At 46.9% G+C, this 140,838-nt stretch overlaps 4 protein-coding genes across 13 annotated transcripts in view; 3 read left to right on the forward strand and 1 right to left on the reverse strand.

The window, feature by feature from the left end:
• Positions 1-35,483: 35,483 nt before the first annotated feature.
• On the reverse strand, positions 35,484-38,159 carry CRYAA (crystallin alpha A). Its single transcript, XM_064646982.1, has 3 exons — positions 37,909-38,159; positions 36,843-36,965; positions 35,484-35,796 (listed from the first exon to the last, which is right to left on the reverse strand). Exons 1-3 carry the CDS (start codon positions 38,095-38,097, stop codon positions 35,587-35,589), a joined length of 522 nt encoding a protein of 173 aa, XP_064503052.1. The 5' UTR covers positions 38,098-38,159; the 3' UTR covers positions 35,484-35,586.
• Positions 38,160-58,046: 19,887 nt separating this feature from the next.
• U2AF1 (U2 small nuclear RNA auxiliary factor 1) lies at positions 58,047-75,616 on the forward strand. Of its 8 annotated transcripts, XM_064646987.1 has the most exons (9): positions 58,118-58,177; positions 60,660-60,747; positions 63,471-63,537; positions 64,345-64,411; positions 67,757-67,806; positions 68,422-68,520; positions 69,650-69,783; positions 70,108-70,200; positions 72,584-72,843. In XM_064646987.1, exons 5-9 carry the CDS (start codon positions 67,777-67,779, stop codon positions 72,720-72,722), a joined length of 495 nt encoding a protein of 164 aa, XP_064503057.1. In that variant the 5' UTR covers positions 58,118-58,177; positions 60,660-60,747; positions 63,471-63,537; positions 64,345-64,411; positions 67,757-67,776; the 3' UTR covers positions 72,723-72,843. The 8 variants fall into 8 exon arrangements, with proteins under 8 accessions (XP_064503060.1, XP_064503056.1, XP_064503057.1 ...); XM_064646990.1 differs by lacking the exon at positions 63,471-63,537 and having other exon boundaries at positions 58,047-58,177; positions 72,584-75,616; XM_064646986.1 differs by lacking the exon at positions 64,345-64,411 and having other exon boundaries at positions 58,070-58,177; positions 72,584-75,616.
• Positions 75,617-83,679: 8,063 nt separating this feature from the next.
• LOC135410351 (cystathionine beta-synthase-like protein) lies at positions 83,680-113,064 on the forward strand. 3 transcript variants are annotated; one of them, XM_064646993.1, is made up of 18 exons: positions 83,726-83,842; positions 89,651-89,770; positions 90,794-91,005; positions 91,593-91,699; positions 92,611-92,745; positions 95,265-95,344; positions 96,560-96,694; positions 97,237-97,306; positions 98,916-99,007; positions 99,813-99,938; positions 100,622-100,706; positions 100,902-101,007; positions 101,772-101,846; positions 102,532-102,666; positions 103,627-103,735; positions 104,669-104,698; positions 107,091-107,175; positions 108,766-108,963. In XM_064646993.1, exons 2-18 carry the CDS (start codon positions 89,729-89,731, stop codon positions 108,873-108,875), a joined length of 1,734 nt encoding a protein of 577 aa, XP_064503063.1. In that variant the 5' UTR covers positions 83,726-83,842; positions 89,651-89,728; the 3' UTR covers positions 108,876-108,963. The 3 variants fall into 3 exon arrangements, 2 of the variants coding, with proteins under 2 accessions (XP_064503064.1, XP_064503063.1); XM_064646994.1 differs by lacking the exon at positions 104,669-104,698 and having other exon boundaries at positions 83,680-83,842; positions 108,766-113,064; XR_010428644.1 differs by lacking the exons at positions 104,669-104,698; positions 108,766-108,963 and having other exon boundaries at positions 102,532-102,643.
• Positions 113,065-122,129: 9,065 nt separating this feature from the next.
• Positions 122,130-140,838, forward strand: part of LOC135410352 (cystathionine beta-synthase-like) — a 24,898-nt gene continuing 6,189 nt past the window's right edge. Inside the window, exons 1-12 of the mRNA XM_064646995.1 lie at positions 122,130-122,288; positions 122,518-122,684; positions 124,635-124,828; positions 129,062-129,168; positions 131,196-131,330; positions 132,629-132,708; positions 133,952-134,083; positions 135,003-135,072; positions 136,621-136,712; positions 138,086-138,211; positions 139,041-139,125; positions 140,739-140,838. The exon at positions 140,739-140,838 is cut by the window's right edge and continues 6 nt beyond it. Of these exons, the coding sequence (XP_064503065.1) occupies positions 122,673-122,684; positions 124,635-124,828; positions 129,062-129,168; positions 131,196-131,330; positions 132,629-132,708; positions 133,952-134,083; positions 135,003-135,072; positions 136,621-136,712; positions 138,086-138,211; positions 139,041-139,125; positions 140,739-140,838 (1,133 nt within the window). The 5' untranslated portion in view covers positions 122,130-122,288; positions 122,518-122,672. The remainder of the gene's footprint in view (positions 122,289-122,517; positions 122,685-124,634; positions 124,829-129,061; positions 129,169-131,195; positions 131,331-132,628; positions 132,709-133,951; positions 134,084-135,002; positions 135,073-136,620; positions 136,713-138,085; positions 138,212-139,040; positions 139,126-140,738) is intronic.

The following is a 140,838-nucleotide window of genomic DNA, read 5'->3' on the forward strand; positions in this document are numbered from 1 at the left end:
TGACTTATCCAGCTCAGAGCTCGAAGAAACTCTGTCTCTCAGCTTCCCACAGCATAACAAGATAGAGCAACTGGCTCTAAGTAACTCCCAAACAAGATCAGGAGGGCCAAAATAGAAGAAATGGATAGCACAGAGTTCATTTCCCAGCAGTATTAGTCATCTATTGCTTTTCCTCTGTTTCCCTACCTTCTTTGCAATCGGATACAAAAGCAAAGTCTGTCATAAAAAAGTTTCAGAGCTCCAAAATGGGGAGGAGAATGAAGGCAGATTTTTAACCTTGCTTAAAGTTTTAAAGCCACCTCCGTTGTGCCGTCTGAAGGAGCACTAAGTGTGGGGGGAAAAAATAAATATTATATTTCAAAAACATTCTGAACTGTAAGAATATTACACCCATAAAAATTCCAGCCTGAGCTTATAAAACTTTAACAGTGGTAATATTAAAAATGCAGAGGGGACCAACAGAGAGCAAAAGGGAGAGCAGTAAAAAAAAGAAGAACCTGGCAGGAGGAAATACACAAAAATATGTGGCTTAGCTCAGGTACTTTAGGCATTGGCTCAGCATGAACCAAATACTTTGTCACTCCAACACGAACTTTTTGTCAGCAAAAAGTTTGGGGTAAAAGGAAATGGAAGCAAATGCCTGGGATTTGTGAGTTGAGAGAGAAGTGGAGATAAGGAGCACATCAAATCTAGGGGACAAGGATATCTCCAACCTGGTGTGCAGGAGGGACAGCCATTTGTAACTGCAGGGCTGATAATTATGGCTTTTCGTGAAGCCACCAGGCCAGCGCCTGTGGAAGGGGACAGCAGAAGAGTTGACATCATAGCTGGGAACAGGGAAGGCAAAGGGATTGGTGGAACGTGGTGGGAGTAGCCATACACCAGATGTGCTCATTAAGATGGGGTATCCCTGAAAGAAATGTAGTCTGGGTCAAGACCCAGCCAATGAGTAGAAAAAAGGCCGTGTAGAAAAGGGAATTAAAATCTGGCAGTGAGCTCCCAGTGGAGTTCATCGAGGAGCTGTCTTGGACACTATCTTAATCCTTATTTTCTCTAAATGACCCTAGTGGAGAAGGCAGGAATGACGTGGAGTTGGGAGTCACTGCTGGTACTGATAAGGGTTGGAATAGTGCGTAGGAGGAGCTGGTTGCCCTTAAGGGTGAGACTGAGACAAATGGGAGGTAATTTAGCAGTAAAAAAATGCACTGCCATGTACTTGGACACAGCAAGGAGGAATTTCTGCTGTATCCTGGCAGCTTATCCACAAAGGAGCAGAGATAGATCGCTCAGCCATAGGATGGCTGTGAGCCACGAGGAAAGGCAAATGCAAATGGAATCAGTATTTCCAGGAGGGCCTGGAGAGAGCAGTGGCAGGGCATGACGACCCATGGAGACCTCAGCAGTGCTTGGGACTGTGCTGGAGCTGCTGGAGACATCTCCTTGTGCCAGCTCAGGCCTTGGCCCTGCGCCCTGTGATGGACCCCAGCAGCTCCCTGCAGCCTGGGGGGCTCCGTGGGCATGTGGCCACTCTTCATAACCACTTCTTTCTTTCCAACATGCCCACTAAAATTGGAGAGATGAGTGATTTAAGCTTGAGGATAATGCTGGCCGTTGAGCAAATGCCTCTGAACTATTCCTGACTGTGCTCAGACGAGACATGACAGCACTAATGACTGCTGGAGGAATGGAATGCTGCAAAGGCTTTCCTGCAGGAATCCTAGCAGCAAAGCGCTGCCCAATTTTAAACTGGAGCTTTGCAGGCCAATAAAGGCAGTTGCATAACATGACTATGGGTGACAGAAGAAGATGTGACACAACGACCCAGGAGATCCTGTCCAGTCCCATGATTTTAAACTTGTTATCTGTAGGGAGAGCTACAGACATTGATAGAACAGTGGCATCCAGCTAGACACACTGGTATTAAATCTGAAAATGAATCATGGCCAGTACTTTGGGGCAAATAAACATGGTATGGTTTAGTTCGGACTTGTCTTTGGAAAGCCGCCTTCATGACCTGGGAATTTAGAGTCTCTGGGGTGAGGGAAGTAAAGGAAGCCAAGATAGACAAAGCCACTGCGTCAAAATGCCTCCTTTGAAGAGCAGTGTAGATCTCTGCTGAGCTCCTAAAGAGCAGGACAGACACAGCTCTTATCTGTGCCAACTGTCCCAGAGGCTTGAAGGGACCTCTAGAAAGGACTAGAGATCCCAAAACCAGCCTGTCCTCTTAATCCAATGCATTAATCATATAAATAGGCAACAAACGAAGTTATAAAAAGAATCTACCTGGATACCACCTTCTTTTATAGTCTGGAAAACCATAAATGTTTCTATCACACTCTTTTTAACCAAAATGACGAAAGGTCATGACCAAAAGGACAGTGATCAGATACCACTACATGCCCTGGGCATGGGTTTGGAGGGCCAAGGCAAGGGCAAGTAGGGTGGTGACCTCTCAGGGTCAGTGCTGGCTGAAAGGTCCAGGCAGGACCATAGCAAGGGGAACAAGGGCTTTGGTGCATCTCTGGTATCCCCAGAGTTGGGCTTCAGGGGCATGCTGGGCTCAGGATAACTCAGAGAGCAGCATTCATTTTGACTCCTGCAGAGATCAGGTCAGGCTGGAATACAGGAACAAGAAGCAGGAGAACTTCTTAGACCCTCTGTCTAGCACTAAACCTAAAATGCAGGTGCCAGAGGATCAACTGCTGAACAACAAAGTACCCACAGGACTCCATCCTGCAGCAGCTGGGAAGATGCAATGACCTCCAGTGAAAAGATGCAGACTAATTCCACTCTCTTTGACCCTTTTAGAGGAAATTGTTTCTATCTCTCAAGAGAGGAGGGTTCGATTTAAAACACAGCGGCTGACTCGCTCTGGCCTGTAAATTGCTTTTAAAGCATCAGTCCCGTGACAATCCCCCACTTCAGTTCACCTCCTGCCCTGCCCAGTGCAAGGCAGATTTCAGCTCCTCGCAGACCAACCTGGCAGCCTAAGTAACACTCTGTTCCTCAGTTTATCCTCTGCCAGACAAAAGAAAATCGACCCCCTTGATCCTCGCTCAGGAAATGGAAGTGGTTCTGAATGAACTCCACGTGTGAACAGGCTCTGGCCCTGCTAAACTCAGCAGTAGGAAGCAGTAATTTCCTCAGTAGCTGGCTCCTCTCTTCTCGTGCCAGAAAGACTCTCACAGCATGGGGTGGGCTGGCTTGGGGAATGGGTCAGGGTCACCCCTGGCTCAGCTGGAGAGCTGTAAAGCACTGTACTGTGGATCCATGGTGGCTGGATTGTGGATCTGGGAGCTGGCCTCTTGCTCACACTGGGGGAACCTGCAAATTGGGAGGTGGCATCAAGTGCTGGTGAGCCAGACCTGAAACTTTCTGTTGAAGGGTATTTACTGATTTTGACTACACTTCGTTTTTTGAGTCCGGGTGGGCTTTGGCCATCCCTCAGGAAGGCTGATGATCACCTGCTGAGAGCCTCTGCCTGGAGTGTGGGACACTAAGACATGAGCAGGGACAAAAACTTTGTTCCCCCGCATCCTGAGCAAAGGAAAACTGCCTTTTAAGGGGGAGAGGCTGGCCCAGAGTCTGGCTCTTCCCAGCTTGGCACAGCCCATTTTGTTCATCCCAAGCGCTGGCTTGAAGGGTGGGGACAAGCTGGGTGGTGGTAACGGGGAGAACCAAAAACTCAGGTACTTTATTTTTTCCTGAGGGAGCAAAATATGTGGGAGATCAACCTCCTGCCAGCCAAAGTACAGACTTCTCAGATGCTCCTGCAAAGCCATCAGGTGTCAGCAAGTGAAAGAGCTCCCCAGGATGACGAGATGATGCGTCTGAGTCCAACCAGACCTGCCAGGGTCAGGGGGTAGCGTGTTGTGCCCCAGCCTGTGTTCCCTGGGAAGGCCTTGGATTTCACTGTTAATCAGCACAGAGTGGGTGTCATAGAATAAGAGATTTCCAAAGGTCTCTTTTCCAAAGACCTTTAAGATCATCAGGTCTAACTGTTAACCCAACACTGCCAAGTCCACCACTGAACCATGCCCCTAAGTGCCACATCTATGTGTTTCTTTGAACACTTTCAGGGATGGTGATTCCACCTCTTCCCTGAGCAGCCTGTTCCAATGCTTGACCACACATTTGGTGAAGAAGTTTTTCCTAATAACTAATCTAAACAACCCCTGACACAACTTCAGGTTGTTCCCTCTCGTCTTGTCACTTGTTACCCGGGGGAAGAGGCCGACCCCCACTTTGCTACAACCCCCTTTCAGTGGTTGTTGTAGTTCTAGAGAGCAATAAGGTCTCCCCTGAGCCTCCTTTTCTCCAGGTTAAACACCCCCAGCTCCCTCAGCCACTCCTCACCAGACTTGTGCTCCAGACCCTTCACCAGCTTCCTTGTCCATCTTTGGACACCCTCCAGCAAACCTCGGAGTATGTCAGACCCTCCCTGGGCTGAAAGCCCCCACCTTTGGGGTAGGAGCCCCATTCCTTCAGACAGAGTGGGGGTCACCTAGCTCATGCAGCATAGAGGATGAGTGACCTGCCAGAGGGTCTCTTGTCCTTTGCATGTTCATTCCGTGCCCTCCCAGCCATGACTTTCATAAACACTGCTCTCTGCTCTTCCTTCTTGGGCTAGGAACTTAAACACTGGGGTGGTTTCACTTTCATTCATGGGGAATGCCTTCAACCTGCAGGTGGTTCTAGGAGGGCTTGGGCATCCTCTGAGACTGTGGACTCCTGACTCCTTTTCCACTTTACATTCGACTTGGACCCACGTGACCTCCCGATACAAGAGGAAAAAAAATCCATGTAGCTGCACTAGGCCCTCTCCGAAGTGAGCTGGTCAGTCAGTCTAAAGAAATTCAATTTGTTTGGCTTGTCAGAGGGAGGAAAGTCAGGAGGTGATGTGACCATGGCTGACAACTCCCCCCCAGGAAGAGCTCTGTGCCCAGCGGATCCATCGGGACGGTGAGAAGAAGCACGACAGGAAGCCATGGCTGCATGTGTGCCCAGGCAGGCCAGCTCAGATTGGGAATAAAGGCATGTATTCACTTCATAGGCATAATTAACCACTTCAACAGTTTACCCAGGGATACAGCGCAGTGCCTTGCAGCCTTTAAAGTCAGGACTGACTGCCTTTCCCAGAGATTTATTAGATCTCCGAAGAAAGTCCTGGGCTTGACGCACAAATCACGCTCTGTGCTGTATCAGGGGTCAGGCTATCCAACTGTAATGACTCCTTCTAGCCTTGAAATTTATGGCCAGTGTCAGAGGGACAAATAACTCTCTCCAGCAGTGCCTGCTGGAGGAGAGAGAGCTCCCAGGGCATGACCATCTTCAAGGAGAGAGTGGCAGAAGCGCTGCCCAGGTGGCCCCGTCTGTCCTGTGGCCCTTGATGCTGTGCTGGGTGACAGCCTGGGGACACAGCCCCATACTCCTCCAGGCTTACCCTCCTAGGCAATCCAAAAGTCTGATTGAAACCAGGGAGCTGTCAGAAGAAAAGGGCTGATAAATGTTCTGCTTATCTTTCAGGCAGATTTTGTTTTGCAAATGGGGTTTAAACAGAAAAAAAGAAGAAGTCTTCTGCCAATCCTGTTTTAAGGTTTTCACAGCAAAAGGATCTGTGGGTCTCAGCAGATGTCCTATGCCTTAGGATAGCACAGTGAGATTGGAGGGGGAAGGTCAGGCTTCACCCTTCCCACTCTGCCTGTCCCTCTGTAACCCTTCCCCAATGCAGATTTCCATTTCCTGAGCAAGCTGCTCATTCCTCCTGTACAGGGACTTCCAATTTTCTCTCCAGGCAGTGATTGCAGCAAAGGCTCTGCAAGGGGGAGGGGGAAGTCTCTGTAAAATGATAACTCGGGGGGTAAATCTTCAACAGGATCTGGATAGTTTTAGCTGTGCAACTGTCATTTACATTAATGGGAGACATACAGCTAAATAAGCATATTGGAAATACCCTGTTCCCCAGCTGCCCAGTCATATAAAAAAAAACAAACCAAAAACAAAACAGAGGAGGAGGAACAAAAAGGTTCTGTTCTCCCACCACAGGAGGCCAAGAGAAGACCCGTGGCAGAGGCAGAGATGTCACTCACTCCTCACCCGTCACAGCGCAGGGCAGCAGGGAATAAGCATTCGTGATGCTGGGGGAAGGCTGGCAGCTCTCTGGGCATATGTTACTGTAAATTTGAAATTAGAGCCACTGAGGGGATGCAAAATGACAAACCCAGCTGCCAACGGGGGGGTGCTGGCTGCCAGCAGAGTAAAGTGTCAATTATTTACCATTTGCTAAAGGACACCGCTCTCTGCAGTCACAATGAGGGATGTGTGAAGCGCATCTTAATCCATCGGCGTGTGGGCTGGTGGAGGCAGCCCCAGCCCTCATCTCTGCTGGAGCAGGGCTTGGAGCTGGGGCATCCCACTGTGACTCCTGGAATGGCTGGAGCCTGCACTGGCTCCCCTGGGGTCAACCCTGACAGACAGGGCAGAAAGCAGGGCTGTGATACCTGAGATTGGGGCAAGGATGGACACACACACAGCATCACCTCACACCCCAGCTCATGACACCGTGGTTTCCCCAGTGAGAGGCGAGATCAGGCAGCACCTGAGTGCCTACCACAGCGTGGCACAGCACACCTGGGGTCAGATCTGGGCCAGGAGCTGTGCTTGGGACAATCCCACTTTGCTGCTCCCACTGCAGTGGGATGTGCAACTTGAAAAAGCGATGGGGGAGAATTGGAATTTTATAAACTGAGTGTGTGTGTGCAAATAAAGCAGATGGTGAGGGCGTTTGCATTAGCACTCATGCTGAAAGTGCTTAGATTATGTCTTCTTTCTTAGCTAAATTAGGGCCACATTTGGGCTGGGAGCATCACTTTAAAAAATCAGTGTTCTTCCTGCTGTTGTGGGCAAATGTGGGCTCCCCTGGAAATCTTTATTCATCAAAACATTCCTCCTGTCTGACCAGAACCTTCTATATTTGGGGCCCTGACAAGTCAAGGCACTTCACGAGCGCTGGTGGCTGCTTAATCACAGGGCTCTCATGAGGTTCAGTCATCCTAAATAAGTCACCAAGGCCATGAGTCATGTCACAGGTGGGCTCCACAGTGATTCAAGGATGAGATGCTCCCTCCTGATTTATTTCATGATATCATTGCCCCAAAGAAAACTCATTTAAAAAGAAGTATTCCCAAGCCTCACATCCCACTTCTTCCACTTGAACTTGCAGTCTCTTCTTACTGTCTTCCAGGGGAGCCAGCCAGAGGAGGAAGAGATGCTACTCCACCAGCTGGACTTGAAGGGAATGGTTTTAGTGGAGGTCTCACTTGACCTTCACTCGCTGCCTGCCCAGACTTCCCTCCGAGGGAACATGGCAAGGCTTATCCCTGGCTGGCTGGGACAACACTATCCCCTGGGGACTTCCAGCAGTCAGGCACAAAAGGAGCACTGTTCTGTTGGTGATAATCCAAAGGCAAGGTATGAAACCCATACAGCACTATCTATTGAAACACCTTGGCTGCAGCATTTAGCACCCCCCCAGTCCTGTGTCACCTCAAGGACAGTCACTTGTGATTGATGCTCGGCTGTTGGGAATCGGTGGATCGTGACCACAGGCTGCAAGCAGCTGTTTCAGAGCTGTTTGCATGCTTTGTGCACAGAGGCCGAGGGTCAGGAGGTGTTTTATGGCCAAACTTTATGTTCTTGCCTGTGTATTCAGGCAAGGGAACTGGGCGTCTCGTGCCCACCACAGCCACGGGCACCTCGCTCATCATGTGCACACCTCCGTGTTTTTAAGAGCCACATCCAAGGTGAACAAAGAGAAGACCTGAGGTTCCTGCACACCCCAGCGAGGCAAAAATGCCCAGCTGTTCATTTTTGCTCACAGGCACGTGGTTTCTCCCTCATTTATCAGGCTGAGAGCAAAGGGAAAGTTTCCGCCTGTAATCTGTTATCAGAACTGTTGGTGATAACTCCTGTATATCAGCATTTCAGGTGAAAGGTAGGGAATGCCACACCCCAGCAAAACTAGCTGGGAACTTGAAAATAGAAGATTATTGATCTGGAGCCAGCCTTTTGTGTTATAAAATAAACGGGCGTTATAATAACTCTGTTTCGTGCCATGTGTCTGTATCTGCATGTGTGCATATGCAAAAGGACAAGGCTCATAAGATAAACAGCAGGGATAAAGGAAACTCCTGGGCATAATCCAGGTCTGCACCATGATCTGTGGGAATTTTATCACTGACTTCAGCATGGCTTCACCCCACGTTGCAGCAGCAGTTGTGACCTGGGAACTTTGTACTGCCAGAGAAGGGGAAATCTCAGGACAAGGACCTGGCACTCACTTCTGGCCTCGGGAGGACCAAAGATGTCAGAGGCTGCTTTAGATAATTCATTTTATAGCACTTATAAGACAGCTGCTGTCTCCCAGCACATTTGGAACCCAGGATGACTAAGTCAACTGGCTTTGCAGGAGGTGGGATTGGAAAAAAAATTGTTCCATTAAAAAAAAATTAAAACAGTAAAACTTCCCTGCAGATAGTTTTCACTGCACTGCAGGTGGCCTTCAGAGAAGCACAGGGAGATACTCTTCTCAAAAGCAGGAGCAAGGAGCATTCATCCTCACCCTGAGCAGGGCAAGGAGGAGCTGCACAGCACTGGGTGAGGGGGTAGGGGGGCATCTCAAGGCACCCCAAAATATTGTTTCGTAGTAGCCTGGCAGAGATGGACCCCACAGCCCAGTGTCTTGGTGGCAGCATGACAGGAAGGACAAAATGCCATGCTGAGCAAATCCAATCTGTGCATGAGATTTCCCCACCCAACCAGCTCCAGCCTTTCCAGAGCAACATCCTGCCCCTGGAGGGCTGCTGCCATGGACCCCAGCAGGACAAGCACAAGGTCCTGGTGGAGAGCAGGGACCAAAGAACTTCTTCTCCTTCTTCTCTACACACTGCTTGCTTTGAAGTGCATGGATTTTATTTGTAGAGGCTACCAACCAGTGGAGGTCTTGAGCACAGAAAATTTCCTCTAAAAATCTGTATTTCGACAGCAATCTGAAGCAAGACAACTCAAGGCAGTTCCCAGAGAACAACTGAACATCAGTACCACCAGAACAAGAGGTTTAATGGATCAAGTGCAGCTGAGGCCTCTCAGGGTTTATACCTGTTCCTTACACACCTCTGACATGTGGGCTGTGACACTACAACAGTCTTGTTGCCTTGCCAGCTGGGAGGATCACTGAGTCTGTGAAGTCAGGAACAAGTCCCCTGTCTGAAACTTGTTTGTGCAAAAAGGTGGATGGAAACACCCATGTTTTGATAAATGAACTTGGCCAGTGGAACATGGGAATCACACATAGCGGGATGATCAGTGGGAACAACCAAGTGTATCCCAGGTGAAAACTGGGTGGTGGTGAAAGATACTGGTGAAAGAGGCTGTTACCCTGTCTGCCAGTCAGCTTCCCAGATAGATCAGGGAAACTCCTAGAGGGTTGATCCAGGTGAGGCCAAGGTCCTTCTGGGCTTTCACAAGAGGCTTCTTTGTTCATGGAAACTCTTTGGGAGCCAGGGAGGAAGCCACGGGGTGGTCCTTGACAACATCTCTGCAGGAAGGGAGGTGGTGCCCTGATGCCCCCACAAAAGGTGAATGCAGCTCCAGGTCTCTTTTGGATCTCTGCTTTTGGGTTTTATGGCATCACCGGCACAAGGGTGGAGGGGGTTGCACCATAAATTTTAAGGAAGTTCCAGCCCGTTTGCTGCTGCCCTCCCCAGTTAAACTAGCCAAGGGCCACAAGATGTCTGTGCTCAGGCCAGCCATCCACAATTTTCTTGACTACCCCATGCATACTCTTGGGGTTTGATTCAAGTTGTGTCAGTAGCAATCTCTTTCTTGCATGATCTCCTTATTTGGTAGATTACAATGTTCAGAGTGTGGGTGGCCCCCTCCCCGATCCCTCACTCCCCTCCTGCCCCCTTGCCAAACTCAGGTCTTGGCCCTGAGTGAAATACCAAAGGTGAAGGTTTTGGCTCTTGACTGAGAAACACAGAGGCAATCTCACAACATTTGACTTTCTCCTGCTTTGTATTGACTTCCTTGTAACGATAACAGGTAAAAAAACACTGCCTGCATTTTCACTGAGGCAGCTGCTCTGTCAATAGACCCCAGTTCTCCTGGTCTCCTCCTCCCTCCCTCTTCACAGATTAGCTTCTCAGAAAAATGGAAAATTATCTTCAGACGATGCAAGGCTGACAGGAAGACAAATCACACTGTGGGCATGAACCATGAATATTGTTAAACACCTATTTCAGCTGATGTTGCCTGACTTCAGAGAAATTATATCTAGCATTAAAAAACCACAGCTGCCACTGTGTGTGTTAATGATGGCACCTCAAGAGCACAGTGTCATGCTTGCCTCTCTCTATTGAAGTGACAAGTTGGCACCCTGGCAAGGTGAAACTCACCTGGCAAGGGGTGCTCTTCATCAAAGACCATCATCACGTGGCCGGAGAACAGCTTGCAGAGCAAAGACAGGGATGAGAAAGAGGAAATTACAGGTGCATTAAACTGATCTCAGTCACACAGGGGCCCAGAGTAATTGCTTCAGGAAAGAATAATTACAAGTATGGTAGTGAGGGAGGATCAAGTAACCTCTGTGCATCACAGAACTAACTGAATTTAAGGTGTCTTTAGGCCTCTCTGAAATGACATTTCCATTAGAGGAAGGAGAAACAGTCAATGTGGTTGTACCAGTCACTTCCAAGGGTTCAACAGGAACATACAGGGCATGCTGCCAATCTTCTGGGGAAGTGACTTGAATCTGGCACCAGAACAGAAAAGACTTCTACATCCTTACAGGACGAGACTGAAGGGCCTGGGCTTATGCCTTTTTGTACATCCTCACACTGAACACAAGGGAACTCCCTGTGTCAGCCTTGTTTTCTAAAGTGAATGACTTCAGACAATCAGAAAAACATACAGGCCAGAAGTTAGTCTTGAAGACTGAGGAGGTTTTAGAACATTTTCCAAAGCGCAAGAGAGGCAGCAAGACCCCCCCCCCCTCCGCCTCCTGCCCCTCAGCATGTGTGGGCTGCAACGTGGTAGATTTATGTCTAGGCTTATGGGACTTGGCTGCCTGCCACAGCAGGGACACGACTTCAGTGACCTGGGAGTTCCCTTCACCTCTGTGCTTTGTATGTGCCTCTGACACACAAAATGGTGGTGGCCCTCAGAGCTCGTAAAAATACTTCTCTTAATCCATTAATAAATTCTGCTTAGTGTCCCCAATGCAGGGTCTTAAAAGCTTTGCTGTGCTGAGGTTTTCAGAAGGATGTTGTATCCTGGGCTCAGTGATTCCTGCAAGAGTCAAAGGCCACTGATTTTTGCAGGGCCTCAGAAATTCTGGATTGGCTGTCAGGGATGAACTTCCTTGATTCACGGATATTTTTACGAACTGAAATGACCCTGATGAGTGGTTATGTTTTGTCTAAGAAGTGGGTTTGTTCTCTTTCTAAGAGATAACCAGACACTAGCAAGTGCCATAAAGGTATAGAGAAGCAACAGAAAGCAGGAAAATTACATTATTCTTTAAAGAGATAGTGTAAATGTGGAAGATGGAAATCAAACACCTTGTCACTTCTTAAAATGCCAATTTTTGAAATAAAAGAGGACCAAGGAAACTAGAGGTCAGTACTACCAAGCCAAGAATGGCCTCTTAGGAAAGACACTCAAACTCAAATCTATTAGTGTCGTAAGCTAAGCAAGGCAATATTTTACACACTAATATTATGAATACTTATCATATTCATTATATACATAAAATATATTTAAATATAAAACATAGCTATATATGTAATTAATTAATCATATTTTGCTAAGGAGACTATATTAGAGAAATTTACTGTCCCAGGAAAGCCATGTAGGAATTAAAATCCAGCCAAATCAACAGTGCTTTTAAGTGCACATTTTGATATGAAAGACAACAAACTCCAAACATATTTTTTTTCATCTTTACTTAAAGGTAGAGCCTTTTTTTTGTCTTTGTAGTGGCCTGTGTGCTCTTCTCTGTCAGACTAATCTGTCTGCTGCCTTTCTGTTGTTCTGCAAAGATAATACACATTCTTGATCCCTATTTTTGAAAAGCCCTTAGGAAAACATGACTTGAAGGAGGAATAAAAAGCTGTAGCAAAGGACTCAATTTCTAGGTAATTTCTTCTAAATCCTGCTTTCAGTTTATTACCCTGACAAAGAGTCCTACAGTTGCAGAGCAGGGCCCTGCCTCCCGCGGGGGACATAAGGAGGATTATCTACCCTGAAATGAAAGTCTGTTGACCTAGGGAAAACATTTCACTAAATAACAGCAGTTGTGAATTGAAGGGACCTGTGGGGTATTAGACACGGTGTAAAAGCAATTTGAACAGCGTAAGGAGAGTAAGTGGAAATAGTTTTGGGCAGGAAAAGTAGATAAAGAATGTAAATGAATGCATTTGTGGGATGGGTAGGGGTTATGCAAAGGGAAAACACGCTCGATTTTCCATGGCTGCCCTCTGAAATGGCAGCTGCAGAGGTGCTCCAACCTAGACAGAGTCCCACAGCTTCCAAAGGGGGCTGCCACCTAGAGAGAGGGGATCTGGTCCTGCCCCAATTCCTGCCCTACAGCAGGACTCATATTCCCCACGGATCCCAGGATGCTGCCTGCACCTCCACCTGCATCTCCCTGCCTGCAGTGTCCCAAGGCATCACTCTGCATTTCAGGCTCTTCATGGCTGTGCCTCTGGGTAACTCTGCCTTGGCCAGCAGCGTCCTGTGTTTTCAAGGAAATTAGGAAGCCACCAATTCTTGAGCTATACCAAATTAAAATTAGAGGAAGGAAAAAACCCATTAAAATTACTAGTCTTGAGCTTATCTTCCCAGCCCGCAGCCAAGCAGAAACATGAACGTGCTGGTAACTTTGACTGAAATGACTAATGTTGGTGAACCAAAGGTTTGGGATGGTGCTGTGACTCTCCCTCTTTTTGGTTCACTCACATTAAAAGCAGGAGCAAGTAATTGCTGGCACCCCACATGGTCTCTGGACCACAGGAATGAAAGCATTTCTGATGTTCTGAGGGGAATTATGTAGATCCCGTTTCCCTTTTGCCCTGTGTTACAGTGAGATGCCAGCAGTTTTTATTAAAACACGCCCTCCTTCCCTCTCTAGAGTAAATTAGTTGCTCTCAGGATTAAGGAAATTTTCTGAAGGGTGGCATCACAGAGGGAAAAATGGCAGGGGATCCGCTAGGCTCCATCTCCACGCTCATAAACTTTGTTTCCAAATCCTGCACAAAACAAAAGGTGGCATGAAATATGATTTTAGGCCAGGAAATATCTCTGGCAGGGAAATTTTTCAGTTGTTGAAACACCGTCTGAGCCAGTGATGGAATAGCTACAGCCTAAGTCATACAAAATGAGGGTGGAAAAAGGACCTTGATTCTTTTATGGAGTTTCTACAAATCCAGGGCTCAGCAGGGGCTCTGCTGTGCCAGGCAATGTGAGTTACAATAGAAGCAAAAGCTTTTGGAAGTCACTAGCGTTGTTCACACTCCTCAGATTTTAAGGAGCTTCCTTCCAAGAACCCTTTTTTGTTGAAAACTGATTTTATTTTCCTAAATACAGCAGATCTACGAGAGACAAACCCCTCTGCGGGCTTGACTGATACCAAAGGTTCAACAGCAACTCACCGACCCTTGACCAGAGCTTTTGTGAAAAAAAAAAATAAAAAAAAAATTTAAAAAAAGTCATTTGAGAAAAGGATGAGGCTGCAGTGCTGGTTACAACGCTTTCCTGGTAAGGCTGGTGAGATAAGAAATACTTTTATTCCCCACTTCTCCAGACCAAGGATATATTATTGACCCCTCAGTTGTCCCAGTTCAACAATTTGCATGGCCATTGAATGCCCTCAGTTAGAAGGAACATATACAAATCTTGCATTTTGGGTTCAGATGATGGAGAGTGATGCCTGCCCCACCAGCCCGTGCCATGGTCAAGCCATGGAGTGTGGAGCAGTGGGGAAGGAAGGGTCTGGAAGGCACAGGGCTCTGCATGGGGAGAGCAGCCACCCAAGGACGGTGCGGATCCCTGGATGCTCCTCCAGCCCTTTCTTTCCCCCATCTGCTTGTTGCTGCCCTTGCTGCACATCCTCTTATTTGGGACGGTTTGCATGACTCAGCCAGGGATGGGTAGGAAAAGGAATGTCATCATTTTGATCCAGTTAAAAATAATTTATCTGGTGCTTTCTCTCTACCCTGTCTCGTCATCCTCCCTTCCCCCCTCTCCCCCCCCCTTTATTTTTTCTTTTTCTTGAAGAGAACTATTAGCACATGTTTAGGAAGGTAAATCGTCCCCTGAGTTAAATTAGCACCTGACCAAAATGCGTGCAAAGTGCTAATTGCGCTTTGCAAGCAAAACCAACTGAAAACAAGCTTTTAAGACTCCAGTGAGCAGTCACGAAAATTGAGGCCATCCCAAAGCAAGGGGAGCTGACTGCAATATTACTCAGCGATAAAAGTCCGACCACTTCATCTCGAACAAAAGGAGCAGACGGGAAGTAATTTCTAAATAAGTATCAGGCAGCTCTTTTGGCCCCACTGTCCACTTGCAGATAGGACAAATTTTTTCTTTCAGGGAGAAGGACGTCTGTATGTCTGGCCTCAGGTGCTGGACATGTATTTCCCGTGGCCTGTGTAAGACCAGGAACGATGCTGATTTCTTCTTGAACACTCACTCTCCCATTCCTGGTGGTCTCGGCAGGAGAGACCGTTCTTGGCAGCAGGAGCTGTGAGGAGGACAGAGGGTAAGGCATCATAGTCATTCCCCAGGCAGGAGCCTGATAGGATGTCCCAAAAGACAACAGAGGAAACTAGTAGGACTAGGACCCTCCAACTCTGAGTTTCTAGCAGAATTACATGCCTTCATTTGTGTATTTAAAAAAAAAAAAATCGGATGGTCTGAGGTAACTGCTGTGGCTTTCTGGGAAAAAGGATATGGAAGCTTTTGGTCCTTTGAAGATGAGATACATGGAAAGAAGACAGGTCTGTGGTTTTTAGGGGGCATGTGATGCCACTGAGGACAGCACAGATGCTCCTGGACACAGGAGAGCTGAAGGCTTTGGTCCCAGAGGGATCTGGCACCCCGATACCCAATAGGGCCAGGTGTGCAATTTTTTTTTGGGAAAAAGGGGCAGCAAGAGGCTGTGGCATCCTTGGGTTTTCTGAAACTGCTCAAAAGTTGCTGTTTCCTCTCTCTCCCTCATGCTTCTTTTACCAAACTGTAACTTTATCTTAAAGGAGAAAAAAAAGGAGCAAGAAATATTGGGAATTTTCAATCAATTAATAATTAAAAAATGTTTAGATGGCAAAGCCAAACACTCTGAAGGCAGGTAGGGTGCAAGCTGCCTGCACAGCCTCCTTCTTAGATACACTTTATGAAACAGACTTATTTCTAGGAGTACCTGCTATTTTTTTTCCATCTTTAAATGTTTACACCCGAAGGCCTGAAGTTTGTGGTCACTCAGACAAGTGCAGATGTGGCATGTCCCTCTATTAGCATCCCTGATGCTTCCATTTTTTCTCTTAACATCATTTATGTGAGTATCACTGGAGCCTCACACCTCTTTTTCCACCCGGAACAGCCACTTCTGACTATTAAAAAAGAAAACTAAACCAGTCCCTGGGATGCAAACAGCCTGCTCATGGATACCTGTGGCCATCCAGAGGAGCTGCTCTTTGTGCCATGCCATCCTTAGAGCAGTCAGCCTATGATTGCATTGATACTTATGCTTTTTTTTTTTTTTCAGTCTTCCTCTCTCCTAATTTGCTTGCTCTGATAATTAGCCAAACGATGTTACTGCTTCTCCCCCCTCCAAGCAATCTCCACCTCTGTACAGGAATCATGCTAATGTGCCAGAGAGCTGCACGGCATTTGCATGTTTTTCCATCTCTAATTTGGCAGCCTCGGTGCTTAAAGCAGGTGTGATGCTAATAAGGCAACTTGAGCAATCAGCCCAGGTAGGGATTTGTGAATTGCACAAGAATTTGTTTGGAGTGTCTTTCCATGTCTGCGCTCAGCGTGCTAAATATAGATAGGAGAGGGAGAAGGAGGGAACCTGAGCATGTAAAAAGGACTAGTAGGAAGGCTGTGGGGTTTGCTTTTTCTAAGGGCCTTAGAACAGAGGGTACCTGCCCCTCAAGTCAGCCTGAAAATCTTTGTGTTCCAGAAATTACCAGATGTGGCACTTCCTGGCACGGCTGAGTTGACAAGGTGTTCAGTCAAAAGCAGTGATGATCTCAGAGGTCTTTTCCAACCTAATCCATTCTGTCATTCTCTTCCACGGGCATGCTCAGGAGTGGACATGTTTCCAGGAGGAATGGAGGGTGCATGGGTCCCTGTGTCCTTCTGCCTTCAGTGCTGAGCAAAGCACACAGATAAATAGGATTGGCAGAAGTGTTTTGGCACCTGCAGTCCTGCTGAGCCATGCTTCTCCTGGGTCCCACAGACACTGATATTCACCTCCTTAAAACCCTAATCTGCACCACAGGGATCTTGCAGGAGCTTCCAGCACATGAAGGTGGGGAGGCCAGCAGCCTGTCCTGCTCTGCTCTGGCAAACAGTGGGATGAGGTTGAACCAGGATCACCTCGGCACAAGGCTGTTCCACAGCTTCCTCCACTTCGGGAGCACCTGGTCCCTCCTCATTCATGGTCTCCTGTTCTCCCTGCTGATGAGTGAGCCGTGCTCTGGGATGGATGTGGAGTCTCTCCCAGGGGAAGGATATGTGTTGCTTCCCTGTGCTGAGAGCCCAGGTTCAGGAGCTGCTGCAGCATGTCACCCAGCCCATTAGTAACAGCTTCCTTTGGGCAGGCAGGGATGTCAGGGCTGTCTGGGTAAATTAAAATCAGTTCAGTCTTTGCTGTCACATCAGCTCCTGCTCTGCCTTGCTCGCTTTTCTCACTTGGTTCCTGTTGGCACCGGAGCCCTTGAAGTAAGAGGGACATTGTAGAAGTTTTCCACAAGTATGAATTTAGATTGTTCTAGGTGAAAACTGCATTTCTCAGGTTAAAGAGGTTGATTTTCCCCCTCATCTCTATTATCATTTATTTAGTTGTTGTTTATACCATTATTTATACTGTTACTATTGCTATTGCTACTGTTATTACTATTTACTAATACTATTACAATTGCATTTTCTACTACTATTTACTATTACTACTACTATTCTTTTATTCCACCTTAGCTGGGCTGTGAGTTGAGAAAGCATTTGAGGATATCTCCTCTCTGCCTGTTGTCACTCCAGGCGTCTGGGACTAGGGGTTTGGGGAGGGAAAGGTCTCTCTCAAGACACAGAAATGAGCCTGCTGTGTGGCTCTGAATATCCCTGGCCACTGAGGATGGTGGGGACATCTGACCATGGCTTGAGTTACCCAAATTGCCTCTGTCATTGTAATACTGATGAGGTGGGTCAAATCCTTTACTCAGATCCTACCCTGCATTGAGATGTTGCCATCTGGAAGTACATCTGTATCTGCACAATACATCAGGCAATAGCAGAGAAAAATCTGAGGAATCATCTGCTTTCAGACACCCTCTGTGGAAATGCAGCTCTTTTGCAAACCAGAAAATGCTCCCACCCTGCATAAAGATGTGGAGCTGGGGATCCCTCTCACTCCTGTCTCCTTGTTCTCTTTTGGACCAGAGCAACAACCCCGAATGACACAGAAAGGGACATTTTTCCATGAAACTTCTGGCTCTCTGGAGAGCAGGAATAGCTGGGTGTTTCATGGACAACTCCTGGGGTGTGCTGGACCAGGGTGAAGCTCATCCCAAAGGCAGGGGAGGGTGTCACGGCCATCATGTCCTGTGCTGCCAGCCCTGCAGGCACTCCTACTGCTCCCAGGACTATTCCAAGATTAAATCTTACTTGACTTAAATTTCCTTCCATGCAAACATTTCCTTGAATTAATAGTTTCTCAACAATAGATAATCAAAACACTTGCCTGTATTTTATTTTTAAATAAACCAGGTGACGGTCAAAAGCAGATAGAAAACAGACTGATTAATGAAAGAGGGTGCTGGGGAGTTTTTTTAACTTTCAACAGATGGAAAAGCAATTAATTTTTGGTCTGATTCTGTTGTTTTGATTTATTCTTCATGAGAATCCTTAAAAAGGCTTCCAGCAAGTTGTGGCCCCAGCTGAAAGCATGGCTGGGAAGGAGGCCACAGCCCAGTGTACTGCAGGAGGGCCAGCACAGTTCTCTGGGGAGGATGAGATGTGTCAGCCAGCTGAAGCAAAGCAGGAACCCTCATTTGTTTGAAATACCTTCTTTAAACAAGAAAGAGGATCGTGGGTAGGAACACAATTAAAAGGAATATCTCTCTCTGAAGCCAAATCCTGAGGACTTTTACCTCTATCCAGGCAAAATGTCTTCCCCACACCACCCGGAAAGATTTGCCTTAGCAAAGGGTAACAGAAACCACGGAGGAATCCTGGGGCTTGGGACTCTGTCCTCACTCCAGCAGCACATCAGCCCCCTCAGCATCCAGCCTGACAGATACTCCAGAGCCACACACCAGATGTCCACAGTGGAGTGTGGCCCATCCTTGGCTTTGTTTTGGGAGCTGGGCTTTGAGTGGGAGCTACCAGCCTCCACTCGTGGTCATACACCTGCTTAGGGTGAGGTGAGGGTCCTAGAAATTCATTTGGAAGTCCCCAAGTGCGTATATTTTTCCTGCCTTGGTTTCCGTGGGGAATAAGGAGCCTGAATATTTCTCAGAACAGGCATTTTTAAACTGTAAGTAGTTCTTCCAGGTTGCTTCAGCTGGACATACTGTCACCCAGCTCAACGGGAGGGAGAGAGAGCACAGAGAGCAGGGGCTGCCTCGCTTCTCCAAAAATTGTCTGGCTCCAACTTCTGCCCTTCTTCAGAGAAAAGACAAGTCCTGCTTTCAGTGTGCTTAAACTCACTGAGCTGACCTTGCCCGTGATCTCGAGCCAGAGTAATCTCTGGGCTCTCCCTTGTGATATTTTTGCCCATAAACACCTGGATTAAGTGACCCGTGTCAAGCACGAAATGACAGCAACGTGGTTTGCTCAGCACTGACCCGTGACCATGTGCTGCAGCCCTTCCCAAGCAAGAAGGAGGTGGTATTCAACAAACACCTGTTTGCAGGCCTTTGCAGTGCCAAGCCTTGATGATTTGACAGAAACAGCCAGCTGGGGGTCCCTGGGGACCCGGGTCTCCCCTGCATGAGCGGCTCATGAAACACTAAGCTCTCCCAGCTCTCAGTGGCTGGTGACAGGAGCTGGGCTTGTGCTCCCAAGCCAGGGTCAGCACTGTTTTTCTTTCCCAAAGAGCACAGGCTCACTGGTAAGTTGTCACAGATTTGCAGTACCAGGAATTAGTTTGGGTTTTTTTTGAATGTGAACACAATGTTATCTCATGTGTGCTCTCAGGGCAGCACAGCGTGAGGGAAGCAATGAAAACATCTCTCCCCTCAGGGCAAGCCGATTTTCTAACTGGGACAAGAAAAGGGTTGTCCTGGGCCAAAGCCAGGCGTGAGGGATTGCTGGCCAAGGGAGAAGCTTTAGTCCTCTAAAGTCTCTCCAAAATCCCATTGGCAAAGCTGGGTTACATGGAGAAGTAAACATCCTCATTTTGGGATGAACTGCAGCGCCCAAAGCTGTACAAAGCACAGGCAATGGGCATCGTGACTTGGCACATCCCTCACATTTTACTCTGTCTCAGAAAATTCCAGACCTTTAGCCTGTCTTGACCCAAGGCTTTCTTAAAAACCAAAGAGCTTTCTTAAACTTGGCCTATGTGATTCTCACCTCAGGCTTACTGAACCTTTGCAACCCTTTGGTAAGGGTGAGGGACCTCAGGGTTAGTAACTGAACCTGAAACTTGTGGACTCTTGCAGAGCGTGACTCAAAACCAAAATGAAAGCTTCAGCCTGTCCACTGGAAGACTCCCATGAAGACCTAAGGCCGCCCTGTGGAAACTCAGTAACTGAAATCTTGCCTATGCTAAAGCCACAATGCAGATAAATGACCTGCCCTGCTTTGAAAAATGAATGCATTTTATCCCTTTGGATTACAACATAGGAATATAACTTTTGCTCTCAGTGAAAAGCATCCTACTGTTTATTTTAGCTGGCAGACTTGCTGCCAGAAAGGAAATGAGAACATTATCTCTAATGAGTCTTCTCATAATGACAATTTTCTAAAAGAGGTACCAATTGTAGGTTTGTGTCAACAGTCCCACATCTGCAAGGCACGGAATAAACCTCCCAAGCCTATTACAGTATGCAGCCTCACTCCTCCACAGTCAGTGTGGTAATGTCTTGACAGAGCAGCAATTCCAGCTTTAATAGCAATATAGATTTTTCCCCTGTGTGTACAAACACATACCTAAGTCCAGACTGTGCCTCTGGTCTCCTCTAAAACAAACGTTCTAAGCCACATTTCTCTTCCCCACTTATCTGTTGACTCTTTGACACGTTCAGGCTGCCCACCACTTAAAATCCAGCCCCTAGGGATGTGGTCCTGCCTCTGTGTCTTTGGAGGTGCCTCATTTTAAGTCATTTGACCCATGTCTGCCAAAGCCATTCGAGGGAATTAAAGCAACATCTCCAGAGGTCTCACTGGCAGGAGGCACAAAACCACAGTGTTCCACCACATCTGCTAGTGGGTCAAAGCATCCACCTGCCTCCTTCTGCATCCTGGCAGCAGGTGGGTGGATAAAGCCCTGATCAAACAGCCCTCTGGCTTTCAGGCTTGGCAGAACCAAGGGTCACCTCCTTTTAAGCCAGTTCTCAGGTGTGACTGGGATGTATCAAAAGTCTCTGATCCTTGCACCATGTGGCAGGTGAGGTGATGTGGGGGTTTTGGCTGGGGTGGAGTTAATTCCCTTCGCAGTAGCTGGTGTGGGGCTGTGTTTTGGGTTTGTGCTGGAAACAGTGTTGATAACACAGGGATGTTTTTGATGTTGCTCAGCAGTGCTTACGCAGAGCCCACGCCTTTTCTGCCCCTCATCCCAGCAAAGGGGCTGAGGGTGCACAAGGAGTTGGGAGGAGGCACAGCTGGGACAGCTGATTCCAACTGCCCCAAGGGATACTCCACTCCATAGCTCAGCATATAGAGCTGAGGGAAGAAGGAGAGGAGATATTCAGAGTGATGGCGTTCACTTTCCCAAGTCAGTGACGGGGTATGATGGGAGCCCAGCTTTCCTGGGAATGGCTGAAAACCTGCCTGCCCATGGGAAGGGGTGGATGAATTCCATGTTTTTCTTTGAATGTGTGGCTTTTGCTTTACCTGTTAAACTGTCTTTACCTCAATCCACAAATTCTCCCACTTTTACTCTTCTAACTCTCTCCCCCACCCTACCAGAGGGAAGAGAGCAAGGGGCTACATGAGGCTTATTTGCCAACTGTGTTAAGCCACAACAGGAGAACAATCAAGAACAAAGTCTGCAAACTGGTCCCACTGCTTTGAATTCGTGTTTGGTAAGATTTTTGCAAACCCTATCTTTGTGCCTGGCCTTTGCACAAGAAGGTTGTGTTCAACTGAATGTTTCACTGGTTCAGTTGGTCTAGGTTTGACCCTGTTCTCCATTTCTATAGTGTGTGTGTGTGCTAAAAAAATAAGAAATGCTTGGGGGACACCCAGAAGTTAGGAGGTCCTATGTAACCCCACATGGGAAATGTCTAAAATAGGGCAACACTGTTAATGATAAAGGAGTGCAGCTGAACAGGGCAGGATTTTGACAGACCACTGAAATAGTAACTTCAGCTATGGAAAATATATTGACCACACCTTACACTGGCTTGCTTATCACAGTGTGCAAAGACCCCACCAATCTGTCAAGAAGCCAAGAGCAGCAGAAACCTTCGCAGGACACCCTTCAGCAGGACCTGGAAAATGAGCACAGTCAAGGACATGCTGGCTAAGGAATTAATTCCTATGCCCTGGTGCTGACTCCAAACCCAAGAGATACTTTGAGCTGTCCTATGGCGGCAGGATCCAGAGCTCCCTTCAAGAGCACAAACATTTCCCATCTTCCCCTGGACAAGAGGGATCAACATCCACATTCAAGATCCACAATTGCCACTGTTGTGCTGTGCAAATGTTTGGACAAGGCTCTTGTGGACATGGTGGGATTCTTGGGGCTGTCCTGTGCAGGGCCAGGAGCTGGACTTTGATGATCCCTGTGGTTCCCTTCCAACTCAGAATATTCTATGATCCTATGATTCTGTAATCAGTGCAGCAGCAAATTTCTTGTGCTTCATCACGAGCCTGTAAAACAAGCAAACCAAAGCCGAAGGTTTTTAGGGATTCACAGGTCTTTCAGACAAGCCAAGGCCAAGTCTCAAGCAAACCTGAGCCAATCTCTTTCACTTGGAAGGTGCAGGGTAACCTTAGACTCTGATATAGCTAACACCACAGTGAGGTTATAAATCCAAACCCACCAGGCTGCTTTAAGACCCTTTCAAGACCAGAAGAATGTGTCCAAGCACATTTCCAAGTCCAGACTTGTTTCTCTGCTGTAAGAAATAATGCTGCAATATGAATAAAAATGCAACAAAGTTCAATGCCAGACCTGATAAGAGGAGAAGAGTGATTTGTTTTTACAAAATGAAAGTCACTCCCTCATACTGTCACACTCACACAACCCTAAGCACTGAAAAGTTTGTATCCTCCTAATCTGGCCACGATTCCTCATACTGGCACAGGGGACCAGGAACACTGGCTGCCCAGTCCTCACCAAGTCTCCTGAGTGACACTGTCCAGGTTCAAATATGATGTTTTTCACTCATCAGGAGCTGACAGCGATGAGTCTCTCCATCCTGCCACACCCCTCTGTGAGTCATCAGGATTTTATCTCCTGAGTCCTTTTTTGTCTCCTGATCTGGGTGTTCTGAGAAGCTGTCCCTGGATGTACTTCTCAAAGACCTGCCAGTCCAGGCACCAGCAAGAGCTGCCACCCGTCCTGTCACCTCCTGCCAGTTGCTCCTTTGGTAGTTTTGCAATATTCCTGCAATATTCCAGTATTTCCAATATACCTGTATTCCCATGCATTCTCCCTTTGTCCCAGTCTTCAGATTTTTGCCACGATTTTCTCTACTGCCACACAGGCTGTGCATGAGACTGTACTTGGGCACACCTTTCAGCTGAGCCCCAGGATGCTACAAAGAGGGAGAGCCCAGTTCCCACTCAATCCACAAGGAAGGGTTCAAGGGACTCAGGTAAGAAGCAAAGTCATCCAGCAGGTCTTCTGTACTCAGTTCTTCCTGAGCACGAGGTGGGTGCTTTGGATAAGATTCATCCTCTCAGATGTAGACACTTGGAACTAAATATCTCCTTCTGAGCTTCCTCCCTAGCCAACAGACAGAGCCCATCCTGGGAACAATACCTCTCTTCCTGGTGGAGATGGCTCTGATGGGTTAGACGGGGTTTGCCTGTGGAGTGGCTATTCCTTTCTAATGCCTGCCCAGGGAGAAAAGGGCAGTGAGCTCAGTCTGAAGTGTCTACTCTGCAGACTTCTGAATTTTGGAGAGCTGAATCCTGTCCCTGCAGCCCAGAGAAGAGCAAGTAATGGGGGTGGGAAGCACATGGGTGATGGGGCTTGCCATTCACAACCTGATCCCAAGCCCTTTCTCAGCTGCTCATTGCACATGAGTTTGAGCTCCTCCACGCTTCCTATAAACTGCCTAAAATCATGGGCAACTTGAGAGCAGGATTCTTCCTCTGCAGACTTCTCCCTGCCTTTTCATCTCACAGGCATCCTTCTCCTGACAAGTTGCTGGGATGCTGGTAAGGCCCTTTGAGCTCTCCTGCCATGCCCCTCCAGTGCAGCAGAGTTTGTGGGTTTTGATCTTTCTCCCTGTCAATCTCAGTTGGCTCAAGGATGGTCAGGGAGTGCTTTGTGGTCAAGAGCGCATTGAGGCATGGGAAGAAAATGTTCTGTGAGGCAGGACAGGCTTTTATGTGGTTGGTCATGACAGCAGGGGACTGGATGGGGTGAACCAGGAGGTCACTTCCCCACCAACATTCCCAAGTGCACCAGTAGGAAAGGTCAGCTTCTCAGCAGCCTCCAGTTCACTGTCCTATCAACATCCAACCTTCTGGCTTTTGCTGGTGGCTTTGACTCTTAAAGGATGAGCCAGGGGAACCTCACATTACTGATGGGGGAGTTTTGTTGCCAAGCCTGATCCAACTGCAGCAAAGTTAATGTACTTCCAGGATCCAAGGGGAGTCCCAGACACCAGCCAGAGTGTTGGTGGCAGCCAGGAAGTTTGTGGGCTAGGGAAGGATGCTGCTTGGAAGTGTTATAGAAGACCTCGTTGACTCCATACTTGTCTGGTGCATATGAGTGCACTGGTTACCTCAGTAACAGGTGTTAAAAAGTCCCAGCTTGCTGGGAATAGGCTTTGCCACCCTCCTTCTTCCCCTAAAATCCTATTCTCGTCGTGCTGGCAATAAATAACCCCCTTGTCATGCACTGTGGGCACACCAAGTACTCAAACAGGGCCATCCTTTGGAAGGGAGGGTTATTTTCAGTGGCAGATTTTAGCTGAAAAGGGGAAGCTCTGAATGGAGGCTCTGGCATTTTGCAAGGCTTAGCTGAATTGTTGGTGCCTGCTGGTTCCCACAGTCCTCCCGGCGTGGTGGTGTCACTGTGTCCACATAGACGAGGGTAAAGTGATATTTTGATTAATGTCAGCAGTCTGGCACTTGGTGAAGGTGCAGTCTTTGCTCTTTCCTCAGCTGAAAAACAATATGGCTTTGTCACTCTTCAGCAGTCGGCAGGGACACATCCTGAGAACCAGCTGAGCCCAGTGACTTGGTGAGGGGAAAGAAACAGGAGGAAAAACTGCTTGTTGTTTTGATACAAAGATTATGCCTCTAAAATGCAAGGGAAAAGAAGGGCCAGATGTATGGTTTATGGTCAACAGCAAGTAGGATTTTAATCTGACAGGCATATCAAAACAATCCTCTAAAAGATCAGCATTTCAGCCTCTTCTTCCAAGGGGGGACATGTTTCTTGGTTTCCAGTTGTAACCTGGACATCTTTCTTTCATGTTAGAGGGTTTAATATACCACACCATCTGCAGGGCTATTTCCTTCCCATGATTCAGTTGGGATTAACATGAGGCCAGTTGGTGCTCATGCTCTCTCCCTGGGATGAAGCTCTGGACAATCTGATCCAGATGGAAGGTGTCCCTGCCCACGACAGGGGGGTTGGAACTGGGTGATCCTTAAGGCCCCTTCCAACCCTTCCAACTATTCTGGGAGTCTGTGATTCTGTTACTTCTTTGGCACTCCCACTGCATGTGTACAACACACACAGCAGTGTCTTCCTTTGCACACACCAGATGTGTCTGTTCAGTGCCTGCCATCCCAGCTCAGAAGGAAAGGCACTTTGGAAAGCATGGCTGCCCAATTCACCTGGCAGAGCAGCTGCCCCAGGGGTACAACATCAGGAATTAATCCCACCAGGTGAGCAGGAATGAGCTACTGGAGGGCAGGCTGGGAGCTGGCTGCAGGAGGGAGGTGACAGGGAGGCAGAGTGAGTGCTGGGGTCAGTTTGGATGTGGGCCAGTGCCATGGACTGGTGGGTGGATCAAAGGGCAGTGGCCTTTAGGGGGAAGACGCTTGCCAGAAGGAGGGCTCAAAGAGAATACAGTAAAATAATCTCTGAGCTTGTCTGGAGCAGGGAAGGTTGGTGCTTTGCTGTGGAGCACATAACTCATAATAGTAACAAAACCAACCAACCAACCAAAAGTGACTGTTGTTCCCTTTCTTCATGTTCTCTCTGCAGGAACCCAGATAATGCCCCTGAGATGCCTCAGGTAGGGTCACTGTGCCCCAGCCCAAAGCCAGACACTGGGCCCTTCCTTTGGGGTGGGCAGGGGGGTTTCCACCTATGCATATCTTTGTCTTCTCCCTTAAGGCCTCTTCTCCACCTCCTCATGCTGGGGCTAGTTTGGGTCTTTCCCAGGCAGTCTCCAACTTTCCAGCTGCAGGGACTTTCCCCGGGAGCTTTTTCTCCCCACCAGGGCGTGCCTGAATTTTGTCCATCCTGTGTGATCAGATGCTGCCAAAAAAAAAAGCTATAACAAGAGTAACAACACCCACACTTTTTCCCAGGGCGCCCACCCACCAGGTCCAAAATACCACGAAAACCATCCTCCAGGCACAGATCCTGGCTCACATGGGCACAGCACACCCCTCAAGCATCGTCAGCTGGTGTTGGTGCTGGTGCCCCACAGGCACTAATCATAGAATCATCCAATGGTTTGGGAAAGAACCTTAAAGATCATCCAGTTCCAACACCCCTCCCACGGACAGGGACACCTTCCAGTAGACCAAGGTGCTCAAAGCTCCATCCAACCTGGCCTTGGACCCTTCTAGAGATGGGACAGCCACAGCTTCTCTGTGCAACCTATTCTGGTACCTCACATTAAAATTTTCCTCACACCCCCTCACAGTGAAGAATTTCTTCCTAATATCTGATCTAAACCTACTCTCTTTTGAAGCCATTCCCCCTTGTCCTCTCACTACATGCTCTTGTAAATGTTCCTTCCTAATGAAGGAACTCCCTCCTACTCAGTTGGTCTTTTTCCTTAATATCTTCCTGGGTGCTGGTAGCCAAATAGCTGTTCCCCATCTCTGGCACCTTCCTGGGCACTTGCACTTCCTTGGCAAGAGCTAACTCAGGGACTAGCCCTGCAAAAGAAAATGTGGCTGCCAGGAGCCCCCTTCCTGCCCATGCACTTGTTCCTGCAGCTCCTCTTCTGTCCCTCCACTGGCTTCTTAAATGTTGTCACACTTAAACTTTGTCCCCTGCTGTCAAGGGGCTTAAAAATAATTCCCTCTCCCTGTCCCAACCCTGCCTGTGCAGGGCTCATGCAGCCACCTGAGCTCGTGTGATCTGTCTGCACAGAGACACCCAAGCAGCTCCTGTACCCAGAGCATCCAGCCTTAAAAACAACCCAATGGACTACAATTTTCTTCCCAGCACCTGTATCCTGTACACCTGCAGAGCACTTTTTAATAGGAAAAATCATCCCTAATTTTTATGCTTATCTTATAACAAGAAGTAATACAGTTGAATTGTATCATACCCATCCCTTTACTCATCAGCATTTCCCAGACTTCCATCTTCTCTTTCCTTAAGGTTTATCTGAGAAGTGAGCTTATCAGAGAAGAGATTAAACCAGATTTCTGTTGCTGTTGCACAGTTTCCTAACTCTGCTTCCATTTACTGGCAGACACGTGAGTGCTGACAGCACCTGTGAACCCAGGGAAGGGCTGCAGAGTAGGCACTGAGCAGGAAAATTTTGGTAGATAGTCTGGCAAATCTGTCTTCTGCCTCCTATGCACCACCCTGCCCTCTGCAGAGATGAGCCCTGTGGACAGTACATGGCAGGGAAGGGAGTAATGTCTGACCTACCATAACAGCCATGACCAAGGCTCATCTCTCTAAGCCCTCTCTGACTTGTAGATTGGCTTCAGAGCCCAAAACCTCCTCTAGTTTTTCCAGCTGTGCTAGTGGATATAATGAAAAATATTCCCTCTGTCTACAACCCTTTGACCTGGCTGCATCCTGAGACATTGCAGCTACAGCAAAATATGCTGGAGACCTCCATGTCTGGTTCTCTTCCAAGGCAAAGAGAGCATTTCACCTCAGATGCTTGAGAAACGTGAGTTCACATCTGATTTATTGGAGGACTTTGTTCTGTGGTGCAAACACGTGATGAGAAACTCCTCTGTGCCCTGAGTGCTGTGTGGGTCACAAGGAAAGGGGCTTTTGGCACAGTAACTGCTCACCTCAGGCTGACTCCCTATCACCACATCACCCCTTCATACAAACCCCTCATGAAAGGTCTGGGCAAATGAAACCACGAGTGCTATGGGTATGAGTTTGGATATGAGTTTTTCCAGGACATTTATGCTGTCTTACTCCAAAATGTACAGGTAGAAGCCGTCAGGCTCTTCTGTCTTGCTTTTTTGAGGTCTCTTGGTTGGTTGGTTGTGTTTTTTTGATGGTGGCTGGTTTGTTGTGTTTTTTGAAATCTCTTAGTTAAATTAATGCATTTTCAGCAGCTTGGTTAAAAACCTAAGCATGGAAGCCATACACTGAGGCAACCTTCTGCAGTTCGCCAGGCATAAATGTGAATGAGAAGCTTAAATGCCAGTTCAGCCCCCCTAGGACTTGGAGCATCAGGTGCTGGGGTGGAGAGCAGGACAGTCCAGCTGCACAGCAACCACACATTGATTTGTGCTATACTCAGCTGGAGAGCATTTCCAAGTGCTTCAGAAACCGGGGTGGCTCCTGAACTTCATCTTATTCAAGGAAAAAAACAGATGAAAAATACATATATATCCTCCCTTGCATGTTTGGGTTTTTTTAAATTTGTGTTATCAAACCATAAAAGAGTTGATCTATGCTTACTACTCTAGCTGGAGACCTTGTCTCTGACTTATCTGCCAGCTCCCCAAAGGAGAAGTTGGAGTGTGGTTGGGCTGCTTTTTCCAAGGAAGATGGAAATACTGTTGTAGCCAACTTCACTGGTTCACCCATGGGTACCATCTGTTTTTTGGGTCTTCGTTGCATCCCAGTCTACACCTCTCTTACTCCATGCTGCCTTTCTTAGTTAAAATGATAGGGAGATAAAATGAGAGGGTATTAGTAGTTCCTGGAAGAGAAAAGCCAGCCTGGCAAGCTTACAAGTCAGCTCTGGTGTGTACTGCTAGAGAAACTACTGCCCAGCAAAAAAACTGTGAACGATTGCTTTCCTCTCCAAAATCCTTTCCCAGACTCCACTGGATCTCCCTGCCATTGTTAATTAAGTTCATGGTATTCAATTTTCTCTGTGTGGATATGATAGGGTGTTTGTTTTGCATTAAATTCAGGTGAGACTTCGAGCTGATGTGTTGAAAATCAATGAGAAGCAGAAATTATCAGGGGAAGCCAAATTGCTACAGGGGCTGAATGAGCCTGTTGGGCTTCCTGGTTTCAGTCCCATACACAGGGTCATATATCCTGGTGTCATGAACCTCACAGGGGAAATAATGACATATCCAGAGACTGAAACAAAGCTATGTATAGCTTTTCTTACCCCTATGGCCCGCTGAAGCACATAAATAAGTCAGGCTTTTTGCATTACTGTTTTGTGGAGTGTTTGGAAGTAGTTCATAAATTATTGGAGAAGAAAGGTCAGGCTTTTAAAGAATGCTTTGGAAAATCAGCATCTTTGGGAAGGATTTGACATGCTTTGTTTACAGTGTGAGAGGGTTCAACACACAAATCCTCTGAAAAGCCCAAGGAGCCTTCCAGCAAAACCAGAGGAGACAAGGCTAGATATCCCAAATATTTCTCCTTAAGTAAAAACAAACAACAGTAACAACCAACCAAAAAAAAAAAAAAAAAAAAGGCAGGAAATTAAACCCCAGACCTTCCTTAGTCAGCACTGAGAATTATGAAGCAGACTTTCTAAGGCCTTTACAGCTCACCTCTGAGCTCTGGCAATAACTCCTGCTGAGTTATCTCAACATGAACATCATCGGAGCCAAATGTCGCTCCAGTACAAGACTCAGCCGCGTGTCTGAAGGATAAGGATGGACTAAAAGGGACCCCTTTGACCAGAGACACACCCAGTGGCCTGTAAAACACTTTGAGGGGCATATTCCCCTGGTTTCCCCCTTGTTTTCGCCCTGGTGGCTTGGTGGTAGGGTGACACTGCACATTCCATCCTCCAGAGTGGCTCGACAGGGAGGAAAAGGGCATCAAAGGGCTTTGGCTCTGAGGGATTTCTCCAGCAGAAAGAGGAAAGGAAAGCAAAAGGACGTTGCAATTAGCAATGTGGAGGGCAGACAGCAGTGATTTAAATCAGAGAGGGGCTGACATCAGCCTGAGTGGGTGGAGAACTGAGACAGTTCGGACAATGGGGCTCCTCTGCTTCCTTTGAGCACATTGTCAAAATAAAAGGGAAAAAAAACCTGAGTTACTGTTGGGGTGTAGAAAAATAAGGGGAAAAAAAACCCCAACAAACCCACAACATTCTCCGGAGGAACATACAGGAGATGCTCAGCAAATACCGAGTGTGACCTTTCCGTCCTGTGTTCCCTTCCAAGCCGGGAAGGCCACTCGGTCCCACCGGCGAGGGGCTGCTGCCACCTCCCGGGAGGGGGATGTGCTGCTGGTGCTGGGCGGCCAGGGCAGGAAAAGCATCTTGAAAGGTATCGAGGCACAACACCACAGCCGGTTCTTTGGAAAAAAAGCAGGAATAGTTGGACGAGTATGTAAAAATCCTTTGGCACAGCATCTCGGAGCACAGCGCTTGAGGCACCAAGAAAATAAAGCTGTTGTGTGCAAATGCTGTGTTAGATATGACATGTTTTGTGCACACCGGAATACACACGTGTTCAGAGCTTCACTGCACTGATGGCCTTAAAGGCAGAGTAGACTCTGGATTAAGTGAAGCTCCTTTTCCCCTGATCCGAGGTTAATGAAATGATCGACCAGCTATGAAATCTTCACAGAGAAATCACTGCAAGCAAATCATGGAAATTCCCTTTTTCCTGACTGCCAGCTGTGCCATTGGTTCCCCTGGGACCCGCCAGCCCACGCCATTCAACAGGAACACTGTCCATGAGCCCCTTGAGAGGTTGTGTGCTGAAAATACTCCATGCAGGGCCTCCCTACATCTGAACCCTTACACAGATCGACCCCTAACCATCCCAAAATAGCTCCAGCAAGGACAGCACTCTCTGGAAGCAATGAATGCTACAAGAGGAGAGTCTCCGGGGCCTTGTGGATCAGCCTCTGCCTATATGCCAGGGTAGCTGGGTGTCTCCCGTGTTCCCAAATCTGCCGACTGACACGTGCTGGCCCCCTCCCCGATTTACAGCTCCCCCAGCACGGCTGTGTGGCAGCACCTACTGGCCCCCTGTCCCCACAGTGGTGTGGGCAAATGTGGGCTGTGAAAGGGCAAGCCAGGCAGGACATCAGGCAGAGCCTGTGGTGGCTGACAGGGATTTCCCCAGCAGCAGCAGGTTTTGCAGAGTCCCTGCCCAGCTACCACCACCCCTGCTGAGGCAGAGCACCTTCTCCAGGCCAAACTGAGCCCACCCTTCCCAAGAAGACTGAAGAGTTCACAGCCCTCGTGGTGTGAGGTAGGTCTCTGCAAGACAGCTGGAGGATGGCCTTTGAGGCAGAGACAAGTCCCCTGAGTTTTGGTCGACTTACATCACGTCATCGTCTTGCCTCAGCCTCTCTGACTGAGATCTCATTTTTATTCCGCTTGTGCTGCACTCCCAGAAATGCCACAAACATCTACACCACGTCCTAACCTCACATTTTTCATTAAAAGTGCCAGTTAATGGCAAGGGAAGCGCCAGCCATGTAACCTGGCTCCAGCCCTGCTGCCTTGGCTCTGTACAGATCCTGATTGCACTTCCCCTGGGAAAACCCTCCTCAGCCAGATAAGGAGCTGGGAAATGAGGGACTTGGCAGGTACCTGCTCTTCTCACATGAGCTGGTGGTTTTCCAAGCCAGTCCTGACAAGAGGTCACACTGGAGTGACAAAGTCCAGGTTGAGGGGGGCAGACTCCACATCATGGTCTCCTCTGGCTGCTTATCTCAAATTTACATGTCCAACAGCAGAAATAAACTGCAGAGGTCTACCCAGAGTATCAGTGTTATGCACTTCTGAGAGAATATTGGAATTTTTCAGATGTGTTTGGAGCCCTTTCTGCTGCCAATGCGGGCAGCTACTGCTTTTTTAACCTCAGATCGTAGAGACTTACGTAGCAGAGGTCAAATCCTGATGACAATACCAAGGGGATGAGGGGTTACGGGGGTTGCATGCAGCAGAATTTGCTTTAAAGAAAAAAAAAAACGAAGGGGGGAAAGGTGGGGAAATGCTGGCAAACTTTCAGGCTACTCCCAAATTTTATGTAACACTGGCTAACTTGCAAATCAATCAGGAACCAAGAAAAGCCAGAACTGTGCAACCTTTGTCGGGTCCACGTGCCTTGCGCCCTGGGTTCCCGTCTCCCTGGGGAGATGTCGGAAGCCGGGAGGCGAAGGGAGTCCTTCTGAGAGCCAGAACGCAGGAAAGGCTGCCACCCCGTGGGGACACAGCTTTTCCAGGCAATCCCTGCCTCTCTCCGGGGCTGTCCTGCCAGAATCCGGGCGACTTAAGTCCAAAAGTAATGGATCAGCCAGGGGCGAGGAGGGAGAATGCAGCATTCATTAACTGCCTGCTCCCTTGCAGAGAGGGCTGTGAGAGCCCTGTGTGCCTTCTCCAGGAAAGGGTGAGGAGGGTCTTCCTTATGCCCCTGCCAAGAGGGGAGACAAGGAAGGAACCTTGCCCAAAATGCTGAGGGATAGCGTCCTGGCTGGTGGACTGCAGGTCAGATCCTGCCAGCTCTTGCTCCCAGCTTTTTCTTGGAGGAAACAGGATCCTGGCAGAGGTGACATACCCTGCCCAAGCAGTGCAATACTGAGGAGGGCAGAGGGCAGGTACAGCACCAGCAGCTGCTGCTGCTCTCCATGTCACTGCCACCCCACTGAGCTACTGGAGCCTCTGGGAAGAAGGGGAATTGCCTGGAGGAGGGTGCACATCCCTGGACCGCTGCCTGCTGCATCCTCCTCAGAACCCTTTAACAATTCCTGTAGAGGGGAAGCTAAAGTCATTTCTGCTTTCTTTAGGCAAGCAAGGTAATCAGTTTGTGTGGAAACAGAAGGCAGGTAATAAAAACACACTGCAAAAAGGATGAATAGTCACCCTGAGCAGAAGCCCCTGGTTACAGGCCACCCTACACCAAACCGCCTGGATGCTTTGAAGGTTCCCTGTGGGCAGGGTCCTCTGATGCCTTTCCCTCCTTGACAAAATCATCTACTGAATCACTAACCAAAAAACCTCAAAGAAATTTTGTTAGGAGGATTATCAACACCTTATTAACAGGTGAATTTGCATAGAAAAGCTGTGGTGAAGAGCTTCTTGCTGAAACCGTGGTCATAGGCTATGAATGACAAGAATTTCTTCAAAGGAAAATTAATCTTGGCAGAGGAAAACAAGAACTTTTGCAGAGCCAAGTGCACAGAAGGGGAGGAAGAGGAGGAGTATCCCAAAGCGGTGTGACTAGGAAGACTTCTGGGTGAAAAATGTGAAATATTTTGAGTGACACATAGGCACCAGTAAGCAAGAGGCAGCTTCAAATAAAATGCCGTTTTCATGCCTCCTGGAACAAAATTGCCCTCTCCCAAAGTGGGCTCCTGCATGCTTTTCCCCTGGACATGCAAATGCAAAAGGCAGCCCAATTTTTGGCAGAAAGCTTTGAGATTGCCCAGTAATTAATCTCAGTAAAATATTGGTTTAAAATAGTGTCAGACGCAGAGGGGATTTATTGCTTTCTAATTACCAGGCAGTAATCACCCTCCTTGCCTGCTTCTCCCTGATTCTGCAGCACTCCCCTCTCCTGCAGCCTTGCCCCTCTCTCTGCTTCTCCTCCAGCTGCCCGGTTCCCAGCAGGCTCTACTATCCAAATAATGCTCCCAGCACCCCTGTCCTTGGGAGGTTTGGACCAGGATGAGCCTTGGGACACACCCACTTTCTCTGTATAAGAGGCAAAGCTTTTGCTGCTGACTGCCAGCCCTCCCTGGGTTTTGGCCTTGATGAGATGGAAGCAAGCACTTTTTAAATTTAAATAGTCCCAGGGCTTCTGTGTTTATGGCTCATATTAATATTTAAACCCATCCCATGACAAAAAAACCCCCAAACAACAAAAACCTGCATTTTTCTCTCTTTTTTACAGCTAATCATCAGCGAAGAGGAGGAGGCTGGTGGGGTCAGCTTTTTGACAGAGCAGACACTCTTTCTCTGACTGTTGTCACCTCCCAGTGAAGGCATGGACATGTGCTCTTCCCTGGGAAGGATGTCCTTGTTTTGTTGTCACCCTGCCTTGATTTGTAGGTGGGATCCAGGAGCCCTCAAAGACATGATGATTGAGACAAACATGTGTCTGCCCCCAGGGAAGCAGTGACCTTCTCTACTTGGGAGCCAAGGTGGACCTCAGAAGCTCCACCTCCCATTGCAGGACTTGGATGTAGAGATCTCAACCAAGAGGAAAAGTACACCATGTTCAAGCTGATTTTACCTATGGGGTTAATTATGGGCATGTGGGGTTATCAGCCTTTCCTAAACACCCTGGATTTCCATCTGTGTGGAAAGCTATTTGAGTGGAGCACCAGTGCTGAAACTCAGTCTTGAGCACTCACATCTGTGCAGACTTGGGAGCTGTGGATTTCATGTGTGGCAGCTGCAGGGAGAGCTCGTACCTACACCCTACCTGCCCTGCCATCAAGCAACTTTAGTCATTAATTTGGGATTAAATCCTTCACATTGTTCCACAGAGATGAGGTCTGCACTGCTGTCTGTACTGACCCAATGAACTGAAGGAATGGCATGGTTGTCAGGCTGCTGAATTTCGTCCTTTTTCCGATCCTTTTGTTTTGCTTGCATGAAGGATAACAGGAACACGAAAGAAATCATCCCAACAGTGGAAAGCTCATCCTTTAAGCGGTGATAAGCACCGTGCTGACCTCCAAAACCTTCCAAAGGAACAAATGAAGCCCCCGAAGCCAATTGCGTGTTTCCTATATCACTTTATTGACCGCCACTGACCACGTTCTCAGGTTGAGCGCCAGATACCAGTGGGAGAGGTGGAGCTACCCTAGAATTACAGGGAGAGCAAGGGAGACGGTGTGTTAACGCACAGGCTGGGGAGAGCTGGCTGGGGATGTGAAGCCTCTGCACAGCGGTGAGCCCCCCTCTCTCCCCCGAGGGCCTACTAAGACAGTAGAAAGACGTGCTTGTCCTCCTGCCAGTTGTCCCTGAGGGAAACGACAGGGCAGTGGTGTGAACAGACACACTTAAACACTTTGCTGAAAAAAAAAAAAACAACCAAAACCACGTTTCAATTCCCCGAAGGTGAGATGTTATTATTTCTCCTGCGGCTGCAAGGAACTCGTGGCAGGTTCATTGCATGCACGCAGGATCTCAAGTGTGGGGCTTGGCTCTGTTGCTGTTTTGTTGGTTTTTTTTTTAAGAGTAACCAGTTTAACTCTGAGTGGGGTAGGGCAAGTCTGCAGGGCTTTTCCCCTGCTCCAAGCCTTGCCTGGAGACTTGGTGCACCAGGAGCCAGCATTACTCGTGCACTCCCTCCTACCTGATGGTGGATATGGGCTACAGCACCGGACGAAGACCCTTTCAGCAAGTACAGCAGCATGGCAGCATCGCCATCCATGCCATCCCCACAGGTTTAAGCTTCAATTAGTCCACCAGCCGCTCACCCAGCCCCTCGTTCCATCCAAGGGAAAAAGGGGGGGAAGGGAGGAGGAGGAGAAAGAAAAAAAAAAAAAAAGAAAGGAAACAAAGTAGGGGAGGAACCAACAAAATAAACCCCTCTGGATATTCACTGATATCTATGCAATGGCTCTGGGGATGAGCCCTGCGGGTGGTGGCAGCCTGCGCGCCGCGGTGGCAGGCGGGCTTAGGAGGAAGGAGCGGAGGTGGGCTTCTCCTCCCGGGACACGGGGATGGGCCTCTCGCTGTGGCCGGCGTCCATGTTGGAGGGGACCTTGGGGCCCGAGAAGGTCAGCATGCCATCGTTGGACAGCGAGCAGGTGATGGCGGCCTGGTCCACGTTGGCGGGCAGGCGGTACCGGCGGTGGAATTCCCGGGAGATGTAGCCGTGGTCATCCTGAGAGGCAGTGGGGAAAGGGGGGGAAGGCGCGTCAGAAACCCTCCGTGCCTCCCTTCGCCCGGCCCTGCGGGGACATCCGCATTCCCCCAGGATCATCGTGACGCTGCGCTGCCAGCACCGCTGGGCACATCACAGCCTTCTTGAATGCTTTACAGGTTTGTGGGGCCAGGAGTGCCCCATGATGCCCCTGAAGCTGCAAGAACCGAGCAGAGCAGCAGGGTGTGGTTTTTTGGCCATATTACAGGTTGAGACCTGATTTAGGCCACTCGTTTCAAAGGATGCTTGGAGACAAAGCCCGGAGTTCCGGGAAGGTAAAAGCAAGGTGGATATGTGCACCCATGTATTTATTTACTAGGCTGCAATGCTGTGTCAGCCACAGTCCTGGCCCCCTTCTTTTTCTGGCCAAAAGAATGAGAAATGCAATTATTTTTTCTAAGTTGGCCATGAAAACAGCTGCTCTCTTCCTCTGGAAAAAATAACTATGTTAAAAAATACATACTGTTTCCAGACTAGAGCTTTGTCTGGCCAAATATGTGTATGAGAAGAATTAAACCCCTGCTGGTATAATTCACTTTTCGACCCCCACAGATATTTCCATGACATACGTGTTAAAAGTTTCCAAGCCTGAGGCACTTGATTGTTTTTCTTTTCTTTTGTTTGCTCTTGCTTTTTTCTCCCAGATCAGCACATGAAAACTCTGTTTTCACTAGTGATTCTGGCTTATGAAAACTCAGCCATGCTTCAGCAGCGCCAGATGATGTTCTTTGTCTGGTCCAGTGTTATTAGGGAACAATGGACACCGTCATCTGACGGTTATGGAAGATGATGATTGAAAATAAACAAAAGAGGAGTGGATTAGCTTGTTATTGTCAGATATCAAGTTGGGGCTCTATGGGAACTGGCCATGCCAATAGTGACAATCAATAAATAACTCCTTCGTCTGATAAATTCTTTTTTTTTTTCCTCCAGCTGAGAACTGTTGGAAAGAAGGAAAATGGAGCTCGACTCCCCAGTTGCTCCACCATCACGTCACTTCCACTTACCTGTCTTTCACTGTGCTTGCCATGGATTTCCACAAAGTCATCAATAATCTTCACACTCAAGTCTTCGGGAGAGAAGTGTTTTACATCCAGCATGATTGTAAACTTGTCCCGATCAGACCTCACCTGAAACGAGCATTGTCAGACAGTAAGACCCAAGCTCTGAGTGAGGAGTCAGCACCAACAGCTTAAAAGCCAGAGATGGAGTGGTCTGGTAGTGGCACAGTTTCTCCTTCCATGACTATGGGCCTCAGGTGGAGTTTTCTGTCCCATCACAGGGACCCAGGGACACTGAGAGGCCTTGGTAGTGTCAGGGACACTGGGAGGTCATGGTAGGTGTCTGCACCATTGCAACTATTCTGGGGAGAGGTCACTTCTTGCTGCTATTCTTGTGTCAGGGACCCTTTTGCACTCAGCATTCTGCCAGACCCACTGGGCATTCTTACTCAGCAGCAAAGAGGGATGGAAACCAGTGTAATACTTTCTGACAGCACGTGTTTTGTCCTTTCCATGTTTAATGGTTTCTTTGTGGTCTTGCAGTGAGAAAGGGCCAGAGAAAGAACTGATCCCTGAGCTCAGAACACAGCCCCCACAGCTACACACTCCTACAGCTGCCTTTGGAGGATTGCTCCAGGGTCCTTCAGCGTGGGATTGTTAAACCACCGTGTTCCCAAGGTGGAGGAGGGGGCTGGAGAAAGCTCCTGCCCACCAGGCTCCTCTCCCATGCCGAGCTGCCCTCGCAAGCCCTTACTCTGGGAGCAGCCTGGCTCTTCCTTGCCACACGGCTGGTGGGCACAGAGCAGCAAAGGCAGCTTTTTACATGTTGGAAACAACCATCAGGAGCCCAAACGGTTTCTGTTCCTCGAAGGGAGGGCTTATCCCCAGGGAAGGTTTCCCTCTGCACCCAAGAAAGGGCAAGTGGACTGTGCCTGGTGGTGGGCTGGAGGTCTGAGCCCCCTCGCACCACAGCACAGGGCTACGGCCACTGGTGGGATGCGGGTGAGGAGGAGCAGGTGGAGGCACAAGGAGGGAGCAGAAGGAAAAGGAGAGGAAGTCATAGGGCCCTTACCTCTGAGATGCCCGACTCCAGTACGCTGCGGAAGAGGGACTGCCTGTAGTAGGGGCTGATAGTGGACGAGAACAAAGGCAGGAGGTCATACTCGAGGAGACCCTCCCCGAAAAACTGGTCGAACAAACGGCTTGGAATGAAGGGTCCCAGAGCACGCTTGAACCAGGGGTGCTGGATGGTAATGTCCATGCTGCTGCTGCTGCTGCTGCTGCTGCTGCTGCTGCGACCTGTGGCTGCAAGGGGAGAGCAGAAGGGGCAGTGCCGCTGCTGGGGAGACGGCGATGCCTTGGCTGGACTGCGCGGTGCAGCCCCAGGGAAGCTCCCCCTATATATACCGGTCTCGCAGAATGAAGGCATTAGCAGGATTCCTCTGGAAAGACATGATCTCATGATGGGGGCAACGTGGTCAGCAGAAATGCGGAGACTGACCTGGAAATGACAGTCTGGTTGGAATCAGTGCCAGATGTCCTGGAGGGATGATGCCAGGCAGCGGGCTGTGAGACACGGGGTGCCCAGCGGGACTGGCAGGTCCGCTACGAGATCAGGCAGGTTAAACAGAACACCCCAGTGGGCATCTCAAGGATGACTGTGGAAGAGGTCTGCTCCATAGGTCTTGTAACCCACCCTTGGCTTTTCATTAATTTGCTTCTGTTTCTGCCCCTCCTTGAAACAGAGACTCAAGATTTCTTCCAAATAAATGAAACAGATTACTTCCAAGCAAGGGAAAAGGGGCTGATTCAGTTTGAAGAAAGGAAAACTTTTTTTGTGACATGCTATGAAGTGCCTCTACCACTTGAGAGGAGTCTGATGCCCCTGGCACAGGGGTCCTGGCAGGACTGGCAGGGAAGCAGGACTAACAAATGATGCAGAGCATGAACACGGTTCTGACAAAACAAAAACTTTTAACAAAAAATAATTTGGCAAAAGAAAGAAGGAAAAATGAGTTTGGTCGCCGACCGTAACGGCAGCCCGAAAGCTGCTCTTGAGAGGGTCCTTGTTCTGATTTAGGAGTGATGTGGGAGATGCATTTATCTCATGGTGTCACAGCACAGATCCTGCTTAACACGCATTTCTGGTTACAGCTGTTTTTCATTTCTGTTTCACTTAAAGCCTCCTTTAAGGGGTCAGCTGGCACCCCGGACTGCCCGGGGAATGGGCTCCCTGCCCGCTGCCAGAGCAGCAGGCTCTGCCAGAGAGCTGAGGTGGCTGGGCAGCAAAAGGGCGGTGAGGCTGCCCAGCTCCACAGCAAGGCTCAGCACAGGCTGTGGAGACAGACAGAACCCCGTTTCCACCACAGCCAGTGATGCTGGGAATGCATCCCAGGGGCCTATGGGCAGCAGAAGCACCTGTGATGTGAATCTTGTGCATCCCAGCACCTTTTGTAGTCAGCAGAGAGCAAGGGAGAGAGAACAGGGCACTTCCAAAGGGCACTTAAGAGCTGAGGGGCTGAATCAGCCTCTCACGCTGCCAGGCACTAAAGAAACAAAGTGTGGTTGAGATCCTGGTATCAGTGCTTTGGGAGAAATGGGATCAATCCAGGCCAGAGGAGCCAAATTCAGAAGAACACTGAGGTAAAGTGACATTCAGCTGAGCATCACCTGGCATCCAGGCACTGTGTGGTCTTGGACTCCTTGGCCTTGACTCCCACACATGACCCCTCCCCACGTAGTGCACAGAGGCTGGAAAGGAAAAGTGAGAACCAGGAAATCCTGTTCCTTCATGGAAAACAAAAGGTTGAACAGAAAAACACCCAAAAAGGCAGTCGAAACCAGTAAGAAGACAGACAGGAGTTTAGGTTCCACCTTACCTAGTTCCAGCAAGAAAAGGCCCCGTGATCTGGCCGTGGCTCTTGGGCATGAAGGCTTTTCTAAAATCAAGTGCCAAAAAGAGATCAACCCCTCCTTGAGCCATGGAGATAAAAGGCCACAGCAGACAGACCTAACCCCTCATTTAGTCCCATTGTCCGAAATCTGTCATTTTGCTTGAGAAATCTCTCATTTTGATTGAGAAAACGAAGGGAAAGACAAAGCGCTTCCAAGACTTTTCTTCAAGAGCTCTACAAGATTTGAGTCTTTGCCCCAGGAGTGAAGAAAACCTCTCCTCAGCCACCGAGTTCCAGAGACCTGCTAACCTGTATTTAACCAGCTGCAGCAGTGACCTGATAAAGAAAACATCATCTGATATGCAGAGTGAGAAGCAAAATGAGAGGAGAGACAAAGGAACAGGTTCAAATCCCAAGCCACTCACTGGAACACACAAAGCAGGTTATTTATTTGGCTGGTAGAGGAAGAGGTGGGAACTGTACCCACAGAAGCTGAGATAGATTAGGGGGTCCGACATACAATTTGGGCCCCAACCATGTGTGAGGGATGAATGCTATCCCTAAAATGTGTTGGGAACATCCCCTTTGTATTTCCCAAATGGGGGGTTATGTCAGGAGCACAGGGAGCAATGCACACTCTGGACATCTTTCAGTCCTTATGAAACTGCCAAACACTGGAGCTCTGACCTCTAGCATGTTCTTCAGACTATTCCCTGCACTATTGAGGCAGTGAGGAAGGAGGGAGGGCCTGGAACACTTCCAGGGATAGTTCCACAGCTTCTCTGGGCAACCTGTTCCAGCGGGATGGAACACACATGTGTGTTCAATATGTGATATGTGACCAGAGCACCCTGTTCAATGGGATAAAAGGAATTAGGTATTCAGAAAAAATGACCAATATACCTTCAACTTAATTTTATCTAAAATTATGTATATTACTACATACTGAAATACTTGAAAAGTAGCAGCCAACTTTATGGTTTTATGTCTTTATCTTCTTCAAGATCCACATTTTCATGGCTTTTCCTAGAATTAATCATATCCATATGTCTTCGACGGACATTTTTGTCTTTTATGGGCAAAAATATTTCACTGAAATGTAAATTTCATTTACAGGAGTTTTTTTTCCTGATGCAGACTTTTTTTTCCTGATGCTGGACACTTAAGTGTCCAGCCCAAGTGACTGGTCCATGCTCCCTGTCCAGTCAGTGGAGACAGACAGATGCCTCCAGATGGCTCATGTTATGATGTGGTTGGGTAGGAATGGTGAAATGAGACCCCTTTCAGCAGTGCCTACGTCTCAGCTGACTAAGGAGGGAGCCTGGATAGCTGACTTGGAGGAGGCAATTCTAATTCTAACCTCCTTCTGGATGAGCAAAGCTGGTGAGATGAGTCCAGCCCAGTGGGAATTTGGTATGAGAAAGCAATCATTTTGTAGCAGTTCAGTACCTCGCAAGACACACAACATTTGAGCATCATTATCACCTGCTAAGCAAAAGCAGTGAGATTTATTGGTGTTCCTACAAAAGGAAGAAAACTGATCCATGTGCTCACAAACACACCCAAAAGCAATGCAGCAAAGGCAGGTTTTTCCTGCATTGCAAACTTAGAATGAGTTGAACTGAAAAAGTCCTCCAGTAGGTTCTGCTGTCCAGCTAACCTTTGAAATAATCCCTTCCTAAATTGTGATGCATAATTGACAGCACGTGAGACATTCAGTAAAGGATGTTGCCCAGTACAAGCTGCAGAAATGCCATATCACATTTCTGAGTAAAGCTGGCATCAGCAATCAAGCACAGCCCTTTGCTTGTATCTAGCTGCTCTTAGTTTGTCTGCATGATTGACTCTCACCTGACAATTTCTAGGTGAGTCCAGGGCTGCCTCCAACCCCCATAGTCAAGCTCTGTATGAGCCAAAAGTGAAAAGAATGTATTTAAGTGGAGGAATGACTGGTCAGGTGTAACTGTGGAGGGTCTGTGTGAGATTCTGAAGTGCTAATAGAACTGGTACTACTGTTTCCAGCTGGTGTGTTGCAGCCCCACGATTGCCCAGAAGGGCAAACTCTGCTCTGATCTGCACATTCTCTCTAGTCAAGTGGTTCCTGTCAACCTGCAGAGGATGAAACTCTTCAGATCTTAATGGAAAACAGGAATGCATTGCAGCGCTTTTTATTTCAAATACACCTATCAACCCCAAAAAGTACAAGTGTACTCATTCAGATGGTCCTCTGCATTTAGATATCAGCTGTTTAGTGACAACATAAAGAGATTGAACAACCTCTGGAATATGTAATCATAAAATTGTTGTAGCATGCTAATCAGACTGAGTTTCCCCTCATAGAAATCTGTGAGGTACAAAAACAAATTCATGGCAGGCAGACAGAGCTAGGGCAAGTAATACTGTGATTTTGTTGCAAGTTTTCTTCCTACCAGTCTTGCTGTGGTGGAAAATACTGCATAATGTGTGTGAGGGAGCTGTTGAGTGGGGAAAAAAAAATACAAACATTCTCAAATTAGTCAAGCTGAAAGGGAGCCAGCGCTATCAGTTTTGGCTGCTAAGCACTTACTAAAAGCTTTCCCTAGAAATGAACACAGAGCATTTCTTTCTTTCTTTTTAAGGGAAGAGCCCTTTCTTTAGAACACACATTTCCTGTTCCTCATGGCCAGGAGCTCCAAACCTTTCTACCACATCTTATCTGGGATGCTGACAAGGAAGGAGCAGCCGATTGCAACAGCAGTGAGACTCATTTTCCTCTGCACTCAACCCCCACCAGATACCATGGAAAGCACTAACCCAGTGATTCTGATGAGTTTTGAATGCTGTTGATATCTTGCTGAAGTTTATACTGGGTGGGAAGAGGCCAGGCCACATTATCAGTGCTGTTTGCAGGACACTTATCTGGGGTTGAGGCTGAGGAGTAACAAAATGGGAGGGCTGGCATGAGAAAAGGCAGGTGTTATATTCTTCTTTTATTAGAGGAATAAATGTTTCTTGTCAAAAGCAAAGAGAACACTTGAAAACCCCTCTCTGAGGACAGTTCACAGCAAGAAAGAAGCCAGTTAGTGGGAGGGTTGCTACATGATGAGTACCTTTGAAAATTGGGCCACATATTAAGAAGTCTAAAGATAGGTCTAGAAGCCTAACTCTCTGCAAGTGTATTTAAGAAAACAAACAAAGAAACCACCAAATTTGGCTTGCTTTTCTTTTAAAGAGAGATAAGCATGTTCCTAGAGAACCCTGCAAATTGCCATGCCTCTCAAACAGCTTCCAGCTGCTCCCTGCCCTCCAGCCTCTTGGTTAAGCTTGTCCTGGTGTAAGTCACCACCCTTCTCTCACCTCTGCAATTCTTTCTTAATGAATGGTCAAGCCCTGCACCCCAAGTTTTGTCCCAGGTGGTCCTCACTCATGCTGACAACAGATTTTGTCTCACAGGGACTGTGGTTCCAAAGTTGCTGAACACCAGAGCCAGGGAAGGAGCAATCACAGCAAAGGCAAGCTGTGAAGGGGACATTTCTAGTTTTCTACCCAAAAATAAATCTTTGCCCCAGCATTTTAAAGGCACATTCTCCTATTTTATTGCTGACCTTTGGGATTCTTTTTCTACTCCAGCAACTTCTTCCCTATTTTAGAAGGATAGGGCAATTTTTATTTCATGGCTTATAGCGATCCACAGTCAGATTTACAATTTAGCTGTACACTGGAAAACTTAAATATCCACTCCACTCATACAAAGACTGATATTTATTTTATCTAAAGAATTTATATAATATCAACAGTCTGCCTTGGTGCAGCCAAAGAGGCTTAAAAAATTACTAGCAATCCCTTTTTTCCACCTCAGAGCCCACATCCTAAACACTGAACAAATCCCATCAGTGTTTAGGGCACATAATATCATTGTTGTCAAATCAATGGTGAATTTACGTGCTGTTAATCCTTGGCACTTAGTCAAACAAGCTCAGCAAGTTTTAGCAGCACAATGCATTTTATGTTTTCATCAATGGATTTGCATAGGGAATGAGGGATGCTCTCTGCTTCCCAATCTGCAGCAGAGCCCAGAGACTGGGAGATGTGGAGAGAGCATCTCACACACCCAGAGAGCGGGAGAACGGGGACAGGAGCAGGTTTGGAATTTTACAGCTGCTAAGCAATGATGCTTCTCCCCATCTCAGAGCGCTTTCCAGAGGGGGTAAGTATCATCATGGTGACTGGGAACAAGTAAAATGAGTTGGTAGAGGTACAATTTGAGCCCTTTTCACTCCCCATGTCCTTTCTTTGAATAAAATCACCTCGCTTGCAACTCCACAGAGCTTGCTGCTGGAGAGTCCCTCAGCCTTGCAACCAGATCTCATCTCCCCAAGCTTTCCATGGCCCCTCTTCCTGTGCATAAAATATTCCTCTGGTTCTGGAAATTACACCCATTTTTTTTCAGACCAGAGAACTTGAGAGTGTAGGTTTCTTTTGCGACGTGATGTTTACTCATCTGAAGCAAATAATTATGGTAAGTGATACAACAGTTTGAATAATTAAAATATTGGCTATTTTTCAGAGGGAAGGGGAAATTATGTCCATTCCTGATTTGGTATGAACCTCAAACGAATAAATAAATAAATAGATAAATAAATAAGATATATCTTCAGATCAAGACTTCTTTAAAAATAAATCACAACTTGCTATATGGTTCTTTGATTTTAAATATTTTTTTTTTTCTTCCAGTGCTCTTGACAGTTTAGGTGTGAGTTATTTCTCCATGGTCAACATGAGCATTCCTGCATTGAGCAGATCATCCCACAAAGCCTATAGCAGTCTGATCCTATAGATCTTTTCTTTTTCTCCAAAGGATCAATACCCAGTCCTCTGTACTGGGAAACTACGGCATCAGGGAGGAGCAGGGGTATTGCAGGGAATGCTCTACCACAGATAATCAATCACTCAGCAAACAGGCAATGTGAAAGGCTTGGGAAGCAGATGAGACTAGGGTCAGCATCTGGAGAAGGGGAAAAGAGGGCATAGCCAGGCAAAAAAGTGGCTTTATATGCTAGTCCAGAAAAAGAGTGAAATGGAACAAGTGGTGCTGATGTAGTGGGGAGGGAGAAAGAGGAGGAGGAGGAGGTCTGTAAGAGCACTGAAAGAAGACTGGAAGTGATGATAACACGGAAGGAGGGTGGTCTGGTCAGGACAAGCAACCCCATAAAACGTATTCTGCAAACCCTGCAGCCACTTGGCGATCCTGCAGTGAACCCCACAGTCCTGGTCTCAGTCTGCCTCTCGCCATCTGAGTGGGGCTTGGAGGGAAAACACTGCACATTGAGGGCAGATGTCACTGCATGAATGATTAAGCTCCAAAAGGAAAGCTCCAAAGATTGCCTAATTGCAGGTGATGCTAAAGGAGGTTGGCTCACAGAGATGGCAGGAAGTGGACAGGGCAAAAAGGCAGTATTAGGTCTAAAAGAGACACTGATGAAAGAGGGTCTGGGCAGGCAAACTCATATTATTGAATCAGGTTGGAGAGTGAGAGGCATTGAGAGACTTGCTGGTACTACAGATCCTGAAATCAACAGGATTCTCCACCAGCTTCCATGTGCACACAGGCTGCCTGTTTAATTAGGTTCTTTAAAGTTAAATGAGATAACATACAGGGATTGCACAATACACACAGCATCCAGATTCTACTGCAAGGAACACCTCCTTTAACAGGCAGTCGTGGGGGTGAATCTCTCTGAACCTCCAATGGGTTCAGAGCCATAGGATCTGCAAATCTCCCTGTGCTGAGGAGAAACACAAAATAATGACAGCTTTCATGTGGCTTAAAGGGATCCACTCTGTCCATCCAGCAGCCTAACTGAGAGCAAAAAACTGCCAGCTCTTGATGGGATAACGATCCCTGTCCCTTACGCCTGGATGCCAGACAAGTCTGTTACGGTGGCAGCTGTCTGGTGACTTGGAGAATTTATTTTTACAGCAGCTCGGTGATGGGAACCTCAGGAAAAAAAGCATCACTTGGCAGAGAAAGACCCTAATGAGCCGTTTGTCTAAGCTGCTCCCAAATCCTCTTGCTGGATTTGTGTGCACTCATGTGAGGATGAGCATTAGTGTGAGGGTGGTGGAGGGTAGTGGTGAAAAGATTAGGGCGACAGAGCGGCGAGCAAAGTGCTGAGCGCGGCTCTCGTGCGTCACCGCGTGTGCGCGGGGACAGCGTCGAGGCCTGGCCCCGGCACAGCTCCTCAGCTGCTGCACACCACAGGCTTATGGCTGCTCTGCATCACTGGAGCACCGAAGGAGTCAGAACGAGCCATCAATCCCCCTGACACCTCTCATGATCTTGAGAGGTAAACAGAGCACACAGGCCGGGGACCGGAGCACGCTCCTGGGGAGGAGACCGCAAAATAAGGGATGATCAAGCTGAAGAGCATCACATTTCCCAGACTTTAGCCCACTGGAAATTATATGTTCATAAATGTTATAGGTTCAGCAGATGGGATCAGACTTCAAATTGCTGATGCAACACCAATGGCCACGGCGCTGCTGTGTATAATTAAGGTTAAATGACAAAGGTTGTCTCAACATCTCCAGTCTAAAACAACCCCTCTTTTCACTTCCTTTTTTTTTTTTCCCAGCTGTTTTATACATTTTGTCAAAAGGTCATAGCCGGGGGACCAAATACACTGAGGGAAAACAAGCAAACAGAAAAATCCCCACTGCAGCTGTTGAGTAAAAGAAATAAAAGAATTTTGTGTGTCACTGGTGGGAAGAGTGGTGCAGAGGAAGGGAATTGCAGCTGTGGGTTCAGTAACAGGAGGGAAATTCAGAGCAATCTTTTTGAAACGCAGGGCCCCAAATCTAAATCCACAGCATACAAACACAAAAGTCCTTGCACAACATTTCTCACTTCCAAGGGTGACACAGTGACCTGTAGAACACAGAGGAGCTTTTCAGTCACCCAGCGAGGGTGTTCTCAGTCACAACTGTTGAAGTAATGCACTTTATTTGTAGCTGTGGATGTAAGAGAGAGGTTCTGGAGGCTTCTGATAGCATTTGGGCAGATGAGCAAGTACAAATGTGCACTGTGTTGCCCAAGGCTTGGTGTTCTTTCTCCACCTAGAGCATGACAGGAGGAATGTTCTGCAGCCGCACCGCATGATCCGCGAGGTGACTCTCCTGCAGTGCTATCCACTGTTTTGTTATTGACTGTGTTCCACTTTCTCACTCCAAAGTCTTGTTCTGTTCTCCCCTCTGACTCCCCAGTTTTATCCACTGGGATATCTCTGTATTTCTGTGCTGCAGAGAGATTAAAACATGTCAGTGCTGTTCAGTCCTCTTGGCCTGTGTTGCTTTACAGTCCTATCCCAGGATTCCTAAAAGAGTTGGTCGTTTCAAAGAGCTGCTTGCTCTTCACAACACCCCAGCAAAAAGCAGGCTCTGCTGCATCTGTACCACTTAATTGCAAGCCCCTGCCCTGATCCAGGGGGATGGCTTATCCTGACGTTCAAAAATCCAGTTTGGTTGAAGAAATAAACGATCAGCCAAGGGAATACTTGCTGTAATCAATAAAAGAGTCAAAAAAGATTGGTAAGTATATCTTTAAGAAAATGAGGACAGACTTCCTGAAAGCTGCTTCCCTTCCTCTGGGATTCCTAGGGCCTGAGAATTTCAGGCCACATAAGCAGGAGTGCAGCCCTTGTAACGACGTGTAATAAATGTCTTCATACAAAGCAGAAGAGATGCTGCCCTTCTTCAGTGAATGTTGTTGCAAGGGTTTGGACATGGCTGCTCCATGGCTTACACAGCTGGCAAGTCATTTTTACCTCCATAAACTGTAGCACAGGCAATTTTTCCAGGGTGTTCACAGCATACCAGAAGCAATGTGCAGACTTCAGCTGAGATCACAGTATGCTCTACATCCCTGTAACATCTACTCCCAGAGGTTGCCACACTGCAGACTTGGTTTTTCCTTTACAAAGCACTCAGGCAAAATGTGCTCTAGGGTCTGAAATTTTGCACGGCTCTGGAAGGGCTTCAGCAGAGTTCTCAGGCACATTGTAAAAGACTTTTCCAAACTGCCTACAAGATGACCTGAGTTAGTCAGGAATCTCATCCATCCCATCAACTTGAGCTATCAACGTTATTCTCTAAATAAGGGACAAACACAGGTGCTCTCATTTTCACCCTTAAACCAGGATCTAATTTTCAAAGTATTCATCTACCAGCTCATTTTGGGCCATAGACAACTAGATTTGTCCAAGCAGCCCCCAGGCAATGTGCCATATTCTTCTAATACCTGGCACAGATAGGCAAACAAAAGGAAAGAGCTGGGGTTTCACAGGTGCTGCTGCCTAATTTCACACCCAATCAAAGCTTATCTTTCAGTCTTTGGAGGTAAGCACTGGTTTTAACTTGTCCTTGCAGTGTGGCTTCTCAAGCTGAGTGCATTACCTGGCCCAAAGCTAAATTCTTCCAACTGCAAAGGGAAGTTCAACTCCAGAGCAAAGACACGTTATATGACCCTCAGTACAAAATCCAGAGCTGAAACGTGTATCCTGAGCCCTCCTCAGCTCTCAAAGCTGCATCCACGGCCAGGGAGGCTCCTGGTCCCCCACATGTGGCATCTCCTGAGCTTTGCACCAAGTACTGCAGTAACCCAGAAGAGGCACACACACCCTCCAGGCTGGATATGTGCTGAACATGGCACTCTGTGCTCAACTGATCAGTTAGGGATAGACTAGGGATGGGGAATCACCAGGAAAAACTGAACAGAGCATCAATTTATTTTTCTTCCCCAATTTTTATCTGGGCTGTAGGAGCTCCCAGGACCCACTATCTACCCCATCAAAACAGCGTGAGGAATGACAGCTGTTTGATTTGACCTTGTTAATCCAGCTGTTTAGTAGAATGTGTAAGCAAACAGCAGCTGCAGGTGAGCCTGCATCAATACACCTGCTCAACACCCCAGCATGGCTAACAGGACACTTTTTGCAGCTGTGACTTTACAACCACTTCTGGTCTAGAAACACAGCAAAATTCCCATGACATTCCAGCGGAGACAACTGCTTAGGAAAGCAGTTTATATGGGGGGAAAAAAACAAGCAGGCTCTTTTGTAGGCATTGGCATACTGATTAAAGTGCCATGTATCTTGCCTTAGGGTGCTCACTGTGGCTGCCCATTTGTTGAGAGAGACAAAGGGCAGAGGGAGTATGCGTGGAAAAGTGCACAGACCCGGGCTGGGGTGGGCATGTGCTGCTGTTCAGCCTCTGCAGAGATGGAAGTGGTTGGTTTTAATGACTGTCATCAAAGGCAGACCAGCAATCCCTCTTCACCTCTGTGGAGATGCCTCCCCCTGTCATAGAATCACAGAATGGTTTGGGTTGAGATCATAAAGACCATCTTATTCCAAACCCCTGCCATAGGCAGGGACACCTTCCACTAGACCTGGTTGCTCTGAGCCTCATCCAGGCTGGCTTTGAACACTTCTAGGATGAGGCATCCACAGCTTCTCTGGGCAGTCTGCTCCAATGCCTCTCCACTCTGACAGGAATTTTTTCCCAATATCTAACCAAAATCTCTCCTCCTTCAGTTTAAAACTATCCTGTTACTATTTGCCCATGTACCAAGTTGGTCTCCCTCTTTCTATGAATTCATTTTAAGTACTGAAAGGTCACAATAAAGTCTCCCCAGAACCTTCTCCAAGCTGAACAACCCCAGCTCGCTCAGCCTGTCTTCATAGAGGAAGGGCTCCAGCCCTTGGATCATCTTCATGTCTTCCTCTGGACCTGCTCCAACAGGTCCACGTCTTTTTTGTGCTGAGGACCCCAGAGCTGGAGGCAGCACTGCAGGTGGGGTCTCACCAGAGCAGGGCAGAGGGGCAGAATCCCCCCTTACCTGCTGCCCATGTTGCTTTGGATGTAGCCCAGGACACGGGGGATTTCTGGGGTCCCAGCACACTCAGCTGGGGGAGGTCCAGCCTCTCAACCACCAGCACCCCCAAATCCTTCTCCTCAGGGCTGCTCTCAATCCATTCATACCCCATCCTGTACTTATGCTTGGAATTGCTCCAACCCATGTGCAGCACTGTGCACTTGGCCTTGTTGAACATCATGAGGTTCCTCACGGTCCCACTTCTCAAGTTTTCCCAGATCCCTCTGGATGGCTCCATCCTTCTGTTGTGTCACCTGCCCTGCTCAGCCTCCTGTCATCTGCCAACGTGCTGAGGGTGAGCTCGATCCCATTGTCTGTGAGACATTCCAGAGCCCTGGTCCCAAGGCCAAGCCCTGAGGGACACCCCCTCATCCTCGGCCTCTGCCTGGACAAGCCACTGGCCACAACTCTCTGGCTGTGTCCAGTCAACATCCACTTCAAGGAGGTGAACAACCTGATTTACACACCAGAGATGCCACTTCCTTCAAAAGAACTTCTTTCACACTGTGCTTTCAGAAACCATAGCAAACGTGTGCACTTCTTGAGCCAAAAATTTATCTATTTTCAAATAATTTCAGATGTTCCAAGTCAGTTGAGGTTACAGCCAGCCCTTGCTGCAGGCTCCCTCCAATCTAGTGTATCTTTAAGTATTAGCAGTAATTTAATCTCATTTTGTTAAGGAGAGCAAAGGAATAAAATTCAGGCTCTTTCTGTGGTAGATGAGACCTGGAAAATCACTGTGGCCGGTGAGACCAGCTCATTGAGACTTCAGCACCATGGCTGTAAGGTCTCCTGACCGCTGCAGTGTGCTCCTGGCCCATCTTTGGAATCTCTCTGGGATCAGGCTGGGGGTGTCTGCAGTCTGGGAGCTGGGGGGGAGCGAGGTGTGGGCAGCTGAGGAGAGGGACCCCCAGGTCCCTTTACAGCTGCCAGCCCAGTGCCAGCAGCTGCCCAGGCTCCTCTGAAAGCTCCACAGGGAGCTTTTTAGCCGTTCAGTACAACAGGAGGCAATATGGGCCAGAGAACTGAAATCAGCAGTGCACATCTGAGCCTAACGAGTGCCAGGGGCTACAGGAAAGCTGTTCCAGGTGCAGTGGTAAAAAACCTTTCAGCAGCATCAGTGAATGGAGAGGGGAGTCTGTTTAATTTAGGATCAGCTGAATGGCTGAGTAGCCTCATGACAGCTGTGGAGTTTCTGAGCTATGCAGCAGCTTCAGCTGCCTTGTCCTAGCAGAGCTCAGGTTCCCTCTTATGACACTGTCACCTTCCAGCTCTCTCACTACTGCCTCATACCAACAAAGTTAGCAGGAACTAGTGCTTGTGTTGTGGTTGTTTTAAATAGATTTTAATCTTGTGGGTAAACAGTTGTCTAGTGTTACTCCAGCTTTCAGTATTGCTCAGCTCTGAAATCTAACTCCAAAACTGGGCTCCTGGGAAACATTCTTTGTCTTTTGCTAATCCACAGGAGTACAGTAGATCCTTTCCAGGACTTTGGTTGTGCTACATCCAAAGGACATTTCAACAGCCACCCAAGTGTTGCGTAGGTTTCCTGTAACAGATTCACACCCCTAGTGTTACTTACTGAGTTAGTATTATTTCAGCTAGAGCTACTTTACAGTGCTAAAACTAACACTGTAAATACCATCGATCTTGGGCCCTGCTCTGAAAAAACACAGTTCTGCTGGATGCTGTGAACATTTACTTCTTGCTAAGCTCCAGGGAAATGCTTTAAGAGCATATAGCTTAGCAACAACACTGACCTTTTTTCCCTGAGCCTCATTTCTTTCTCAGTCAGGTGGCAGCAAAGTCTGTTGTTGCAGCTACTGCCCTGAAATTAAGAGCTAGAACAACAATGGGAAGAATTCACACGAGGCAGCACAGCCCTTCAGCTGCGTCAGAGCCAGCAGCTTTGATGCCCGTGCTTTCACAGGGCTGACTAAACAGATCGATTAGATCTGCATCAGCCATTCTGCAAGCCATAATTGGAAAATAATATTTTCACAGGATTAGAGCTCCTTGCTTTGAAAATAAGCAGCTTGGCTTTGGGTAAAATTTTCCAAGGCACCTATGTGTGATGCAGAGAGCGGAGCCCTGTTGCAGCACAGGTCGTGAGACCCGTGGCAGCTCACCTGGCCTCTGAAGGGTGATGGTGGCAGTGGGGAAGTGGTAGCTTGGGCTTGGGTTTCACCTCACCTGAACCCCTCTGAACCTACTTGCTGGAGGGTTTCTAGTGCCTTTGTTTTTGGAGGTGTATCTCCTCCCCTGTCTCTTTACCTGTGGTAATTAAGCCTCTCTGACAAGGGCCACAAACACAGCCCCACGTACAGGCTTGTCTGTCATCCACATTATGCACCTGCATGTTCACATCAGGCAGGGACAGCCTGACCAGGACTGGCCCCCACCTCTTGCTCGCATCAGGGGATGCTCTGTGTAAAGCTGGGATGAACACACCACAGCACTGGATACCTGGACAGGGCAGAGTGAACCCCTGGGAGCCAAACAAAACCTCATGGCAAAATTGCAGTCTCCTTGCCCAGCTCTGGCTCCCTGGGGAAGCAAAGAGGGGTTGCAGGCAGTCTCCAGTGCAGCCCACTGGCCTCCACAGGAGCTGCCTCCTGTCATGGGATGCTGCAGGGATCCAGGAGAGCAGAGCTCACACACCACAGCCACTCTTAGCCAGGCAAACTGCACAAAGCAAGAGAGGCTCCTGTTCTCATCTCATGAGCTCCTGAGGTGTCACATTCCCGGTGTCACATTCCCATCCTCTCTCATGGCCTCCCTATAACCGTCCTGCTTCTCTCTCTGCACCAGTTTTCCCAGAAATGTCATCTCACAACTCGAGCTGCTCTGGTAACGCTTTCCTAAGGGCTGCCATGCCGGTATAGGGCCAGGCAGCTTTTCCCAAGTTATCCCTCCTCTCTCCCCCAAAATAGATCCTACATCTGAGTCCCCTCATGGGCAACCCCAGGATCTCCGCATCTCCAAAATGATACAGCAGTCCCCCCTGGCATCACCCAGCATCTACGTACTGAGGTGAACAGAGGCAGCACAACCCTTGGTGCTTTGTTTCACGTGCCAGTAAGAGTGACAGGGGCATAAAATCCCCCACGTGATGGACATTTCTGGAGGCTCCCTTCTGCTCAGAGGGTTCCAGGTGGGGACAGGGCAGCAGCACTGGGGAGAGGCCACACTGCAGAAGAGGGAGATGCAGACTCCAAAAGTGTCAACCACATCACTGAAGCAACTCTCCTGCTTTTGGAGTTCAAGGGTCACTCATCACCCTGCACCGGGCTCTGCCAACCCCTGCACGCCCATCCCGAGTGCCTCATGCCGTCAGCAGGGTCATGGCAGGAAACGTGCCCCTGGATCATGCCCAGCTCAACTTCTGCCAAGGATTTGTAGCTGCTGCGGCGGGTGAGCCCTTCCAGTCGAGTGCCACCGGAGGGAGCCCCAGCAAAGGGAATGAAAGCTCACGGGAGCTCCTGCATCCATCTAAAGCAGTGGCTTTCACCCGGGCATCCACTCCGGAGTCAGGGGATTATTTCGTGGTGCTGTCACGGAAAGCAAACCGAGAGCGGTCTGCTGTCAGGAGGCGTCCATCGCTGCACATCAAGCTGCTTCTTCACCAAGCCACAGGGCACAGTGATGCAGGAAAGATTTAGATCACCTATTGAGTAGCTGAGTACCTGTGCCACAGCCTGTTCACCTGCACTTCTTACCCACACCTGGCCCAGGAAAACTCCCTGGAGTTGGGGGAGGTTTGTCTGGCACAGGGAAGCAGCAAGAAGCCTGTTGTAGGTGTAGTGTGCCTTGCCTTTCTTCAAGCTGTCATGACTGGGCTGCTTTCCTAAACAAAACATCCTCTGTAAACATATTTCAGGATAAATCTGGCATGATCCCTGTCTTTGTGAACGTGGAGCTGTGAGCAGAGTTCAACTGCAGGCAGTAAATTGAATGTGCAGTAGGTTTCCCCACCCCACTACAACAACTTGTTCTGATATTCCTGCTCTGCTTCCCTGGCAGAAACACCTCCTATTTTTAGATTTAATATCTGCTGATAAAAAAGCTCTACTGTGAGGGTACAGTCCCATGATGGGCTTGAGCTGAACAACTGTGCTGCTACAGAAAGGGAGAAGCCTTCTGTCTTCCTCCTTCTATCCTCCCTGACTTCCATCCCTCCTCTCACCCTGTGCTCCCGTCTGTGCAGTGCAGCTTCATTTCCCCTTGCAAATTCTGATTGCAAGATAAAATGATTCAGTTTGGCCATTTGAGCCAGTTCAAGGAGCTTACAATGCAGTCAGGCAAGTATGAGAGATGAAAAAAAGAGGCACTGGGAGGGGTAGAGGGAAACCTGCCCCTTACACTGGGGCTGAGCTCATGTTAGCCAAGCTCCTGCTGCACCAGGAAACCACAACCAAATGAAGCCAGCTGGAGTCAAGCTGAAAACAAACAAAATTACGGGACAGGTACAGCAGATCTGCAAGCTGCTCTCACATGCACAGAGCCTGTATGGGCTTAAGGGGCACCAGACAAGTCCTTGGAGTAGAGATATAACAAAAGGTTTCCACCAAACTCTCACTGCCTTGTTGTCCTCTTGGTCCTCCGACTGCCACAAAGTACCTGGGGGCAACAGGCAATACCTGGAGAATTTTCCAAGAGTACTCAGAAAGGTCCAAAGATGACAGATTCTCCCACAAAATGCTCCATCCGAGCTGCCTGGGACAGCGCAGAGAGGAATTTTCCTTGAAGGAGTAGCTGGATTTGCTTGTCAGATGGATTTTTGATTACTTTCCAGTCAATTCTTTCAACCTTTGGGGTATGCAACAGTGGGGAGATGGATTAGGGACAGCTCTGGGGCAGCATATCTCAAGGCTTGGGGAAAGAGGTCTCTCTGAACCACCAAGGCTGTTCTAAATTTTTATCCTGATTCCAAACATCTGTCCATCTTGATGTTGGGAAAATCATCTGATTTCTATATTTCCTTCGTAAAGGGAGTAGGATGGCACTTTTGTCTAGCTTGTAAGCCCCTCTGGGCATGGAGAGAGGGCTTTTTATAAAAAGGAATTGCCATAACCATGGTGACCCCAGAAGGCACAGCAGCTTGCTGGACCAAAGTGCTGTGGCACTTCGTGTTGAACTTGAAAGCCCTGCAGCTTTATTAATTTTTCCTGGTTTACAATTGTAAATCTCTCTCTAACAGCAATAGTTAACAAATCAGCAGCGTTCCCAATCAGGGTCTCAAAAACTCTCCAAGGAAAAGTTTCCCGAAGACACGCAAATCTGCCAACTATGCTCAGCAGTCTGTGCTGACTCAGCATTTCTTCTCCTCTTCCCTGCCATTCATCCCACCCCACTGTCTGCCCCTCATACCAGAACAGTTCAATTTGCCTCCACCCACAGCATCAAAGCAGGGCCCTCACACCCCTGACGGTGATCAGTGCTCGACTGTGAGTGACCTGGAGGCCTCACAGAGGGTCTGTCCCTCTGTGCTTGGTGGCAGAGTCCTTCATGCTGTGCTGTGCTGCATTTACAGGGGTCGCTATAATTAAGGAACTTTGATAAGATCTGCTTATATAACCATGGTGATTACTGAAGTCTGGGCATGGAAGTAGATTAGATGAGATTACCAGCTACAGCTCTGCTCTAATGTACACGACCTGCCTTCTCAGATTAATTTTTTGACGTTACATGTTAAATTGGTTCTCCTTCCTCAAGGTTTGCCGTGTTCCAAGAGGTGTCAAGCAGAGAGCTGGCAAAATCGTACAAAGGGATTGCTGGCTGTGGGTCACTAATTATCCCTCCATATGCACTGTTAGAAAAATCCCTTTAACCTGATGTGCTGGTTTAAGAGTTAACCAGCAGGGGAAATGAACTCAACTCAAAGGAGAGATTATAAGTCAGAATAACAATTTATTACAATAATACAGTAAGTACAATCATACAAACAAACAATTGGTCTTAACCCACAAAACCCAAATGTATAACCCAGTACCCTGGGGCATGAACAAAGTGGTGTTCCTTGGGCCCCGCTTGAGTCCAAAGTAAAGGGAGAGGGGAAGAACCTGCTGGTGGGAGAGCTGTGGCAGTCTGGTCAAAATGGGTGATTGCAGTCCAGTAGTGGTCTAAGTCTGGTTGAGAGCGATGAGCTGCAGCCTTCCTCTGGATCCCACGAGGGGTTGCAAAATGTTCCAAGACTCCAAGATTATATATCCTCCAGTTCAGGCAGGAATGCTCAGTGCTTCCCTCAGGGCGGGGAGTTCCACAAAGGGTGTGAGGACAAGAGCATCCTCCTATCTCACAGGCCTCTTAACACCTAGTTTGTAGCCTGAGGAGTCAGGCTCTATGGGCAGAGGGTGTGAATTGTCTATTCACAACAGTTTCTGGGAAATGGCATGGAAGGCTATAGAATACACAGTTTTGGGTTACACCCATGCCATGATGAACTGGTCTCAGTTGTCCTAACTAGGACACCTGAGGAACCAAGTCCTGTGCACTGGCCTGGAACTCCAGGTACTTCTTTAATTAATGCAGAGTTCTGGGCACTGGCAACAAGAAAGTGCTATTTTCCAGTGAATGCACTAAGTACTTTATGTACTTGACCCCCCTGGATGTGTTTCTGTGTTTGCTTCATTCCTTTTTCTATATCCAAGCACTGCTGTCTTTTGTTTCACAACCATTTTTTTTCCCTCACCTTTCCTCCTTGCTCTGCCTCTCTTAAAACTGGCTGCTTCCCTCTTTATTTTTTCTCTCACCTCTTTTACCTCCAAACCAAATCTGGGCAGCACCATTTTGTCCTCGCCACTTTTTAGCTGATATCCAGTGATGACACTGGGCCTTAAGAAGGCGGAGGAAAACAGGAGGGTTTGTGGCATTGTAAGATTTCTGCTTGTCACGTGCAAGGGTGTATTTCCCACATGGGAGCAGCTGGTTTGTTTTCTAATGGCATCTCCAGGTCAAGTTACTTGTCTGTGAAACGTGGATCTCAGGGTCAGCCAGACTTCAGCACAGCAACTGACTTACAGGGCCTAAGTTAAAGATACTCTCTGGGAAATGCTTCTTACCCTCAGCAATATACCACAGAAAGGGAAATCTAAAGTAAATTGGGTCTTCACAGGATAAGGTCTGAGAACCCAGTGCACTTCAAATATTCAAAAGATATTTTAATTCCTAAGGAAAAGTATATTTTGATTCCTCAGGAAAAATATATTTTGACATATTTTACCTGAAGGCTTTGACAAAAACACTAAAGCAAAAATCAGCCCAAGTTTGTTGGAAGTAGCAGGGAGGAGGTGAGTGAACCTTGCATCCCAAAAGAGAATGTACAGAAATAGCATGGAAGGACAGAGCAGTGCCCAGAGGACTGTCCCTGTCCTGTGACAGGACACAGCATCCTTGAATCAGCTCAATCCAAACGAGGAATTACAGGAGGTGTAAGGCTGGATGCACCTTGGAGCAGCCCGGGCTAGTGGAAGGTGTCCCTGCCCACGGCAGGGGGTTGGAACCGGATGATCTTTAATGTCCCTTCCAACATAAACCATCCTGTGATTCTATGAATATTCCTGTGGACTTCAAATGGGGTTGTGGCACTACAAGGCATATTGGGTAATGCTTCACGGAATTCCAAAATATCTAAGGGATGAATTTTACTTGTAGCGCACTGAGCTCTCAGTCTGGAGCAAAGCAAGTAAGTTTCTTCCATGACGTGATTTTAAAACTGGAGCACCATCCCTGTTGCAAGTAGGAATCTGTTCCTACCGTCCACAAAAAAAAAAAAGATCAGAAACAGTCTGATCCTACCCTGCACAAAAAATTATCAGAAAGAATTTGGTCTTACCCTCCACAAAAAAACAATCAGAAAGAATTTGGTCATACCCTGAACAAAAAGTTATCAGAGAGAATTAGGTCCTACCCTGCACAAAAAACCAACCAAACAAAAAAAACCCACACAACAAAAAACAAACAATCAAAGAATTTGATTGTAACTTCCATAAAAAAAAAAAAAATTATCAGAAAGAATTTGGTCCTACCCTCCACAAAAAAAAAAAAATGATCAGAAAAAGTTTGGTCCTACCCTGCACAAAAATTATCAGACAGAATGTGGTCCTACCTTGCACAATAAAACGAGGAGAAAGAATTTGGTCCTACCCTGCACTCTAGTTTTAACGAAAGTTTTACTTTGCAGCTTTATCCGACTTTTTTTACATAAACCCCTTCGGGGTTTTTTATTTAAACCCCTTCAAAGTGCACCTTCCCCCTCCTTGGAGCAGATCCCTTTATTCCATCATTGTCACGACCCCCAGGACAACCCCATCCCCCTCAGCGCCCCCGGCGCGGGCGGGACTCGAACCCTGAACCTTCCGAGTCCGTCCCCGCCGCCGCCCCTGCGCGCGCCCCGCCTCCCCCTCCCCTCAGAGCGGCGTTTCCGGCGCGGCCGCTGTGACGCGGCGGCGGCGCCGGGGCGGTGCGGCGGGCGGGCAGGGCGGGCGGTGGGAGATGGCGGAGTACCTGGCCTCCATCTTCGGCACCGAGAAGGACAAGTGAGTGGCCCCCATCCCCTCCTCCCCCGCGGCTCCGGTGCCCCCCCCTTGCCCCGCGGGGTGGGGAGGGAGCCGGAGGGGGAGGCCGGAGGCCCGTAGCGGGTTGCGCGGGGACGCGCGGCCTTGTTCGGATCGCGGCGGTCTCAGCCCTTGCCTTCCCTTCCCCCCCCCGCCCCCCCCCACTTTTCCCTGCGGGGGGAACGCCCCCCGGCCCCTTTCGCTCACTCCCGGCCTCAGCGGCACCGCCAGGGCTGGGTTCCCCCGCCATTCCCGATCCCGCTGGAACGCGGCGGGAAGAGGGAAGCGAGAGGCGGCCGCGCTCCCCACCCCCTTTTTTCCTTCCCCCCCCCCCCCCCCCCCCGCCATCGCCTCCCTCAGGCTCTTCCCCTCCCCCCCCCCCCCCCCCACTCAGGAACGCGCGTGCGCGCGGCGCGCGCCACCCGGGCGGGGGGAAGGGGAGGAGGGGGGGGAGCGCGCGCGGGCCCCGCGCGTTCCCGCGCGCGCGCCCGGCGGCCCCGCCCGCGCTCTTCGCCCACTTCCCTCCCCCCCCAAAAAAAAACTCCCCCTCCCCTCCCCTCCTTTCCCAGCCCCCCTTCCCGGGCCGGGGCCGTTCTCGGGGACCTTCCCTTCTTCCCCTTCCTCCTGCCCTCCCCCGGCCGCCATGCGGGTGTGCCCGCGCCTCGTGGTGCGGTACCGCCCTCCCCCGTCCTTCCCTCCACCGTCCTCCCCCCGCGGCTGCGCCTTCCTGCCGGGTCCGCTGGGTGCCGGAGCTTCCCGCCGCCTCCTGCCAGAAAGCGCCTCCTCCTCCTCCTGTTCCCCTTTTGTTCGTGTCCCTGCGCCTCGCAGCAGCCCGAGAGCTCCCGCTCTGCTGCAAGGACAGCGACTGGTTATTTCTCCCCCCTCCCCAGGGTGCGGAGGATTTCCCCGACTGCTGCATCCTGATCCTACAGGCTTCTGCCTGCAGCCTTCCACGCGTCCGGGAACGCCTCTAGTTTCTCTGGTTGTTGGAAGCACACACACAAAACCCTCCTAACGAAAATTTGGTCACCACCGGCCTGACCAAACCGGCGTATTTTTCCACTCGTAAAAATGAAAAGGGGGCGTCGATGTGCTGCTGGACTAAATTACTCTTGTCAGCCCCTGGCCATGGGGCTTCTGCTCTGCTCTGTAGTGCTGCCATTCCGGGAAAGCAGATCGGCAGCCTCTCTTGAGCTCTGTTACTGTAGCGTCCTTTCTCACAAAGGAGATACATATGAATATAATGCAGTACAGTTCCACAGTATTAATCAGGCACGAAATTCCTGTGCAGCTCTTATTTTCTGTTTAGAAAAAGCAAACGGAACCTTCCAGAAGGTGCTGAAGTTGGAAGCACTATTGGAAATTTTATAGTTAGGTGTTTCTTTTTATTTCAGGTTAGAGTTCAGAAAAGACAGTAAGTATATCATAATGCTAAGTGTTTGTTTTCAAAAACATAATGAAGAGTAAGCATGTTGTAAATTTACAGTAGAATGTTTTGCTAGAGATCAGATATGCTTTAGTACTTAAATAATTCTCCCCTCGTTGAGTTGATGTTGGTTACACAGGAGTGTGGAAATAATTAGTGTTAACTACGGGAATGATAATCTTTCTTCCAGGAGAGTTCTAATATTTCACTTACCCATATATAGCCCATAGTAGCTTTCTTGCTCTTCAGAATTTTGCATTTCCCTGTCAAGGTAACTTAAACTCCTTATGGTTTTCTTTCATCATTCCGTGTGAGTTACACCTTTTTGTGAGAGTTTTACTGGCATTTCTAAACCATCATTGTTTTGAAGGTGCCATGAAATGGATCATTCAGGGAAAGCTTGTGGTTTAAAAAAAAAAAAAGCTTACTCTTAAAATTATTGACTATATTCATGGAAATGGCTTCATTAAATGAATTTATTTTGCTTCTTTGTATTCTCTCTCTAACAGGATTTTTCTCTTCCCTGACTTTATTTCCAGTACTGTGTTGGTAGTAGCTTGAATTACCCTTAGAGTATAACTTTAAACAGGTGGTTTATAAAACATGAGAGAGGTGCAACTGTGTCAGCTCTAAAGCAGGTTTTATTGCCTGGAGCAGGGGCTGCATGAACTCAGGCACAGAGCTTGTGTAGTTTAAATTTTCAGACCGTTTTTCACGTCACTTCCTGTCCCAGCACCCACTGAAACTGATGTAGAGACAAGGATGGAGAACCAGAAGGGTAAAACAGTGATCACTTGTGTGTGGTGGATCATGAAACCACTCAGGGTGAAATCAGTCAGATTCTGCCTGTAAGTCAGGGGGAAAAGGAGTGAGTGTGGACAGGTTTGCTGTAATACTTCCCTGTGCAGTTTTGGTGTGGATTTCCTTTCTGTGTTACTTCTCCACATCAAGATAAAGACATTTAGGGCATATGCTTTTTTGCATATTAATGTTTTCTATTCCAGTATGTAACTACTTTATTCTTTTTTTCCCTTGCAGAGTCAACTGTTCATTTTATTTCAAAATTGGAGCTTGTCGCCATGGAGACAGATGTTCTCGATTGCACAACAAACCAACATTTAGCCAGGTTTGTTTCCCTTTTGTTTCCTCTTTCTCATGGAAGTATATTCTGGCTTCTTTAAAATGTAGATTCTTAGATAAGAGTGAATAATTAGCGAGCTCCAGATTAACTAGTTCACTTTTGGCCCCAGTTTATCTGGGTCTTTGCTTTTTTGGGGGTATTCCATTTACTTCTCCCAGCATTTCTAATTATCTCCTGTCACCCTTAATGGCTGCAGGAAGCGATGCTGTTGTAAGCTTGCCTGTAGTAGAGACCAACCAGTGCTAACTTTCAGGTGAGTGTGCCTTCTCAGTGGTGTTCAGGCACTTAAACCATCCCAGATTTTTTAAAGCACAGACAATGGCAGCAAGTTCCACCTGTCCCAAAGATGAGAACTTTAATCTTTCATGCATATAATAGAAGTAAACTAATTGATGAATAGAAGTCACTCATCTGTCATTACATTTGCTCTCTGACCCAGGCTCTTAAGTTTCAAGAGTGACTTGCATACTTCCTTTGAATGTTGTAAAAATGGGTTATTAAAAAACAACTTGCCTGGTTGCTGAGGGTGAATTGTCACTTGACATGACAGATTATTGTATCTTTGGCTAAGTGAATATTGTTAGAGACATTATGTGTGACTGCATATCTGCCAGAAATAAAAATAAATTTTAAAAAGTGCAGTGAGTGACAAAGTTTTTATTACTGTGAGCTCTATAGTTTTCACAAATTACATTCTTGGAGAACTTTGTTTTCCCTCTGTCTATCACTGCTGATTGTCAAGGTACACAGATAAATAGATTTCTTTGGGAATATTGCACTTGAGAAGTAGTGCCTTTGAAAGTTCTTGCCTTAGCAGCAGTCTACAAAGATAAAGTTTACATAAGAGTAGATCTTCTGCAAGTTCATCTCATCTGCCTTGGAGCAGAATTGGTGAGAATGGTGGGCTGATGTTGGTTTGGGGAGAAATTAGGAAGGCAAGTACTATCCACAAGTTCAGAGCTGTGGTGCTCCTCAAGTTAAACTGTGAGTGGGCAGGGGGGAATGTCAAGGTTGCTTATCCATGGAGGCTGCTGCTGGTACTTCAGCTACAAAAACACTTCCCTACTTCTGGGAATTTAATGATTTTTAATGCAAATATTTTATTTCAAAAATAATACTGTCCATTTTCAAAACTATTCCGTGTTGCTGACCTACATGGAGCACCTGCTGAAATGTGATTGGTTATATAGAGACCTGAATTTAGGTCACTGGCTACTAGAATATATTTCTAAATCAGACAAGTAGTTGCCTTTTAAGTTAAAAAAAAAAACACCAAAAACCTAACACAAAGCCCCCACCACCCCTAAATCCTTTTTTAACAACAAAACTTTGCAAGTACAACTTCCTGTGTCGGTGCAGCTTTAAGCTCTGCTTTAGGCTCTGTTTAGCAGTGCCAGCTGAAGCGGGTCAGGCATGTCCCATTGATCTGGGGATGTCTGGGACTGCACAGCACCGTACCTGGCACTGTGCAGGGCTCACCACAGAAATCTTTATTTGTGTGCAGGTGGTTAATCAGCTGTGATAGAAAACAGAAGAACAGAGACTTCACTAATGGGAAGTTTTCAGCCCAACATTTTTACCTTGTGCAGCTCTTGCTGGTGCAGCTACTTTACAGAAGAGCTGTGTTAGGAAAGGTCATGCTATCCAGGGTGATCAAATTACCCCCAGTCAGCAGGAACACCAGAACTAGATGCATGTTTCTGGCGGTCTCCAATTGTAGGCTAAATCATGGGTAGTTTAAACCTGGGCCATGGAAGCACAAAGCTTTGGTTGGTATGACTGTACCCATTAGAAAATGTGTGTGATTTTAAATGTGATTTTTTTTTTTTTTTTTAATGTGTTAAATGGGCAGCATGTGTAGGTGTGGCATTGCTGGTCCTGTGACTCCTTTTAAGCTCTGAATTCTTATTGTGACTAATAATAATGTGTAAGCTAAAATTACTTGGGGATTGCCATTCATACTGACTAACATTGAGCTTGTATTTTAAGTAATCAAATTTCAATTTTTGAGCTGCTTACAGTGATATGGACGTTTGGAATTTTTTTGTAATATTAGTTTACTAACTTAAACATGGTTTGTTTTTTCAGACAACTTGATTTTAAGAAGAACGGTACAAATGTAAGGTTTCAAGTCTGCCTGGGCTAATTCTTCAAGTAAAAAGCAGAAGGGCTAAAAGGATATTGTCCTTATTTGAGGGATCGGAAACATGTGAACCTATGATGCTATTATATTATTTAAACAGAAATTCCACCAAGAAATTCCTGACGCACAAAACGAGACGTAGCTGTTGCCTAAAGGCCTTTTACTGTCTGGTGTAGCACTTTGGAGACTGTGGCATTATGTATTACCTGCTGTGCACATAACACTACTTTTTTCCCCCCTAGACTTGGCAGTAGTGAATCTGGTCTCGAGGGCTTAGGCATCTCCAGAACACCTCGTGTGACATTTTAGGTTACTGTGCCTCACACCTCCCATTTTGAGGATAGCTGTTGAGACAAACGCAGCTCTTTCTTGGTGGTTAATTAAAGCTGTTTTCATAATATGATGGTCTGGATGCAATTTTGGAAGCTACTCTGCAAATACAAAAGGAAGTCTTTAAGGATAAAATATGACTTTTAGCTGTTTGCAAACAAGTTGTCTCTTTGCAATTGTCTATTATATGCACAGCAGCCAGTAGAATTCCCCTTTTTATTTTTTTTCCCCGCAGACCATCTTGATTCAAAACATCTATCGTAACCCCCAAAACAGTGCACAGACGGCTGACGGCTCACACTGTAAGTCCCACAGTTGGAGAAATTTTTTTAAAGAATGGTGTTAAAGAGCCCACTCCTAATTATGAGAAAATAATGTTGGCTCCTGAGCTGCTGACATAAAGCTGTTGCAAACAGGACAAGTGATGGAACTCTTCTTGCGCACAGATCAAGAATTTGGGGAACGTGTGCGATTCCAAGTGCATAAGTGGCTGCATAAATTGGACTTGATGCAGGTTCCCTTTTGTATTCCAAAGTGAAGCTTGATTTCTCAGTAACACTGCATTCTTTTTAAAGGGTTAAACTGCAGACATTTCTCAAATTCTTGATTTAACAACAACAACAACAAAAAAAAAATTAGGCATATATGTGATGTACGGTAAGTTTCCCAGAACTGGGTTTTCTTTCATCTTAACTTTTTTAGGTAACTTTTTTAGGAAAATGGAGATTTCATGTTATGCTGTAATTATTGTATTGCTTCCTTTCCTACTAAGAAACTGTTCAGTAAAACCAAATTCGAATTACTATGCTTGTAATGTAAGTGGTGTGTGGATGCCACCTATTACAGAGCTGTCTGAATTCATGCAAAACCCCTCTGTAGTAATATTGGTGAATGGAATAAAATACAATAATGGAGTGTCATGAGATCTCTATTACTTTACAGTGTTAGGTTGATTTAGAAAGGTCACCAGCTAAGTGAAAGTTCTCCTTCTTGGGAGAGAATAACCACCTCTCTTTCAGCACAGACTCGGCCAAAGCGACCCTAAAGGAAACCAGTTTCTTGTTAAAATTATTTTCCATAATATAAAGTTGTTGCGTTTTGTATTTCAGACCATTGCCCTCTTGAACATTTACCGTAACCCTCAAAACTCTTCCCAGTCTGCTGACGGTTTGCGCTGTAAGTTCATACAAGTTCCTTCACTGGTTCCCTGGGCTTGATTGTCAGAGCTCAGTGTCGACTTAAGCTGGTCTGCCATTTTAGTTTAACAGATCAAACTGACCACGTTTCGTTAAATGTGTTCAAAACAAACACAAAAAAAAACCGAGGAAAAAAAAAACCCAAACTTTTTTTGTCCCACTCACCTTCCTCCCTACTCCCAAAACTGTGAGGGGAATCTGAATACCAACTACTAAATCAAAAAGGGTTCAAATTGTACTTCCCCAGTGAAGCAGTCTTGGTTGCACTGCTGTCTTCCTGTCTGTCACCTTTCTCCCTGCCAGTTGCCTGCATCCTAGGAATGGTTTTCTGTATGTTTTGTGCTCTCCATTAAGTTCCACTGTCTAAAGAGCAGGACAATGACACATTGACTTCGTCCAGAACAAATTTCCTGCTCTGTAAACATTAAGAAAACTTGAATTTGAAACTTCTCAGACTGCATGCAGAAATTTGTCCCAGGTTAATGCAACTTCCATTTAGGGAGTGCACTTGGGAAGGAATATACCATGACTGACAAACGCTTCCCTTCTGGCAGCTGTCCTTTTTGGATGGGTGCGTGCTTAAAATTCCTCCCATGCTTTGAAAATTCGAATTCCAAAGCCAAGTGGCGTGTTTACCTAAGAAAATATATTTTTAAAAGTACTTTTGAGGAGGGGAAGGCATTTGGGTATGGTCATGAAGTAATTTAATGACTCCTCCTCAGATAAAAATGGGCATAAAAGCAAACGCACCTCCTGTGAGACTGGCAGCAGTTAATGACCAGGACTGATCAGCGATTACCGATATATCAGTGTAACTGAATCATCAATATTAGAATAAAATTTAAAAAAAAAAAAAGTTTTAGGACCAAAAAAGGGTCGGTGTTCTTTTCTAACTAATATTTCTTGTTGAAGTGAGTATTGACTGTGTGGTAATAAAGCTTTGTTTGGCTATTCCTTTTTTTTTTTTGACTGTTGGATTATAGACTAGTTCAGATTAGTTACCAGCATTTGATTAGAAGTGCCTTGTGAAATCAGCCACTAACTTAAAAGTCAACACTGCCTCTCTTGCTTCTAAAAGTAATAATGGCTCAATTAAGTGATTTGAGTTTTTGTCACACTAGACATGCTGTATAATTTTGTCTAGATGCTTAAACAGTTCTATTGGTTTGTAGGCTTTCTTGTTGCAGATGCTTAGTAGTTAATGGTGTTTCAGTAGACCACAAAATTTCCAGTTGGGTATTTCCACTCTCTCCCTAAACTCTCAATGCGCTGGTAACTAATTTGCACAGAGTGACAGCAGTGTGGTCTGTGGAGCTGTTTAGATTTACAGCTGCAAGAGTCTTGAACAGATTCTCCAGTGTTGCAAATGCTGGTATCCAACTCTAGTTTGTCGTGACAAGCGAGTAGCTGTGTACCAGAGCCTCACTATACCTCCTGGGGTAGAGCTGGAGCTCTGCAAGCAGTAGGTTTGCTGGAACTCCTGGCTCCTTGTTACTTTGGTATTTGTCCCTATTTAAGTACTGCATGTATTTTCAATGGATAACTTGGGTAGCTATTTAATGCTTTGTCGTTGTTGCTTAACTGTCTTCCTTTCTATTGCCGTCGTAGAGGATTAACCTTAGTTTTGAACAGCAATAGTTTTTCTGAGTATTTTAATTAGTAATTGGGGCTTCTCAAGGTTCAGATACCAGTAGCCCTGGAATAATATGGATGTTTGTAAAGCCTGTGCATATGTATGCTTCCCACTTTAGAAGGACATTGAATAGTCATTAATTAACTGTTGCTTATGATCTCCTAATTTGACAATGAAATCTCCTTAAAAGTTTTTGGCACTTGTCCATCTGGTAACAAGTCGTTATTCCCAATGTGGCTCACAGAGCCCCTGTCTGATACCTTTAAAAACAACAACAACAACAACAACAACAAAAAATCCTTAGGTATTAGTAAGCTGTTATCAGTGGTGTTGGCAGAACCTTGAGAATATAGTTAAGTATTAAACTGCCTAGAAATACTGGTTTAATGTTTGATATTCCTTAATTTGCAGTATAACCATGAGGAAGGAGAAATTTCTTAAAAGCAAATAACATTTCAAATGCAGAGATATTGTTAGCCTAAACTATAAACCAAATGCTCCTTAGCCTCTTCTGGAGGTGAGCTGGGTGGAAGAACAGGACGTGCAGTTCCAGAGAATGTGACTGGTTAATATTAGAGCCTTTGAAGAAAAATGTAGACTTTGTCCAAGTGGTAATAATAGCCAAAAATGACTGAGCCCAGAGCATCTATTTTTTTCATAGCAGCCTGAAAGTGAATAAACTTTGCTTTATTGGCTCAGATTTTTGACTTTCACGTTCTGTGAGCTAAAGCAGCAATGTTTCTAATTTAAACACCAGCATATTTTTCTAGCATAAAATGCGGGGTTTGTTTTAAAACTGCTCTGCTTGATCTCAATAAGCCACTTAACTGCTGAAGAGCTAATACATTAGACTTTAATGTATACAGCTTGTTTAAACTGCTGTAGACTGGAAGAAATAAATGAAATACATTTTTATACTTTTAATACTTTGAAAAATAAGCCAAACGTACATTGGTTTTTATAGCAGCAGGCAAGCAGCACTCATTTTTAAAGTCCAGCTTGGAGCATGAAAATAATTAACCTGAATATGTGGCTGGCTTGTCTTGCACTAAAAGGTGTTCTGCAGGACTACAGAAAAGCTTAAATTATATTCAAAATTAAAATAGAAAATTGTTCTCTCTTGCAAAGCATTATGGTACCCTGCTTCAAGGGCACTGAGAAAAGTGTGTCATTTCAATAACTATTTTGAGCAAATTTAAAAAAAATAATTCTGGGCTATGTTACATTGTGAACTCAAATTCTAGTGGATATGCTGGAGAGGTGGACATAAAATTCTGCCTTTAGGAAGAGGAACACTAAACTGTAATAATACTTAAAATATGGACATGTAACAAAGCACTTGCCTTCTGTTTAGGTAAAATTGTTAGTAGACAGAGAGTGGGACTGTACATTAAATCTAAAGTGATACTTCAAAGGAATTCCTTTCCCCTTCCTTTGAATTTGTGGCATACAAGCTTGGCTCTGATTAAAACTTGCTTTGATTTGATCATATCAATGTAATGTTTTGACAGATACTTTGGGGACTCAAAGCTCTTCACACATCCTTATTTTTTAATATTCCTATTAGTTAGCTCCATGCTATATGGTGTCTCTTATGCTCCAGACGGCCTTCTAGATTGTTTTGTAGTATGATCAGAATCTCTTCTTCCTTATTGGCAGGCTCTAATCACTATGACTCTTTGACTTTTGCAGGTGCTGTGAGCGATGTTGAGATGCAGGAACATTATGATGAATTCTTTGAGGTATGTGAAAATGCATTAAAGTGTTAGTGGACCTGTCACCGCAAACAAGTGAAATGGATGTAGTGTGTAGCACAGGGAGGTGGATTCAGACAAAAGCACTTATTTCCTCAGGTGTTCATATAAAACTGACAGCTTCATTTATTTAGCAGTGCTAAATATTTCCTGGTATAACCTTTGGTTAGTTTGGCCTTAACTTTGCTGTTTGAAATAGAATTTAATCAAGATCAGCAGCTTAAGCGATGTAGCATTTCGATTCTGTAACCTGCTTCCTTTCTATGAATTCAAAATATACTTAATTATTTTTACAGAAAGAAAGTGAAACTGTAGCATCAAGGTTTATGTGTTGTGTTTTCAGTGCATCTTATGTGTTGTGTAAATGCTGCTTGCATAATGTTTTCCATAGGTTTTTATTGTATCTTGTTAGTACTGTACCTACAGATGGACACGGTACAGGCCAAGCAAGTACTAACTTTAAAATCAGAAATGTAAAAAAAACACGGTGATTTCGCTTTTTTCCCCTAGGGAAAGTTGTCTTTCATACCTACAGCTAAATACAACATTTCTGTACTTAGAACTAACGTGCTGCAAACTTGTAATGGGTTTCTCTGTGCTTAGGAGGTCTTCACAGAAATGGAGGAGAAATACGGTGAAGTTGAGGAGATGAACGTGTGCGATAACCTTGGAGATCATCTAGTTGGAAATGTATACGTAAAGGTAGGATAAAGAGGCATCTTTATGTAATTGCTGGGGGTGGGGTTTGTTCATTTATAATTTTAAAAGCTGCTGTATGCTTTAGATTTTAGAAGCTCTCCAACGTCGTGATTTAAAATAGAGTGAAAATGTGAAAGGAATCTGAAAGAAATTTTAATAAATTACGAGAAAGTTTCTTGATAGTCAAAATCTGTAATTTCAGAAAGATTAACACTTGTTTTTTTAGCACAGTTATCAACACTGTACTGCTGGACTATTTAGTTTGACAGGATTAATTTGGGATCTGTCTTGCCATCATGCTGCCCTTTAAGCACTTCATTATGAAAGGTTTATTTGCAACAGGTGCATTTATTTATTAACTTCCAGTTGAACACAGTATCCTGTAATCCTGTAATATTTGGCACTAGCTGCATGGTTTAAGGTGCAAACTGGAGCACTCAGGTTTAGCTTTTAAATGTCGTTGGTATCTCTTGAATAACCAGTTCAAAATTGTCACCTGCAGGAATTTTATTGTGTGTGCACAGTGTTGGGGAGGTGTGACAGAGTTTGTTTGAATATTTGGACTGTGCATTTCCTTAACTGGAAAGTATTTTCAGACCTGTGTTGGTCATAATCAGAACCAAAAGTTGTTTTTAAAGATTTGAAAGTGGTTAGCTGTGAAAAGGCATTTCAAATGTTTTACATTCATCATAAAACAGGATCAGATTTTTGTAAGTTCTGATTTAAATGAATGAGAGCTCCAGTTCTCCTACAGATCTCTCTTAAATGTTTGAAGAAATCCATTACATCAGGAGTGTTGGTGTTCCAGAAAGTGCTTCTAAGCATTCTCTTGGTTTAAAGCTGTACTAAGAAAGCACAGTAGCTTTTATTGACTTTTTCACTTGAAAGACCAAAGAGAACATAATTAAGAGGAAAATCAATGTTTTGATTAGCTCTGAGTCCCAGTTAATAAAGAGCTGACATATTTGCCCTTGATTTGATGGACTGTCCCAGGAACTCTGAAGTAGCTGCTAGTTCCATGACTGGTCCTGAGCCTCAGATACCGCACAACTGATTGGATGGGAATCTTCAAATCTTCAATCTGCTTCTGTTACTTCTCTATAGAGTGAGAAATTGTTACTTTTGCTTTTAGTTTCGCCGTGAAGAAGATGCAGAAAAGGCTGTGATTGACCTGAACAATCGCTGGTTCAATGGGCAGCCCATCCATGCCGAGCTCTCGCCTGTGACTGACTTCAGAGAGGCCTGTTGCCGTCAATATGAAATGGGGTAAAACACTAACTTCCTCTGGCCTTGGCAGTGTCTGAGAAATGTTTGCACAGGCAGGGAGGTTGCTTGGGTGTGGTTTTTATGTGTAGCTGAGTGTAGGAAGAAAACCACTTCAGGTAACTGTGATGTGGAGGACCTGTGGTGAAACGTGTGACTTTTGCCAGCTTTTTGGGTTTTTGACCTAGGAGTGAGTCACTGTCAGTAAACAGTGGTTGTAATGTACTGGTTTTAATGTTAGAGGTGATTAACTTTTGGGTGTCTAAAAGTCCAAACAGGTAGTGTAGAGCTGGGAATTCTAACTGTGCCTCTTGAATTGTGTTTCAGAGAGTGTACACGAGGAGGTTTCTGCAACTTCATGCATTTGAAGCCCATCTCTCGAGAGTTAAGACGTGAGTTGTACGGGCGTCGTCGTAAAAAGTGAGTTTCGTTTTAAACACCATTAAAATGAGTAAATTAATGATCAGTTGCTGAAAAATCTGAAGGCAGGTCTTTAAACTTCATGTTCTTGTTTCTTCTAATGCACTTCTGGTACATGCCAATGGAAGGGCATCAAGTAAAGCTGGCAGGTGGTTTAGAACAAAGGTGAAGGTCTCTAAATAAAAGGTTATGGTGCTTCTTGCTCTGCAGTGCTGTGGGTGCTCAAGGTTGGTGTGGCTTTAGGAGAAGGCAGGGTTAAAGGAGAGGAAAATTCACTGAGTTTGCTGAATATATAGGCCCTGTCTGTGGCTCAGATCTGCAAACTGTACAGAAGGACATTATTTGGGAAAAATTACTTTATGCCTCTTACGTTTTATTCTCTTCTAGATGTGTTTGCTCATGGCCTCTGTCAGACACAGGCTGCTTTGCTAATGGGCATTTTGGCAGCATCAGATTGGCCTCTTTCAGCATTTTGTGCAGTCAAGCATATCTATAGATTATACTCAGGACCCAACCTTGTTTGCTTTTAACTGTTAATGGCAAATTTTCTAGCCTGTATTCATTTCTTACTGTTAGTAACAGGCAGTCACTGTGTTGAGCTCACTGTTCATTAATACCAGCCTCACAGTGTGACCCTTCTTGATAGGAATTCTCAGTAGGAAAAAAGAATAGTAATTTTGTTTAATGGTAAAAAAATGTGAGAAATACATTCTGTTATATTACTCATTTAGTGAGGTACCTTGTAGGAAGGCTTATACCTCTTGGTGTTACAATGATGGTTCATTTGCAGCTGGATTCAATCTGCTTGCATTTAGGACCTTGCTATTTAGTGTAGGCATGGAAAATTGTTGATCTTGCTTTTATACAGACCACAATTTTGTAGGTTCCTTTCAATGACAGAAGGAGCCTGGGATTGTGGATTTGGTTTTCCTATAATTGTCTCTAATTGGCAGTGTCTCAGAATTTGTGAGGATGAATTTAACTTTCAAAACCATGGATTGCGTTGCTTAGCCCACATGTATTTGTGCCTAAATACTTTTCCTAAATCATCCCAATTAATATTAACTTAAATGTAAGTTTTTAAGATGTTTGAATTATTCATGAAAAAGACAAAACATGCTTTTTGTATTTGCCTCAGTTACAAATCCGGATCTCTCAGACTTAGTAATGCTGATTAAAAGATACCACCTTTTTTTGCAAGAAAATTGTGTGTTGGGCTTTGGAATATGGTTGTTTTATCCATAGCCCAATTTCAGTATGTGCTAAAACAAATAAAATACTGAATCCTCCATCCAGTTTTGTCTTTATTGGCCCTGTTTGAAGTCAGCTAAAGCTAAAGCTGTCACAGGTTAGCAGTAAGGCTTGGTATAAAAGATACCAGTTCTTGTGTCAGTGGGGTTTCACAGGTAGGTTGTATAAACTAGACTGTCCTGAAAGTAGTTCTGCACAGAGTGAAGTGTGTCAGAAGGTTTTTGAGTAGGAAAAAGAAGGGTAAACCAGAACTTTTGAATAAAAGGCGAATTTAGTAATTTGGGCCAGCTGAGTGGTGTGCAAGAGTTAAGTATTTGTCTTTGTCATAGTAAAACTTGTCACCACACATAATCCCACCCCAAAACATCTCACTATGAAACAATATTCTGCAAACTGAAGACTTTTAGCATTTGTTTCCTTGAGTTTTTTTCAGTTTTGCTGTAATTTCTACATGTATTTAGAACTGCACTGTTAACTTGTTTTATACAATTAATTTTTCTGAAATGCTTAAAACCATTGTCAAGTGCCATATACGCTATAAATTCACAGTAGCTCTGTTAGCAGGATGGAGTGGATGGGTTTAGCTTTGTTCCTGAATTTTTCATCTGCCTGAGAGGCAGGGAAGGTGATTTGCCAGTGCTGATGGCTTGGGGGGGAGGGCATGATGTAGATAAAAAAAGAGGGGGGAACAACCACAGAGAACTGAGTTCTAATTGCTAATTAATGCAATTGATTTAATATGAGTGGACTTACAAGCAGCTTTAGGCTTTTTGGCATTGAGAGCTGTTCCTATCTGCCAAAGCAGGTGTCCCTTTCTCCTGCTTCTTTAATTAACAGCGGTGTAACAGTGCCTTTGGTTCCTCTCCCTGCATTTCCTTAAGGTTTGCAGATCCACTCTTAACAGGTGACTGCAGGGAACAGTCCATTCTTGTTCCAGTGTGTGTTGACTCCCTGGTATTCTAAGTTTGTGCAGTTTGTAAACACGCGGTTTCGCATCCCGAGTGCCAATTAACCAGCCCTTCTAATGACACGCTGCCTTTCTTCTCCCTCATTACTCACATCCTTAATTAAGTGTGCAAGTAAACTGCTGGCTGGGACGAGACAGTAAAATGTTCCGACTTCTTCTCTGCAGGCATCGATCCAGGTCGAGGTCCCGCGAACGCCGGTCTAGATCCAGAGATCGCGGCCGTGGCGGCGGCGGCGGCGGAGGAGGAGGCCGTGAGCGCGACAGGAGGCGGTCAAGAGACCGCGAAAGATCCGGTCGATTCTGAGCCATGCCATTTTTACCGTATGTCTGCTAGAAAGTGTTGTAGTTTGACCAAACAAAGTTCATAATGACATTTTTTTTAAAAGATGGGCTTCTGAATAAAAAAAATTTGTAGTGATACAGTATTCTTTGTGTAACTTGTTTCTTGTTGGGGGGAGTCTTTTTAACTGTCATTCCTCTATCTTGACAAATACCTGGATTAACTCTGCCTGAGGAAAAGGTGGTAAATGTGTTGGAGGAGCGCCGGTTTTGGTTTGGATTTTTCTTTTTTTTTTTTTTTTGATTATTTGGGTATAATTTGAACTGTTGATGAAAATGTATGTGTATATAATATAAAATATATTATATACATAGTAAAAATAATATACTGCTTAAGAAACAGTTACTCACAAAGTTTCCCTTTTCTGCTATGCTGTCTGCTTATTTAGGTTAGTTTAGGCACATTTAAGAGGAAGGCTGTGCAAAACGCATTTATTTACCGAGTAGAAACGCTTAGTTACAAAAATGTATGTTTGTTTGTTACCAAAAGTCTGTGCTCTGTCTATCAATGTGACTGTGGCATTTAAAATAAATCCAATTTCTTGGTGTAAAATCTAAAGCCTATTTTCTAAGCACTCCGGAGTAGTTGAGTTGCTACTCCTGGCTGCCTATTTTCTAAGCACTCTGGAGTAGCTGAGTGGCTGTTCCCAGCTGTGCCAGAGTTCATAGTTCAGGTTTTTATAATTCTTGACTAAATTCCGTGTCTTTGGCTGGAAAGTTGCCTAGCATAGCGTGGAAAACAAAAGTAATATTTTTATTGCAATGATTCATAATAGGCAGGTGAGAGTTTAGTGAAAAAAAACCACCAAAATTCTGCTCCATGCAACATGATACAGAAGTGCTATTGAAGGAAATGCAAGGTCCTAAATACAAGGATCGAATTTCTTAACTGATTGATTTTTTTTTTTTCCTAATCTATGCTCTCTTACCTGTCATTTATTGAAAAGCATTTTGTAAGTGTTCAAGGTCATAGGAAACTAACTGGATGCTAGTGGAAAATAAATCTTTTCTTCCACCTTTACTTGCTTTCTGATAGTCTGGAGTGTGATAAAAGCTAATGGACAGATGTCAGTTTCTTCACAAGTTCGTATTTCTTTTTCTGACCTTGAATTGCGCAATCACTGAACATCACAGGTTGTGTCTCAAAGCGTTAAAGCTCCAGTGGAAGTGTTGGAACATCTTGAGAGACAGTTTGTACAATGGCTGAGTTGCAGTTTCACCTCGTTCATGTCTGCTGTTATTCAAAGTGTAACATAGCAAGAACTTCTGGTCAGCGATCATATTTCTGCAAGATATAACTTTATGTGCACAAAGCTGTGTGATAACGATACAGTTTTCCAGTGGGGAAAAGAATTTGTTAGAGCTTTATTAGTTCTGAGCCAGATAACTTGCTAAATGATGAATCTGCAACTTGATGATTATTAAATAAAAAAAAAAAGGAAATAGAAGAGCTATAGATTCATCACATAGAGGCAAAGAGAAGCTGGTTTGTTAATATAAGTATAAAACCATTTTGCTCACTGGAACTTGGAAAACTAAATAACATTGATAAACAAGCTTTTCTAAATGAATCTGCTTTGCTTCTTACAACTCAATTCTTGCACAGGTTCAGTTTGAATTTATTTTGTTTCCACTGGATGGTTTGGCCAATGACACTGTGGAACTTAAGTTTGCCAGGACCCTTTCTGGAGAAATACCACTCAAGCAGTTGAAGCTTGACATCTCCACGTGATGTTTTGTTAAGCCTATAAAGGAAATGATGCTTTCTTTTTACTGCAAGAAATTGAACAGTGCCTGGCATTAAATGGCTGAACTGAAATGTATTTCTCCTAGGCATTAGAAATTTCACATTGATAATTTAGTTCTTGCAGTTTACAGGATATTAATCCTGTTCCATTTTTTTTTCTTGGCGTGGGATTCAGCATCATTAGTGAGCTAATTTAAATCTTAAACTCCAAAAGGTGAGGATAGTCTTTCTATTTTGTTTTTCTTCAAACAGTGTCTAATACAATGTGGATGCTGTTTAAAAGGTTTAAGATAATTTCTACACAGAGTAATGACACAAAGTGATTCGCCCTATAAACAAGTTAGTTTAAAACAATACACATGCGTTCCTGTAATGGCTTTAATCTGTTTATCTAAATCCTGTTAGTCTGCAGGTATATTTTTGCATGAACAGATAGTGGAAGTTTGATTTCTCTCTTTTCCCCAATACAATTTTACTTAAGAAAGCACTCTTGAATTCCACCAAATGTGTAATTATATGGTCTGATTGCATGGCTGCCCAAAAATTAACAATATAACTGGAATACATCAGGATGGGCACTGAAAGCTGTGGATTTTACTGGATATTCTAATGGGTGCCTAGTGACAGCATTCAGCATATAAACTAAGCTCATGACATATCTTGTTAGGTTCACATTTTAAGACTGTACTACCAGCAAAGTTCATAAAATTTGAAATTTAAACTGCTCCAATTTGGTTAAACATTTATATGTGATAGTCCCACAAGTGGAAATTCTACCTCCCCCTTCTCTTGTTGCTCACAATGTCTTTTAAGATTTATTTTTTCCCCTCCTCCCCAAGGTACCTACTTTCCAAATATTTCATTGTTGACTCTTCTGTTGAACAGTGAATCTTAATTTATGGAATTCCTTTACCTCAAATAAGGGACAGCATACAGGATTTTCTGAAGTCTGAGTCAATTAGGTTGAAACTGTTCATCCCAAGTGGCTTCCTCTTCTTTGTATTTGGCTCTTATTCTGTGAAAATGCTGCTTGTCCATGAATATGATGTATGTTGAGACTGTAAAACCAAATGGAGAAAACTTGTTCAAAATAAAGCCTTTTTTTTATAAGAGTCTGACAAAAATTATCCCTTTCCTTTAGATGGGATGCTGCTCTCTAAATGACTGATGAGGACATAGACTACTTTTCCAATTCTTCACTCTTGAGCTATTTTTTGAGCAATTCTTTGTCTTCCGTTCTTTACAGCTGATAAAGCATGTCCTCAACTAAAATAACCCCAACCCCTCCATATTTAGTCCATAAAGTTGAATTCCAAAGAGTGCAGCTTGGGGTTAGGAGTTGGGGTGTTTTGATTTGAGTTCTTTTAATTGAAAAGGGTTTTGGCTGAGACATCCTGCAAGTTTCCGTTGTGGTGGTCCATAGAAGACAAGAGGGCTTACTTTTGGCAGAAGAAGGTTCATTTTTGACAGAAGCAGCATGTTTAATGAAGAAATGAGTAATGGAAAAGGGGTCATGGCTTTTAAAGATGATTCCTCCTGGTGTTGCATTGCTTAAGCTGCAAAACTTGGGGTGTTAACGACTGTGTCCAGTGCTGCTCCTGTACAACAGCACCTTACACGGCATCTGCTGTCTTTAATACATTAGAAGTGAAACTGCTTTCATAGCAGTTGTGGGGTGGGTGTGAGTAAATCTTTTGAACTGCACCTGCACTAAAGACTGTGCCTAAAAACAGTCCTGTTCAGGAAAAGTTCCAGCTGAAAAACAGAACCAAGTTAATGTTTCATTTCAGCTGGTAAGGCTGCGACGGAAGAGAATATTTGTAGCTGCGTTTGCCACTTATTGCAAGGCTGGAGCTGAGCTGTGTTACTGGAGAGAACAGTTTTATCCTTGGGGCAAATTAATTGCAATTTAAAATACCAAACTTACGTCCAGATGCCTGTAGATTAAATCAAATTCATGTTGAATTGATACACAAGTATTTCTGAATTCATCCTTATAGCCAACATTGCTTTCTTACGAATCACAGAATGGTTTGTGTTGGAAGTTAAAGGTGAGTGAGTTCCACCCTCCTGCCATGGGCAGGGACACCTTCCACTAGACCAGGTTGCTCAGAGCCCCTTCCAGCCTGGCCTTGAACACTTCCAGGGATGGGAGGTCCATAGCCTCTCTGGGCAACCCGTGTTGCAGCGTCACAGTGGTGAGGGTGTCTCCAAATAAATTTTCTTTTTTTTTGCAGTTTTCATTTTGTTCCATTCACATGTATGGAAAACAGAGTACATCTCAACTACACAGACAGTCCTTCCTTGGCAGCGATGTGCTCATCAATTATAAACTTCTAATCCCCTGTCATGTTTTATTTCTTACAAAACTAAAACCTTCAGCAAGAAGAGCCACTGGTGAGAGGACAGCGCTGTCCCACCCCACAGTCCCTTGGTACTGCAGCAGCACAGCTGCTTTAGGAGGCCCCTGTTTTCCTGCTGATAGTTACTGCCAGAAATGGTGTTAATTCAATCGATCTCAAGTTTCAACTGTAAACTGGATGTGTGGAATCAGCTGGAATGGTGGAAGCCAACAAACCAGCCCTGCTGCCAGCAGACCAGCTTCCTGGCTACCTTTCAGCAAGTGAAAAGCGGGATGGGGGGAAGGGTGTGCTTATCTCTCTGACTCTTCAGAGGCAAGTGCTGACTCCTCAGTGCTCTGATAAACATCCGGTTCAGTGCTTTTGCATAATTCCAGTTTTGGTGTTTGCTTTTGAACTAGATTGTTTTGACAGGACAGCTGATGAAGTGGTGGGATGGTGGGGGGAGTGGTGGGAGGCAGCAGCTTCATGGGTGAGCTGGAGCCCTGGAGCAGCTCGTGTGTGTGGCTGCCCCTTTGACCCAACCACCTTAACAGCCTTCAGAGCTTTGCAAGCTGTTCCCACGAGGCAGAGAAGATTACTCTGATCCAGGTGTTCCTTTGGGACAAACCCCTGCGTTCCTGACAAAGGCCTGCAGAGCACTGTTTTCCTGAGCACTGTGAGCTCAGGACACCATAGGCCACTTCCAGCTCTCTGTTTCCAAGACTGCACATGTAGGTGGGTCTGGAGGGAAAAAAAGTAGTTTCTGCTCTGGTTTCAGTGAGCCACGAGACAAAGTGGGGAGAGAAGCAGCAGGGAGCACTGGAGCTGGTGTCCCTGCCTCCTTGTTTTTTGTGAAAAAACTTTTAGTCTGCCAGGCTTAGGCCTGCTGTGCTTTTGCACAGCACCTGGCTTGATTTCAAGTCTTGCTACCTGTGCAGCTGAATACTGGATTGTGTTTCAGATCCTCCTCACTTTCTTCCTGGAGCCATCTGGGATTCTGGCCAGGCAGAGGGAGGGAACTGCTCCCACTGCAGCCTGTGCACCAGCCTGCCTCCTGGGCCTGGGAGCTGTGGGAAGAGCCAAGGGGAACCACTGCTCCTCCCTTTACCCACACGTTTTCCTTGAGAGCTAATACTGCTCATGTCTGAGAGAAAGATGGGAGACAACTTCACGAATCAAAGCAGTCCTGCAACTTCCATCATTCCTTCTTTGCTTTCTAGTGAACAAGGAGGATTCTTCCTCTTGTGGTAGAGGAAAAGAAGTCCTGGAGCTGCATGAGGAAGAGATTTGATAAAGGGACTCTGAGGCAGGACATGGAGAACTGATTTCTGGACAAAGCACAAGTGGAGAGTGAGCTGCCAGCCTTCCTGCCTGGGGTTTGAGTGAAACATTAATTGTTGCACTGCTGGACTGGGGATGGGCAAGGGAAATTCCAAAGACAGGCAAAAATCTGCCCAAGTAATACTAATGTCTGGGCCATTCTTTCCTTTCTGCAGGAGTTTGGCTCATTTTTTTACCCTTTCATGTGACCATGCTGACCACAACAAAGAGACATTTAATTGCCCTCCTTGCTCAACCTCCAAGGAGGGAAGCCTTCGGTCTTTGGGACAACTCTGGGGTTCTAAAACACGTGTGGTGGCAGCTGTAACACCTTACAGAAAAAACATCTTCAGCCAAGGGAATAGTGCAGAGCGAGCAGCAGATTATGTCATCCTTGTAGTACTGGTAGGTGATTTGAGCAAGGTTTCTGACTGTCTCTGTTTCTGTTTTCTCTGAACAACTTCACTTCCTTCAGTCTCTACTCCTGGGCCATGTTTCTCTCTACACTTTGTGCTCCTCGGGCCACGTCCTGCATGGGCCGTGTCTTTTCTGAAATGCAGCATTCCAGATGGGAGACAAGGTACCTCAACAAAGCCTGCCGGTGCCGAGGGTGCCATGTGTCCTGCTGGCTGTATTCCTGTTTGCATAACCCTGCACGATGTTTGCTTTTTGCACAACAGCAGGGCCTTGTTGACTCTCATTGAGCTTGGCCTGGCACTACAGTCATACCTTCCACTCCACACAATTACTGTCCAGATAGTGGCCACTCAAGAAGTTTTGCAGTCTGGCTATAAAATTTTGTATTTGTCCTTATCAGCCAACTTCCCATTTTACTTTCTCATCTCGTTTCCAGCCTGTCAAAGATCATTTTGAAGTCTGTTCTCCCAATTGTTTGTGGCCTCTTGCATGCAGTTAAAATATGGAGTGGCTCTTCCTGGGCTATGTTTCCTTCCCTTTGCATAAAAACCTTTCCATGAGCTTGTGGGATAGCCTTGTGCTCTCCCATCCCAAAATGGCTGTGGGTACCAACAAAACTTCTTGGAGTGCCTTCATTAGCTGGTCACAAAAAGCCTCCTTCATGTGATCTTCCTCCTTCAGTGATCCTACCACAACAGCATTTACCTTTTTTCCTCTCCCTTTGATCACTGACTGCACTGGTCCGAGGAATCTCTTTCCTCAACCTTTGAGTCTTCAGCATGTTTTACTCATCACTGACAGAAGAAACATCATCCTCTCCTTGCCATTCCTAAACAAGCTGTTTATTTCCATGTTAATATTCCAGTTGGTGTCACATCACCGCTGCACTGATCAGATCACAGTTTTGATTTTATCCCAACCCTCACTGCAGCTCCTCTTGTTCCTTGCAAGAGAAATAAACCCAAGCACTGCCAGGTCTCAAGAAATGGATGAAATGGCTCCACTTATGCTATTGGTAGTGACCTGCTGATTTATGGGAGTTATTCACAATGCTGGGTTGAAGAATAATCCATGTATCCCACTGATTGAGCTCAGCCCTAATGGATCTAATTAGTGGGCAGTGGAGAAAAGCTCCTTGTGTTCATTCCCAGGCACCATGACTGATTTTAATACCAGTAATGCCATGGTACAGTGTGGGTTGGTGTTGCTCTGGAGATATTTGAAGTCAGTTTATTCTGTAAGTCAAAACTCCCCTGTAGTGGAAAGGGGCTTTTCACAAGGGCATGTAGTGATAGAATAAGGGGAAAAGGCTTTTAACTGAAGGAGGGTGGTGGTAGAATAGATATTAATAAGAAATTCTTTACTCTGAGGGTGGTGAGGCACTGGCACAGGATGCCCAGAGAAGTTCTGGACTCCCTGTCCCTGGAAGTGCTCAAGACCAGGTTGGATGGAGCTCTGAGCAACCTGGTCTAGTGGAAGGTGGCTTGCCCCCTGTGGCAGGGGGGTTGGAACGAGAGGATCTTTAAGGTCCCTTCCAACCCAAACCATTCTGTGCTGTTTTTGTGTTGCCAGTTTACCTTCACCTGCCTCCTGACACAGTGATGGAGATCAAATCTTGATTGCAGAGCTGTGGTGCAATCACAAATCCCTCTCATTAGCCTCACACATCGTGTCAGATAATTTCCAACATGCCTGGTGCTGTCACTTGGTCTTACAAGTCTCCTCTGAGGTATCCCTTTCGCACTTACTAGGATCTGGCATATCCACCTGTGCTGATGATTTCGTACCTCGACACCCATCCTCCTGAAGTTGCAGTGGTTGCTGCAAGGCTGGCACTTCTTCAGAGAGAACAGCTGACTCAGTGCCCCTTCCCCAGTCCCTCCTGAAAGGTGTGAAAGGTATGGTTATCCCTCCTTGGATACTCTCTATGGGCATGACTGCAGTTTGCAAACACTTGCACTCATACTGTTCCAAATATTCACAGATTTCTGCTTAGCTGTGCTTGCCTCACGTGTGCCCTGGTGTCTCATGGTTTTTCTGATACCCATAGCAGGGGCCGGGCCTTCTTAGCATCCCTGTTTTCACACTCTGCACTCCCCTTGTGCCATTCCATAATTTAGCTGCGCCAAACACAAGGTACACTCTGTTTCCACATGTTTTTCCAGTTGATGCTTTTTCTGTGGGGCTAACAGTTACTTGTTTGTTACAGTTAAATGTACAAACCTCTCTTTATGTGCATATTTCAGAGGTAATTACCTAAGCAAACTGCAATTTAAAGTAAATAGTTGTCCTGTTTAAGAACAATATTTTCTACTAGCTCTTTCTCTAGGTAAATGAGAATAAAAACATGAAACTAAAAGTAGGTTTGCATCTACTTCGAACCAGAAAGGGATTGGGAAAAAGCAGTGTAATTTCAGTCAGGAATTGGATTTTGATGATCCTCGTGGGTTCCTCCCAACTCAGAATATTCTGTGCTCTGTAATTTGTCATCAGTGTGGAGGTTTCTCTGCAATTTGTGCGGATTTTTAACATGTATAATGAAACAGCTGCTTCAGTGCCTCTACTTAAGGCAATATAAAGTATCTGGCTCTTCTTTTTAATTGTTCAGTGTTTTTCCTGCATTTTTTTTTCATAAATTTCACCCTATATTCTAGTCACAGTCCATTTTCTTACCAGAGAGACCCCTGACTTTGTAATGCTGAAACTGGTCACTCAAGCTTCAGACCAGTCACACCCAGTTGTAAAGTCCCTTCTGTCACTTTTACCACTTGATTAAAACATCCTGTTTCTTATTTTTCATATTTATGCAGAATAAAATACTCTCCAAAAAGCTCTACTACATAGCATGTGTATGTGCAGATGGAGACACACAGCTGCCTCCACTCCTTTGATTATCTAAAACACATGGAACACTTCAGGGTGAATCATGTTCTAAAACAGACCTCCTTGAATTGCTTTTCTCTTTAGTGGTACTTTTTAGAGATACAGAAGAAATTGCTGCTTGGATTTCCCACAGCCACAGGCTGTGATCTCGAAGCATTTCTCTCTGGTAAGCCTTTTCAGTACCTCCTTCTTTCATGCAAGAAATTCTGTTTTGCTTTGTTTTGTTTTAAACTTTCTCCATAATTTAGAGCACCTTGTTGTTGTGAAGAATTACTCTGACACAATTTGCACAGAGTGTGTTAAATTCACCTGCATCCTGTGTTACACATCACCAAGCTCTGTTCACAACAGTTGTGGATGCAGCTGTTGTGACACTGAGTGACTTCCCAAGTGAACACCTCCTTATCACCTTCTCAGATACCATCAGAATGGCCTTAAGCTGAAGGAGGGCAGGGTTAGAATAGATATTAGGAAGAAATTCTTTACTGTGAGGGTGGTGAGGCACGGGAACAGGTTGCCCAGAGAAGCTGTGGATTCCCCATCCCTGGAAGTGTTCAAGGCCAGGTTGGATGAAGCTCTGAGCAACCTGGGCTAGTGGAAGGTGTCCCTGCCCATGGCAGGGTTGGAATGAGATGATCTTTAAGGTCCCTTCCAACACAAACCATTCTGTGATTCATCAGCCTCCTTGCCCCAGGATGGGTATTTCCAGGATGTCTCTCCCCCCATTGCTGGCCTCGGAAAGCTGAGATGGGATTCACACTGCCAGCACAACCTTGAGGTCTTTTTGGGGGGAGAACCCAACTGCTGCCCCATGAACCTCTCTCACAGGACCCTTCTGATAGTGGGTATTTTCCCCCCAAACCAGACAAGGAGCTGCTACCACAGGCTGTGCTCAGGAGCCACTAGCAGCCACGTGTGTGTCCCCTACAGCCACTGCCCATGGGTGCATGAGTAAAACACCTTCAAAGGCCAGGGCCTGGCCACAGCCCTGGCAGAGCCCTCTCTCCAGGGTCACACATCAATTAGGCTGCAAAGGACCTCTGAGGTCATCAAGTCCAACCTTTGACTGAACACCACCTTGTGAACTAGACCATGGCACTGAGTGGCACGGCCAGTCCCTCCAGGGATGGTGACTCCAGCACGCCCCTGGGCAGCCCATTCTGATGTCTAATCACCATTTATGTGAAGAAATTCTTCCTGATGTCCAAGCTAAACCTCTCCTGGCACAGCTTGAGACTGTGTCCCCCTGTCCTGTCACTGGCTGCCTGGGAGAAGAGGCTGAACCCACCTGGCTACAACCTCCTCTCAGGGAGTTACAGAGAGCCACAAGGTCTCCTCTGAGCCTCCTTTTCTCCAGGCTGAGTCCCCCCAGCTCCCTCAGCTGCTCCTCACAGGACTTGTGCTCCAGATCCTTCACCAGCTCCGTTGCCCTTCTCTGGACTCACTCCAGCCCCTCAATGTCCTTCCTGACTTGAGAGGCCTAGAACTGGACACCATCCTGGAAGACCTTGTGGATAAACCCAGGCATATTCCCCTCGTTCTCCTCAGTGATCCAGCTGGACATCCTTGGACATCCCTGGGCATTGCTAGACTCCACTGGACACTGCTGGACATTCCTGGACATCACTGGACATTGCTGGGCACTGCTGGACACTGCTGAACATCTCTGGACACCATTGGACATCCATGGGCACTGTTGGACACCATTAGACATCGTTGGACATCCCTGGACATCTCTGGACACTGCTGGACATCACTGGATATCAGTAGACATCACTGGACACCGCTGGACACAGCTGGACAACACTGGACATTGCTAGACATCAATAGACATCACTGGACACTGCTGGACACATCTGGGCATCCCTGGACACCACTGGACATTGCTGGACACTGCTGGACACTCCTGGACATCCCTGGACGCTGTTGGACATTTCTGGATATCACTGGACACTGCTGGATACCGTTGGACATCTCTGGACATCTCTGGACTCCGCTGGACATCCCTGGAAGCTGTTGGACATCTCTGGATATCACTGGACACAGCTGGACACCGCTGGACATCCCTGGACATCTCTGGACACCGCCGGTGCCGCCCCGCCCGCGCTCCGCCCTCCCATTGGCTGGCTCCGACGAGCCGACGCCCCCACGGTGGCCAATCAGCGCTCGCGCCGCGCTCCCGCCCCTTGGGGGGGCGGAGGGGGCGTGGTCAAGGCGTGGCGGGGGCGTGGCCAAGCGGCTCGTGCGCTGCTCTCAGCACGCCGCGCATCCTGCTCATCCTCACCCTCATCCTGGTTATCCTCCTCCTCCTCCTCCTCCTCATCATCTCCATCACCTTCGCCACCGCGGCGGTGTCCGGTGTCCCGGATCGCGCGGGTGAGGTGGCGGCCGCAGCGCGAGCGGGGGGGCGGGAGGGGCTGCCCCGTCCCTGCGGCCGCACGTTGCATCATCCGCGGGAGTGGGATGGGGTGGGGAGAGCTGGGGGCGGCCGTGCCCCCCATCCTGGGGTGGGGTGAAGGTTTGGGGGCTGCGGGCTGGAACAGATTGCCCCGAGAGGGTGTGGAGTCTCCCTCGCTGGAATTATTCCAGAACCGTGTGGATGCGATCCTGTGCCATGTGCTCTGGGATGGCCCAGCTCGAGCGGGGAGGTTGAACCAGATGAGCCGCTGTGGTCCCTTCCAACCTGACCCACTCTGTGGTTCTGTGAATGTGGTGCTGCCACACAACTGGACTTCTGTTCTGTGTCTGTAATGAAGGGAAGGGGTGGGAAGGGGCAGCTGCGGGCGAGAGGAGCCCCTGAGCCACCCCTGGGAGGAGTGGGGGATGCCCAGGGCAGGCCGGGAGCGCCTCCTCCGAGCAAGGAGCAGCAGGAGCAGAGATGGGCTCTCGGCGTCTCACGCTGGCTCTCAAGATGACTTTGTGCCTTCTGGTTTTCTCTCTGGGTTTGGCACCAGCTCTCTGCCCAGGCTTGGCTTGTTGTCCATTGCTCTCGTGGGCACCATGAGGGCCTCCTGCAGCTTTTTTTCTACTTTTTAATTTTTTTTTTTATTTCATATATTGCCCTTCCCCCATTGGGAGGGGTCTGAACTTGACGAGAACCTGAGCGAGCTGCTCAGTATCAGCGTTAATAATGCTGCTGGCACATGGAACCAGCCACTACTTGAAAGACAAGTGATTCTTCTCCTTCCTATTCCTGCTTGAGTATCTTGTCTGCTGTGTGCCTCTCTAATCCTAAAGCCTTTGACCATGAAGTGCTGGGCCCTGTTCCAGCATGGTTGCTCACACTGTTTGCCCTTTCAGTGAGTCTGTTTGCTGATTTGTGGCACGAGAGCTCAGTGTTCTGCAAAGCTTGTGCTGCAGGAAAGGTGGAAAAAACCAGAGTATGGAGAGAGGTGAAACGTGGGAATCTCATATCAAAGAGGAAAGGTGTTTCCTGAGAAACTGAGAGCTGCTCAGAATGTGGTATTCCTCAGCAGGGGAACGTCTGTGGTGAGATCACCACTGATGAAGTGCAGTTTAGATGCTGGAGTGGGTTCAGTATTAGGGTGTTTGTCACCCTTTTTCATACTGATTGGTGGCTGTTGTTATCCTGCCATGACTTCTGCGCGTGAGTTACTGCTCTCCTGCAGCCACAGTGTGCCTCTAACGATGGTGTTTGGTATCCAGGGGCACAAGGGACCTGTGTCCCGGGCTGTGCAGGCCCGGGGACGCCACTGACCTGGCACTGGCAGCACGGCAGCCTGCCAGGGTGGTGGGATGGGCTGGTCCCTGGCTGTGGGCAGGTGCCTGCAGCCTGCATGTGACCTGGGAAAACTGCCTGTGAGCACAGGGGCTGGGCACCCAGCAGCACCCTGCCCGTGGCTGCACTGGGGGTGCCTTGCTGGGAGCTCCGTGGGTGTAGCCGGAGTGGTGGCAGTTGTGGCCTTTCCCACAAAACACGCACCAGCCCAAAAGCTGGCTTCCTGCCCAGGCAGTGGTGGCCAGCCTTTATCAGAGGTCCCTGGGCTAACAAAAGTTGTTTTGCCTTGCAGGGAGGCACCATAATGCTGGGGAGGGGGGAGCTGTGCTTCTGCCTGTGTTACAGACCTCTCAGAAACCGAGAGCAGAGCTCCAGCTCCCTCTTTTTGCCATGTTGGGCAGCTTGCTTAATCTCTGAGCCTCTCACCTGTAATGCTTCTCTCCCTGTACTTGGTGAGCTCGGCAGATCAAAAGCACTGTTCAGGCTCCCAGTGTTGGTCCATCTTTGTGTGCTAAGGAGAGGGAGGTAGAAGCAGGGAAAGAAATGAAAGCTTCTGACTGCAAGAGGTAAAAATGCAGATAAAGCATTCTCCAGGCTTTTGTCTAATGCTGTTGAGCTCCTGAAGACTTCAGTCTTCACTCAGAAGACTTATTGGGTGAGTTCAGAAAGGGTTGGAGTGAACTCAGGAAATGGAGATGTCAGAAGACACCTGGATTAGGGCTGCAGGCACAGCTTCCCTTCTGTGGGGGGAAGCAGACTGAACATTTTCATGTTTTCCCTGGCTGTATTGTAGTATAACAATTGCCACAGCTATGGAAGTTGCTTTGCTGTTGAAGTTGAATCTTTGCAATGTTACAGAGGTGGGGGCATTAAAGAATTACCCATTTCCTATCAGGAATATTATAAGTATGTAGATCTGGCTTGAAAAAGGTGATCACTGAGCACATGCATGTGCTCATCTGCTCTGCAGGAGGAAATGGAAATAAGACTTGGGATTCTTGAAGGATCTCTTCCTAGAACCTCAGTGCTGTTAATTCATTTTCCAGTTATTTCAGGTCACTTGTTGTCTCCTGACACAGGAGCTAGGGCTGCCTGCTCCTGAGGAAGGAGCAAGGACGCACACACACTCACAGAAAAAGCACAACAGCAAAACAAACCAAATGTCTGTCTCCTGAATCATTTATAGCTGTGGTGTTTCTGTGATCAGCTTCCAAAAGCTGGATGGATACCGCTGCATCTGCTTATCTGTAAAGATCCTAAAGCTCTCTAAGACCCTGTGACACTCAGAGTGAGCAGAACAACTGGTTTGTAGTGGTTTACTTGTGCCTGCTTAATGTCATAAAGTTTCCCATTCTTAGCATAATGGAATTCTGTATCTCATCTCTTGCTGAGCAGTCAGCCCTGGGGGCATCTCTCTCTGATTCACCTCTTACACCTGCCTTTTAGAGAGCTTTATTTGTGCTTCAGACAAGAATCAAGTTCATTAGGTTCTTGCACACATAATATTTAAATGGTACAGTACATTAGTGCTGATATCATACACTGTAAACAGCTGTAGAAACTGTAGTTCCTGACCTGTCTGTGGAGTGAATCCAGCTCAGGCTGTGTGGGCATTAATTTCACTCACTGGCTTTCAGCCCTTTTCTGTAGGAGTTGAGAAATAGTTTAGGTCTTGGATTCCCTGTGGAGATGGATCCAGAGATGTGAGCCTTGCCCATGACAATTTCTGCATCTCATACCTCTGTGTCCCACTCCCCTTCATGACTTAGGTTTAAATGACTTTGTAAATTGTCTTTTTGATTATTTTTTGTTTGCCTCGTGTGCTCTGCAGATATAATGGCAGAAGTTAGTCAGGCTTTTCTAGTTAGACTCTACCCACACCCCCAACTAGTTATGGGAGTGTTCCCCTTTGCAGCAAAATTAAATTCAGGCTGACAGAATTTCTTTTCAGAGGATGGGCAGCTTGTCTTCCTTGGACTCTCCTGAGCAGTGTCCAACTGCAATTATAGGAGCAGAGTTGCCATCCTCCTGTCCTGCCTCCCCAGTCTTTCATTCCCAGAAAAAAAGACTGAGAAGAGGGTTAGGCTAGCAAAGGAGTTGCTGTCATCCTCTGTTTTCGGGATTTCTGCTCACCCCCTTTTCTTTGTTCCCCAAAGGTCTCCCCAGTAGAAAGATGCAACAGGTTCCTATGGCCTGTTTTGGGTCTGTAGGCAGAATCATGTGGGAGGGTTTGGATGTCCTAGACCACCTCTGCCCCCTGTTTTGCTCAAGTTGCATCATCAAGGGCTGTAAGCAATGGATTGTGTTTCTTAAAGTTAGTATTTGGTTAGGATTTCTTTTGGCAATGCTTGAGGTTGGCTTTTTGTCCCTCTTCTCATTATTTGTTTGGAATTGAAGCCCTATTATTGAAGCTTTGATCAAACATCAAGTATTGCCATTCTGAAAATATGAGAGAGTCTTACAGCTCAGCTGAAGGCAATAAATATAGCTCGTTCTTAGTTTCTGCTGTTTCTAGTTCAAGAAGTGATGGGAGTTGCTGTTAGTGAATTATGGATTTTTTTGCTTTACAATACAGGAAATGAGATGGCATTGTCTTGCCCAATTCAGAGGGAATCCTTCAAAATACAGCTTTTTGAGAGCCACATTAATTTCTTTCCTGCTGTCAGTACAGAGAACAAATACTTGAAACCTCTTAAATTTTTTTCTGCAACAAATTTCTCCCCCTTTCCCCTCAATTTTTGGACCCTTTTGAAGGATACTGTGAATTGGTGATTTTTAAAGCTTTTAAAGGTTTTGTGCTCCTATTTTTTGACAACCTGGAAGATGAGCAGAACCTGCTGTTTCCTGTCTCTAATCCCCTGCTGCTCTCTTCCTGCATGTTCAAATAGTTTGATCCTATGGCACCAAGATCCCTTTATTAGATGGGCTTTGTCAGTATTGTCAGTGTTACCCCTGAGCAGAGGCAGTTGGTGTCTGTGTCCAGTGTTTGGTGTCAGCTGGGTGAGGGAACATGTGGATGTGGCTCAAAAGAAGCCTTGAAACTTCTCCAGTGTTTCTTTTTCCTTTACTAAAAAAAAGCCACCGATATTCTGAATTGTGAATCAGGAACCTCCTGGAAAGAGAAATGAAAGGTGGGTTTCACTCTGGAACTGAAAATGAGCTGATTTCTGATTTCTGTTTGTTGTTTGATTATGTGTATTTATAGGCTCTTAGCTTTCTTGGGCTGGTGTCTCTCAGTTTAGTGCTGGTCAGTATTCTAGGACAGGATATAGTCCATCTTGGCTCTTGGGCATGTGTTAACCTAAATAAAGTAAAATCATACAATTCTGGTGGCATGGAAACGTTGATATCCAGGAGGAGAATTATTTCAAGTCTTAGGCTGGAAAGTTGATGCTTTCAGAGGGTTTTTTTTTTCCCTAAAGCAGGGCAGTTTAAATGCTTTAGGAGCTTTCTTCAAGTCAGCATGCAAGAAAGGAGTTGGTGTGCACAAGGCAGTACTGGTTAGTGGTCCATATTAACTTACAGGATCAAATGCTAAAGTTCACTGAACCTGTGATTCAGTTTTTTTTTTCCAGTGTGTCACCAGACCATCAACTGTGTGTCTGTTTTATGTGCATCTGTCAGAAGAAGGAGGATGAGGCCAGAGACCCTTCCCAGCACAGTTCAGTAATGGAAAGAGCTGAATTTTGCTGCAAAATGGTGATGAGAAAAACAAATATTAGAGGGGAAAAAAACCCCTCATGCTTTCCAAGACTTCAGCCACGTTTTTGCCTTCAGTGGAAAGGAAGCAGACAGGCTCTGTGAACAACTGGCCGGTGCAGGAAAAATGAACTAACTGTTTCCATTTTGTATTTACTAATTTCTGAAGCAAAAAGCCTCCTAGAAGGCTGAAGTGTTTGCTGTGTGTGTGTTACATCCAGCATCACTACAGCTGTGCATGCAACACTGATTCATTTTGGGTAGGAACTTGGGAGATTTTGGTCTCCTCAAGGGTTCAGAGGCCTCTGCAAGTGTTCCTGGATAAAGCCCTTTCCTAAGTTGTGTGCAGGGTCTTTTGGGGATGGCACCGTGAAGCCCTTTCCCCCTGTGTGTCCCTAGAAGTCTATATCCTGTGAACTGAAGTATTTCCTGTTACTTTGTGTGGCTTTCAAGCTTATGGAATTGCAGACAGTCTGATAAAAGGTGTTTTCTGCTTACCTTCCTGGCTCTGAGAGGGAAGATTATGTAATGCAGGAAGGACAGGGTCAGGGGACCCTCCATCAAGATTGTGCAATGCCTCTGCTGCATGATTTTATTTTTTTTTTTTAATCCTATTTATACAAGTCACCTTCACTTTGTTTTGCAGCTTCTTTTTTTCTCTATGAAAAAGCTGTCTGTGTTTTGCCTCTGTGAGAGACTCTTTCATGACAGTGTTGTTTTTTTTTCCCAACTTGCATGATCCACAGTGTTGAAGAGGATTCCGGTCTTGTGACTCCTTCCTGAAGGAATTCCAGTCTCCTGGACCATCACCTTCACCAAAAAACATGGAGAAGTTTGCATCAGACAGGCCTGTTCCTGTGTCTAAGGTACTCGTGGGTCTTTGGGGAATACTGTTATCCCAACTTTCTGTCACCAGAATTTGGGAGAGCCCCACCTGTTTCCAGAGAGATTTCTAGGTTGTTTTGCTGAAATGCTGTGGTGGGAGGTGCTGTTGAAACCAGTGGCCTTTCTGGAAGAGTTCTCCATGACCATAAGTAGGAATGCAGAGTCTTTTGGCAGAATTTTCTAATTATTCACCAGGTAGTCTTACTGTGTTCCACTCTGCTTGGAATGGGGAGGTTTTGTTTCAGAGAGCTTCTGGTGTGGGAGGGGTGTCTCCCATGAGACCTGTCCTGTTTTCTTGATATTTATGGAGGCTTGTTACAGTGAGCATGTGCCTCAGTGTATTTACATTATTCTCGTGCTGGTGATAAGGATTTGGCAAATCAAAATGATGCTGAAACACCTTCCCATCCTCACAGTACTATGGAAACATCAACTGACCATCAAAATACCTGTTTGTTGTGACCTTTTTCACATAAGGGGAAAACAAGACTGAGACATTGGAGGATGGGATTAATCTGAGACATGCTGTGCTTCCTTCCCCAACACCTGGGTCTGAGGTGCAGTCCCAGGATCTCTTGCAGTCAGTGGCAGAACCTGTTCTTGGGTGTTAAAACTGCTTTTTGCCCTTGCCCTTTTTAGTTCATGGGCAAGACTTGTCTCCTGGACACTGTCACCAGGGTAGCTGCTGCTCAGGCTTCCCTCAGGAAAACTGCATGCTGGAATACCAGACTGGGATGGATAAGTTGGTGGGACAAGAGGGACAAGAGAGACAAGAATAAGGGCTCCTTATTAGCAACGTGATTTTTAACTGTTTTAGCAGGGGGCAATGATGTGAATGGAGGATTTCCCATGGTGTGGAACTTGAGTGACTTTGATAATCTCAAAGATGCTCTGACCCTGTTACAGCAGGGCAGACAAATCACTCACTCTCTCCTCAACCCTTCATCTTTTTTCTTTTCCTTTTTTTTTTTTTCTCTTTTTGTTTTCCTTCTCCCTCCCCCAAGAACGGAATCCCTACTCCTCCTTCCCAGAAGAAGCCAGATACAAACTCGTGCCCTCATGCAGCTGACAAGTGTGTTCTCCCTGGTGGGGTGGACAGTGAGAACTGCAAGAATAACGAGAAGGAAAGGCAGTGGATCCGCCCTGATACACCCAGCAAATGCACGTGGAAGCTTGGGAAACCCCTCTCTGCCTCCCCACATCATCATACCTCTCTGTAAGTGTTTTATTTGCTGCTTTTCAGCACTAATCCAGGTTCCCTCGGAGCCATGTGGGTTTAACAGCAGGTGACTGATTTAAATGGAGCCTTGTTCAGCCTGTAGATGTGCCGGCGCTTTTTAATTTCCACGTCTAAGCAAAGCTAAGAACCCAGACTGAGTGTACAGGGGGCCTTGCACCACAGATGTGAAAGCACGTGGACTGGAATGAACTTATTTTAAGTCACCTGGCAAGCAGTTCCCTGACTAGATGAAAGTTTGCACTATTAATGCCTTTTGGTTATAAACTAGCTGACTCTGAGGAGCGCTGAGCTACTCCATGCCAGGAGAAAGTGCAGAGCACTTCATTCTTGCCTCAGCACTTGGCTTGATGTCTGTTTAATCCATGTTTTGGATCAAGGACTTGATGTTTTGTGAGTTTGTATCCCGTGGTTGTTCTTTTAAACTAAAATACCTAAAGTAACTACCCCGATAAAGGGGAGGGAGAAAGCTGGTTGAAATAAAAAGCACTAGAAATGCTGTGTGGTTGTTGTGTGACCTACCTGTGGCCTTTTCTGGGAATACACTGACTTTGTATTTATACCAGGTCAGAGCCTCCAAAGATCCTGCCAAACATCCTGAATAAAGTTGGCAATACACCTTTGGTGCGAATCAACAAGATTGGGAAGCATTTTGGACTCAAGTGTGATCTCTGTGAGTACTGCTGCAGGCAGAAAATCCAACTAACAAACATTGTTTCAGAAACTTGGGGTAGTTCTGGTTAGTAGTGCCATGTAACCCTGGGAGCAGGAGTGCAGGCACCTGGTAGAAAATGGTGAGGAAAAATTCCTCTTTTTCTTTGGCAGATTGTCAGTTTTTATGGAATTGGTCATTTAAAACATCTTTCAGTTTGCACTTCAGGAGAACATTCCCTGCAGCTTTTCCATTTTTCTAGAAAAAGTAAAACGTTTTTCATAGAACATTTAAATTTTAAGAAGTTGTATGAAGTTTTTGACTGCTTCTCATATTCAGAGTATTCATCAGTGTGTATAAAATGCAGATCAGCAGTTATCACCAAAGATCACTGAAAATGATTAAAGGGATGAAACTGTCAGTGAAAGTTTTGTTTTGGTTGGTTGGGGTTTTAAACCCAACTGTGCTGGAGATACCTGGAGGCTCTGATCAGAGTCCTGAAAGGTGGTGTTCAACACCACTGAAGGGGTTATTGCTGGGGGGGGACTGGAGTGAAAGTGTAGACTGAACAAGGGGAGAAACTTCCAGTTTGATCAAGGGCAAGACCAGGTTTCAAGGCCAGGTTGGATGGGGCTCTGAGCAGCCTGGTCTAGTGGAAAGTGTCCCTGCCCATGGCAGGGGGTTGAAATGAGGTGATCTTTAAGGTCCCTTCCAACCCAAACCATTCTGTGATTCCAGTGACAAGTTGCTTATTGTTCTGACCTGTAACAGAAGAGATGCCGTGAGCTGAATCCCCCTCTCTGCTGTTGGGAAGCAGGGAGGTGAACTGGGCAAACATGTTAACAGAGCTGGTCTTCCAGAGGTGTTAGGAATCAGCAGCCTGCTACCCAGTGACTGTGTTCAAGAGCTGTGCTTGGTTTCTGTGATTCCAGTGGTCAAGTGCGAGTTCTTCAATGCCGGGGGCAGCGTCAAGGACCGCATCAGCCTCAGGATGGTGGAGGATGCTGAGAGGGCTGGGATCCTGAAGCCTGGGGACACAGTCATAGAGCCAACCTCTGGAAACACAGGTAGGGCACGGAGAGACCTTAGCAAAGTGTGGGGGGAAATGCTGTGGTGCTTTTCCTGGGTGAGGCAGGTTTGAGGTTGGAGCATGGAGGCTGCCTGTGCAAGGAAGAAGGGATCTCTTCCTGCCTGCAGTGCCTCCTCCATCTTGCACAAGGAACATTTCTACAGTGCCCTGTGCTGACCAGAACAGCTGAGAAGCAGTTCTGCTAAATTTGCAGAGCCTCCTTACTTTAAAAGAAAAGAAGTGTTAGGCCAGATTCACTAGAGTCTTTAGATCCTATTCAGGATTTCAAGTCTGACTTGAAATTAAGGGGGGAAAGGCACCCAAAAGACTGGTAAGAATCTGGATCTTCCCATTCTTTCTGTTTAGGAAGTCCCGTGGTCCCTCTGTCAGGTGAGGTGGGCCTGGTTTGAGAAACAGCCCTTCCCATGTGGGTGCAGTTGAGGTGGGAGATGAGCTGCACACCCACAGCACAGCCTGCTGACAAAGCCCTTGCACACCTGGATTTTCAACATGTTCCACTGTTGAAAATCACAGGAGATCCACAGCATCTCCTCCTTGGAGGGCTGGAGGAAGGAACAGTCCCACTAGGCAGGGGCGAGGGCATCTGATGATCCAAGACACTGGAGTTGACTCGGCTCCTGTGTCAAAGCTGTTGTAGTTCTGTTAAGCTGCTCTGCTCCTGGGGAGAAAACATACCTGGAGTGTTCCCCCTTGAGTTAAATATAAAATATATGAAATAGTTAAATATAAATAGTTAAGTATAAAATATACTGCCTCCTCTGAGCATGTTCCTGAGCTGAGCTGCAAGCTTCTCTCCTGCCTGATGTGCTCTGGAGAGGTGTTTTGTCCTGTTCTTAAACTCCTTCCTGGGCTTCCGTCCACTGTTGCAAGATATTAGACACAGGCCAAGCAGATCTTTCTTTTGTTCTTTTGGTCCAGTCAAACCTTTGTTACTGGAGGGACTGGGATGATGAGCTGATCTGCCTTCGACAAAAAAACTGGGAGGTCACATCAGTTGCTGTTGTCTCAGCAGCTGTTCTTTGAGGGTGCAGTGCAACTGAAGCCTTTGTGAATGTGGCTGTACCCCTTGCCTGAACAATGGCATGTAGTGGAAAATATCCATATGTATTGCATTCCTCCAGTATCTAAGGTCATACTATGACATCCTGCTTTCTGGGTCAGTACCTGATAAATGATTCTCCTTGCCACAGAATCTGAAAAGGCAGAACTGAAGGAGATACAGGACAATTGCTGCAGAATGCTGTCTCTTTTTTTCATATAAAAGCAAAGACCAGGGCAGACAGTAACCTGAGACACTTGTCATTTGCTCTAGGCTACTGCTCAGGGCTACCAAGTATGTTGAAAGTGAGAGCTAATGTGTTATATTTTTATCCTCTCTGCATCCCACTTCTCCCTCAGCCAAAGTCCTGTTTTGATGTTTGCTGCATTTCCAGTTCAGTGGCAGAAAGTACAAAGTATTAGAGTTCAGGTCTCAAAATTCTTTGTTTATCACAGACTATAAGGAAGAGTGATGGATGGCTTCTCTTCAGTCTCTGGCCTTAGTGAGGCCTCTTCTGTCTTATTTTTGTATTTGGGTATCCATATTTATCTGTAATACACTGAGAAAAGTTATTTTTCCTCCCACAAATATATTAAACACTACTTGAGTTACTTGAGGTGTGAGTTAAGCTTCTCTTACACTAACAGTTAAAGATTGTTACGGGTTTTTTTACCTCTGTGTGATTCAGCACCGTGTAGAAACAGAGCCAGCTTTGAACAAGCAAGTCTCTGTGTAGGGTAAACTGCAAGTGTTGGTCCTGCACCCAACACAGCAGGGGAGCTGCCTTGCCATCTCACCTCAGACATTGATCAACCAACTTGATCTGTTTAGCTTATCCTGCAGAGAGGTGATCTAATAACAGCTGTGAGCTTCTCTTCTCTGAGGTACAGAAGATGACCAGCTGGAAGTGTCTGTCTCTAACAATCAGGGTACTCCACTGTGGCAGCAAGTTAACACAGTGCATTAGACCCTCAATCACAGACAGCATCTAAATAATTTCTTTCTAGAGAGGCCTTAGTTTCAGTGCATTGCAGACTAGGGGTTTAGTGCAAAAGTGACTCAATAAAGGCTCTGATCTTCTGGCAGTATCAAAGGGACTCTCTAATCTTCTCTAGCTTGAAGCACATTCCTTTCCCAAATTCCTTCCGTAAAAATGAAGTGGGTGAGACAGGAGGAAGGTGATGTGCATGTGGTAAAGCCAGCAGTTTGCACATGTCAAGCTTCCCCACCCTTGGCTAAACTTTCTCTTGGCTGTGAACCTCAAAGAACGAGCAGCATCTGAAATCCAGTTCTGCCCAACAGACTGAAACATTCTGTTTGCCACCCTTCTAGAGACACTGTATTCAAGCCTCTGGTGAAAATCTGATTAAATCCAGGGGCATGCCAATGCTGGCATTGTGGGTTTTGTTCTCTGCTGCTCCTCACCGTGTGCTCTGCATGTCTTTGCCTGCTTTCAGGAATTGGGCTGGCCTTGGCTGCGGCAGTGAAGGGTTACCGCTGCATCATCGTGATGCCAGAGAAAATGAGCATGGAGAAGGTCAGACCTGCTTGTGTTTTCAAGAATTTAAAAAAATAAAACGTGTTTGCACTCGCAGAATTCCCGGTGCAGATGGATGCTGTGGCTTTAGCAACAAAGATGGTATAAAATTTGTAATTGGCCAGGCAGAACTCTGCTGAGGAGCTGTTGCCAGCGCCCACAGAGATCCAGGCTGGCTAGCCATGGATAGAAAATGTCTTTGAAAATGTCTTTAAGACCTATCCCCACAGCATTGTCAGTTTGAAAACTGTCGTAGGTGTTTTAAATACAAATGTCAAGGGAACTTGGGATTTGCCATGCACATTGAAGGGACTCCCTGTCCCTTGCTGAGCAGAGGGTGAAGGGAGGCAGTGCTGAAGCTTCGAATATTCTGCAAATATTCAGGGCTCAGGGCTGAGTGTGAGGGAGCCTGCTGAGCTCCTCAGGTTACACTGGCTGGTCCTGGCAAGCCTCTGAGTTGTGTCACCACAATAGCAATGGGGAAGGAAAAGCTGCCTTGCCTTCCACTTACCTTCACTGTGGAAAGCACAAAGCATCTGTTTATAGAGCAAGCCCTGTCCTGTGGTGCTGCACCTGCAGCCAAGAGAAGAGAGTAGAGGAGATCCCCTGTGTTCCACAGCTGAGGCAGCAGCACAAATGAACAACATCCCTTGAAGGCCTGTACCCATGGCCTGCTCTTACCTGCTCTGGAGGGAGAGGTACCACATGGCCATCGCCATGTGCCACATGGCACCAAAGGTCTCCCTGCCCTCTGAAGACAGGCTTTGCCTTAGCTCAGTGTCATAAACTTTCTTGCCCTTGTAGCAGTTCAAAGGTGCACAGGACCCTGGAGGGGATAAATAAACATAATTTGCACTTAAACATAAAATACTGGGCTACAGCAGTGCTGGAGTGCAGAACTTGTGCCTGGTGTGAGAGGAGAGGGTGTTTTGGCTGAATGAGACTTCTCAGTGTGGTAGTAATAGTTCCTACAGGCATGAAGGCCTGGACTAGAAACAGGAATTTCACACCTACCTCACCAGTAAAGCTTAGTTCAAATCCTTAATGTCATTTGGTTTTGATCCATGGCTCAGTGGCTCAGGCTTTAGGAGAACCACTGAGGAGGCTATTGCTGGCCAGGTGAAAGGGAAGATGCTTTCTTTCCCCTTTCATCCAGTGAAGTCTCTGTGCTGGGAGAGCGTTCTGGGGTTTTGTGACCTCCTTTCTTTGCTACAGGTGGATGTCCTGAGAGCTCTGGGCGCTGAGATTGTGAGGACCCCAACTACAGCCAGATTTGATTCTCCTGAATCTCACGTGGGAGTGGCGTGGAGGCTGAAGAACGAAATCCCTAATGCACACATCCTAGACCAGGTAAGAGCCAGGATGCAGGAGGTGCAGGACAGCATGGAGGAGGAATTGCAGCCTTGTTTCTTAGTGTCCTTGGTTGACTGTTCAACACCCTACGTGTGTCTCTGGAGGAGAAGGTGCCCCAGGTCTGGAGCTGTGGCTGAGCAACCGCTGTGCTCCAGGCCAGTGAGTTTTTGTAGTCACTAGAGAGCAGCAACGAGCCACTGTTTGCCAAAACTGCAACACTTAAGGATGTCTTTTTCCACTGAGTTGGCAAACCTGTGTGGAAGAATGGACACAGGAGTCACGTTGCTAAAAGTAGCTGTCCCACAAACAAGACTGATCGTTGCATTGGAGGGTGCTGGCACCTTGGAACTACTCTTAAATTAAGTCACAAATTAGGAAGGTTGTATCTCCCCTCGGGCCTAGGTGCAGGTAATAGATAAGGAAACAGTCTGCAGAGAGTGTGTGTCGCTATTGTGGGGCTTGGAGATTGTTTGACATGTTCTCGAAATGCCTCACGATCTGAATTTTTGTCTTCACATCTGTTCTGTCTTTCCATTTAGTACCGGAATCCCAGCAACCCCCTGACACACTATGACACCACAGCTGAGGAGATCCTGCAGCAGTGTGATGGTATGTCTGCTCTACTGCTAATCCCCTCCCCAACCAGTCCCTGGTAGTTTTATTGTTATGTTCTTGGAGAATGAGACCTCAGCTGGATGAGAAATACATAGATTTTGGCACAGCAAATCCCACACCTATGCCGTGTGTCATTAGAGAGTTACCTTATTTCAGTAGTCACAGTAATGATTTTTTTTTCCATTAAAGAAGAATTATTTGATTTTTAGATTCCTCTGCTTGTGTTCAGGTGGAGGAAGCAGTGATGCTTAAGATACCTTATTAAAAAAAAAAGGCATAGGTAGACTGCTGTGAAATAGGGTCATTTTTCTCTGATCCCAAGTACAGACATAGGTATTTTAACATTTCCAGACCAAATACTCCAATACATTGGAAGATTCTTCACTTAGGGGTCCTCAGGAGCACAAACTGTCCTGTGTGGCAGTTGTCACCAGTAGGACCCTCTCACTCTGTAGGGATCTCTTCCATCTTAGTGCTGGGCAGCTGAGCTGGAGAACCAGCAGGGACTGAGCTGTGGCAGCACAGAGCTTCTGCTGGGCTCACTCACCCAGCTGAGGAGGTGGTTTGAGAGCTGTTGGAGACATTCCATGTGATGCTGCAGTCTACCTTGGGGGCATTTCCATAGGGGGTAGAATTAAGTCATATGGGAGGCTACTGGCCTGCCTTATAAAAATGTTATACAGTACAGTTTCTGATGGGACCCTCTCATAAGAAAATCAGCTATTAAATTCCTTCTCATTAAGGTGGGGACCGTGTGAAGGGTTCTCCTCCCTCCTAAAAATCTGACTGTTCAGAGGATTTGGCTTGTCTTTCTGTGACAAACTTTGAGTTTAAATGAGTGCACTTTTAACAAGCTGCCATCCCACAAATTGGGAGTCCAGATGAGTTCCAGCTTTAGACTTCTTGTTTGTATTTACTTTCCCTCACAGGGCAGGCACTGTTCAGTTGCCCCTGCTTGGTGGGGTGTTATTCTCTTGGCTGGTAAGCATTTGTTTTCGTGTGTGAGTTGGTGACCTTTTAAAAAATTAATTTTATTTTTTAATTAACAAAGCTGTCATGTAGATGCACCAGGGAAACTGTAGGTGGTGACAGAGGGATAAAATATATCCACACTCACTCTGAGTGCTAGTGACCAAGCAGTCTTTTTCACTGGAAAATGAGCAAGTAGTTGTGTTAACCATTCTCTCCATGGATGCCTAACCCATGCTCTTGGCACTCACTCAGCTAATTAACTAATATAATGGGCTGCTTGGTTTAAATTAGAGAATGAATTATCTGTATCAGCAAATACAGTAACAGGAAAGCTACAGCTGTCAGCTTCATGGGCCACCTCCAGCTGTGTCCAAAGTGCCACAAGTTGGTGCCTTGCCAGGCCTCTGAATGGACATTTCAAAGCTCTTGTTGGAGTAAATGAGGATTGAGCAATGTGGGCTCAGGACAGGTCTCATAACAGCTCTTGGGAAGCAAAGGACCTCATCTTGCCCTTTTCAACCACTTTCTGCATTTTTGTTGAAGAAAGTCCATACTTAGGTGTAAGTGGGGTTTTAATCCGTCATTCTGTTGGAGGTTTCACAACTGCCTTCTGTCCCTCACCCTCAAACAGGAAAGATAGACATGCTGGTGGCTACGGCTGGCACAGGAGGGACTATCACTGGCATCTCCAGAAAGCTAAAGGAGAAGTGTCCAGGGTGCAAAGTAAGTGACAAACCTCATGCATTTCTCTTTAGTGGGGTCAACCTCAGACTGCTCTGCTTGGCACATCTCATTCCTTGCAAGCCTGCCCTGGATCTCTGTGGGAAGCCCCTCTCTGTTCTTAGCTAGAAGGTAGTTCTGAGAACAAAGAACAAAGGTTTTCAGACTGTCTGAAATCCTCTGGTCTCAGTGGTGACCAGAGTTCAGGTTTGGCTCAGCAGGTGAAACTGGCCCTCAGATCCCTTCATGGGGTATCTGAGAAACTTCCCCCTCTGGTTTTTACTCTGCAGCCTTGTGTTTCCTCTCTGACTGTGCCATCACTAACTTTTTTGGAGCTGCTGAGGTTTTACCTGGTGTAATTGTCTCTGCAAAGATTTCCTCACAGAACTTGGTATCTGCTTCCATCGTGAACATTTTCCTACATAGGCAGGGAGTGATGAAGAAAATAAAACTGATCTACTTACACTTGGCCCAAAATGTCTTGGCTGTAATGATGCCTGACATGTGAATGAGGACAATCTTGTCTTGGGGAAACCCTGTCTTCTGTTTAAAACAAGCAAAACCCACATAGAGCAAGTGGTGCCCCTCGGTGTCCACACATCCCGAAGAGATGAGATGGGTTGCCAGAAGCAGCAAAGCATTTTGCTCACAGGGGAGGTGAATTTTGCCAGAAAAATGAGTAGGAGGCCAGGTTGCTGTTGGCTTGGCTGAGTGTGACACCAGCAGCTGCAACAAGGCCAGTGCTCACACGTGCTGTGTCCCCAAAAGCAGTGTGTCACAGTGGCCTGAGTGGAAACTGCTTCTCCAGATCATAGGTGTGGATCCTGAAGGCTCCATCCTTGCTACACCAGAATCACTGAACAAGACTGACAAGACAATGTATGAAGTGGAAGGAATTGGATATGATTTTGTCCCCACGGTGTTGGACAGATCTGTAAGTCGTGCTGCTTGGTTTCACTGCCCTTTGCCCTATGGTGGGATGCAGGAGTGAGGTGAAAGGCGGAGGGAAAAGCTTGGGGAAGTATTCCTTTGAGGTGAAATGGGAGGACTAGGAGGCAGGACTATTCCTGTTCTTTCCATCAGCAGAAGCAGTCCTCAGAATGTTTGTTTTACAATGCCAGGTCAAAAGGCTGTGAGTAGATAATGTTTTCCTAGAACAAATTTATTTTTACATTTAAAAAAAACCCAAACAAAACATACCACAAAACACATGCAATAAAAAGAAACCCAAGCAACAAAAAACCACCAACTAACCAATAAAGAAAAAGTCTCCAGTAAAGCATCCCAACCCCTCCTGGACAAAGAGGTATGACAGCATCTTGAGCAGAGCCTGTGTCCCTGGGAAGCCCTCCAGGAGGGGAAGAAACTGATGCTCTCAGTGGCTGACTCACAGCAGCCTGTTCCCACAGTGAGGTTCCAGTAAGGAGCCTGCTGTACTGATGTGATCATCTTACCTTGGCAAAAAAAACCCACTTGGCATTTGGAGGATGGAAACCCAGGCACACGGCTCAGTAGGGCAGCTGTTACCTCAAAGAGCCTGGGTTGAATTCACACTGGTTGTGTAGTTCCCCTGTCCCTCCTCATTTAAACAGTTTCTGTCTTCCTGCCCCTTCCCAGGCAGTGGACCAGTGGTACAAGAGCAACGATGAGGAGTCCTTTGCTTTCGCTCGCATGCTGATCCGAGAGGAGGGGCTGCTGTGTGGTAAGAGCTGATGTGGATCCTTTGGGTTTCTCTGTGGGAGGCTGAAGCCTTGTGCAGATCAGAGAGACCTCCTTCCACCTCGGAACTTGACTTCCTCGCTCTGGGCTCGTCTCACTCTCTCTCTCCTCCTCTCTTTTGATCATTCTCATTTCACTCATTGCTTGACAGTTCTGCCTCTGCTCTGTGTTTTGGCAGGTGGCAGCTCAGGCAGTGCCATGGCTGTGGCTGTGAAGGCAGCCAAGGAGCTGAAGGAGGGTCAGTGCTGTGTTGTCATCCTCCCTGACTCTATCAGGAACTACATGTAAGAGCCTGCTGGTTTTCTCCCTGGGAAAGGGGTGAGGCAGTCCCTCAGACCTCCTTACAGCAGTGGCAATTTGAATACCTATTTCATGTATCACCCAGGAATGTGTTTGGGGCACAAGTTCCAAGGTATCTAAAAAGGGCCTGACATGGAGTAGACATTTTCCCTTTGAAAATTGAGCTTTGATTTCAGTAGATGGTCATCACTGGTTAGCATCTTTCAGAGGAAAGGACTTGGTTTCACTGTGTTATTTATGAGGGGCCACTGGCATTATCCCATCCCTGTGCCCACAGCAGAGCCCAGCACTCCTGCAGCAGCAGCCACTGTCAGGGTGAGTTTACAGGTGGAAGTGTGAGGGCTTTGAGCTGTGCTGAGTAGTTTTTCTCCTACTGCATTGAAGCATATCCCAAAACGTGGTATTTTTAGCTGTGTTTCCTGATTTCTGTTGCATCCAACTCAATACTAGAAACTAGAAACAACTAGAAGCTGCAGACAAACCTTGCCTGGCACACCTTCATTCCAGACTGTGTCGCTATTGTATTGCAAGAGACTGATGTAGTTGGAACTTTGTTTCTTATAGATTCCTTTTTCTTCCTCTAAATATTTTCCTCCATGTCCCTGGCTGGTAAGCTTGGATAGCAAATGATGGTCTGTTTTCAATTACACTTTATTTGTTAGTGGTAGTGAGCTGTAAACAGTTGCCTGTGTTTGCTGTCAGATGTTCAACCTGCTAATGAGCTTTTCACTTCCTGATGATTTTCCAGGTCCAAGTTTTTGAGTGACAAATGGATGATTCAGAAAGGGTTCATGAAAGAAGAGGACCTTGGCAACAAACCCTGGTAAACCTGTCAGATCCATTTGGATTTTCATGAGTCTATTCAATCGAGTTTATGGCAGTTGCTAATTCGAAGCTCATTTCAATTTACACTACTCCTTTGATTTAGCTAATCTTTCATTGCCTTGTTGTATAATTGCAGCTATTAATCAAATCTGACTAAATTAGTGGACATTTTTCTTTGAGTTGCATGGAAGCAGAAGAAAATTTGGTACTTAGTGACTTTTTTTAATCTGGAATAAAAAAAAAAATAGTATCCAAAGAACCCTTCTGAGATCAGAGTTCTTGAGTGCAAAGGACTGCAAGTCTGCAGAGGTGGAAGGGAATCTTCCCTAAATTGTTGCCTATAGTGACTGTAAATATGGGTAGGTCTTTCAGTAGGAGCACAAAATTTTCTGTGTAAGATATAAATATTGAAACTGGGGGGGATTAGTTCTCTCCACTAAGTGTCTAATCCTAGAAAGTCGATGAAATGAAGGAAAGTTTTGGTCTTCAAGCCTTCTCACACTTCAGTGACTTTCTGATATTGGGGATAAAACTTTAGAACCTTGAAGCTTTATTGACTCTGGCTGAATCCTTCCTTGCTCCCTTTTGTCATTCCTGTCGTGTTGGAGGCCACTGTACATGAAGAGCTGGTTCTGTTCTCTCCATAAATCTTGCATGGGTTTTTTTTTTTATTTCATCCCCAGGTGGTGGAACATCAGTGTTCAGGAACTGAGCCTCTCTGCTCCCCTGACTGTGCTTCCAACTGTTACCTGTGCAAAGACTGTCGAAATTCTCCGGGAGAAGGGATTCGACCAGGTACCAGTTGTTGATGAATCTGGGTATGTCCACATATATCACTATTCATCCATATGTATCACTTCCCTCACCAGGTCCCAAGGGATGTCTTTTCAGTGCTTGCTGGAAGTATAATATCCTCTCACTCATCTTTTTTTCAGTTCTAGTAACACAGTTCAGAAATGTTACTTAAAACACACCAATGCTGGACTTGGTACGTTGTCATGCCAGGGTTGTCCTGCTCTTCACATAACTCTAATGATTATTGTGATACACTTACTCAGTGTGTCTCTGCAGGATAATGCAATTAGGTTTTTCTAAATAATAACTGTTTAACTTAACAAAGCAAAAATATTCTTGTTTAAAACAACCAAACCCAAACTTACCCACCTCCACTGTGGTGTTCACCCAGTTTCTTCAGAACCCTGTGTTATAGTGCAATGCTGTAGTTACCCCTATAACCCAGAGTGTCCCCAGCAAACTGGCATGTGCCCTATTACCCTGTAGGTCTCCTGCAGACCTGCTGAATAAGGAAGAGTTGCTCGATTACTGTCCAACTGCAGTGCTAAATCAAGGAATGAATTATTGTAGATCCTTGTAGGGAGAAGGGGAATGAGCAAAACTGGGGTGAGCATGTCTCTGGCTGTCACACCTTTCAAAAGGACGGAGGAGGGTGTAAAACAGTGAAGTAGTCAGTGCTTTTCAAAAGCTCCCCGAGACTGCAGGAAGCTCTGCAGTTACAAGGAGCAGAGATACAAAGATGCTCAGAAGGGCCAGGCACCCACAGCACCTGCTGACCTGTGTGTGCGTCTCCAGAGCTTCTGAGAACTGGACTCTGTCTCCTGCAGAGACACAGAATCCAAGTATAGCATCAATAATGTTGCATTATTACTATGAAGTAGCTGAACTGACTTCTCCAGGTTGGCTGAGAGTGGATGCTTTTATCTGCAGGAACACCTGAGGCTTTTGTGTTGCTTAGTCCTGTTTTCTCCCTCCCTCCCCAGGGTGATTTTGGGCATGGTTACCCTGGGTAACATGCTTTCCTCACTGCTTGCTGGAAAAGTTCAACCTTCTGATGAAGTCAGAAAAGTAATCTACAAGCAATTTCAACAGGTAGGCAGATATATTGTACAGCTCTTAGTTCTCTGGCTTGAGGTACTGGAGTAGGTGTCCCAACACCTCAGTGTATCATGTTTGGGTAAGGTTCACCTGGGACCATACAGAGCAGCTGTTATTGAGCACAGACGTGCTCTAAACCCTATCCTAGATCACTCAGTAGCTCCTAGGTTTGTGTTGTGGCTATATTGTGCTGTTCCATTACTTCATCAGGCTTTCTTCCAGCGTGCCTGTCCTTTCCTCCTGCCCCAAAAACCCCAGAACAATTGTGGGCAATGTGTAACTATCCAGGGGAAGAGACAGGAAGATGTTGAAACAGCTCAGCTAAATAATTTTTGCATCTGCTGAAAATAAACAATGTTTTATGTATCAGGTGCCTTGCAGAAGCAGGGGTTGCCTGCTGAAAGCTGATATTGTCAAGATATGTGAATTTTGGTGTTAGTCCATCCAGTGTGGTGGGTGTTGAGGCCCTGGCACAGGTTTCCCAGAGAAGCTGTGGATGCCCCATCCCTGGAATTGTTCAAGAACAGGCTGGATGGGACTCAGAGCAACCTGGTCTAGTGGAAGGTGTCCCTGCCCATGGCAGGGGGGTTGGAACTAGTTGATCTTTAAGGTTCCTTCCAACCCAAACCATTCTGTGATTCTATGGTAACACAATTTTCCGGCTGTATGGGTGCTCTTCTAAAATATATAAGTAGTGTTATTGTTGCTTTGATTCTCTTGCAGGAAAGAATTTTGGTTTTGACATGGAGTTCTTGACTTAGTTTTCACCAGGTTTTAAGTTTGAACACTGTCTCAAAGTAAATGAAGTGGTGTATTCTGAAAGTGTGTGTAATGCTTCTCTTCAGTCCATGAGCCACCAGGTCCCTTTGGCTGAGCAAGGATGCTGGTTCTTTATGGACACATGTAAATTCATTTTTTCCTTCCCAGGCAGATAATCAAGCATCATGTGGATATGTGGTGCGTAACACAACTGCTTAGTTCATGTTCTCCCTCCCTTGGGCACCGTAAGAGTTTCTGTGGCTGGTGGTGTGCAGTTGTTTCTGTGGCTATGCTGGTGTTGGCTGCACCAGCCAGTTCTCTGCACTTCTGAGGTTGTGGCCTTTGCCCTGGGCAGCTTGAAGTTTCTTGTGCTTCTTCAGTAAAGAACAGCTTAACCATTTCTTTTCCCTTCAGTTCTGGTATTTTCTTGGTGGAGGATGGAAGGGGAGTGACACGAGCAGTGGTATTGCTAACATGCTAACTGGAAGCCTCATTCGTTGATGGTTTTTCTGTTTGAGTTGATGGTTTGATGGAGAAACGTGGTTAAATGCACATAACCTCAGAAGTATTGTGGGTTTTGCTTTTCTTACCACTTTAGTTGAGGTTATTTGGCTTGTTTACTGGTGAAATTGGGAAAACAGATCATCTGTGCCACTGAAATGACTTCTCATATCCCACATAGGATATCACAGTGTGCATGAATAAGAGGTAGGCTTAGCCTGTGGCTACCAAGGCAGAGGTATCTTTTTGTATGTTCCAGCTTTTTTAGATTGCCCAGAAAGGTTGTGGACTCCCCATCCCTGAAGCTGCTCAAGAACAGGCTGGATGGAGCTCTGAGCAACCTGGTCTAGTGGAAGATGTCCCTGCCCGTGGCAGAGGGGTTGGAACTGGGTGATCTTTAAAGCCCCTTCCAAGCCAAACCATTCTGTGGATTATATAATGCAGGATGCTTTCTTTGGTAGGATCACCACAGTTATTTTGTGGCAATCTCCTAGAATGGAAAAGGAATGGTTACAGCTTTTTTAAAGTCCCTGGCAGGATAGTGCTCTGGGAATTTGAAGCACCAGCCACAGGATAATTTGCCAATCCAAACAAGTGCTGTTTGCTGGTGGAGAGGGGGAGCATCCTTGAGGAGTCAGATGTTAGTTCCATGGTGTAGTGTCATACCATGTGTGTAGACTCATTGCCTTAAAAACTTAGTAAGTTTTAAAAAAATGCCTAAATGTGGGAAAACTCGTGGTAAAATGTTTAGGGAGCTTGAATGAGCGCTAGTGAGACAGGTGAAAACTCCATGGGGGTTCTCTTAAATGTCCATTAAGCATCTCAAAACATATTTATGTCTTCATAGTTGTCCCAGTGCTGCCGAGGGGCTGCTTATCCTGGTTTCCTTGAGCCTGCCCAATCCCTGAAAACAGCCCTATGGATACACAGTCTGATGGCAAGGGGCTCTACCCCTTCAGGGAGCTTTGAACCTGGGTTCAAAAGTTGGGCTTTGCACACACATTTGACAAAACTTTGTAGTGGTGGTGACTGATAGGTGACTCCATGTGGCAGTAAATCCAGATTTCCCACCCCCCTCCTTGCCTGGCCCACAGGTTTAGGGATTGGTGCCTCACTCTGCACTACAGGCTGCTGGTCCCTTAAACACTGGGAATCCTTTTGATATCTTCGAACACCAACTATGGAGACAGAGCTGTGTGTTCCAGTGCAGCCCAGTTGTTCATGCTGTGGCATTTATTCCTCGCTCACAAGCTGAACTCACTTTTGAAGGCCTTTTGAATCTGCAGCATAAGACTTTTCCTCGGTGTGAATTCCTTTAATCCCCTTTAATAAAAATATGTCGGGTGGTGGGTGCTGCATGGACCTGGGGAGAGTCACCTGGGTAATGGACCTGTGGCTGCTGCTTAATGTGTTAAATCATATTAAGAACAGTTTTATGTAGTTTTTTAAATGTTTGCAGCAGGTGATTAGTGAAGTGATCTGGAAGTATCTTTATTTCTGCAGGGTCACCATATGGTGCTTTCTTGTTCAGTCTTAGCAAAATTGAACTTCACTAAAAATGAATTCTTAACTCTCAGTTCCTTGATTTGCACCTGAATACAGTGTTAGCTCAGCAATGTTTCACCTTTGGTTTTGTTTTTGGCTTGTTTGGGCTTTTCACCTGCTGCCTTTGAAGATCGTGTTCACTTCCACAATGATTTGCAGCCTGATTCATTCACTTTTTCCCAGTCTTGCTGGAAGAAAATCACCAAGTATAAAGAGTTTTATAGTAACTTCTTTTGTTAAGACATGTGGAACACCTGACCTTCTTCTATTATTGACATTTTTTTCAGATATTCAGTATATTCATTATGTTTACAGAGTCAGAGTGAGTAACCTCACGTAGTGCTTTGTTTTCTTGGAAATTAGAAACAAAGAAAACCAATCTTTTAAGTTGGCCTTGGTTTGTTGGCGTTTTGCAATACTTCAGATGAGAGCAGCAACGAATGCTGATGTATTGGTTTTTAGTTCTGCACGAAGTATGTGGGTTTTATCAACCACTGAACACAGAAAGGACTGTTTTATTTAAGCTTTGTATCTCTCTCCTCAGATTAACCTGAAAGACAACTTGGGGAAACTCTCTCATATCCTGGAAATAGACCACTTTGCTCTAGTGGTTCATGAGCAAATTCAGTGTAAGTACAATGTACTTGTACCTTGTGAGAGGGAATCTTTGAGTGGTGACAAGAAGCGAGTGTGAATGTGTAAACAAGATCTGAAAAAACCAAATCCTCCTTCCCTCTCCGTAACTGTGTGCTGCTAACACTAACTTCCATCCCTGGAAGTGTTCAAGGCCAGGCTGGATGGGACTCAGAGCAACCTGGTTTAGTGAGGGGTGTTCCTGCCCATGGCAAGAGGTTGGAATGAAATGGTCTTTAAGGGTCCCTTCCAACCCAAGCCATTCTATGTTTAGTAAGACAGTAGCTCTTTAATTCTGTGGTTGCTAGGTTAACTACTCTCCAATTTTTTGTCTTTCTAAAGCAAAAAAATCACTACAACTTCATAAAAGTTAGTAAGATCTAGATGTTGACACTGACATCACTGTCTCAAAAATATTTCTTTTTCCTGTTTATTTTATTTAAACTAACTTCACTTGATGTTTACCCTCCAAACTCTACTTTTCTTCATCCTTCTCAAAACTCTTTACACTGCCCTCTTTATGAACTGGAAATGACTAAATAAATCTTCAGAGCTGGGGGTATATCACTGTTATATGCCAATAATATCTTTTCCTGTTTCATCTTGCTTGAGACAGACAACCTGTAAAATTACAAACTCTGAGAAACTAAACTAAAAACAACATAAAGACTCACCAGATAAATTTATCTGATAGCTATCTCAATTATAACTGTGAGAAGAATAGACATCAAATTTGGGGTTGCTCCTGATAATCTCCATAAGGACGTGCTCTTGGCTCTGTGCAGACTATTTATAAACCTAAAATCTCACTGGAAGCTTGCAGTGGAACAGAGATTGAGTAAATGTAAAGCCCAGGACAATCCAGCTGGCTGAACAAACTGAGTGTAAAGTAGACTAAACATCTCAGTACAGCCAGACTTTAGGAACAGGGAACTTAGACTAGTTAAAGGGCCAGAAGTCATGTGGCCACTTGGTTCCCAGGTCAAAGGCTTATGCTCAAAATGAAAAAAAATCACTTCCATCTGTGCTCTCAATGCAGCAAAGATTAAATGGTTACTAAGTTTTTTCAATATAATTGGTAAAATGTTGTACTGTGATCTTTGTGCTGATCCTGTATTGGACAGCAGCACACAGAGATGGCAGTGTCACATTTCCTCCTCAAAATGTGATTCCTTTGGGCCATTCAAGTGGTTCCACTGGGATGATGTCACTTGCAGCTGTTTCAAGTAGAGCCACAGAAACTAATGTATGAGGAAAATACACTTTATAACAGAGGATGTGGTTTGAATTTTCATGTCAGAAAGAGTAAATCCGGTGGCCCCTTATCCTTCCTTCCATAATGTTGCGGTTTTGTTGAGAGCCTTTCTGACCTGAAAATCCTTGTCACTTCCTCTGTGACTGTTGGCCAAGATGCCCTTTGAGTTCCCCCTCTGTGTTCCAGGGTCCCCAGTGATCACCAGCTCCAGGCCCTGCCACGTGGAGCTGGGATGGTTTGGCTCCTGCCTTTACAAGCCGTGCCATTAAAACCAAGTGGGATATGTGGCTTTGTGCCTGCTAAAGCCAGAATTCCCTTTGTTTCCGTGCAGATCACAGTGATGGCTCCTCCAGCAAGAGGCAAATGGTGTTTGGCATCGTCACAGCCATCGACCTGCTGAACTTTGTGACCGCACGAGAGCGGGAGAGGAAATCCAACTAAAGCCAAGCAGTGACGTGGAGCCTCTTCACCAACATTTTGCAATCTCCAACAAGGAATCAGGTTTATTTCTTTAGTAGAATGGCCTTGAGTAGAATGGTCTTAGGGTGTTTTTTGTTGTGTGGTTTTGTTTGTTGTTTTTTTTTTTTTTAATTCTGAAAATAAGCAGTTAGCTATCCTGGTGTCAACTCTACAGCCAGTGTGTCTTGCTGTATTGCACAGCTTCCGGGGACTTGTTTCTTAATCACCTTACACAATGTTTCTTATCAAGACAATTTTATTTTTTTACCTATATATATACATATATATATGTATATGTGTGTAAAAAATATTGCCTAAGTTAACTGGTGTGTTCCTTGTTATGTCTAAAGTCTGGATTTCAAAAACATTGTTTCGGACTCATAAAATGTGTTGAAATAAAGAGTTAATGAAGCAGAGGCCCAAGAGAGCTCTGGAAAGTTTCAGATAATTTCTCCATGCAGAGGGGTTAAGGTAGATATTGCCTGTGTGGAGACAAAAATGGGAGCTGGCGCATGGGGCTAAAAAAAGGAGGATTTCCCTTTTGGTGGCATCAGTGTAAAACAAGAGGAAATCCTGGGGGTTGCAGCTGAGACTTGCTTCAACCATCTATTCTGAGGAAAAACTAGTTTGAGTAGAAACATGGCAGTGAAGTGACAACCATAAACTAGTGGTTTTGTTTGTCATGGTGCACCAGCTTTCCCTATGAAGACAGATCTTTTTTTTTTCCAATGGCACCCTCATAATAAAACATAAATAGAAAGATTTAAAAGGATCAAGCTTCTTGCCTGAAGGCTTTTTAAAATCACACTGTTTCATCTGTTATCTTCCCCTTGTCTCCCCACCTGTTCATTTATCTCAAAGTGCTTTTTTTGTGCCTGTTTTAGAAGAGCCAAAGGTAATCTGGCAAGAGCTGTAAACTCTTCCAAGTTTTGCCAGATGTCCTACACTATAGTACCTTATTCCAGGAGAAAAACCCTGCCATTGGGTGGATTAACTGTAGCCAAGTTTGGAAGTAAATGCCAAACGTGGTGTGGAATGGTATTGTCAAGAGTACACAAGAGTGATGTGCAGCAGGACAGAAACTTTTCACTGTTTCTGTAACTCTGGGCTCTTCAGTCATGCTTGATGTGCATGGCCCTGGCACAGCTTGGCACCAGCAGCCCCAACTGTGCAACCACTGCTCTCAGTGAGTGGAGTCACCCTCTGGGGACAGGAGAAAAGTAGCTGTTCTTGACCTTCTTAAAGGCTGCCCTGGTCATATTCTGACTGGCCTTTTGCCAAGAAGAGCATTTTCGATCAGCAAGAGTGACATTTTTCTTGGCTTGTCTCTCCACTGAAGTTAAAAAAACTCCAATTATTTAAGCTGGGGCTATTGCTGGCAGGACAGTAAAGTTGGCTTTGTAAAAAGGGAGTTGTGAATCAGCCAAGAGAAAACAAAGGGATTATTAAAAAAATCACCGTTACTGCCTCCTGTATGTAGATTTCTCTCTACCTTGCTGGCCTCCCTGTGGCAGCAGGTTTTGCTGTCCAGTTTGGAAGCGTGTGGTCAGAGGAGAGAGGTGGTGGAAGCAAAGAACATCCAGCAGAGCCTTTGCAGTTGTGCCTTGGGTAATGGAGGAGGGAGGTGATCAAAAGGGAGGCCAGAGCTCCAAGCCAAAGAAGTGACACCAGGGATGGTGTCCCCCTGCCACCAGTGACAGCCTCGTTTGTTTTCTTGCTGCTTCTCTCTCAACTTAAATTTGTGCATGTTATGAACTTTGTTGCAATAATAGAAAGGCTTAGGCTGATTTCTGATTACTTTTTGGTGCCATGCTGCTGAATGCTGAGTTTATTCTGCCCTTGTTCAATTTATTTCCTTAGACATTGGCTACCCCTTCAGATTAGGGCTATTGCTGAGTTAACATGACCCATACTTACCCCTAACTGTAGTTTAACAAGTAAATTCATATACTTCCCTAGGTTATAAGACAATTTTTCCCAAAGCTCTGGAATAAACTACTAAAAAGTCTAAAAATACACAAGTTCAATAATAATTGGTCCTAAAGTGTGGTTGATTTTTTAAATATTTTTTCCCTTTTTGCTGTGCAGTGATTTCTCTTTCACTGTTCCCTCTCACTGTGGAAAGCTGAGCTCATGTGAGTACCAGAAGTGTGTGTTACCTGTGTATTAAAACCACTGTTTTCAAGCCTGTATTAGCTTTTCTGGGCTGAACAGCTCTGTCCTACCCATGTTGCTGCTTGGCAGAGCCTCATAACTCAGCTTTCAAACTGTGTTTTTCAGCTTCTTCACAAGGGGTCATAAATATCTTATAGCAGTTAAGGGGACCATGTTTGATTCCAGAGCTTCTGGCATCCTTTTTTCTCGGTGTTGAGAATCTGTGAGTGGTCAGTTGTACCACTTGAGACATCAGTATTTCAGCTGAGCTTCTAAACCCCTTCACAGTTACTTCAAATACTGTTGCCACATACATTTCCATGTCTATTCTTAATTTGCAGGGAAGATCAAGAGACTTATTTCTTTGATTACTTGTATTTTCACTGCATCCTTTGATTCCTACACTTGAAAGAGAACCTGTGTACTTCACTAGATGATACAGCCTGAAGTGTTTGCTGCAATCGTAGCTGTCAGTGCTGCTAAATTTTGGCATTACTGCTGCTTTTGAATGTTTGCTTTACTGACTTTTATCTGATCCTCACCCAGCCTCCCCCCCAAATTTTCCATCTGACCTTTGCTGATGGCAGCAGGGAGGGAGGTGCTTGAGTAGTTGGGTTTTTTCCCTTTTCCCTGTAAAAGTTCCATGTCCCAACCTAACTGAATTCAGAAAGAAGTGTGAAGGAGGTAGAAGGAGGTTCCCAAAGTTGCTCTTCAGAACAGCACCACATGAAAACAGTTGGAGGTGGGCCAGACAATTAGTGGGCAAGAAAGAAGTGTAAAGATTCGAATCTGGTTTTGTTAGTTTACTGTTCATACCTCAATCTCAATGGTGTCATGAAAACAGGCAGTGTGGTGGACTGAGAAATAAGGGGTGGTTAGAGCTGGTGGGGCAGAGGGAACGTGAGTCTAGAGCAATCCAAGTAAGCCCAAGGTTCCAAAGGAATCCACCTGCTCCCCTCTGCCCATGTGGTTTGTTAAGAATAGGAGCTGTCTGCTGCTCTACACTGGCACAGGGAGGAAAAGGCAGCCACCAGCCTCTCTTATTCACAGTAGCAACCCTATGTGACCAGAGTAATTGGGGAAATAAGTGGAGTTGCTGAATGACTGAAAAACTTTCCAGAGCTCTTTCCCATAGCAGGGACGAAGGCAGCAAAGAGAAGGGGACAGGGCTGAAGTTCTCCCTGCAAAAGCTTCTATAAATGTGATGCTTTTTTGCATGTCTGAGAACTTCATTGCTGGCCTGATCCTGGTTGGTCTTGGTAGGCTTTATTAACACTGGGCTCATCTTTGTTTCAAATACTCTGAGAACCAAGAAAGACATTGTGGTTTGTTCAGTCTTTAACCTGAAGCTCAAGGCCAGAGCTTGAACAGAACTGTATTATTCATTTTTTTTAAAGTGGGTGCCTTGCATCTCCTGTTTACCTGTGCTGGTTATGCAAGTGCTGACTAAACCTGAGAACTGTTTTGCACATGGATATTTGTATTAACAATTTATGCTGTATTTGTGTGTCACTGTAAGAGAATATCAGTCCTTTTGGTCTTGTGTTGGCTCCACAATAATGCTTTTATTTTCTCACCTGAAGACAATTATCCAGTAAAATCTGTACAATATTTTACAAGCAGTTATCAGGCAATCACTTAAGGATCATGTTGAAGTTATGTTCAGTGTTATTTCCCACTTCTTGCACAAGCTGTGGCTGACTCTAAAACTCTGGCTAGCAGAGGTTCCTCTAAGCAGCCAGACCAGTCTCATTTGCCCACTAAGCTCATTTCTGAAAACTTCTGCTTGCTGTTATGAATTTCACACAACACTCACTGTCAGGAGCTGCCTTATCCCTGTCATCCAACAGCCTTTCTTACAGTGTAGCATCAACACACCACAACGACAAAGGGAAGAATTCTTATGCTTTAAGGACCTGGGGAAAAAAAAAATCAATACTACGAGCTGTATTTATTGCACAAATGTTCACAAACATGCAATATAAAGAGTTCAATAAAAACCTGTTTGATTGCAGAATGACTCTAGGGTTGTTGGTTTTGTTTCTTTTTTTAATGCCAGTTAAAGTTTATAAGTGTGTTTAGACTGTAAAATTTGTGTGTGCTGCAGAAGACCCCTCACTTTCGGTGTGTGGACTGTGAGACTCTGCAGTTCTTTCCTGCTGTCATCAGAGAGCTGTTGGCACGTCAGGACTGTGGGTGAGCCAGCCCGTCCTCTGCTTCTCCTGGATGGCTTTAGACCAATGCTGGTGTTTCTGAGCAGGGTATGAAGGGAGGGATGCAGAGCGAGGGCTCAGGTGCCACTGCTGCAGTTCCTGCAGCACCAGTTGCCTGTGTGGTCAGTTGGACAGAGATCCCTGAATAAATATGAGGGGCACGGGCCAGCCTGTATTTCTGTGGGAAGGCAATGTGGATTGTGGTGAGGCTGTGATATTAAAAGGTGCATGAGTTCATGAGTTGTGTGGGTGTTGTTCTGTGTGTCAGGAGCAGCTGGGAGGAACCAAAGGGACTGTCTGTGTCACTTCAGAGCTTTTTATTTGTGCTGTCTCTGGATGTCTGGGTCAGTTGCTCAGGTTAAACCACGATGAAGGTGGTTTTATATCTGCTGGGCAAGTGAGTAAACCACTCATCCCTTGGTTTTTTGGTCCTGTTTCCTTATGTGGTCAGCCCTTGCTCAGCCTTGTCCAGAGAGCTGAGGACCCTGCTGGCCAGTCTCATCAGGACGTTGTTCCATCTCAGAGACACAGGGAAAGGCCAGGGGGGGAAATAGGTAGAGGGGGGCTTCCTCTGCCTGCCTCTGGGGCTGGGGCCAGTCCTGCCAGCATGATCTCCTGGCTTTCACACTTGGTGTTCAGGTATCTCCTCACACACACAGGGTGCTCTGTCCTCGGCTTTATCTTCTTTATCTAACACATCCTTCTCATATGATACCTGAAACGCTGCCATTGCCAGCAGCAAGTGCAGATCACTGCCTCACCTTCACCTTTTGGCAGTCCACTCAGAGGGGGGAAAAAAGGATCCTGATATCACAGCCCAGTAGGCCAAAGGCCAGCATTGCTCCCAGGCTCACCTGTGCAAGAAAAGACCATTTCAGCATAAGGCCAAAGGCTGTGAGTGGCTGGCAGTGTGTGGGATCAAGTTCCACCTGCCAGCAGGATGGAGGCTCCTGCTCCTGCTGCCGGCCCGTGACCACAGTCCTGAGCACGGGGCTGAGCAGGTTAAGAAATACCCTGTGAAGTAGACCAGGTTCTGAACCAGATCACTGGTTTTAGCCAGTGCAGCTGTTAAGAGAAACATCCAGGGCTCCTCAGTGCCCTGTGAGCAGCAGCCCCCAGGTTTGGGCACCGAGAGCCCACACCCCACTTTTGCAAGACCTCCGGACAGCTGAGTCACAGCCTAATGGCACCCCTGGGACTGAGCTGTGGGGCTGCCCCTCCTCGTGGGACACCAGCAGGAAAATTACTGGGTACAATCAGCTGTTCTGGCTCTGGAGATAAAGGGAGGACTTCAGTCCAGAAAGCTGCCTTATGAAAGCAATAAAATGCCTTTAGGGAAAAAAAAAAAAAAAAAAAAAGCCCCACCACCCACCACCAAACCACACTTGTGTTGCTGGTGGAAGTGCTGCTGCCTTTTGCCACTGCAAGGGGACAGCAGACGTGTTTGAGCTTTGTGCTCATGGAATATTCCTAAAGGTGCTCGTTATCTGCATGGACTTAACAGAAGTGGAGCTGTGGAGAGGGAAGGGCCACAGCCCCTGCCAGGGCACGAGGAGTCCAGCCTGCACCAGGGTGCTGGCACTGTTTGCCACAGGGTTCAGTGCATACAGTGGGGATGCTCTATGTGTGGAGGGGTCCCACAGAGCCTGGGATCTCTCCCTCAGCCCCTGACAAAGCTCTGCTGCAGCCATGCCCTTGCCCTTGCCTCCAGCCACCCACACTACTGTCTTGCCTGCCAGGGCCCATCTTGTCCCCAGAGCTGCCCTAGCTCTGCACAGTCAACATGCAGACCATGCCCGGCTAAAATGCAGCTTTTCCCCTCACACCACATTCCCTCATCAGTGAAATCAGTTTTCTGGCTTGTTTTTCTAGGTGCCCATAATGGAGAGGGCAATGTATGATAGGTGTGGCTGGGAGGGAGGAATGCAGGCAAGGGATGCTCACCTGGGCGTGGGTGCTGTATCAAACAACAGCTCCGGAACATTTGGTCCATTCATGTGCCTTCCCCAAGGTCAAGGGAACGGTGGAGGAGAGCCACTAGTCCAGCCAACTGTTTTGTTCAGTGCCAAATTCCAAGTCACCCAGCAGCTGTGGTGCTGGAGGATGGTGAATGAGGGGAGAGCCTGGAGGTCCTGACTCATGGTGGGGCAGCAAGAAGAGCCAACTCACCACCCTGCCTCAGCCTTGATAAAAAAATCTACCCCTGTTTAGAGGAAAAGCCAAGTGGTGTTTACATTGCAGGTTGCACTGCTCTCTCAGGAGCTAAAAATATGCCATAGCTTTTTCCACACCTGGTGAATCCCAGACTTAGGAAAGTCACTGCTTCCTCTGGTGGTATCCAGCTGCGTTTGTGTGCCCAAGCAAACAGGGCACGTGTCCTCAGGGCACCACCCATCCCTGTATTCCGTGTCTATAACAGACACTTCATGTCCCCAGGGAAACTGGAGTGAAGGACACGCTGATTCACAGCGAAACTGCTGCCTTTTGGACCTGTCAGGGCACAGGAATGAGTGGGTGAGCCCCATGGGGCAAGCAAAGCAGGCCTGACCTGTGAAGGGTGGGAAACCCAGCAGGTTTAGAGCTGCTCACCCAGGACACTGGGTCCCCTCCAGTGTCCTCCCAAGAAAAGCCAGCAGGTCTGCTTTTCTCCTGCTGACTCTGGAGCACTGCTCTGCCCACAGCCAACAGCAGCAGATGCACCACCAAAGGAGGCTCACCAGAGGCACTGAAAACTCCACGGGATGTACAAGCAGATGCTGACCTCTCCCGAAGCAGGTGGGTGTGAATGGCTGCTTCAATGCAGTAACAGAATTGTAACTTTTCTAACCCATTTCTGCCTTGGACAGGCTTGGGCTGGTGCACCTCACCCCAAGTGCCTCACTCCATCAGGAAGATCCCTGCTGAGTGAGCTCATCACCAAACACAGCCCTGCTCAGAAGTGCCACGAGCAATTAAATTCTTTATCTGTTTTTGGGAAGACTTACATTATGGGGAGTGGACCTGCATAAAATTCATGTTTTGGACAGATGGAACATGTCATGCTTCAGCTGGAATAGTTTTGCACTGAAGTCAGACTTTTGCACCAAATGTGTCAAAAAGGTGAAAAATATGTTTAACAGTGAGTAACAGCCTCCTTTTTTCCCAGTTTACCCACATAATTCAGATAGCAGGTATTATCACCAGTATTTCAGCTCACTGTTAATTCAGCTTGACCAGCAGCAGTTTTAACCTCATGCCCTCATAGCAAAATGGCCCTGAATTATCTGCTGGGCTTTCCCAGAGCATTGCTAACCCTTCTTCTCCTGATATCCTCTCAAGCACTGCTGTGGAGCTTCAACTGCTTTGATAAAGCCATTTTGATTATTAAATTACATGGGAGGAAAACATGTGGTTTTGCTTCCCACTTGGTACAGCAGAATCAGGAACATTTTAAAACCAGATTGTCTCCTCTGAGAGAAAAATTACCTGTGGGGTGAGACTGTGGTCATAAAAGATCTTCCCAAGCGCCCAGAAGTAAAACCTGAGTGCTGCATCCCCGCTGAGATCACAGAATCACATACTAGTTTGGGTTCAAAGAGACCTTAAAGATCATCCAGTTCCACCCCCCTGCCACAGGCAGGGACACCTTCCACTAGCCCAGGTTGCTCAGAGCCCCATCCAACCTGGCCTTGGACACTTCCAGGGATCCAGGGGCATCCACAGCTTCTCTGGGCAACCTGTGCCAGGACCTCACCACCCTCACAGTGAAGATAAGATGAGTACTAGGAAACTATTTCTGCAAAGAGTCTTTTAGATGATAATAGTTTAAATGCAGAGTCTCTCTCCCCGTGCGTGGACATGAATTCTCCTGTCACACCTTCCTGTGAGAGCACGGAGCCATCCCAGTTTCTCAGCTGTCACTCCCTGTGCCTCCCTGCCTTTCAGCTGGCTGGTTTTTTCCAGTTGTTTCTTCCCAGCCTGAGGGCACTGATGTTTAGTCAGTGGAGTCCTGCAGGTTAAATGCTGCAAGGTAACTTCAGAGAGAGGACGGGGCAGTGTGAGCCCACCGTGGAATGTGCTGTCGTGTGTTTTTTCAGCTTAGTAACACAAGCATTGCAGAATAGCAAGGTAAGATTAGGTACCCATGGGACGTGTTTTTATCATATGTAGAGGCTGTGAAGTGCCTGGTGTTCCTGTGTGGGTGGAAGCAGGCTGCCAGTGAAGACCTCAGCCAGTCCCCTGCGGACCAGCTCCTCCTCTGCTCTTAACCCAGGCACAGGCAAAGCAGGAAAACCCATGCCACAGTGCCTGGTATCCTCACCTGCTGGGGCAAAACCAGCAAAAACAGTTGTGTGTGTAACCATAGGGCTGGTGATGCCACAGAGTCAGACTGTACAGCAGCTCTGGAGACAGTGGTGGTGGGAAAATGTTGTGGTTTAACCCGTGCTGGCAACTCAGCCCCGCGGAGCCCCTCACTCACTGGGGATGGGAGAGAGAACTGGAAGGGTGTGAGCAAACCCGTGGGTTGAAATAAAGACAGTTTAACAGGTAAAGCAGGTAAAGCACAAGCCGTGTGCATGAGCAAAGCACAATGCAGAGTTAATCCCCCACTTCCCATGGGCAGGCAGATGTTCAGCCTTCCCAGGAAAGCAGGGCTCCATCACACGAAATGGCAACTTGGGAAGGCAAACACCATCACTTCAAATGTCCCTCCTTCCTTCTTACCCCCAGCTTTACATGATGAGCATGATGCCACACGGTGTGGAACATCCCTGTGGTCACTTGGGGTCAGGTGTCACAGCCGTGTCCTTCCAAAATCCTCGTGCATCCCCAGCCTCCTCTCTGGCAGTGTGGGGTGTGTGGACTTCTCCAGGGGCCACAGCACCTTCAGAGGTGTATCTGCTCCAACATGGCCTTATCCCTGGCTGCAGTCCCTCCAGGGATGTACCTGCTCTGCTGGGGGCTTACCCACGGCCACACACCTTGAGGTGCTCCAGCGTGACCTCACGCACAGCCACTGGTGCTTCCTGCACCACATGGACTTATCCACGGCCACAGGTGCTTCAGGGTGCTCTTCTGCCACGTGGACTCATCCACAGAGTCCCTTTGACTCTTGTTCACACTGGAGTTCCAGCCTGTCCAGTACAGTGGCACGGAAGCAGCAGCGATGCCCTGGCTGTCTCCAAGTCCATGGCTGTTACTGGAATGTCCCCAGGCACAGTGGAACAAGGTGATGAGCAGCACAGCACTCCAGCAAGTGGCAAAAGCAAAAAGCAGCCACTAACAAGCACTAGACTCTAATCTAGAGTCTAGTCAAGTCCCATGGTCAAGTCCCATGGCAAGCACAGGAGCCTGGCAATTAATATCTAAACAGCACTAACAGCTATAAATTTGACGTAGCACATTCCAATCAGACCTGTTGCTGTCTCAAACCCTCAAGCCCCACAATGGGCACCTAAAAGATCTGTTGTGGTTTAACCCCAGCCAGCAACTAAGCCTGAGCATTTTTATCAGATGCAGCTAACAGTTTTTACCTTGCCCCGAAAAAGGGGATGATTTTTTGTTTCAAAGTCCCCAAAATTGCCATTTAGACCTTTTTTTTGAAGGAAGTCTTTCATTAAAAAATATATTTGTCTAAATGAATAATTTTATTTTAAAATTGTCTTCTACCCCTCCAATACCCCTCTAAATCTCAGTTTCATCTGAGGTTGGGAAGATCCCCATATTCTTGCAGTTTGGTCACTGAAGGGAAGAATCTTGTTTTTGAGCACACTCTGCTGCAGGAGACAGCCAGGCAGGGGTGGCTGGGTTATTCTGTAACTGCAATGCCCAGAAAACACAATTCTTGCTGGGGCTGGGGTTATTTGCAGCCTCTTCACAAGAGACCTGCATGCTCTGTGTCACATCAGACAGCCCGCAAGATTTTGCTGCGATGGATTACCTCTGGCAATGTTTTCCAGAGGGTCCATTTATTGCAAAAAGACCAAAGGTAATGTCATCCCTGTGCTAATGCCTACACTAGTCATGTCTTCAAGAGGTTTAATTCCAAAATAAGCATTCTGACAAGCCTTATTCTTTCCTGATCACCTCAACAGTGGTGAAGATTCCTTCACTACTGTGTTTTGGGGGAGCACAGCATTGCATGCTGCCCTGGCTCTGGGAAGGAGTGGGAAAAAGGGGAACTGACATTCTCATGGGCTCTTCCTCTTTTCAGTAAAATCTGCATCCAGATATTTTCCTGATCACCCAGCTGGCATTTGGGAATCACCACGGAGCAGAAGCTGCTCTCTGCTCTGAGCTGATTTAATAGTAAAGCAGTTTCATGAGGAGCAGGAGAAAGAGGTTTAGGGCTGGAAGTGGTGCAGAGACTAATCCTAGGATCCCAGAGGACACAGAGAGTCCCTACCAGACACAGCACCCAACATATTATATAATTTCTGTCATTGCTTATTCCTGATTCAGCAAGGCACAGGCTGACCAAGGGGAGCCAGGTTTAAGCAGCAGGTTCAGTACAAGACACGAAACCAGATGAGCAACGAAATTCTGAAACCAGCACAGAATTGCTGGGGGATGGGCTGACAGCACTGCTGAAGATAAGTACAGATTGAAACGAACAATAAATTGCTTATCTTTATTTTACAGCCCCATCATCTACCCTCGGAGGGCAGTCAGGTACTGGGCATAGTTAGGTGTGGGGCAGGACCCAATCAGCATCTCTCCAGGAGCTCAGGGGTGTCCCCTACCACCAGTACATATAAACTCAGCTCTGGAGCCAGAGAACACACTCGTCTGACACACTGGAGGTGGTGAGTGTGGCTTATCTCTTACCTTGACTCAGGTAACTTCGGTGTTGTGGAGAGACTTGAAATTTGGCAGCCTCTGCTCCTCATCCTGAGCAAAGGCTGACTCTGACCTGGGCAGTATCTGTGCTTTCAGTAAGTTCTGAATAAATCAGGCAACCTGGGAGGTTCTGGCTTTAGGCTGCAGGGTCAGTTGGGTGGTGCAGAGCTCGCACAGCTCCAGCCTTGGAGGTTTTCAAGACCCACAAGGATAAAACCCTGAGCAGCCTGGGCTGAACCTAGTGCTGCCCCATTTTTGAAGCAGGAGGCTGGACTAGGACCCTTCCAGCCTGTGTCACTCCATCATTCTGTTCAAATGATGCTGCATTTGTCTTGCTCAGTGACAGCAGTACCATTTCTTTTAAATAAAGCAATAAAATGGCATTTTGCTTTGAATGAGGCAAGTTTGCATGTAACTCCTTCTGCCTTGCTGAGTTCATCTTAATTTCCCTCAATTTAAATAACGAGCATCTTGATTTTCTTCCCCTTGAAGTTATCAGTGCAGTTTGATAACCTGATAACTGCAATCTCCTATCTGCAGAGTACTCTATAAACGTTAGCCTATGATCCTTGTCATATATTTTCATTAAGTGACAGCAGCTGTGTGTTATCATTCCTGTTCTCTTGGCTTGCCTCCCAACTCCAGTGGAGATTTCCATTTATCCTTTGCCCAAGAGTCTGTATTTAGCAGGAAGTAACGGGGCCATCACAGGACACCTGTAATAGGTCAGGCGTATTTGATGGCTGATGGATCAACACTGGAGCTTCAGGCAGGGGCTGGGAGAAGTACTGGGACACAGGGGTTTGGTAATCCAGAGAGGATTCTGCTCACCTCCCACCCAGCAATTCATGAGATGTGACTGCTGAGTATGTCAGCAGGGGAGCAGCTCACCAGTGTTGTGTGCTCCAAAAGTCAGACCCTTCCCATCCTTTGGTACCATTTCAGGTTTTCTGCCGTGTCCTGTAGACAGTTTTTGGGTTTCCACACTTCAGGCAGTTTTTAAGGTTACTTTCAGAACCACAGTGGTTTTTTGGCATATCTTAATCTAAGTTTGGATCCAGATCCTGGGCACAGCGATGCAGAGATTTGAGTGTGTGTTGTGACTGCATCTGTGCAGGACATCCATGCAGTCCTGCAGCACCACGCCAGAATCACCCAGCCCTTGAGGAGAGACATGAGGAATTCTCCAGCAGACAGAAATGTAGATGTTGGACTAGTTAAGGATAAGCTCTTATTTCTTTGTTCTCTAGGTGTCCAGAAAACACCTCTGTATCTGCTTTAAGTGAATGAAAAAAAATGAAAAAAAAAAAAAGCATTCTTGACAATTTTTTGTGTCAGATGTCAGGGGAACTGAACACAGTGAGCAGAATGCAACCTTGTTTTAGAAGGTGGGAAGTCAGTAATGCTCTTTCTTCTGTGAAGCCCTTCTGCACCAGTCCCCTCAGCCCAGCTGCTACCTCCAACCCTCAGCTTTTGGGACAGGGTGGCTGCTGCTGGAAGGGGCAGCACTGGGGCCTGAGGTACTTCTTTGTGGTGACAAGGGAGGTGCTTGGATTCTGCTGTTCCCAGGTGGGTCTCTGAGGGGAGTCAGGGTGCTCCTGAGCCCCCAGGGAGGTCTCCCACCTTCACCCAGGGCTTGGCAGGTCTCCTGCAGCTCTGTGAGCTGCTCCGTGGGGAAAGATGGGCACAGAAAGCACGTCCACACAGACAGGGTTGGAGGGTAGGGGGGCCTTGTGTGGTGTGGGCTTGCAGCCCTAACAATTTCAACCCTCTGCCTCATCTCTTTCCACCCCACCATAAAATGGTAGGGATGGGCATCACCAGAAAAAGAAAATAAAAAATACACTCATAAAATCCAGTTTGCCAGCATTTTGGCTGGTGACCCCAGTTGTGAAGGTGTGCTGACACTGTGGCTTATCTCTTCTTTACCCACAAGTGACTTTTGCTCCTTCCCAGTTAATTCATTAGGTAAACACGGATTTGCTTCAGGAGATTTACTCAAGGCCAACACAAATCTTGGCTTGCAAGGAAATGTACTTTTTTTTTTTTCCCTTTAATCCTTCCCGAGAAGCAGCAGATCTGTCAGTGGAGGGGAAGAGCACTGGGAAGCAAAGTTTGCTGGGAAAGCTTTTGTCAGCTGCAAGATCCAAGCCATCGTGGTGTGACTGCCCTGCACTCTCACGGCTTCCTGCTGCTTTCTGAGGCTGGGGTTGGTGTCTCTGGAGGAGGAAAGGTGGTTCAGGGTCTGATGGGGAGGGGGTAGACTGGAGTCCCTTGTCTGCTTTGGTTGTGGGACCAGATGGCAACACAAGGTTGTTGACTTCCACCTTTGGAGATGCCCCGGGGCCTCTGGATAAGAAGGTTGGTCTGCACACCGGGGGCTGTTTCATCCCTCTGGTGTTGCTGGAATAACGGTGTGCTGTGCTTCTGTGTTCCAGGGACATCCCAGCACTCAGGGAGCAAACCACAGCCCCATCCTCCTGTCCTGGTGTGGAAACCACCAGGAGAGCACAGCACAGACCTCAGGGAGTCCTGCCACGGCGCTTCAAAGGAACTCTGAGCAAGAGGGTGGAAGGAACAAGTGAGCAGGAGGATGGCAGAAATGGTAATTAAGGCTGCCCTTGGGCTCATGTGTCAAGCCATAAATTAATTAGATAATCAGGACCCAGCCACAACATCCTGCTGCCTGCTTGCCTGGCTACAGTGAGTCAGTCAGGCAGCTCAGGTGTCCAGGAGGGGCAGGGGAGTGGCTTTATGGCCTGGGATGAAGATGATGCTCCACAAACCTGTCGGCCTCTGCTCTCTGTGCTGTGCACTTTGGCTTCAGCATCCTCCTGTCGCCAGCCTGAGTTCCCTGCCTGGGGATTTCCCACTTCCCTTCCACATGGCCACAGGTCTGGCCCCACTGCAGGCAGTCCTCTGTGTTTAGAAATGAGATTATTTCTTCTTTGAGTCACTGGTTGGGTGCTATCAGATTTCAAAATGAAGTCTTTGCTCTCAGTCTCAAGTTAAATGTAGAAGGTAGGTCCAGCATCACGCCTTTGACCATTTCTACTACAGCAAAGTTAATGAAAGCATTATACTTGCTCTAATTGCAAAATGCATCACCACAGAGGTGTAGGAAGACAGGGCAGACTATGCTGCAACAAGCAGGTTAACACCAGCTTTCATTGTCAGTCTAAGTAAGACACAAGCGTCCATCAATGACCCTGCAAAGTTCCTTTAATCAACAAAGGCTGAATCAAGGCAAATTTATTTTGTCAACAAGCCAGAAAAGAAACTTCCACTGTACCAAAAATCATGTGTCTTTTCTCCATATGGCTTGTTTCCTTAGCCCAGAAGAGTGATGGATGAATTGCAGACAGGATCACACCAAAACATGTAACCCTTGTTTCTGCTATTGGTCAGTAGCAGATACTGAGAATAAACTATAAACCCAGACTTCCCCTTTTCTCTGTATATGCATCAGCAATACAGAGAAAACAGCACAAAAATTTCCTTCTTGCAGAGCACAGGTGCCATTAGGGTTTGTGAGTTTAAAAGCCACTAATGAACTCAACCTTTGCAAACTTGTTTAACTCTTTTCTCTTCCATTTTTACCTCCTTTGCCCCTATAGTTGTTCCCAATAATTCCATTTTGCCTTTATTTGCCGTTATTTGATGCACCTTCTCCAGCTCCCCCAGGATTTACAGCCCACTCTCACCACCAGCCACCTGTATAATTTCCAGGCTGATGAATCCTCCTCTCTTGAGGCTGTTTTACTCTGGAACTTCCTCCATACCCCCAAGCACGTTTGCTGCCCTTCCCTGATGTTTTACTTCTATAGGTTCTCTTTTTTCACTTTTATACACTTGATGCTGCAGTAGGGGTGTCCTCTGACCCTCTGAGGGCCATCACCACAATAGAAATATTCTCAAATTATTGCTGGGTAGACTTCCTTGCAGTTTCTTCACTGCTGGGGTGAAAAATACTGCTCTTGACCAAATAATTAAGTAGGGAGCACCAACTTTTCTAGTGGAGGGGATGATTTTGAGCAGAGGAAGATTCACTGGAGGGGGTGCACGGATGATGGTTTACGATGTACATGGCCTAGTATACCACTCTGAAATAGCAATTTTATCTTGGAATCATAGAATTGTTACGGTTGGAAAGACCTTTAAGGTCAGCAGATCCAACCATCAGCCCAGCACCACCATGTTCACCATTAGACCATGTCATCAAGTGCCATATTCACGAGTTTTTTGAACACTTCCAAGGATGGTGATTCCACCACTTCCCTGCAGTCAAACGCTTTACAACTTTTCCCATGATTTTTTTTTTCCCTAATATATAATCTAAACCTCCCCTGGCACAACGTGAGGCTATTTCCTCTCATCGTGCCACTTGTTACCCGGGAGAAGAGACTGACACCCACCTCCCTACAACCCCCTTTCCTCTGTTCATCCCCTTTCGACCTCCTTTCACCAGTACAACCGTGGTTTTGAAACGCCAGCAGGATGGCACACGCAGGCCGCCCTGCCTTCACACCCAAATGACGTTTTTTGCCTTCAACAGTTACTTCCCTCCCAGGTGACCTCTATTTCCACCACTCAGGAGCTGGCCAAGGCGTGCCCGCTCATGAACGGTGACTGCGCGGGAGGTCAGGAAAGCAAAGCCGACAGCGCGTGGATCCTCCCCAACTTGCCCAGTAAGTGCACGTGGACAGCCACGACGCCCGCCAGCAAGTCTCCACACTCCTGTGTGCGCCTGTAAGTAATTCTTTCACGCTGGTTATTTCAGGGCGCAGCTCAGTGTCTTTTTCTGGGGTTGAAGTACTGCTGTTGCGCCAGGATGGTCACAGCCAGAAGTCGGCTGTTACACTAATGATGGTTTATTTTCCAGCAGGCAAAACTGACTCAGTATCTCCCCTTCAAGAAGCTCTTTCTCACTCTCTTTAATTTTGCAGAAAGATGTGGCTGGCTCAAGTGTCAGCTCTGTGTTTTGCAGCACACTTCTGAAAGCATCTGCTTGTTTGGAGCGCCTTATTTTAGAGGAACTAAGAGGAACATATTTCATAGACAGACTTCCACCAGGGACTTGCACACTTCTGCAAAGAGGACTCAGTGAGGTTTGGTGTCACACAGCAGAAGTACAGGCACTCCCAGCTGCTAGGCACTCGAGGAGATGTAGGAATGACTCTTCTAGCTGTAGCATAAGGCACATATACCCCAAAACTGTGGTACCCAGCCCTGTCAGTAACAGCCCTGCAGCCATCAGCCCAAGAGCTGCAGTTTTGCTGCCCTTGTCCATTCAAACAAACCAAAGCTGTGTGTGAGAAGGTTTCAGAGTAACACCAATATCTTTACTAGTGGCTGAGAGACCTCACAAAAATGGATTATCAGGGCCTGGGAGTTTAAATAAGTATAAAATGGGCACGCAGAGGTTGCTTGCTCTGTGTGAGCAACCCAAGGGCTCAGTGCAAAGCAAAGTGCTTGCTCTGAGCTGTTCTTGCCCTCAGAGCAGCAGGTTCCCTCCCGGGGTGAGGTGAGGCTGTCAAAGGGCCCCGACTAGACTTGACAAGAGGTGCTTTAATGACCTGGCAAACGAGACACAGACAAGCTGTTAAAGATAAGGCTGTCCCATAAATGTCAGGAGAACTGCAAACACGTCCCTGCAGTGCAAGGATGTAAACCAGGAATTCAACTCCAGCGAGTGAGGGACTGGAGCCCATGAGAGGTGCAGCACTGCTCTGCATGGTCATGCCTGACCATGTGCCTGGCAGGACAAGGCCAAAGCACAGCCATCAGCGTGTGTTAAGTCCAGAACAGCCTCTGGGCTGGCCCATGAAGGAGGGATGAATGGACTCCAAAGCTTCCAAGCTGATCCAGCAAACTGCATCCAGGCACTCACTCAGTGCAGCCCCTGAAGCTGGTACCCGAGGATAGAATCAGCTCTTTTCAGTCAAACTGATTTTTCCCCCCCCTGAATTATCATGCAGAGCAGCAAAACATTCTTGGATTTTAGCAGTTTAGCATCAGGGTGCCATGGGGCAGCAAGGTGTTGCAGTGCCAGGGCCCATCCCGCCCCCAGGAGGTGGGCAGCCAGGGAGGCATAGGGACAGCTCCAGCGACGAGCACCAGACACCTCTTTGGGATGGGGTCTGGCTGAGGAGGCCCACACAGCATCACTGAGGCAGGAACTGAAACACAGCCCGCTGTGCAGCAGTGAAGAAAATACACTGGCACACGTTACACCTTTTCTTTTACTGCACTGTGTGGAGGGGGTGGTTTGGTTTCCCTGCTCACAGATGGCAGCCAGTGTAGCAAAAATCTCTGGACTTCCTGAGAGTCCATTGTGAAATCTGATTGAGTTTTGGGTGTAGAAGCAGAGAGAGAAAACAAGATGTTATTTTAATTCAGATTATTAATAATTTTTTTTCAATGATACAGAATTAGCTTTGCTATCCCTTGAGCTAACTCTGACCTCATCAAGAATCCTTTGCTTTGCCAGGACTAGTTTTCCCCTGGATACCTTATGGAATAACAAGCCATGAGTAAAAGCAGGAATCTTGGATAAAATCCATCCTTGTCGACTGCAATCCTGAACTGATACCAGCATCTGCAGGACTAGACTGTGCCAACCACATCCAAAGGCATTTGTCACAGATCTTTGTGTCCCCATAGACTTTCTGCCTTCAGGCTACACACACAGAGCTCTCACAAGGAAGCAGACCATCAACTGCTATTTTTGTAGTAAAATATGGTAGTGATTAGGAAAGGAATTAGGTAGGAACTGCAGAAAACTTGCCTGTGAGTGAGAGAGGCTGATGTGTTTAGGGGACGGTAACGAGTGGCAGAGCAAAAGAGCAGCCCAGTTCCTGGCTCCCACCCTTACTGCCCTGGCAAGGCTCACCCTGGCATGCAGGGCAGCACAGGTTTCCTTTCCTTTCCCCATCCCCTCATTACACTCCACCACTGCAGAGCCCAGAGCTGCTCAGCACCTCTGGGGTCCTCACCACAGGAGGGGTATGGACCTGTTGGAGTGAGTCACAGAGGAGGCACTGGGGTGATCAGAGGGATGGAGCAGCTCTGCTGTGAGGAAAGGCTGAGGGAATTGGGATTGTTCAGCCTGGAAAAGAGAAGCCTGTGGGGTCACCTACTTTCTGCCTTCCAGTACCTGAAGTAGCCAACAAGAGAGATGGAGAGAAACTATTTTCAAGGGCCTGGAGTGACAGGACAAGGGGAAATGGCTTCAAACTGAAAGAGATTACATTTAGACTAGATATTAGGAAAAAATTCTTTGCTGTGAAGGTGGTGAGGTACTGGAACAGGTTGCCCAGAGAAGCTGTGGATGTCCCATCCCTTGAAGCGTTCAAGGATGAGGCTCTGAGCAATCTGGGGTAGTGGAAGGTGTCCCTGACCATGGAAGGGAGTTGGAACTTAGTGATCTTTAAGGTCTCTTCCAACCCAGGCCATTTTATGATTCTGTGATTCTATGAACCCCCTTTCTGGGGTTCAGAGTGTGTGGTAGCATACCATTTACCACAATTCGTAGCTGAAGGTAAATAAATGGCCTTGCTTTCTTCTCTCAGGCTGACCTCCTGCAATCTAGATGTGTAACATAACAATGCAGGTCACTCTCAAGAGAGCCAGGCTCTAGTTAATTGTCACCTGAAGGAATTGGAGTCTCCTCATGCCATGGCTCAGCCCTACTGAAATCCCTGAGCATTTTGTTGGCTTTTAGAGCAGATAGGCAATGGCTGCAGCTTTGGGGGAGGCTCATTTATTGTTATTGCCTCACATTTACCAACACTCTGTAGAGGCTGTGATGCCTCTGCAAACTCTTTACCCAGAGGGAGGGTAACAGCACACGTGTAATACTCCATCATTTCTGGGCTCAAGATGCAAGGAGACTGGCTACTTTTGGTAGTAAAGACCTTCACTAAACCACTACCCCTGCACTCCTGCAAGGCAAGAAGTGTTTGTATCACGCTTGCAAAACCTGGAGGGAGGTGTGTGTGTCTTTAAGTAACCCACCATGTCACCCTACACCATATGGACTCTCTGTCAGCAGCCAGGCATCTGCCTGGCCGTGATAGCAGACAGGGATAACTCCAGGTCAAGGTTCAGAGGATGACAGTGGGTGAGAGCTGAGCAAAGCAGAGCTGAGCAGTGAGGGAGGGGGGGTTTGTCACCCCAAAAGGAGAGAGACGTGCTGGTTTGCAGCCAGGGGCAGTGTGCTTGTGGCCCAAACAAACACAGCCCTCATCAATCCTCTCCCTCCAACTCAGAACAAGCTCAAGGATGTGAGTTCCATGGCTGCCTGGGAAGATGTGTTCTGTCGTGTGTTGGGCAAACAGGTCTTTTTCATCCTGGTTGCAATTGCTCTGATGTGGTTCTTGGCTTCTGTCAGAGTCTGACAGTGACTAACAAAACCAGGCAGCTGGATTTCACTGATCACAGAGCTCAGTTTAATCATTTGCAAAAAAGCCTCTGGAGTACTCTGTGACTTGGGCTTTTCTGATGGCTTGGAGCCATCCTTGCAAGTCTGGGAGTCCTGGCCAGGCAAGAAAGAGTTGGCCCAGAGACAGCTGGAAATACAAAAAAGCAGACATGGTACTGGGTAGGACAGAGGAAAGAGGAGGAGCCTTGTGTCGTGCATGGCCTCCTGCCTTTCTCACCCACAGCATAAAATCCTGAGGCTTGTCAGCTTCTTCTCACTCGTTATAGAGGCCTAGGGCCTTGCAGAACAAGACATTTCAGAACAGCCCTGAAAATTAATTACCTCATTTTTTTATGCAAAAGAACTATTAACTCATGATGGAAAACTATAACTAACCCCTGGGGCCATTAATCGTTGATGGGGACTTTTTCTCTTGGAGTTGGAGTGTCTCTCTGTGGCCTCGATAGAGTTGTTGAAACTTCACTTAGATTTTATCTCGGTTTGTGTTGCATAAAAAATAGCTTTGATATGACTTTTTCTTCCCCCCTGTATTAATTCAGGACAGAAGAAAAAAAGATCTTGCCCAATGTCCTCAAGAAAGTTGGCTGCACCCCAATGGTCCGAATCAACAAGATTGGGAAGTCCTATGGGCTCAAGTGTGAGCTCTGTGAGTGTCCCCTTTCCACCAGGTTTTTCCGTGCCATGAGGTGAGGGTGAGGGGCGGTGTTGGAGGGGGGCTTCAGGAGAGGCTCTGTGAGAGCAAGCACAGGTGGGGAGGGACAGTTGTGGCACGTGTCGGGTGCTCCTGCTTATTAGGTTGTGCTACAGTCATTTTTTGAACCAAACAGGATGGTTTCAAACAGCAGTGAGAAGGAAGCTGATGGTAGTGTGGCATCTCTCCTGACAAATAACAGCAACATAAGCTCAGAGTATTTCTGTGCTAAATTTGGGGATGGGTGGATGGCAACATGGCATCAGGCAGGGATGCTGCAGCACCCAGTGTAGCATGTGGAGTGCACAGGGGAGACTGGCTGAGCCTTCCCAAATTATGGTGGATGGAATTGGGCACAGGGCACGGCAGGACCCTTTCTGCAGCCTGTCCAGGAACAGAGAGCAGCTCAGGCTGTGGGAGACACACACCAGTGTCACCCTTGGCTGCCAGGCAGAGCTCTCACACATGGGGGAATCCTCTGTCAGGTCAGCTGGAGCCAGGCCAGGCACTGCTGTCTGCTCCTGGGGGCAGCTGCTTTCCTTGAGGACCTTCCCGAAATGCAGCCCCAGGCAGAGCAGAGGGGGCTGCAGGCAGATGGGGTTATCAGCAACATGGGTGCCAGTCCCTGGTGTTAATAGTCAGGCCAAGGTGCTGGCTGCAGGGCCAGGTTTTCCAGCAGGATCCAAGTCCTCCACCCTAGGAGATGTTAGTGCAGCACTGGTGCTGTCTCATGAAAGGGTCAGTTTTAGCCTGATGCCTTATAGGTACAAGGATGATAAGATCAGATCTGTCCATATGGACTTTTCAGTGCCTTTCCTGTAACTTCTAACCCTGATAACTAATTTCATCCAAATTTGGCAGAAAGATAGATTCTCAGAGGCAGAAAGTTTCATGAGAGTCATGTGGCTGGGTAAGGAGGAGGGACTTGATGAGTGCTCATCCTTAATGAAATGGTAGAGTGGGGCCTTGTGGTCCTGTTTGGCAGCTGGGAATCCTCAGGGCAATTAACCCCCCACCAGGCCCATGGACACATGGAGTGTGCTGTGCTTTTCCACCAGATCCCTTCTCAGGATTTGGGATCTTTGGGCCAGTAATCCTGCAACCTCTACATTGCACTGCCTCTCACTTCCCAGAATGAGACCTGAGGGGATGGTGGGAGACCGTGGAAGAGAGTTGGTGGAAGTGGGAGGGCAACTGTGCAGTGTCTGGTCCACCTCTGGAGCAGCCTGCCCCTTGAAGCATGTCTTGCTAGGGCAGGAGCCCTAGGGGCATGGGAGGATTCGGTGTGGGATAAGATGGGCAGATCCTGTTTTCTGGGATGTTGTCTCCCTCCCCTGGCACAGGAGAGGAAGGAGAGCAGGACAGGCAGAGCAGCTACGTGGTCCTCTCCGAGCAACACGTCAGCACAGGCCCTGTTCCCAGGAAAATAAAGGAATTTTTGCAGCACAGCTACCTCAAGAGGCAGTTACAGGTGGATGGGATTACCTTGTACTTCCTGTGCCTCCAGGGATCTCTGTGCAGCTGAAGTTGTGGCACTTTGCTTTATAAAATGTAATGATGAGCACAAGATTTCTTTTCCCATATGGGCTGCTCAGGCATCGGGTTGATTTCTCAGCCAGAAGTAGCTGGGTCTCTGCCAGGATGAAGGGAATGACACCCTGGAAGTACCCATTTCTCCCTGTTGTCCATAAAACAGAGCCCAGTACACCCAGTTCAGATGTAGGTGCTTGTCAGAGCCTTGTTAAGAAAAGTCCTGCCCCGAGTATGGTGTGGAGGGCCCAAATAGGACTTGCAGTTTGAAAGTGCCTTGGCAAGTTACCTGATTTTTCAGTAGCTCAGTGAAGGAATTATAATTTTGGCTGACACTTGGAAGCGTTCTTTCTGTTACTCGCTTTTCTTTATGGCACCTCATTCAGGACTACAGATGGGACATTTTTAGGCACCTATTAAAAAACTGATTGAGCCTCTCCTTTCACTCCCAGTGGCAAAGTGCGAGTACTTCAACGCGGGGGGCAGCGTGAAGGATCGCATCGGCCTCAGGATGGTGGAAGATGCAGAGAGAGCTGGGATTATAAAACCAGGAGACACGCTGATTGAGCCCACTTCAGGAAACACAGGTGAGAAGGGCAGGGATGCTCCCTCTGCCTGGGAACTGGGCAGGGGGTTGTTTTTTGAGCATCCTGGAGTGTCAAGGTGCCTCTGCTGAAATTCCCAAGGGCCTGGTAGGCAAGGGTCCCACGCCTGCAAGGGTGTGCTCAGGAGGTTACCTTGTGGCAAGGCAAACACCCTCAGGACCAGGGGCAACCCCAGGAGTTTTCAGGCTGGGGAGCTTTTGAGGACTCAGAAGTTCCCAGAGAGGGTTTCCCTGATGGGCTGGAAGAGAAATCATCTGATTTTTTTCCTCGTCACTGTCACCTGTCCTCCCACCATATTATGGCAGGGTGCAAGCTGAGAGGGCGCAACATAGGAGACTACCCTGCTATTTTGCAGCCTCCACAGGGCTACTGGTGCAAGTTTTAATGTCCCTTTGCTGCTCCCTGCCCCATGACAAGGCCATGTGTGTGTGCACAGCGTGCTTTCATACAAAAAGGCACAGCAGAGGCTGTCAAGGTGCTCTAGATGTAGTTGAGGCCACGTCCCTCGCTGCACTCCCCACCTCCTCCTCTCTAGCCACGCAGAATGGGTCTCATCTCTAGGAATTTTGCTCCTTACTGGCTTGTTGCCACAGGCAGCCCCAGAGCCAGCTCCCCACCTTGCCCCAGCCACTCCCCAGAGATGGGATGAGGGAACTTGTGTTCTAGAGCTGTTCTATGGGTGGATTGTGCTGGGTCCCTGGGGCAGCTGGAGTCGCAGCAGGCTCCCTACAACCCCTCACAGGGACACACTGCTCCAGCCTCACCTTCCTCCTCTGGCTGGGGAGCAGCTGGCTCCATCTGTCAGCCCTGGTGAAATTGGAGCAGAGGTGCCCTTCGCCTGCTCACCGCGGGGTGACATGTGCTGCTTAATGTGTGTGTCTGACACCCCCCACACAACTGAGAGTGTTTGAGGGGGGAGTGTAAGGCACTCCTGAAGCAAAATCACCTCTCTCCTGTTTTTCCAAAAAGAAAGGAAGAGGCCTGAGCCTCAGCAAGGGGAGGAAAACGCTCCCCAGCTTTGCCATTCGCTCTGTACCACACTAATAGACTCCTGAGAGCAAGAGGGACACTGCAGTTTGGCTCATATGTCAGCACATCCTCCTACACTCTCTGGTGTTCCCAGCACATCCCAAGAGGCTCGTGGAGGATGTCCTCACCTGCAGTTCACTGGTGAACATTTCTAGGTTCTATTCGCTGAAGGAGAGAGGAAGCAATGCATGTTGGCCTCTTGGCTTTTCCAAATGCTCGTTAACCAATTCCCTTTCCTCCCCACCACCCAGGAATCGGGCTGGCACTGGTGGCTGCAGTGAAAGGTTACCGCTGCATCATCGTCTTGCCAGAGAATATGAGCATGGAGAAGGTCAGAGCTCTGTATGGTGCTATCCCCACCCAGGGAATATCTCCTTCCCTGTCCTTCTCCGCCTTTCCCTTTCTAAGCCAGAGTGCCTTCTCTTTTAAGGGATAATGAGCCTGGTGCACACACTGCCAGAACTTTGTAGCTCTTTAGAGGGTCAGCTCTTGATGGAAAAAAGCCCCCTGTGATGGCCTGGCTGACTGTCTGGTGTCAGCAGTGCAGCTGGGGTGACGTGGTAGCCAAACACAGTGTGTGGCTGCAGAGAAATGGAGCAATATCTGGTGTGTGGGAGGGTGAGGCCTGATTGGAGTGGAGGAGAGGCAGGCAGATGCCAGGGCTCACCTGACAGTCCTACTCACTTCCCCTCATGCTTCTGAAAGGTCACTTGGTCTCCCTGTGTATTTATGGTTTTCTTTAACCTGGAGACACTCAAGGTTGCCTGAGCTGCTTTCTTGAGGTGGTGTAAGTCATGTCATTTACCTGATGATCAGGTAAAACTGCTGTCCTGGAGATGGCAGGAATCCTGCCTTGGTGAGCCAAAAGCCTCACAAACTATTCAGCTGAACTCGTGCCAGTGAAGCCAGACCTGGCTCCTGACCTGGCTCAAAAATGAGCCCTTCTCCAAAGTGCTGCCCTCATTGAAGCCTAAATCTTACTTAAGCTCAGTCTGGAGCAGATGCCACCTCCAGCTGCCATGAGCTTTATCTCCAGGTGCCCCCAACACTCTCCCACCCTTCTTTTTTGACCCTTTCTGCCCTCGACAGTCACATCTCCCAGGGGATTATACCCTTGGTCCGATTTGTATTTGCTCCTTCCCTGTACTTGGTGAGAGAAGACAAGGGGCTTGGAGCAAAGATAATTTTAAGAGCTCCCCTTTGCATGCAGGGGCTCGGACCCCAGCATACAAGAGACAGTGTTCCCTACCTGATTCCCCCTGCCCTTTTCCCCAGGCACCACGGAGCAGCACAGTGTTACCTCCCTCTGCCCTGTCCCCAGACTGCCCTCCAAGTAGGACAGGGCATGAGGCCAGGCTGGAATCCGTGTGCCAGCTTCGGGCAGGAGGCCCTGGGGTGCCAGGAGCATGTCAGAGATAGTATATTCCAGAATTGGACATTGTATCTCCAAATGATAAATGTTCCCCCCCATGCAAAGCTCCTCTGGCATCTGACACCACCATGAGCCCCCAGGTTTGGATTACCATCCCTACATGGGATCAGTTGCACTACATCTACTCTTCTCCCTCCCAAAGGTCAGTATTCTGAAGGCCCTGGGTGCCGAAATTGTGAGGACCCCGTGCACCCACTTTGATGCCCCGGAGTCGAACATTCGCGTTGCCTGGAAGCTGAAAAGTGAAATCCCAAACTCTCACATCCTGGACCAGGTAAAGGCCATCCCTCCACTGAGTCTCCTTCCAAACACTGTTTATAGGGTGTGCTCCAGGTGTGCCTGTGCTTGGGAGCTTCGTTCAAAAGTGGCACTGGAGGCAGATTTCATCAGCGTTTTACAGCATCTGAAGCGTAATCTCCCCTCTGCAAAGAACAGGGTGGCAGAAACAAAATAAGGGACACTTCCAAACCTGTAACACCTCTGCCAAAGCCTGGATGTGGGTGAGGCTGGGTTTTCTTGCACAATTCAGAGACTCCTCAAGTTGCTTCAGATTTAACTTTGACCTGAAAAAAAAAAAAAAATCACTTTTTGTGCCGGGCTAGCAAACTCTGTTCTACCTCAAAAATAAACCTCATGCTGTAAAGGGCAAACCCCGATGACTCACACCAGTGGTTTCTGTCTTGAACAGGAAGGCATTTCTCCCTTTAGTCTGAGGGAAGGCATCCCTATAGAGAGCAGGGAGCTCTGGGAATGCATGAAACTCAGGGAAGCTCCTTCCTTTTAGATAAAAAGGAACTCAAAGGCTGAATATGCTTTTTAGAAGAAGCCTGGTCTGTGGTATCACTTGTGGCAAATCCCCCTGTACAGGCTGGAGAAGTCTTCTGGCCCACAGTTCCCAGCCACCTGACCAACCCCACACCTAATGGGCATCAAGTGCCAGAGAATGAGTGTTCATGGGCACATTTAATCTTCCAGTGTGGAAAAATCACGAGTGCCCTTGGGAATCTTGTCCCAAATTGACCACCAGAAGGAATACCTGTATCTGGTCTGGCTGGGTCCCAGTCCACCCCTCTCCGGGGAGATGAGGGGGCAGTTGCCTGCTCTGGGTACAGCTCGTCAGGAGCTATTGCTGGTTTGGTATTTGACCTGCTCTTCACACGGTAACTCCTGCTCTTCTCTGTTGAAACAAACAGTACAGAAATCCAAGCAACCCCCTGGCTCATTACGACACCACGGCCGAGGAGATCCTGGAGCAGTGTGAAGGTACAGTCTGGGCTGTTGTTTCTACGTGCTGAGGGCGTGCAGAGGGCTGTAGCCCTCACTGAGGGGCTTATTTTACATCATTTATTGACCTGAATGTCCAGAAACAGCCGAAAGGGCCTCTGTAGGTGAAGGCAGTGTTATCTTAATAATACTGACACGCAGGGTGTAGCAACTGCTCCTAATCCACTCCAGATACACCTCAGCCTGCAGGGCTTCCCGGCTATGGCCTCCCACTGCAAAAGCCTGAGGGAGGAGACCAGAGGCTTAAGAAAATCAGGCTGCACCTAAATGAGAAAGAGCACATCTCTTGGTGGCCACAACACCACTGCGACCTGTCATCTGGGAACACAAGATGTCCCAAGAGGCCTTAATGGGGAATATAAATCCATCAGGGCATGTCAGGCTGCATCTGATCCAGCACACTCATTTGCAAGCCAAAATAGACAAAAACATCACAAACTAATGGCGTTTGAAGTGACAGTGGGGGAGGATAAAGAACTATCCCAGCCCACGTCTGTGCAGATACAGGTGACACTTATTGCAAGTTCTGGGAACACTGTAAATGTAAACAGGACTCGAGGGTTTAGACTGGAGAGCAGTTATCACAGCTGTAGAGCAGTCAGGCAGCAACAGGAACAAGAGAGTCCCAGTCTTCCCTGCACTGCTGCATAGGGATTTGCTCCTGTGGCTGCCAGCCATGGTTTATAGGTTCCCTTTTCCCTATACAGTTGCAGCATCAGGTTTTGAAGGCCTGACTCCGATTCTGCTCCTACCAGTCCTAAATCTGTATAATTTCACTGATGCCAGTGGGGCTACATCTGACCCAGACGTGTGCCAGGGCAGAGCTCAGCCATCTCTCCACTGTGGATGCCAACACAGGCTGAAAAGTTGTGCCTGTCAGTGATAGGTGCTGCTGCTCACGTGTGTGCTTTGCTGCCACATGGTGGGGTTTGAAAGGGATGGAGGTGCTGTGGTATTCCCTCCCCCTTAAGGCACAAGATCACAAAATATCCTGAGTTGGAAGGGACCCACAAGGATCATCAAAGTCCAACTCCTGGCCCTGCACAGAACACTCCAAGAGCCACACCATGTGCCTGAGAGCATTGTCTAAACACCTCTTGAGCTCTGTCAGGCTTGGTGCTGTGAACACTGCCCTGAGGAGCCTGTTCCAGTGCCCAACCACCCTCTGGGTGAAGAACCTTTTCCTGATATGCAACCTAAACCTCCCCTGACACAGCTTCATGCTGTTCCCTTGGGTCAGTAGATGCCAAAGGTGCAGAAATCATGGAGAGCTGGAGTGGGAAATCTGAAAGTCACTTTCAGCCCCCTGTGCTGAATTAGGATCATCTGACCCTGTTAAGCTCATCTGAGCTTCTCCATAGGACCAGGCTTTGTCCACCAGCATGGCCTCTGCCTGGCCTGTCCTCACATGGGTTCTAGTGGCCAAGGGACACAGGCTCTGCTTCTGCACAGGGCCCTGAATAAAGGGAAGGTCATGCTGCAGGCCATGCTGAGTCCCTGCAAGCTTCTCTCTTCCCTGACCTGCAGGAAAGGTCCACATGGTGGTGATTGGGTCTGGTACAGGAGGCACCATCACTGGCGTCGCCAGGAAGCTGAAGGAGAAGTGCCCAGAGTGCAAGGTAAGCCAGGAGGCAGGGCTGCCATGGTTTTCATGGGATCAGAGAATGGTTTGGGTGGGAAGAGACCTTAAAGATCATCCCATTCCACTCCCCTGCCATGGGCAGGGACACCTTCTTCTAGACCAGGTTGCTCAGAGCCCCATCCAAACTGGCCTTGGACACTTCCAGGGATGGGGCAGCCACAGCTTCTCTGGGCAACCTGTGCCAGGGCCTCGCCACCCTCACAGTAAAGAATTTCTTCCTAATATCCAATCTAAACCTCCCTTCTTTCAGCTCAAAGCCATTCCCCAGTGTCCTGTTGCTGCATGACATTTCCTGTCTGCACTTCTGATCACAACTAACCCTGCGGCTCACCTGAGCCAGCAGTCGATGTCTCCACCTGTTTGCTTTTTCACAGCAATCTTGGCTTTTGTTAGAAGCAATTTGGCGATGCTTAGGTTGGCCTAGACCCACCCAAGTGCCTTAGAAACCAAACTTTCCACAGCCCCACTAAAATCCCCACCTGCCTGCTGCCCTGCTCTGTGCAGGACGGTGTTGGATGCCCACTGCAGGCCCAGCTGATGGCATCACTGCTCCTGGTTAACCTGCCCGATGGAAGTTTCCGTTCTGGCAACTCTGTGAGGGGCACAGACTGTGCAAGGGCTTCTCCTCTGCTGTTGCAAACCCCTTCATGTTTATGGTTGACATCAGTGATGATGCTTATCCTGCAGAGCTTGTGCTTCAAGGCACATGAGGGGCTTGACAGATGGTGCCTGTCTGGTGTAGTCAGTATATGAGCAATCCCTGATGCACCAGAGAGTTGTGGACCCATCGTTGGAGGACCAGGTTACCTCCCTGACTGATTGCAACTGTGTGTGGAGCAGTGTCACTGCCCCTCCTTCAGCTCTGAGCTAAGGGAGGCAACCTCAGCCCAGATATAAAGCTGTAGGCAACCAGGGAGGTGTCACCATCAGCCAGCACAACTAGATCCAGAAAGGATGGCTGTAGCCACGGGTTTCAACACGTTTGAGCTCTCTGGCTGGCTTTACCCTGGAGTAGATTAAGGAGCACTTGCACTGTCCTAAGGGTTGAGCTTTGGAAGTGGGAGGCTCTGCCAAAGGAGTGATGACAAACACCTTGAGAGTGATAACATTTTAAGCCACCAGTCACTTCTGCAACAGCTGAAGACTACCTAGGATCTATTTAAAAAGCCAGTGGGAAACAATACCCTTTTATCCTGGAAGTTCTCCATGGTGCCGGTGGTTAGGGATATTAATGAATGTTATGGGAAGGAAAACATTGCTGACAAGGGCACGGGTGATTTTTCCTTTGAGTTTGTGTTAAACTGTTTCTGAGCTCCCTTTGTGGTTTAACAAAACTTCCTTCCCTCAAAGATCGTCGGCGTAGATCCCGAAGGCTCCATCGTTGCTCTGCCCAGTGAGATGAACAAGACAAACACCAAAACCATTGAAGTGGAGGGCATGGGGCACGACTTCATCCCTACTGTCCTTGACAGATCAGTAAGTAGTCATGTGATGAGAGGTCTTTGCCTGATTTTTGGTTTTGCATCCAGCCTACTCCCAAGTTCAGAGGTAGCCAGCTCTGGTGCCTGGCCATGGCCCAACCCTAAGGCTCTTGCACACCTTCCCAGTGCAGAACAGGCTGTTGTGGAGGGATTGGGACCCCAGCACTGAAGCATCTCTCTGAGTAAGTCTGATTCTAACTGAATTTAACACACAGAAGAAATCCTGCACCATGTATGGGCTGGAAGACAAGATCCAAGCTCTGTAAGACAGCAGATCATGAACCTCGTACCTCTTCCTGTCAAGTTTACTCTCAGCGTATCACCTGCCACCAACCACAGAGTTTTAAATCCCTAATTCAGGCTACCTGTGTTCCCCCTGGTCTCATTCTTAGAAAGATCCCTCAGATTCTTTCTGCTTTCAGGTGTGTGTTAACAATGTCTCTGCTGTTGGCACATGGACGTAGAGCTGACACCTGTAACAACCCAAACCTCTTTTTGTAGCTGCGTCTGATTCTGCCTGGCAAAACCTCAACCATTAGTGTAGTCTGGCCTCATGACACCACTTCCTCTTCCACATCCTGACTCTGGACCTGTCAGACATCCCTAACACTTCAAAGAAAGGGTGCTGGCTGAAAAGGTCAGAGTGGGTGCCTGCAAGAAAGGACAATCCCCCAGACCAGGAATGCCCTGACAAATGCATTGCTCCCAACAAGTGTGGAGGGCAGCTCAAAGCTGCCAGATGTTGTAGGCATCAGCATGTCTCAGAGGGTTGGGACAGCCTTAAACAGCACTGCCAAAGCTCAGCCTTCTTGCTTTCCTTTCAGGTGGTTGATCAGTGGTACAAAAGCAATGACAGAGAGTCGTTCCTCATGTCTCGCAGGCTGATCAGAGAGGAGGGATTACTGTGTGGTAAGCACCAGTGGCAACAGCTGCTTCTCCTGATGAACTTTCTGAAACTCTTCCTTTCGGGACCAAAATGCTTCAGGGTGGGTGCTCCCTGCCTTTTGTGTCTGCTGGGTTAGCAGAGCTGGATGTCTGAATCCTGAGCCGGTGTGTAGGTCACTGCAGATCTCAGAGGTGTGTCCTCTGAGTCCGTGGTCTGGGATCTGAGTCATCGGCCACAATAATTATAGAAGCAATAACTCTCCTCTTGCTGGAGCACTTTTGCAGTGTAACTGGATCTTCAGGCCTAACTCTGTGCAGAGTAGAGTTACATAGGCTGAAGAGAGGATTAATGGGGCTTGGGGCAGGACAGGTGGGCTAAAACTGTCGCTCCTCCAACAACTCTGCAAGGCTGTTCTCTGTGTCATTGCCACACCAGAGGTGCCAGGTTTGGACCAGGAAAGCTTGAAAGTAAAGAAGGTGTGAGATGTTCTTACTGAGTATTTCTCCCTGTGCCAACGAGCTGTAAGTGATCCCACTGGCCTTCCAAAATGAACAGGTGCCCTCAGACAAACCCTGCCTGTGCCCTCAGAGCCACTACACGCCATCAGCATGTTTTCACCCTTCCCTGCCACCGAGCAGGTAGCTGAAGGTTTGCATCCAGGACCAGACACTACATGGGCTTGTAGTTACAGCTGATAAAAGCCCTGAACACTCATATCCAGGGAGTTTTGGAAAAGATCAGGCCAGGTGTAATGAAACACTTTAATGTTGATTTAACCCAGCAGGCACAGAGTCACCGTGTTTCAACAGAAACCACTTGCTGGACTCAACTATAATTTGTGAGCAGCTTCATGTTCCCTGAACTGCATTTTTCAGGGCCATTCCTCATTTGTTTGAAAAATGTGACCCGGTGATAATTAACCTGCTGTAAAATACGTGCTGCCTTGAGTGCAGTGTGTAATTGGCACTCAGATAGTGGAATGTGTTTGACTTCCAGTACTCAAACTACTGGTGGAAGAATTGCCTCTGTAAAGCAGGGACCTGCTCTCCCTACGTGCAGCAAACCACATGTGTGCACACAGACATAAGGAGTGTTTAAGTCTTCCCATCACGTTGGCCTGGTATTCCAAGCATGAATGTAATGTTTATGGTTTTTTCAGTCTTTACAATGCATTTAAAGCCAGTCTTTGGTTTCCAAGTATGTCAGCCAGAAGCTCCAGAATTGGCATGGTCTCCTCCTCACCCAAAGGAAGGGTGTGGTATGGGCAGCGTGTTATGAATGTCCCTGTATTCAACATTTCAGACCTTGGTCTGCCCACTGAGCCACCACAAGAAGTGGCTCATGAAGTTCACAAGGTGACTCTTATGCTGCCTTAAAAGCCCATTGCCAAGAGCCACCATATGAACACAGTCCTCCATCCCTAACTCAGCTCCCTAACATTACCCTAAAGCCTACAGGGCCTTGGGGTCTATTCCTCCCATCCCAGTGTCCCGAGCCACCGTCCCACAAAGTGCCACCTTTGCCTGGGTGCCCCTGCACCACTATCTGGGGCAGCCTGTGCCCCCCACTCTGGGACTGTGGCCCTACACCCTGTGCAGCCCTGACACTTGTCTCCCTCTCCTTGGTACCCACCCAGGAGGCAGCTCGGGCAGTGCCATGTCCGCTGCCGTGAGAGTTGCCAAGGATTTGAAGGAAGGTCAGCGCTGCGTTGTCATCCTACCCGACTCTGTCAGGAA

The sequence above is a fragment of the Pseudopipra pipra genome, chromosome 2 (genome assembly GCF_036250125.1).
Source record: "Pseudopipra pipra isolate bDixPip1 chromosome 2, bDixPip1.hap1, whole genome shotgun sequence".
In the NCBI taxonomy this organism is placed as follows: Eukaryota; Metazoa; Chordata; class Aves; order Passeriformes; family Pipridae; genus Pseudopipra; species Pseudopipra pipra.

Coding starts and splice junctions, on each gene's coding strand:
- CRYAA (XM_064646982.1), bottom strand. CDS start 38,097: ATGGACATTACCATCCAGCACCCCTGGTTCAAGCGTGCTCTGGGACCC. Junction 36,966..37,908: donor TGGAGTCGGGCATCTCAGAG/GTAAGGGCCCTA, acceptor TGCTCGTTTCAG/GTGAGGTCTGATCGGGACAA. Junction 35,797..36,842: donor GCAAGCACAGTGAAAGACAG/GTAAGTGGAAGT, acceptor ACTGCCTCTCAG/GATGACCACGGCTACATCTC.
- U2AF1 (XM_064646985.1), top strand. CDS start 60,592: ATGCTTTTTTGCATATTAATGTTTTCTATTCCAGTATGTAACTACTTT. Junction 63,538..67,756: donor GACGGCTGACGGCTCACACT/GTAAGTCCCACA, acceptor TGACTTTTGCAG/GTGCTGTGAGCGATGTTGAG. Junction 67,807..68,421: donor ATTATGATGAATTCTTTGAG/GTATGTGAAAAT, acceptor CTCTGTGCTTAG/GAGGTCTTCACAGAAATGGA.
- LOC135410351 (XM_064646993.1), top strand. CDS start 89,729: ATGGAGAAGTTTGCATCAGACAGGCCTGTTCCTGTGTCTAAG. Junction 89,771..90,793: donor GGCCTGTTCCTGTGTCTAAG/GTACTCGTGGGT, acceptor CCCTCCCCCAAG/AACGGAATCCCTACTCCTCC. Junction 103,736..104,668: donor TCTACAAGCAATTTCAACAG/GTAGGCAGATAT, acceptor TTTCCTTCCCAG/GCAGATAATCAAGCATCATG.